The sequence below is a fragment of the Camelina sativa genome, chromosome 9 (genome assembly GCF_030686135.1).
Source record: "Camelina sativa cultivar CO46 ecotype springtype chromosome 9, ASM3068613v1".
Taxonomy (NCBI): Eukaryota; Viridiplantae; Streptophyta; class Magnoliopsida; order Brassicales; family Brassicaceae; genus Camelina; species Camelina sativa.
The window spans coordinates 17,033,844-17,176,909 of NC_141888.1; the positions used below are offsets into that span (position 1 = coordinate 17,033,844).

The 143,066-nt window shown below is 37.7% G+C and overlaps 12 protein-coding genes, 2 long non-coding RNA genes and 1 other non-coding gene across 20 annotated transcripts; 9 read left to right on the forward strand and 6 right to left on the reverse strand.

The window, feature by feature from the left end:
* Positions 1–4,297: 4,297 nt before the first annotated feature.
* LOC109126395 (brassinosteroid-responsive RING protein 1-like) lies at positions 4,298–16,141 on the forward strand. Its single transcript, XM_087463685.1, has 2 exons — positions 4,298–4,650; positions 15,978–16,141. The coding sequence occupies exons 1-2, from the start codon at positions 4,311–4,313 to the stop codon at positions 16,139–16,141; spliced, it is 504 nt and encodes a 167-aa protein (XP_087319811.1). The 5' UTR covers positions 4,298–4,310.
* Positions 16,142–18,753: 2,612 nt separating this feature from the next.
* On the reverse strand, positions 18,754–20,765 carry LOC147938208 (uncharacterized). 5 transcript variants are annotated; one of them, XR_015565067.1, is made up of 5 exons: positions 20,446–20,765; positions 20,192–20,272; positions 19,968–20,038; positions 19,766–19,837; positions 18,754–19,134 (listed from the first exon to the last, which is right to left on the reverse strand). It is a non-coding gene; the product is annotated as an uncharacterized LOC147938208 (long non-coding RNA). The 5 variants fall into 5 exon arrangements; XR_015565068.1 differs by having other exon boundaries at positions 18,754–19,617; positions 20,446–20,748; XR_015565065.1 differs by having other exon boundaries at positions 20,439–20,748.
* A 10,783-nt stretch (positions 20,766–31,548) lies between these two features.
* LOC104780231 (brefeldin A-inhibited guanine nucleotide-exchange protein 5) lies at positions 31,549–43,160 on the forward strand. The gene is made up of 34 exons (XM_087464062.1): positions 31,549–31,783; positions 31,868–32,027; positions 32,761–32,809; positions 33,220–33,460; positions 33,560–33,681; positions 33,753–33,811; positions 33,923–33,980; positions 34,057–34,141; positions 34,244–34,438; positions 34,844–34,902; positions 35,169–35,238; positions 35,325–35,393; positions 35,817–35,939; positions 36,019–36,072; positions 36,165–36,253; positions 36,358–36,454; positions 36,548–36,646; positions 36,773–36,967; positions 37,041–37,151; positions 37,222–37,406; positions 37,572–38,198; positions 38,373–38,790; positions 39,172–39,411; positions 39,516–39,639; positions 39,745–39,893; positions 40,091–40,447; positions 40,646–40,812; positions 40,880–41,121; positions 41,300–41,469; positions 41,632–41,745; positions 41,899–42,035; positions 42,114–42,369; positions 42,474–42,569; positions 42,749–43,160. Exons 2-34 carry the CDS (start codon positions 31,925–31,927, stop codon positions 42,812–42,814), a joined length of 5,226 nt encoding a protein of 1,741 aa, XP_087320188.1. The 5' UTR covers positions 31,549–31,783; positions 31,868–31,924; the 3' UTR covers positions 42,815–43,160.
* A 3,160-nt stretch (positions 43,161–46,320) lies between these two features.
* On the reverse strand, positions 46,321–48,664 carry LOC147938209 (uncharacterized). The gene is made up of 7 exons (XM_087465526.1): positions 48,553–48,664; positions 48,177–48,502; positions 47,823–48,056; positions 47,626–47,727; positions 47,326–47,559; positions 47,085–47,216; positions 46,321–46,998 (listed from the first exon to the last, which is right to left on the reverse strand). Exons 1-7 carry the CDS (start codon positions 48,662–48,664, stop codon positions 46,321–46,323), a joined length of 1,818 nt encoding a protein of 605 aa, XP_087321652.1.
* Positions 48,665–48,720: 56 nt separating this feature from the next.
* LOC147938210 (uncharacterized) lies at positions 48,721–50,057 on the reverse strand. The gene is made up of 3 exons (XM_087465527.1): positions 50,015–50,057; positions 49,573–49,967; positions 48,721–49,503 (listed from the first exon to the last, which is right to left on the reverse strand). Exons 1-3 carry the CDS (start codon positions 50,055–50,057, stop codon positions 48,721–48,723), a joined length of 1,221 nt encoding a protein of 406 aa, XP_087321653.1.
* Positions 50,058–51,101: 1,044 nt separating this feature from the next.
* Positions 51,102–54,403, forward strand: LOC104710857 (putative pectinesterase/pectinesterase inhibitor 32). 2 transcript variants are annotated; one of them, XM_087463720.1, is made up of 3 exons: positions 51,102–51,646; positions 52,684–53,253; positions 53,560–54,403. In XM_087463720.1, the coding sequence occupies exons 1-3, from the start codon at positions 51,337–51,339 to the stop codon at positions 54,255–54,257; spliced, it is 1,578 nt and encodes a 525-aa protein (XP_087319846.1). In that variant the 5' UTR covers positions 51,102–51,336; the 3' UTR covers positions 54,258–54,403. The 2 variants fall into 2 exon arrangements, with proteins under 2 accessions (XP_087319846.1, XP_087319847.1); XM_087463721.1 differs by lacking the exon at positions 52,684–53,253 and having other exon boundaries at positions 51,127–51,646.
* A 1,865-nt stretch (positions 54,404–56,268) lies between these two features.
* LOC147938211 (uncharacterized) lies at positions 56,269–56,802 on the reverse strand. The gene has a single exon (XM_087465529.1). It carries the CDS (start codon positions 56,800–56,802, stop codon positions 56,269–56,271), a length of 534 nt encoding a protein of 177 aa, XP_087321655.1.
* Positions 56,803–68,363: 11,561 nt separating this feature from the next.
* LOC147938212 (small nucleolar RNA R71) lies at positions 68,364–68,470 on the forward strand. Its single transcript, XR_015567568.1, has one exon. It is a non-coding gene; the product is annotated as a small nucleolar RNA R71 (small nucleolar RNA).
* Positions 68,471–71,832: 3,362 nt separating this feature from the next.
* LOC104710856 (uncharacterized) lies at positions 71,833–75,320 on the forward strand. Its single transcript, XR_755103.3, has 2 exons — positions 71,833–74,554; positions 74,639–75,320. It is a non-coding gene; the product is annotated as an uncharacterized LOC104710856 (long non-coding RNA).
* A 319-nt stretch (positions 75,321–75,639) lies between these two features.
* On the forward strand, positions 75,640–77,472 carry LOC147938213 (uncharacterized). Its single transcript, XM_087463722.1, has 2 exons — positions 75,640–75,774; positions 76,817–77,472. Exon 2 carries the CDS (start codon positions 76,819–76,821, stop codon positions 77,266–77,268), a length of 450 nt encoding a protein of 149 aa, XP_087319848.1. The 5' UTR covers positions 75,640–75,774; positions 76,817–76,818; the 3' UTR covers positions 77,269–77,472.
* Positions 77,473–81,407: 3,935 nt separating this feature from the next.
* On the forward strand, positions 81,408–86,811 carry LOC104710854 (AT-rich interactive domain-containing protein 4). Its single transcript, XM_087463723.1, has 16 exons — positions 81,408–82,350; positions 82,612–82,803; positions 83,047–83,100; positions 83,327–83,415; positions 83,549–83,825; positions 83,934–83,990; positions 84,098–84,129; positions 84,237–84,372; positions 84,461–84,634; positions 84,980–85,219; positions 85,402–85,704; positions 85,812–85,949; positions 86,032–86,130; positions 86,236–86,336; positions 86,420–86,510; positions 86,586–86,811. Exons 1-16 carry the CDS (start codon positions 82,192–82,194, stop codon positions 86,691–86,693), a joined length of 2,250 nt encoding a protein of 749 aa, XP_087319849.1. The 5' UTR covers positions 81,408–82,191; the 3' UTR covers positions 86,694–86,811.
* Positions 86,812–87,067: 256 nt separating this feature from the next.
* Positions 87,068–89,439, reverse strand: LOC104710852 (uncharacterized). Its single transcript, XM_087463724.1, has 5 exons — positions 89,270–89,439; positions 88,218–89,036; positions 87,900–88,100; positions 87,611–87,806; positions 87,068–87,437 (listed from the first exon to the last, which is right to left on the reverse strand). The coding sequence occupies exons 2-5, from the start codon at positions 89,031–89,033 to the stop codon at positions 87,253–87,255; spliced, it is 1,398 nt and encodes a 465-aa protein (XP_087319850.1). The 5' UTR covers positions 89,034–89,036; positions 89,270–89,439; the 3' UTR covers positions 87,068–87,252.
* A 3,901-nt stretch (positions 89,440–93,340) lies between these two features.
* Positions 93,341–100,121, forward strand: LOC104715200 (phosphoinositide phosphatase SAC3). Its single transcript, XM_087464257.1, has 16 exons — positions 93,341–94,104; positions 94,258–94,459; positions 94,558–94,723; positions 94,928–95,150; positions 95,446–95,522; positions 95,790–95,977; positions 96,066–96,163; positions 96,258–96,391; positions 96,493–96,624; positions 96,945–97,305; positions 97,563–97,684; positions 97,765–97,875; positions 98,372–98,560; positions 98,829–99,005; positions 99,286–99,391; positions 99,863–100,121. The coding sequence occupies exons 1-16, from the start codon at positions 94,009–94,011 to the stop codon at positions 99,950–99,952; spliced, it is 2,472 nt and encodes an 823-aa protein (XP_087320383.1). The 5' UTR covers positions 93,341–94,008; the 3' UTR covers positions 99,953–100,121.
* Positions 100,122–100,421: 300 nt separating this feature from the next.
* LOC104715199 (kinesin-like protein KIN-7B) lies at positions 100,422–106,847 on the reverse strand. Its single transcript, XM_087464256.1, is given in 17 exon segments — positions 100,422–100,885; positions 100,969–101,276; positions 101,400–101,766; positions 101,768–102,270; positions 102,389–102,475; positions 102,608–102,745; positions 103,198–103,396; positions 103,613–103,737; positions 103,804–103,863; positions 104,010–104,077; positions 104,261–104,342; positions 104,430–104,543; positions 104,629–104,729; positions 104,842–104,931; positions 105,020–105,263; positions 105,591–105,868; positions 106,493–106,847. Coding segments are annotated over 15 exon segments (2,805 nt in total). The 5' UTR covers positions 105,252–105,263; positions 105,591–105,868; positions 106,493–106,847; the 3' UTR covers positions 100,422–100,554.
* Positions 106,848–140,094: 33,247 nt separating this feature from the next.
* Positions 140,095–142,159, forward strand: LOC147938214 (uncharacterized). The gene is made up of 3 exons (XM_087465530.1): positions 140,095–140,211; positions 140,481–141,347; positions 141,407–142,159. The coding sequence occupies exons 1-3, from the start codon at positions 140,095–140,097 to the stop codon at positions 142,157–142,159; spliced, it is 1,737 nt and encodes a 578-aa protein (XP_087321656.1).
* The last annotated feature ends 907 nt before the right edge of the window (positions 142,160–143,066 follow it).

Genomic DNA, 143,066 nt, shown 5'->3' on the forward strand with positions numbered 1-143,066 from the left:
GTAAAGTGTGAGTCGCGTGGATCATGCATATACAAACACACCTGCTGAACAGCATATGCAATGTCAGGGCGAGTGAAAGTAAGGTATTGAAGAGCACCTGCTAAGCTGCGATAGAGTGTAGGATCAGAGAATGCAGGACTGTCAGCAGCCGATAGTTTGGTGCGAGGATCCGCCGGTGTTGTACATGGGTTGCACTTGTCCATGTTGGCCCGTAAGATTATTTCCGATGCATATTGTTGTTGGTCAAGGAAGAGACCTGCAGAGTTCCGCTTGATGGAAATGCCAAGGAAATATTGTGCCGGACCAAGGTCGGTCATGGAGAACTCACTGTGGAGAGAAGCAATGATGGCATCGCGGAGAGCTGTGGACGATGCGGTGAGCAAGATATCATCAACATATAGAAGGAGATACGCCCTGCCTTGGGAGGTGTTGTAAGTGAAAAGAGAGGAATCACATTTGCTCTGCTTGAAACCAACTCGACGAGCAAAGGATGCGAACCGTTGATTCCACATTCGCGGTGCTTGTTTGAGTCCATAGATGGATTTGTGAAGCAGGCAAACGTGGTCTGGCTTGGATGGATCTCGAAACCCCGGCGGTTGGTGCATGTACACAGTTTCATCAAGTTCACCATTTAAGAAGGCATTTTTGACATCCAATTGATGAATGGACCAATTGCGGGAGAGAGCGAGGTCGAGCACCATGCGAATCGTTGCTGGTTTTACTACCGGACTAAACGTTTCATCACAGTCAATACCAACCTCTTGAGACTTACCATTAGCCACCAAACGTGCCTTGTAGCGAGTGAGGTTCCCATCTTCATCATGTTTGTGTGTAAATACCCACATAGAACGAACAATATTAACAAATTTGGGATGTGGAACCAAAGACCAAGTTCTCTTTTTAATTTGAGCACCATATTCCTCATCCATTGCACCATGCCAGTTAGGATCTTCTAGAGCTTTGAGGTGAGAAGAAGGTAGAGGAGAGATTGTTTGAGTGAGAAGCGATAGAGGCTGGCGTGGTTTGGTAATACCACTTTTGCTACGGGTTACCATTTTATGGGCAGGAGGTGGAACCACAACGGGAACTGGTGGCGGAGGGTCGGTTTTTGTTGGTTGCGGAACCGGTGTCGGAGCCGGAGGTTGTGATGGTGTTTGACGGAGTAAGGGAGAGACATGAGGTGGTGGATCAATATTGGTAAGAGGTAGTGGAGGTGGAGCGAGAGTGTGAAACGGGAAAGTGTATTCGTCAAATGTGACATGAGGAGAGATGATGATTTTTCTAGTGGTAAGATCAAGACATCGATACCCACGGTGTGAGGAAGGAAAACCCAGAAAGACACAGGCGGTTGATCTCGCCGCTAGTTTGTGTGGGGTGGTAGGTAAGAGGTTTGGATAGCACAAACATCCGAAAACACGAAGGTGGTCGTAAGAGACTGGTTGTTGGTAGAGTTTTGTAAATGGTATCTCATTATGAAGGGCTTGAGATGGAAGAATGTTGAAGAGATGAGTGGCCATGTTCAAGGCTTCTACCCAATAAGATGTGGGCATGTTTGCTTGAAACAGGAGAGAACGTACAAAATTGTTTAAAGTACGTAGAGTGCGTTCGGCTTTCCCATTTTGTTGTGATGTGTGGGGACAAGAGAAACGGGAGGTGATACCGTGTGAGGCAAGGTGAGCAAGAAAATCCCGATTGTTGTACTCCCCACCATTATCACATTGGAGGGATTTTATTGTACGACCAAATTGATTATTGACATAGGCGGAGAAGTGTAAGAAAGAGGAAAACACTTCAGATTTTCGTTTAAGAGGATATACCCAAAGAAAATGACTATAATGATCTAGAAAAACAACATAGTATTTGATCCCACTGATGCTGGAAACTGGGGAGGTCCAGACATCAGAATGAATTATTTGAAATGGTTCAGAAATAATTGAAACAGAATTATCAAATGGAAGTCTAACGTGTTTCCCAAGTTGACAAGCATGACAAAGAGAAGAGTCTGGTTTTGAGCAATTTATTAAACCATTAGAAATAAGAGAATTGAAAACGGAGTTTCCCGGGTGGCCGAGACGACGGTGCCACGCGGTGGAGTTGACAGAGGAAGACAAGAACGCTTGAGGAGAGGAAAGAGGTGGGGTGGACGAGTTGTTGATGGAGTATAGGGAGCCCGAGCTGTCACATCGGAGAAGAGGAGTCCATGTGCTCAAGTCCTTAACAAGAAAACCAAAGGGATCAAATTCAATGGAAACCCAATTATCGGTGGTAAACTGACGAACAGAGACAAGGTTTTTAATGATAGAAGGGCAAACAAGGACATTGTTAAGGTGGAGATGTCTGGTCTTAAAAGGAAGATAAAGGTAGCCTATGGAGGTGGTGGGAAGAGAAGATCCATTACCAACAGTGACATAGGGAATGGTAATCGAATTAAAAACAGAACGTAAAGTACCTGGTTCCGACGTGATGTGTGCGGTGGCGCCGGTATCCATATACCAATTGGAATCCTGCGGGTTCTGCAGCGTCATGGTGCCGAAAGCTTGAGCAATGCTCGGCGGAATTGCAGTTGGCATCGGAGGTCCAGTTGGCACCGAGGAAGGATACGCCCCGAGAATACCATTGTTGTGAGGCAGAGTAGTGGTAACATGATACACCATGGGAGATGGACGCCACTGTTGTGGAATCCACGGTTGCTGGTGGGGTGGAACTGGCCAGTACGATGGTTGTTGCGGCATCCATGAGTTGTTAATGTTGTGGTGATTGTTGTGCCGACCACGTCCACGATAACCGTTGTTGCGACCACGACCACGTCCTCTGTTTTGATGTCCACGGTTGGTGTGAGGAGGAAAGTGTTGCGGAGATGAATTGCGATTGTTGGTCGCATGATGTGATTGAGGCGTTGATGAACCTGCGTCGGTGTAGAGCAGATGAGGTGTAGAGGTACCAAGAGGAGCAGAGGTTACCAGTTTGGAGGGTTTGTTGAGACACTCTTCCTCCAGAAGCAACATAGACCGAGCAGCACCAAACGAGGGGAATGGTGACTTGTGTTTGATGACATTGTGAATGTTATCAAATTTTTCAGAAAGCCCATTCAGCATATGTATCACCAACGAGCGCTCAGTGATAGGAGAGTCGACATTAGCAAGCAAATCAGATATTGACTTGAGTTTTTGACAATAATCAAGAACAGAGAGATCACCAATCGTGAAGGATCGCAGCTCGTTCTCTAGTTGAATTGCTCGGACCTCCTTATTATCATGGAACAGGTTTTCGATAGTGACCCAAAGCTCACGAGCAGTGCAACGCGATTTGAGGACCGTGTCGAGAAGAGAAGGAGAGATCGTTCCATAGATCCACATTTTGACCAGACCGTCACGCTCTTTCCAGGCCGTGTCTTGAGGAGTTGCATGAACCGAGGTCCCATCGAGATGACCAGAAACACTGAAGCTGAGACAGTGAGTCTCAAATAGTTCACGCCACGCATCATAGTTCATCTTCTGCATATAAAAGACCAAGGGAATGTACGATTTGATGTGTGTCACACCAATCGCTTTCTCTGCCGGTTGAGCCATTGAGAAGGTGAACAAGAAACAAGAGGAGACTGACGAAAATTGAAGAAGAAACAAAGACGAGAAACAGAACGTAGGAGCAGAGGAAGAACAGAGGAAAGGAGGAAGGCGGCAGTTTAAAAAATAGGGTTTTTTTTTTTAGGGTGGCTCTGATACCATGTAACTTGGTAATTCACCTTGTGTTGTATTGTATTGATTCAAGAATATATTACAAGTGTATTAGGTTTACATAAGGACATAATTAGAATATTACAGTATTTCTATTCTATCACGCCCCTCTCATTCTTTCATGCAATGCAAGCCAGACTAGCACAGAGTGTGACACACGAACGCCACTTAACCCCCAACGCCACCTTCTCTTATTCTTTCTTTTAATGTAGATGTTTATTTATTTTTTTGGATATAAAAAAGCACCCACTATTTATCTTGTTTTAAAATTATTGAAATGATGACTGTATAGTACCAACGCAAATTCTCTACGCACATTCTTTTTACTTTTCTAGTTTAAAAATGTGGGTACACAGATGAGCACACAAGAAACCAAGTTTATAATGTAAAAAAAAAAGATAGAAATAGCTAGTAAATAAATGTAAAAAAAAAGTTTTTTAAAGTCACCACTCACCACCTTTAATTCTTCTTTATAAAGGAACCTGATGCTAACCTCTCTTCCTCCCTCTTCTTTTTTCTCTCTTTCTCTCTGCACCAAGTTCTCTCTCATATACTTCAGCAAGAAACATCGTCACAATGACATTTTTCATCGAAGACACTAGTCTCATCATCAGCCACCTTCTCTACAAGACCGCCGTTATCATCGCCGTCCTACGTTGGATCTTTGCATGTATCATCCGTTACCGCTCTCGATCATCACCATCACCAAGATCTTCTTCTCCTTCCGTTTCATCGCAAACCATCAAAGAAAGCCTCGCCGTTACAGCTTTCCGCGACACGGTTGAGAGATCACCCTCAGCGTCGATCAGCGACACATGCACCGTGTGTCTAGGAGATCTTGAAGACGACGACGAGATCAGAGAGCTTAGGAACTGTACTCACGTCTTTCATCGTGATTGTATTGACCGGTGGCTTCACTACAAGAAAACATGCATTTTGGGACTACATTTTGTGACTACTTATTCAGTCGCAAAATACAGCAATGCTTTTGAGACTAATTTGCGACGAATCAACAACTACAAAAAAATTGGAGAGAAAAACGTCGCTTATTAATGACGAAACATAAATGTCACAAAATGGTCTTAAATTAGCGACTACATTAGGACTAATTTGCATCTAAAATAAATTCGTCTCATAATGGTCACAATTTTGCGACTACTCTGTGACGAACTATATAGTCGGTAAAGAGAGTCGCACAAACGTCGCAAATTGAGGACTTATTTGCGTCCACATTTTGTACTCCTATATAGTAACAAAGACGTCACAATTTGCAACGATATTGTGACTGATATCTAAAGACTTTGTAACTAACACCTGATTTAGCTAAATTTTTAAGACTGTTTAGCCACTCTCTATATTTTTTATTTTGGAATTTCACATTTGAGATTCATTTACATCTTTAGGTTGAAGTTTATGTTTTGTTTTGCTCACCTTATCAAGAATAACTTTCTCAAAGTATTAAATTTCCATAACTATAAGGATAAAAAGCTAGTTGAATTTTTAAATAAGAATTTAGGGTTTATGGTTTGGGATTTAGGGTATAAGAGTATATAAGGTTTGAAGTATATATAAATCTACTTATAATATAAATACAAATACTAAACTCTTAATTGTAAATTATTAAATCATAAAATATATCAAATATAAAAAATGATTCATCAAGTATTACAAAATTAATCTAGTAATTTTAAAAATATATATTTCAAGTATTACAAATTTTAAAATGTAAATAGAAAAGCTGGTTTCTGATTGGTTAATCCATAGAGTTAAGGATCACCCCTTATTAAATACACACCGTTGATTGTATTCAAATCAATGGACTACCTTCCTTCCTTCTTTCTGACTTCCCTTCGCTGTCTTACGCTCCTCTTTTCTCTTTTTTTTTTTTTTTTGTGTGTGAGAGAAACTATTCCTCTTCTCTTCCTCGATAGCTTCTCTCTATGTCCACGATTTTTCACTAGCTTGTCTTCTTCTCCACATCGATTTTATCAGCCAATTTCCCCATCAGTATAGACGCAACCAAAGACCAAAACCAAGGCAAAATCGGATCATTCGTAGCAATCGGAGGAAGCGAAATCACAATACCACCACCGAAACTTACTTGTTCATCGAAATCAAAGACACTCAGTATCATTCTGTGATTGATTTTGGTTTCCGTTTGTTTTTCCCAGGGACAGATGCTGGTTCACTTTCAGGGTTTATAGCCAAAAGTCTTTCTAATTTGGATTCTCCCCTTCTCTTCAGGTCAGATATGTTTTGTTCTAGCTTTTGTTCTTGTGATATTCGGTTAGGTTAATGACTTGAATATTCTGCTAATTTTTTTCTATCTCGTTTAGGTTATTGATTAAGATCTAAGATGAGATTTAGTATGGCTTTTCTCAGATTGATTTTGAATCTGATTTATGTGTGTGTTAGGAGCAAGTGATTAGAGTAACTGAAACGGAGACATCACATGTATATAACTCAGTTTTCTTCATCACTTGTGAAGTTCTTGGTTCCTCTTCCTCTGATCCTTCTAATAGATTGTGTTTGCTATTTTTTTTTTTAATTTACGTTGTTGTTTGACGGTGAACTTTGCAGAGAAAAACCTCAGCTGGTGATTCTGGGACCATATGTCTATCTGCTTATGTAATTTCGGTTTCTTGATTTCATGTTGTTCAACAAAATACTGCTTCTTGCTTGTGTTTGACAACAGTCAAGAAGGAAGACAAGCTTGAGTTCACTGAGGCGTGGCAATTATTATTGGTCTCTGCATATGCATTATATGACTCTATGAAGAAATAGAGAGTTCACACAAAGCCAAAAAGCTCTAAGGTGTTCTGCTGATGGAATGGCGTTGGCTGTTAAATAGTATGAGTTGGAGATCTACTAGAGTTGTATTTCCTAATGATCTTTTGTGTTTAAACTCTTTTAGGATGATATTATGGTATGATTAGGATGATGTTATGATTAGTATTTTTAATCATCATTTTCTTTTTAATTAATAGCGTTTTAATTTGGAAATTAACCAATATCAAACATGTGACCAGTTTGTGACCAAACCAAATAACAAACATGTGACCAGTTTGTGACCAAACAAAATAACAAACAAAAACTCCAAATTCAGACTCTTGTAATTAGTCCCAAAATTGTCCCGCTATAGAACTTTAAATATGGTCACAAAACAGTCTGTAAGTAAACTTGGTTGCATTTCAGTCGGAAATGTGCAACTCCAGTTACAGTCACTTAACAGTCGCTTATATACGACTATATTTTCTAGTCAGAAATCAGTTGCAAATTAGAGACGATGTTGCTGAAACAACCCTTCCCGTTTTTTTTTAATAAATAAATAATAAATAATAATATAATTAAATAACTACAACTAGTGGTCCCATACCCACTAGCCACCTAACCACATTCACAATCTAACAGCGGAACCACATACCAATAAATAACCAATAAAACAATATCCAATAACCAAATAAGTAATATCCAGCATTAATCCCAAACAGCATAAATCAAACAACCAGCAATCCTAACAATGCTCTAAGACTCAATTCTAGCAACCTAACAATGCCAGATAACCATACAATCAAGTCCCTAGAACATCCTCCTCTTCATTGCCTTTGATTCCACCATCACACTTTGCCTTTACCTGCACCACAAACACAAATTGAGATGCATGAGTATTTGATAAACACTCAGTGAGGCAATCCTCCCATCTACTGGGCTATACACACAAGCAATAAGATCTCTACATGCCACAAACAACAATCAATAAAACAAACCAGGCAATATACATAGCAGGCAACGACCATCGTAACTGAACAAGGGGTGTCGACCGACACCAAATGGTGTCGATCGACACTGACTATCTGGTGTCGACCGACACCCTGCCCGACACTCCCGAAAACCCTAGTTTGCATCGACCGACACCTCCACATGGCATCGTTCGACACTCGCTAAAGTCCCGAGCCGTCCTCGCGTTGGTGTCGACCGACACCCCAACTGGTGTCGACCGACACCGATGGCGAGCAGCGATTTCCCTCGATCAGAACTCTGAATCTCGCCTCCAAGCTTCTCCAATCCGCTCCTTGCACTCCCAGAAGCCAAACCCAGCCCAGACAGCAACGAAATATCATAGAGAACTCAAAGAAACAACCACATAAGCACCAAATCACATAGAATCTAGAGATCTTAGCTTAGATAAGCCATGGTCATGCACTCACCTCTTTGCAGGAAGATTCTGACCAACAAGAACGAATTCCCTCACTCCTAGCAAGCTTCTAGCACCTTCCCAGCCTTGGATCTCCCAAGAACAGCAAGGAATCTCTCAATCTCTTCCCAATAGCTCAAGAACACTCTCTCTTTGTGTTTTCTCTCAAAAACGGCGAATAAGACAAAACAACACGACCCTAGGTCGTTTTCTTCCTTTAAAACTCGATTTAGGGATTCCCTAAACCAACCACGCAAACCAGACAATTAAAATTGAACCGACCAAACCGACCACAATTGGTGTCGATCGATGCCTCACTAGGAGGTGTCGATCGACACCCTTACCAAAATACCAAAATTTGGTTTGCGGGTGTTACAATTCTCCCCCACCAATATGGATTCGTCCCCGAATCCCGCAATACCGTCCATCTACCAAGGACCTCCGTGCCACCGTCTGCACGGCCCGCACGTCCCCAGACCGGACTAAACACCGTCAGCCAAGGTTTCCCGTGCCACTGTCGCAACAGCCCGCACACCTCCGACTGACCCTCGAGGTCTCCCTCTAGCCAATATACTCGCATCATAAACACTATTTGCTCACAACTCAGTGCTTCCCCCGTCCGTGGTCGCAACCATCGAATCATGCCGGCTCGCTATCAGGCCAACCGCCTTAAGCTACAGCATCCAGGAAGTCACTCACACACACACACTCCCCCCGCTCTCAGGTCGCAACCTTCGAGTCATGCCGGCTCACTGCCAGGCCACAGCCTACAGCTACGGTATCCAGGGAGTCTCACGCGCCCAGTCCCCCCGCTCTCGGGTCGCAACCCTCGAGACATACCGGCTCACTGCCGAGCCGCGGCTCACAGCTACGGTATCCAGGGAGCCTCACATATCCCGCTCTTGGGTCGTCACCCTCAAGCGCGCTCTCGGATCGTCATCCGAAGCAACATACCACTCCCACTCTCTGGCCACAAAGTCCATCGAGCTATCGGTATCACGTGAGTTAGGCTCGCACGGTCTTGAGCAAAAACAAACACTGATGCCAACGAGTATCTCCCGGCTAGATCTACCTCACATTTCCACAAAACATTCCCATTTTAGAAACTTTCTATTTATGGAAACCTTCCTTTTGTGGAAACTTTCTATTTATGGAAACTTTCCAAAAATAGAAACTCGAGCTATTTCTCTTTTCCCATGACAACAACAGTCAAACATAAAGAAAAATACTCATCTTATTAATCTCAAAAAAATGTCATAATCGTTACAATCTCAACGAAATTACATCAGAAAAAACCAAAAATACAACAACCGGAGCAAACAACCCGCATCCCGAGCACCACCTCATCTTGATACTTAGTCGCACAACCAACCACCCCTAAGCGACCAAATATCAAGAGAGATGGGCTGGAATACTCCGTACCCGCTCCAGCCACGGACTACAACTCGGACCCGGCTAGACAAGCTCAAGTCGCGGTCTGCTTCTCAAACCACTTCTTAAACCTTGCCTTCATCCTCGCCTCGGGCTCCCAAGTCTGCTCCTCTACTCCGTCACAGTCCCACAGGACTCTCATCAAAGGAATCTTCTTCTTCCGAAGTTCCTTGACTCTCCTCTCGAGCACCCTCACTGGTCTCGCCTCTAAAGTCATGTTAGGCTGAAGATCCTCAGGAATCTTAGCCAACAACTGATCACCCTCGTGAAGACACTTCCTCAGCATCGACACATGAAATACCTTGTGGAACGCACGCATAACCTCAGGCAACTCCAACCGGTATGCCACTGGTCCCACCCGCTCAACCACTCTGAACGGACCCATGTACCTCGGACTCAACTTAGTCTCTGTCAATGACCTGTTCGGACCCCGCAACATGGCCATCTTGAGGTACACTCTATCACCAACCTGAAACTCAAGATCCTTTCTCCTCTTATCAGCATAGCTCTTCTGCCGATCCTGAGCCTCCTTCATGTTCAGCCTCAAAACCCGAATCTTCTCCGAGGTCTCCTGAACAAAATCTGCACCAAATATGCTCCTCTCCCCCACCTGAGTCCAACATAAAGGTGTACGACACGGCCTCCCATACAGGGCCTCATAAGGAGCCATCCCAATACTAGCCTGGTAGCTGTTGTTATAAGCAAACTCCACCAAGCTCAAGTGATCTGCCCAATGACCACCCCAATCCAGCACACACATCCTCAATAAATCCTCCAAAATCTGGATCGTCCTCTCTGACTGACCATCAGTCTGAGGATGATAGGCTGTACTCATATGCACCTTCGTGCCCATCTCCGCCTGAAATGCCTTCCAGAACACCGAGGTGAACTTGGAATCTCTATCAGACACAATACTAGCAGGCACACCGTGCAATCTGACTATCTCCCTCACGTACTTCTTGGCCAAAACCGCTGCTCCATCAGTTTTCTTGATGGCCAGAAAATGCGCAGACTTAGTCAAACGGTCCACAATGACCCAAATAGCATCAAACGTCCTCGACACAGGTAAACCTACCACGAAGTCCATCGTGATCAAATCCCACTTCCACTCTGGAATGGGTAAACTCTGTAATAAACCACCAGGAACCTGATGTTCCGCCTTCACCAGCTGGCAAGTATCACACTTTGCCACCCAGTCAGCTACGTCCTTCTTCATCCCGACCCAGTGATAATACCGCTTGAGGTCACGGTACATCTTGGTCGCTCCTGGATGAATAGAGAACTTGCTCGAATGAGCCTCTCTCAGTATTTCCTGCCTCAAATCCTCACCCTTGGGCACACAGATCCGACCATGCACAAGAATAGTACCATTAGCAGAAACCTGATACTCTGCACCCGCAGCCTTAGAGGCATTCACCAGCCCCTCATCACTCTCCTGAGCTAACCTCACTCTGCTCAACAAATCTGCTCTATCAACTGCCTCCAAACCCAAAGGTTCCTGTGAGATAGCACACAAACTCAATGCACTAATCTCACCTACCAACACCTCTATATCCTGCTCCTGAGCCGAAGCCACCCGCTTCCGACTCAAGGCATCTGCAACCAGATTAGCTTTACCAGGATGGTAAGCTATGTCCAAATCATAATCCGCTACTAACTCCATCCAACGCCTCTGCCTCAAATTCAGCTCAAGCTGAGTAAAAATGTATTTCAGACTCTTGTGATCTGTAAATACCTGTACCTTCCCACCATACAGATAGGATCTCCAAATCCTAAGAGCAAAGATCACTGCTGCCATCTCCAAATCATGAGTAGGATAATTAGCTTCATGCTTCCGCAACTGCCGCGAAGCATAAGCTATAACCTTCCCCTGCTGCATAAGTACACAACCCAACCCCACTATAGAAGCATCTGTATACACAACATAAGGCTCGTCCTGCTCAGGCAATGCTAACACCGGCGTGGTAGTCAACATCTGCTTGAGACTTGCAAAACTTGCCTCACACTCTGGTGACCACACAAACGGGACATCCTTCCCTGTAAGCTTAGTCATCGGCTGAGCCATACTCGCAAAACCCCGAACAAACCTCCTGTAGTAACCTGCTAACCCCAGGAAACTCCGAATCTCAGTAGCACTCTGCGGCCTCGGCCACTCCCTGATGGACTGAATCTTCTCTGGATCCACTGAAACTCCCTCAGCTGAAACAATATGACCCAAGAACCCCATCTCACGCTGCCAGAAACTGCACTTACTCAGCTTAGCAAACAACTTCTGCTCCCGCAGCTTCTCCAACACTGCACTCAAATGCACTGCATGCTCCTCAGGACTCTTAGAATATACCAGGATATCGTCGATGAAAATGATGACTGACACGTCCAGAAACTCCTGGAACACGCTGTTCATCAATCTCATAAACGCAGCTGGCGCGTTTGTCAACCCAAACGGCATCACCACAAACTCATAGTGCCCATATCTCGTCCTGAAGGCTGTCTTCCTCACATCTGCCTCATGAATAGGGATCTGATGATAACCTGAAGCCAAGTCGATCTTGGAGAACCAAGTAGCACCCCTCAACTGATCCAACAACTCATCAATCCTCGGGAGAGGGTACTTGTTCTTCACAGTAACTCGGTTCAAACCCCGGTAGTCAATACACAACCGAAAACTCCCATCCTTCTTCTTAACAAACAACACCGGAGCTCCCCACGGTGAACAACTAGGACGGATAAAACCCTTGCCCAACAAATCCTCCAGCTGCTTCTTCAGCTCTGCCATTTCTGCTGGAGCCATCCTGTAAGGAGCCTTGGATAACGGCATCGTCCCCGGTTCCAGCTCAATGGTAAAAGGATCCGACCGAGATGGTGGTAATCCCTGCAATGACTGGAACACATCCTCAAAGTCCTCCACAACCGGAATACCGCTAACCGTAGACTTCCCCACTGACTCTGGCATAGATATAGTAACCAGATAGGCCTCACGGCCCTTCTCGATCATCTTCCCTGCCTGAACGGCTGAGATCACGAGACTCCCCGAAGTCGGTCTAATACCCTGAAAAACCAACTTCCCTCCTGGACGCTCAAACTCCACTCTACCCCGATAGCAATCCAAATGCACCTTATACCGATGCAACCAGTCCATACCAAGAATGACGTCATACAACTCCACTAGACTGATAAGCAAATCCGCTGGCCACGACTCTCCTGCGATCTGAATATCAACTCCTCCAGCTCGTCCAATAACCCTCAGGAACTTGCCTCCAGCAACTCTGACCACTCCTGATCGCTCTCCAGAATCCCCTCTGATCCCCGCACTCACGGCACACTCCGGAGTAATGAAGCTATGAGAAGCTCCAGAATCAAACATAACATGGGACTTAAACCTGCCCACCAACAAGGTCCCTACACAAACCTCATGTGTTGAGAACCTAACACTTGACCACAAACAAAAACAAATATAATCTGAACAATTGAATTGACTAAGTTCGAATCTCAGAAGTTATACCTGTGATCGCTCCTGCACTAGTGCCACCGGGCTCCTGAGTCGAGTACACCTGAGTCGTCGGCTCAATCCAACCCACCGGCTGCACACCGTGCTGCACACCCTGCTGCACCCCTGGCTGAGCTCCAGCCTGCAACACTGCTACCGCCCTCTGCTGCAACTTGGGACAACGAGGCTTGATATGCCCCGTCTCTCTGCAGTAGTAACACACCCGAGTATCTGTCCGCGGCTCCGTCACCGCCCGCTGCTCTGTCACTGCCCGCTGCTCACCTCTCTGTGGACAGCTAGACACCTTGTGGTCCCTACTACCACACCCAAAGCATTTCGCACCCCCGTGCCTCGATCTCTGCATAACATCAAACTTCCTCTTCTGCCCCTGCGCAGGCTTGCCGCCCTTGCTAGGAACAGAAAGCGGCTGAGACTGCTGTGGCTGCACCGAAGAACTGACCACAACCACCTGTGACCTCAAGTCATCCTCTATCCCAGCTACAACCTCAACCAGCTCTGCTCTCGTAGCATAGCTCCTCACTCTGCACCGAGTCCTCAAATCATCCCACAGAGCCAACAAAAACCTCCGCACCTGAGCCGCCTCTGGCTCCCATGCCCTGCCTGCATACCCCACAAGCCGACTGAACTCTGCATCCAGCTCCCGCACTGTACGGTTCCCCTGAGTCAAACCCAAGAACCGTGCCTCCATACGATCAAGAGCCTCCTGAGGAAAATACTTGGAGTTAAACTCCCCTACAAAATCTCCCCAAGACATACCCCTCTGCACCCTCCGTGCTTTCACCGACCTCCACCACACACGAGCATCTCCTGACAAGTAAAACACTGCCAGATCACCCTGTACCGGTTGGGACACCTAAGCGAAAGGAAAATATCCTCCATCCGCTCTCTCCACTCATCCGCTACACTCGGATCGGTACCTCCTGAGAAATACCCTGCTCCCACATGCTGCAGCTGCTCCATCATCCGCACATACTGAGCATCCACAACCTCGGCCCCCGGCTGCACACCTGCCTGCAAACCCGCCACAGGCTGCACCGCTGGACCCTGCCCACCACCCACGGGCGGCACTACCGGATCCTGCCCACCAACCACTGGCGGCACTACTGGATCCTGTCCACCAACCACTGGCGGCACAACTGCTGGAAGTCGCTGCAGAACCTGAGCTAGCAAGTCCATCAAGACATCCTCCCTGCCTGGAGCACCTCCCGCTGCAACCCCCACACCTGGGGCAACACCGTGACCGACACCGGGCCCATCCGCCCTGCCGTCACCCAAACCAGCCTGGTCTCCAGACACACTAGGATGAACCTGTGACTCCGCCACCTCCTCACTGGCCATGCTCTGGGTCACACTCACACTGGCCTCAGGAACCTGACCTCGTCCCCGACCCCGACCACGACCACGCCCACGACCACGGCCGCGACCAACAGCATCCTCACCCCTAACCATCTGTATCATCCAAGAACAGAAGGCTAAGCAAACAATAATTCTAATACACAAGAAACACAACTTACCGTGGAATCACAACACAGGCTCGAAGAGGATGTTCTAGGACTTCATGCCACACTCAATTGACCGACTCACACAATCAATCATAGCATGGAATCCTAAACATCAACAGCAAAAGCACAATGAACCCTAGTCCTAGAACCGTAAGGGCTCTGATACCAAAATGAAACAACCCTTCCCGTTTTTTTTTTTAATAAATAAATAATAAATAATAATATAATTAAATAACTACAACTAGTGGTCCCATACCCACTAGCCACCTAACCACATTCACAATCCAACAGCGGAACCACATACCAATAAATAACCAATAAAACAATATCCAATAACCAAATAAGTAATATCCAGCATTAATCCCAAACAGCATAAATCAAACAACCAGCAATCCTAACAATGCTCTAAGACTCAATTCTAGCAACCTAACAATGCCAGATAACCATACAATCAAGTCCCTAGAACATCCTCCTCTTCATTGCCTTTGATTCCACGATCACACTTTGCCTTTACCTGCACCACAAACACAAATTGAAATGCATGAGTATTTGATAAACACTCAGTGAGGCAATCCTCCCATCTACTGGGCTATACACACAAGCAATAAGATCTCTACATGCCACAAACAACAATCAATAAAACAAACCAGGCAATATACATAGCAGGCAACGACCATCGTAACTGAACAAGGGGTGTCGACCGACACCAGATGGTGTCGATCGACACTGACTATCTGGTGTCGATCGACACCAAACTGGTGTCGACCGACACCCTGCCCGACACTCCCGAAAACCCTAGTTTGCATCGACCGACACCTCCACATGGCATCGTTCGACACTCGCTAAAGTCCCGAGCCGTCCTCGCGTTGGTGTCGACCGACACCCCAACTGGTGTCGACCGACACTGATGCCGAGCAGCGATTTCCCTCGATCAGAACTCCGAATCTCGCCTCCAAGCTTCTCCAATCCGCTCCTTTTACTCCCAGAAGCCAAACCCAGCCCAGACAGCAACAAAATATCATAGAGAACTCAAAGAAACAACCACATAAGCACCAAATCACATAGAATCTAGAGATCTTAGCTTAGATAAGCCATGGTCATGCACTCACCTCTTTGCAGGAAGATTCTGACCAACAAGAACGAATTCCCTCACTCCTAGCAAGCTTCTAGCACCTTTCCAGCCTTGGATCTCCCAAGAACAGCAAGGAATCTCTCAATCTCTTCCCAATAGCTCAAGAACACTCTCTCTTTGTGTTTTCTCTCAAAAACGGCGAATAAGACAAAACAACACGACCCTAGGTCGTTTTCTTCCTTTAAAACTCGATTTAGGGATTCCCTAAACCAACCACGCAAACCGGACAATTAAAATTGAACCGACCAAACCGACCACAATTGGTGTCGATCGATGCCTCACTAGAAGGTGTCGATCGACACCCTTACCAAAATACCAAAATTTGGTTTGCGGGTGTTACAGTTGCGACCGTTTTATTTTGCAACCGTTTTTTAACGACTCCCAAATATGGTCGCTAAGAAGTCGCAAAACCCTTATTTGCGACTACTTAGCGACTATTATGGGAGTCACAAACGGCGTGTTTTCTTGTAGTGTTACTATGAATGCCGCGGTGGAGGAGATGAGGATGACAACCACCGTACTTATCCGCTTTGTAGAACGCCATTGCTTCCGTCGTTCTCTGATTGTTCCACGGTTAACCAACCTAGCTGGGCTGTTGAACGACTCCTTTACCTCTTCGGCGACGATCTTCTTCCCTGAAACTTTTTTCTTCTTTTTGACCTACATTTGATTTCATTTTTTAAATATACTAGGTAGTAACCCGTGCAGTAGCACAGGACAAAATTTTTTATATAAATTTTAAATTCGTAAATGAGTAAAATTATATTAACCGAGTGCTATAGTACATGTGCGTACACGGATGCTATAGTACATGTGCGTTATTTTCATTTAAATTAAAAAAATATTAAACATAAACGAATTTACTCTGGATTTGGAAACACGTCCAGTCCCGTTCCATTTCCTCACGTCCCAACTCATCAGCTCTCATCCCGTCTCATCCTGTCTCATCTCGTCTTGTCTCATCCAGTCTCGTCTCATCCCGTCTCTTTCCGTATCAATCATAATATTTTGTCTTATGTTCGTTCTCTTTTAAATAGTTACTCGTTAGACAATATTTACTAAAAGAGATTGGGTAAGAAATTTAGATGGGATACATGAGTTTTCTGTTGATTTTTTTGTATTTAGTTAGTTGAAATTATCCAAAAAAATATAATTTTCAAAAACTATATAACTATTTTAAAAATACAAAAATTTTTAAAGTACCCATTCCAAAGTCGTTAATTACCTGTCGTATAGTCAATCCTTATCCAAATTTGTGAAAACTTGATACTTGAATTCATCTACCTATATTTTTTATTTTGTACTTTAATCTAAATTTTATGTCCCTTTTTTAAAAAAACTATTCAATATATTATATTTCATTATTCGAATTTACCCGTTTCAGTTTACATATACTCTTTCTCTTCTTAATACCATAAATAAACTGGAATTTTCTCAAAATTTAATTATTTTTTTTTAAAGTATATGTATTCAATTAGTAAATTAAATTACTTAAAACAATACTGGTAAAACATATATTCATTAATATAATAAACATTTTTCGGTTGGAAAATTGAAATTGTATAATAGTGATATTTTTTTCATTAAAATTAGTTGGTCACTCTTTCACGGTGTTTTGTCAATATTTTAGTGTATATGTAGAATACCGTAACCCATACCGAAAATAAATATGATCATCATCTTCAATAGCTGGAAAATATACAATTTTTTGCAATCCATCCATAATAATCAAAGACAGCCCGTGTTTGTTGAAAATGTTAAAGTAATTTTGTTACGGGTATCCCTTTTCCGTTCTGATCCATCCCATTATAAATTTTTTGTCCCATAACCATTTTATTTTAAAGAATTATCAATGTAATAATGTTATTAATAAATTTTGGCTAAGAATTTAGACAAAATACATGTATTCTCCATTTGTATGTTTAATTCCTATAGTTAGTAGAAATTATAATTCTCAAAACTCTCAAAATATTATCAAAAATACTAAAAAAATTCTCAAAACACCCGTCTGAAGGTAGTAACCCGTGCTACAGCACGAGACAAAATATTTTCATACAAATTTTAAGTTCGTAAAATGACTAAGAATTATATTGACATGGATGCAATAGCACATGTGCATTCTTTTTAATGTAAATTTTTAAAAATTTAACCCTAAAGGTATTTACTTTGGAACGGGAAACACGTCCAGTCCCGTCCCATCCCCTCTCGTCCCGACTCATCCCGACTCATCCCATCTCATCTCGTCTTGTCTTATCCAGTCTCGTCTCATCCCTTATCCATCAAAATTTTTTGTCATATATTCGTTCCCTTTTTAATAATTACTCGTTAAACAATATTTACTAAATGAGAAGGGGTAAGAAATTTAGACGGAATACCATATTTCTCCGTTATATATATATATATTATTTAGTTGAAATTATCCAAAAATTATTATAAGTTTTAAAAACTATATAATTAATTTTCAAAGTCTCTGTTCTAAAGTCGTTAACTGCCTATGGCATAGTTAATCCTTATCCAAATTAGTGAAAGCTATTCAATATATTGTTTTTCATTATTCAAATTTACCCGTTTCAATTTACATATATTATTTCTCGTCTTAATACCATAAATAAACTGGATTTTTCTAAAAATTTAATTATTGTTTCTTAAAGTATGTACTTTAAAATTTCATATATGATTTCGGCACAAATTGATAATTGAAATTATAATTGGTAAGAATTAAAGCTATTTTTATGGAATTATTCAAATTAAAATTTTATGTATAAATCAGGATACAAATATAGCAACCACTTAAAGATTTTTATCCCTGCTTAAGCACATTTCCATAATTTTTGTTTTGTTTTACTTAAAAAAATATTTAATTATGGCAAAAATGAAATCCCTACAATTAAGAATAATGATTAATCACGTTTCCATAATTTATGACCCTATAAAATAGTTTTTATTTGATACTTCATAAGAAATAAGAAATCCCTATAACATAGTTTTTATTTGATACTTCATAAAAAATAAGAAATCCCTATAAAATAGTTTTTTTGATACTTCATAAGAAACAAAAACTATTCTTTTGCCATATTTACAACTTAACTATTACCATTATTTAGTCCAATATCAATTGTCGTAAATTTACATTTGATTTCTAATGTATTCTTGTAACATCAAAAAATTCAGATATTTTTATTTCAATAATCTATGAAAAAATATAAATGGGAAAGTACAGCAATTTATTTGAATCAAAACTCAGTGGCATCTTGTCAAATCCATTTTTTTATTTGATTTCATACAATTTAGTTTATCCAATATGTCCAGTGTTGTTTAATAATAAAAAGTGTACGTGCTCAACAAAACAATTGAACATAAATCTCTTATGTATAGAAAAATGTATACCCTTCACTTTCTCCAGCAGGCTCAGTCTCGACCAATTATCATACATTGTCATTTGTGTTGAAAATTGAGTACAAAAGCAAGTACTCTGTACATATGTTTGATGGGTGACGAAATCTCTTTACTCCTAGATTTGTCTTCATGATCAGTCCAAACTCCTCTGTTTAACTTCATCGAACATTCACATGCAATGACATATCTTGTAACGTTTAAAAGGATGAACTAACTCAACCACCCATGAGAAAATTCTGCAAATATGTGTTACTATAGTTAAATTCTCAATACCATATCGATACTCGATATGACTCTAATAAAACACCCAATACCAATCATGAAATCATATAAACTAAAACCATTGTACTAATGTAAGTTGAATTTTGAGAACAATGAAAACAATAAACATTTTCAACAGTGGAGTTGAGAATTCAACTTATGGAAGGAGTGGACAAAAGCAAAGCATTGTTTTTCCTGATTTTAAAATGCACAAGTACAAAGTAAATCCTCTAAAATCAATTATCACTCATATTCTAGGAAACAGAACATGCAACTTACACAACAAAAAATTCTGCAAATTATTTAAATAAAAAAACATGCACGCTATAACATAGCTAAACCGAAGTATACTGATATGTGTAGTATCATGGGGCCATGGGCAACTGCCGAGAACGCAAACAGGACCGCAGAAGGGTCGAGCATGGAGCTACAACATGGGAGAACTACATCTTCAATCACTATATAGTACAAATCACATCAAAAGCTTCATTGATAATAAGCAAGTCTATCACCAAAATTAGCTTAGACCAATGTACATCATGCAACTATAAATTACCAAACATGAAGTCAATGCAATAGAAAGCAAAGTATAGCTATTGTTCATACCTCCCAGTTTTAGTCTGCAAATTTTAGGTGCAATTGTCATATCCCTGAGAAAGAACCTTCTGCAATTGAATCCTAACAAAAACAAACAAACAATGCAAAATACTCAATTCCAAATACAAATCAGGAATTTTTAAGCATTACACATATGGAACCTTAAGAATTTCCCAATGAAGTCATCGGTGGAGAGTGTATTGCTAGCAACCTTAAGATCCCTAAGCCCTTCAAGCAAAGTAAACATAAACATCTCTTGGAAAACAGCTTTCTTTCCACCATCTGAGAACAAACCCATCAAACATATTCATACTGATTAGTAAAACTTCAAGCCCTTTGAAAATTGAAAAATGTTAACTTGTCCAACAAAAACCGCAATTTTTTAATGGATATGAAACAAATAATATGAATAGAAGAAGAGCTAATAATAATGACCTCTGCAAGTTCTGGTAAGGTATCTTGCGCCGTTATACTCAAAAAACCATTCGGTGTCTTTCAATTTTTGGCACCCAACAACTGAAAAAATATCAAAAGAATCTGAGAAATATTTTTTTGAAAAAAGAAAAGTTAACACCTTTATGCGATCAAAGCAGAAAAAGAACATTCAAAGGTTTTATAAATTAGGTTGAAGAATATTAGGGACTCTAATAAAGAACATCAAAATTAAGGAAAATGTACAAACCAGTGACCTCGAGAACATCGCACTGCTTGTATACCCGCCATCATCGACATGTATTGAACAGAATAATTGGATTTTGATTATGAAACAAAAGAGAGATTAGGGTTTGGAAGGAAACAAAGAGATTGAGAAGAGAAAAAAAGAAGACATCAAATAAAGCTGAATCCACTGAAAATTCATGTTTAATTCTGCTGATCTAGTGTTGTTGCGTAGAAAAGCTCCTATGAAATTAACAAAAACTCTGTAAAAAATTGGAGACGGCGACAATAGGGAGAGAGAGAAACACTTTTTAGGTTTTTAAATTAACGGATATGATCGAAGTGAATCAACGGTCATGATTAAAGGAAAGGATCCGGAATAAACTAAAACGGGTCAAAGAAGATCCGCGTCTTTATCCGTTTCCATGGGCTTGGAAATTTCCTTTGTACCCTTTTAAAAAATCGAAAATTTGATCATAATTGCAATGGCATTGTATTGTAAATTCTTACAAAACTAAGGTTTTTTTCAGGCAATGTTTTACGATTAATAGTAGGGATAATCAATATTGTGATTGGTGGAGGGGTAGAATAGGAAATATAAAAATGATGTCAATTATACGAAATCGAATCATATTTTGATTTGAATGTATATAGATATGTTACATTGATTCTAGTGTGTATATTTTTTTTTTTTCAGGTTAGTGTCGAGAATATTATTATTACTACTAGATTAGTACTCTGCTATAGCACGCGTTAAATTTTATTTTATACAACAAATTTAAATATTTTCATTTGATATATTTTTTAGCATTAAACAATATCATCTTATAACCTTGATATTTTACATTTAAACCGAATTATAAGTTTATAACTTATTTTATCATAAAACTAACTACATTTTAATTGGTAAATAATAGAACATGTAAATAAGATATACATCTGTTGTTTCTGAGGAAAGAAATACATATAACTTTAAATTGTGATATTACAAATAATAATTTTTAGATATGATATTTATTAAAATGGCAAGGGTTTATTATGTAAACCATATAAATCTTGATTACCAAGCGAACCCTATAAATCTCGATTATCAAACGAACCCTATAAATCTCGATCTCGAATCTCGATTATCAAGCAAACCCGTAAAGGTAAATTATACAAATGATATACTTAAATACAACTAAAATGATTAATGTTTTAATTTTATAACCAATTAATGACTCATATATCTATTATATAGTCTAAAAAAATTATGTACTGACTGGACTCATATATCTATTATAAAAAGTTTGGTAGATTATGTGTAAGTGGTATTTTTAATTTTAAATATTTTTGGCCGTCGAAAGGGTCTCCAAAGTTAATCCTCTTTAAATCGGGAGATATTAAATTTGTTAAATTTCCTTAAACAGTATATAGAAGTAGGGGATATATTGTTAGGTAAGATCAAAATATTATTTAGTTTAACAAAAATCACAGTTTTTATGTTTAGGGTTACCGAACTCGGAAGATTTCTCAAGTTAAAATATTTTTGTTTTATTTGTGTATATCATCTTTTATTCTTTCAAATGCTATTATTATTTCCGATTAGGCTTAAAGTAGATTCATTGCTATTGCTATTATTAATAATTAATTATGAATAATTGAATAAATAAGCGATATAGGATCTAACAATAATCAAAGTAGACCCGTAAATATCGAAAGATTATCAAATGTTATACTTAAATTATTATTATGTCAATTCTATAACCAACTAATGACCCATATAACTATTATATGGTCTACCAAAAATAAGTCATGTACTTCCCTTTTATTAAAAAGGGGATATTATTACCCGTACTAGAGCACGGATTGAAATTCTTTTTATAGGTGAGTCGCAAAAGCAACTTTAGGAAACCGGTGTGTCGAAAAGCTAGCTATAGGTAGATGGGATAGGATAAGTTAGGTTTACCCTTTGGATGTTGGTGCAGATCTGAAGTTTTATTTGGTAATTTTTATTTAAAACATGTATATGTGATTATTTTATTTGTTTTAAAAGATTTTTTTTAGAATATTGAAATTTTGACCCGTTACTCAGTAAAATTATAATATTAATTTAAATATTCAAATTTTGACCGTTACTCAGTCAAAATTTTCTGATAAAGTTAGGTAAGATTTTATTTTTAGTATAATCGGAAATCACTGAGATTTTTTTTTCTATATATGGTTAATTAAATATTCTTTGAGATTTTATTTTATTCTTTGGAATATCCTTTTTAAGAAGATCATAATCATAAATCTATATAACCTATCAAATAATTAATCTTAGTTATAATATATATTAATATTATATGGTCTACCAATTTGAAGTCGTGTACTTCTTTTTTATTAAAAAGGGGATCTTTTTCCACATTTCTAATGATACATTTTCTTTTACTTTTTTTTCCCATTTCTTTACACACAAATAAAAGGAAAACAACTTTAAAGATTGAAATCAAGCTTTCCTACATTTGTTAATTACATATTTCTATATATATATATATATATATATATCACTTTGGTACTTTTCTTAAATTTGAAACAACCATTTTGATCAACATAATTTATTTTTGAATTACCAAAAAAAATTTTTTTATAAAAATCTTCCATAATCAAATTGCATTCTAACACATTAATTAGATTATAACTCCCCAATCAAGAGGAAAATAGTTTACAAATGCGACTTCAACATCAAACTGTCTAGAGGAACGAGCTAAGCAGTCCGCTTTTGAATTACAAGAATTGAAAATTTTAGACAAAAAAAAAAGTAAAAAAAATTGTTTACATTTTTTTCTTCGGGAATTTGTTTTTATCATATTTTCTTTGAGATATTTTTTTTTTTTACATTTTTTTTGAGGGATTTGTTTCTATCATAATTTCTATTTGGTGCATGTTTTTCTTTTCAAATTCGTTTACATTCATTTTGTTTATTCTCTCCTTTGGTTTTGTTCTCATTTATAATTTTCTTTAAAACTGAATAATAAATTATGTGAAAATTTTACTAAATATTTAAGATTTTGAGTAGTTTAATATCACCATCTTATTTATATGACTGTTCGGTTGTTGTTATGAAAATTTGTTAAAAATACCCTTTTTGGTATATTTCTTTTCAAAAATACCCCATTTTTTGGCCATTTTTATTTTTACCCTTCTTTAATTTTAATAACCATTTTACCCTTAGGTGAAAAATATTTTAATCAATAAAAAGAAAAACAAAATTTTCCCGCCAAAAAAATTTTCGACATATTTTCCCGCCAATATTTTTTCGAATAAAACTTCCCGCCAAAAAAATTTTTGTCAAAAAAAATTTGATAAAAATTTTCTCGTCAAAAAAAATTTACAAGATTTTTAAAAAGTTTTATAAGGTTTCTACCTTATAAAAGCCTTATAAACACCTTGTAAAGGCTTTTACAAGATTTTTTAAAGAATTTTAAAAGGTTTTTTAAAAACTTTGTAAAAGCGTTTACAAAGTTTTTAAAAGGTTTTTAAAAGGTTTTCAAATGGTTTTTAAAAATATTTTTAAAAGGTTTTTAAACACCTTGTAAATGCTTTTACAATGTTTTTAAAAACCTTTAAAAAACGTTTACAAGGTTTTTATAAAGTTTTTAAAAGGGTTTTAAAAGGTTTTTAAACACCTTGTAAACGCTTTTAAAAGCTTTTTAAAAGCATTTACAAGGTTTTTAAAAGGTTTTTAAACACATTGTAAACGCTTTTAAAAGGTTTTTAAAAGTGTTTACAATGTTTTTATAAGGTATAAATTTCAATATTTTTGCGGGAAAATTTTTTAATTTTGGCGAAAAAATTTTTTTTGGCGGGAAAAATAATTTTGACGGGAAACATTTTCGATTTTGGTGGAAATTTTTTTTTATTCTTGGCGGGAAAATATTTTCGATTTTGATGACTGTACATTCTTGATGTCACTCAAAAAAGGGTAATTTGGTCATTTTGTATATAAAGAGGGGTAATTTTAAAAATGATCAACATGAAGGGGTATTTTTTAAAAAAGGTATAGAAAAAGAGACATTTTTGAGAATACCCCTGTTGTCTTTTTTGTTGTGTGTGAATATAAATATGTCTATGACTAACACAAATATTTTAAACCCAAACCAACATATAATTTCTATGACTAATCACTATTTTGTAAAAACTACACTCTAATCATTTCTTTATAAACTAAACCGACATAATTTCCTTATTAAAAAATCTACAGAATTTGTTTTGTCTTTTTATTTTAATTTTGATTTATTTTATAAATATGGTCTGACATGGCGTTTTGTTGTATTTTGATTGGTTAATTAAGAGGGGGGTGAAAAAAAGAGGTTCACCCCTAGGGGTGAATCCAAGAATTTTTCAATTTGATGTATGATGAGTTATATGGAAGTGTTCAACTTTTTGGTACTTTTAAATGTGTATTTACAATACTATTTGAAAATCAGTTAAAAATGCCCTTTTTGAGATATCCCTTTACAAAAATACCTCTCTTTTTACACATTTTCATTTTTGCCTTCTTTTACACAATTACAATATATTAATTAATTTTTAGAATTTTTTTTAAGGTTTGAGTTCTCTATTTTATATTTAGGGTATAATTATTAAAGGGGTAGAATTTAGTATTTGGGATTTAAGGTTTAAAATTTAGTTATTTTATATACTAAAACGTAGGGGTGGGCATTTCAGTTTAAGTTTGGGTTTGGTTTGGGTTCGGTTAGGTTTGCTTTATTTGGTTTTGGTAAAACTCAACCAAAGTTAGTTTGGTTTGGTTTGTATTTAGGTCGGTTTATGCTTGGTTTGGTTAGGTTTGGTTTGGTTTGGTTTAGTTTGGTTCGTTTTTAATTCGGTTTTAAAATCAATTAATGTAACAAAATAAAATTGATTATAGTTTTATAATAGTTAATTAATCAAATAAATAAGAAAAGCTAGAAAATTAAAATTAAATACCTAATATTAACTATAATTAAATCTAAATATATAATTAGTTAAATATGTGTGTTAATACAAGGGATGATGAATTTAAAAATATATGTATAATTAAAAATGTTATATTATTGCATAATAAAAAGATTAATTTTTTATATACTCTAATTAGCCTATTTTCTTTTTAAAATATCATGTTGGTTAAATTATTTCACCTAAAAGCCTACTGTATAAAGGAATATGAAAATAATGTATAATATATGTGTCAATCTATTCATTAAATATTATTTTTGAATTGTAATTACATGATATTTAACATTCACGAGAACATGTTAGGAATCCCACAAAATAAGATGACAGATTGAATAATATTAAAATATGGTTTTAAATTTATTTTATTTTATTTTATTTTTTCAATGATCTAATTTATTAATTATATATTTTTAGGGCGATTTTCAAAAATACCTCTTTTTCTATATCACTTTTCAAAAATACCTTTTCATGGTGTCTATTTTCAAAAATACCCCTTTTAATATATAAATGATTAAATTATAAACCCTAAATCCTAAATACTAAACCCTACCTCCTAAAAACTATATCCTGAATATAAAATTGAGAACCCAAACCTAAAAAAAAAAATTCTAAGAATTAATTTAACATATTGTAATTGTGTAAAAGAGGGTAAAAATGAAAATGTTCAAAAAAAGATATTTTTGAAAAGGGTATCTCGAAAAGGATATTTATAACAAATTCTCTTTTTTTGGGCAACTATTATCAGTTGATTTCGAGTTAAAAATTACATAAATCATATATATAAAAGTAGAGTTTCAGTCTCTCCTTATTGGTCCACTTGGCAATGCAATTTTAACAAAAAAAAAATATATTAAAACACAAATTTAAAACAATTAATTTTCACATTTAACTCACATAATATAAAACTGAAATCTTTATAGCTTCTCCCTATAAATTATGCATTAACTTTATTTCTCCACTAAGTTGTATTAATCAATTGTATTAAAACAAAACAATAAATTAGAATTATAACTCTCATTTTTCTAAATGTAATTTTTCATCATTTCTCTTCCTATAAATACTCATTATCTTATTCTCTTAGTCTATCACTCTTTCATTCTCTCATCTTCTTCCACTACTCTCAAATCTCTTTTTTTGTTTTGTTTTGTTTTGTTTTGTATTTTTTTTTTGTTATTGTTGTTGTATGGGTTATAAAAAATCAAATCAAATATCATTGTAAAAGCTTAGTTTTAGAGTTTGTATGATATGTATATCTTATATATTTATTTTAATCTTTTAAAATGTTTATCTCCATTTTCTATTTTATATTAACATCTTATAAGTCATTATTTTCATACTTCCTTACAATATTCACCACACAATAAGATCATAAAGTTGAAATGATCCATATGTAATTATCTATTATGTCTCTGGTTATCTCACATATTCATGTATCATTTTATATAATTTATAAATATCAATATAATATTTAAAGATCAATATAATTATCCATTTATCCATTTATAAAGACTATTTTGTTTTGTGATCCAATTGTTAAATCTGCAGAGATCAATATAATATATATATATATATATATATATATATATATATATATTTTATGATTTGAGGTTTTTGAAAACAAAAAGAACATAATTAAACAATTGGTTTTTTGTGTCTTTAATCAAAATAAAAAATTATCCAAAAAACAAAACATATTTAACTAGAACTTAAATATAAAAATAAAATATAATTTTAAAAATATCATTTCACTAAATTCTCTAAAGATGAAACCATTAGTATGAAATCTAGCACTATAAATTAAATTAATGAGTGAAAACCAAAAAAAAATATAAGTTATCCTTGGGATTTAAAAATTATTGAGATTGAAGAATTCATATAATTTTATAAGAAAACTAATTTAGTTTGTCACTTAAAAAGTAAATATTTTTAATTTTGAAATATTATATGTAAGTGTTGAGTTTATATCAACAAACAACCAAATCATGTGAATTTTGATTTAGCCACTTGGTATTCCATTTATTTTAGGTTATAAAAAATTAAAATATTTATTTATAATGAAAGACATGTAACTCCATTTAACTCAAATGTAACTCCTATCCAATAATTGTACATTAATTCATTCCTCCTACTAACTTATTATCTTTCAAGAGAAATTATTTTTGGTTAAATTTTAATATTTTTTATTTATTTTGGTTGGCTAAACTTATATTCATATTTTGGTTGGCTAAATTAATATATTTCTCATGTAAAATTATTGTTTATAATATATTTCTCATTTCAAAGTTTAAAGCAATATATCATATATATAAAAGTAAGGTTTTGGTCTCTCCTTATTGGTTGATTTTCATTTAATGTTTTCTAATTTTTTTAAATTTTTTTTATTTGCTTTCTAATTGCTTTAAACAATATTTAAGATCCAATAAACATAATACATTTAACTCACACATTAAAATAAAATTATAACTGAAAATAAAATAAATTATGCATTAATCATATTCTACCACTCAATTCTATTCAAACACAATAAATTACTATTGTAACTACATAGTTCTAAATGTAACTTCCATCATTTCTTATCATATAAATAAGTATTCTCTCAATCTATCATTCTCTCATATTGACATTCTTTTACTATCTCATTTTCACATTCTCTCATTTTCTTCTACAATACCTCAAATCATTTTTCTTTTTTTTTTGTTATTTTTGATTTCTTACTTTTGTTGTATGGGTTGTAAAAAAAAATGAAATATCATTGTAAATTGTTAATGCTAAATTTTAATTTTAGAGACTACATGATATATATTTTACATTGTTTTTATTTTAAAAGATTTATCTCCTTTATCTAATTTGGATTATTATCTTATAAGTAATCATTCTCTCTTCCTCTCCCACTAATATCAAATGTTGTTATATCTCGTATGTGTTGTAAGAGTTCGATTCTATATTTTTATTTAGAAAGTATTGTATATATATAGATATTACATTGTTCTATTTTTCAAAGATTCATCTCCATTATCTAATTTGGATTACCATCTTATAGTAAACATTCTCTCCTCCTCTCCTACCAATATCAAATGTTGTTATATCTCATATGTGTTGTAACTTGTAAGAGTTTGATTCTATATTTTAATGTAGAAAGTATTATATATATATTTAACATTGTTTTCAATTTTTATTTTTATTTATATAAAAAAATATTTCTTTTATATTTCTTGCCTTTCTAATCTATTCATATTTATTTTTTAAATTTGCATAGTTAAATTTAAATTCACATATGTTGGTTTTAACAAAACAATCAACTTTATTTGAGAATTAGATGTTCCCATTCATTTTTAAACGATCAATGTGTAACATATAAGCATTTTGTCTTGCAATCACAAGTTCCATTTCCATTACTTAACTCCATGGTTAAACTATAATATATGTTGTCCTATTTGTAGGAATAACAACATACTTATTTAATTTATTTAAAAGAGCAGATGATTAAACAAAATAAACATTTCTCCAAATTTTATAATTCAATCAGTGAGGGTACTTATTACTTTGAAAAACTTTTACATTGAAGTTCATAAAATCATATAAGAAACTAAAATACTATATCACTTCAAATTTGGAAGGAAACACTTGGTATTCCTTTTTAAAAAAATCAAGACACAAATAAAAATTTATTAATATTTAACTCACTTTAAAGACATTAAAGGTCATTTAACTCAAAAATAACTTCTATCCAATAATTTCATACATTACTCCCACAAATAAATAAATATATATATATATATATATGTTCAAGATTGTATTTAAATATTACATAATTTTTTAGTTAGCTAAATTTATAGTCACATATATACAATATATATACATAAGAATTTATATTACTTATTAACACCATAATTCGACCCATTATTTGCTTAACTCAATATTGGTTTCAAAGCCAACTAAAGAAAAACATAAACGATCTTATTGATATTAGACCAAAACATGGGCATACAAATATAATCACTTACACGGAAGATATTTAAAAAAAATAACTTATTATTGCAACATCAACGTATGAAGGGTGTACATAAGCAGTTAATTAGAAAATCTATAATACAATAAATGTATTGGAAACAATATCAGTCAATGATAAGATTGGATCCTCAAAAGCAAGAAACAACATCTTCATAATTCATAAAAAGTAAACGCCACAATTATACACATCTGAACGAAATGATATAAACATATAGTGTATTAATAAAAGTGACGGCAAAGCCCGTATATGCCTAATTAAAACGAAATAATACAAAAGAGAAAACAAAAAAATACCAAAAAAAAAAATAAGAAAGTGCCAACTACACCACAACCCACGCGTTGCGTGGGGAAGCACCTAGTCTTAATATGTGGTTTAGAGAATATTGCTGATCGTAGAATGATATTTGATTTAAAATGAATCCAAAATTCCGAATAAGCATCATCTATAGTATCTCTAACGAACATGTTAAATATTTCATTTTGAAAATGAGATAAGTTTTAAATTATTATAAAAATAGAATAAGCTAATTTACTTATTGGAATTCTGAAGCCAATAAAACTTAACAATCTCTTATTAATATAAAATATTTTTTAAAGATACTATAAAGTAATAACAGTTTGTAAAATTATACATAGTTGGTGTATCATCATCAATATTTAGGATTTTAAACCCATATATAATTCATATTAAACAGATCAAAGAAAACTTTCACATATACAAACCATAGTAGATGTTTGCCAAAAAAAAAAATATATACAAACCAGAGTAGATTAAAATTAAAAATCCCGGTTCAATTGGTTCAGATCGCTTTGAGTAGTAAATAGTAAATACGTACAAGTCTACAAGACATTATTATTGTTTTATCTATACTATTAAAGCAGAAGTACTCTCTAGAGTAAAAATGGACCATGACTTAGTTTTGGTAGGTTTTTCATTAAAAATGATTAGAGAATCACAAAATTTAATCTAATTAACCTATAGTTTCGATTTCTTTAAATGACGAAAATACCCTCGGTCGATCACTTAAAAAATTGCCGGGTCAAGACGCGGATCCTTACATATCCGACTACAGAAGGAAAAAAAACCCTCGGATCTGTTTGTACTCCAGAATAATATTTTTCGGATCCAGTATATTATTTCATTCAAGATTAGTTATTTAAGATTTCAAACAGAGTTATTCGTTATAGGCAAACACTCTGATTTTATTTTCCTTTAAGGTATTTAAATGAAAACCATAAATTTTAATTACCAAAAATTCGGATATTTCCTTAATTACCGAGATTGATCTTAACAGATAATCTTTCAAAAGGAATATTTAGTGATTCAGTTAAAATCTTTAAAAACGAATATTCAAGTTACCAAATCTGACTGAATTGCTTGATTTCTGATATTATAATATTTCCTTAACAAAATTATAGTAATTAATTGTGAGTAGTATATATAGAAAGAATTAAAAACGCAGAAATTATATATATGTAAAGTTGTAAACTAATTTACAGAAAAGGTGTACTGTATATCCCACATCGACTAAATATTTTGGAATATGGTTCATAATCACTATAAATATGTGACTAAAATGTTTTGAGTACAAATGAGCAGGAAGCTTGATTTATCAGGTATCCAAATTTAATAGTTTAATTTGGTTCTATATTTGAAAATATTTAAACTTTTAAAAAGTAAAAATATTATAATATATTATAATATATTTACGTTTTTTTAAAAGTTTAAGATATTATAAATATTTAAATTTTTATATAATGTTTAAATTATTATAAATATTTAAACTCTGTCGAAAGTTTAAAATATTATAATATATTTAAAGTCTATAAAATATTTGAGTAATATTAATATTTTAATTCTTAAAAATTTAAAATATAATTTTTTTTTGAGTTAAATCCGTTAAAACATGTATTTTTATCAAACTATAAATTAAGCTATGGAAGCAGGGTGTATCTATCCTCTTACAAAACTACTATCCGATATTGCAGAGTGTGTGTTCTCTTACAAAACTACGTACTATCTACTATTGTGATGTGTCTGTTTCCGTGAAAAACTATATTTTACAAACTACTTACTCTATTAGGATTTCCAATTTACTGTATAACCCCAAATATACAAATAAACACTATATAAACAAAGAAAATAAATCAAAATAAAATCTATATTACAAAAATACAAATTACAAAAAAAATAACTAACAAAATATATAATACCGTGCTATAGCACGGGTATCACCTAGTTTCTTCTTAATAGTTTAGTAAGTAATTAACTTTTTTTTTTTTTTTTTTCAAATGGGAAATTAGATCTAGCTAGTGGCTCGTTTCGTTGCTTCAGATCTCTCGCTTCGATCAATCTTCTTCTAGGGTCAAGGGCATAATCAAAACCAGAGAGCTAAGGCAATTCTCATATCTTACTTCTCTCTCGATCTTTCTCCGCACGATCTGGTCATGTAATTCGTTCGATTTTGCGGTATTGTGCAGAAAAAAATTGCTGTTGAAGCGGAAGAAGAAGTGGAAGAGGAATAAGAAGGATTAAAGATGGCGGCTGGTGGATTTTTGACTCGAGCATTCGAGACGATGCTCAAGGAGTCTGGGGGAAAGAAGTATCCTGATCTCCAGAAAGCTATCCAAGCTTATCAAGGTTAGATCTCAATTTCTCCCATTTTTGCTCAAATCGTTTCGATCGTTGCTTTTGGTTCGGGGAGATTTCACCATTTGGAGAACGATCATAGCCACGGTTTATCTGCTAGATGTATTTGACTTGAATGTGGTCGCACAAGCTGAGATTTTAGGTTATACATGTGTTTGGTTTGTTTAGTGAACTTTTCTAGTTTGGCGTTATAGGATAAGGCTGAGGCTATGGAATTTTTTTGGCTGTTGTTGATGATTCACTCACACTTAGGCCTTAGATCAGCTTCTGGCTTTTAGTTTGTATCTGATATTTGAATGTTGACCTGTGAAGAGAGATGCTACTCTATCAGAATGGTTTAACTTCTTATTCGTTGGTTACGTGATTACAGAATGGTTTGCTTAATTGTACCTTAAATTTAAGGGAAGTGTGGTCCATTTTTTACCAACTTTGTATGAACTTGTCATCTCTGGGGTATAGCTACGCTTAAGTTGCATGTGCTACTTAGATTTTGAACTGATCTGTGTCAATGAGGTGATATTAGTAGTATGAAGGAGATTCATTCCCTGTTGTTCTATCAAAGAATTTTAAACAAGTCTTTGATTAAGGTTTCTGTCTATATTATGTTTCTTTTTTTCTCTAGTTTGGCATTGGTCATATTGTCTTCATACCATAGAAAAATATGGTGGTGATAACTTTCTTTTGGTTGCTAACTACGTTAGATTTCATTTGTGATTTCTTATAGATGGTTCGAAGGTTGTTACGCAGGCTGCATCCTCGAGCATAGATGAGAGGTAATGACGAGACTAGTGTTCCATTTTCTGCTAGCTTTAGGATTAAGTTTTCTCGATAAATCAATATTTACTTTAATGTTTTATTTTGACATTTGGTACTCATCTGTTTATGTTTATGTTTATGTTTATGTTTATGTTATTCACTTTTTAACCATGATAGCTACTAGCCACACTTGATATCATCAAAATTCTTCGCCAAATCGTATTTGATAAGTTTAGTTTTCTGTAAGAGTTTGAGCCTTCATTTCTTTTGTTTTTATGTTATGTTTTAAAATCACCAACTTGTAAGGGGCTTTGTAATTTACATGTAAAGGTGGCCTGTTCTGTCTGTCGTCCTGCCTTATGCATGTGAGAAATAAGTTCAATAGTCTATTTTCTCTAGACTGACTCTGAATTATACTTAACTTCAGTTCACAAGCTGAAGGTGGAGGTGAAAAAACTGGAAGAGAAGCAGATGAACAGCCAAAAGTCCAAAGTGCTGAAGTAGCCGAGCAGGCTAGCCAGTCAAAAAGCGGGACTATAAACATTTCATTAGCAAATGCTGGACACACGTTAGGGGGTGCGGAAGTGGAGCTTGTTCTAAAACCTCTACGCCTTGCATTTGAGACAAAGAACTTAAAAATATTTGATGCTGCTTTGGATTGTCTTCATGTATGTCTTTGAGATGCAATTCTGTACTCATGTAATTTATCTCCAGTCATTATATTGATGTTCTGTATATGTTTTTAATTCTTTGTTTGTCGCAAGCAGAAACTCATTGCCTATGATCATTTGGAGGGGGATCCGGGTTTGAATGGCGGAAAAAATTCTGCACCTTTCACCGATATTCTGAACATGGTTTGCAGCTGTGTCGATAATTCATCACCAGACAGGTATGTACCTTTGTGTTTCAAATCTTCTTGACATTGGTTATACCAATTCTTAAAGCGAAAATTCTGTGCAGCACTGTACTCCAAGTGCTGAAGGTTCTTCTTACAGCTGTTGCTTCAGGAAAGTTCAAAGGTAAGCCTCTGATGTAGAAAGCTATGTTTTGTAACTTTTAGAGGGCTGAACCGGTTTCTCAGTTTATTGTGCTTGCAATATTAAATTAAACTATTTAAATCCGTGTGGCAGTGCATGGGGAACCGTTGCTGGGTGTTATTCGAGTTTGCTATAACATTGCTCTAAACAGGTGTGCTTTCTCTCCTTTTATCTGACAATTTTCAGCACTCTTAAGTGTGATCACTAAATGCAGAATTTACATGTAGCAAGAGCCCAATAAACCAGGCAACTTCTAAAGCAATGTTGACTCAGATGATAAGCATTGTATTCAGGAGAATGGAGACTGATATTGTAAGGAATATTAATTTCTCAATGCTGCATATGTTTCGTTGAATGCATGAAAAATGGATAACAATTCTAAATGGAGGCGCTGACTATTGAATGCATATCTAGGTTTCCGCATCTTCCACTGTGCGTCAGGAAGAACATGTTTCGGGCGACAGTTCAAGCCCTAAAAATGAAGAAATTACTGCAGCTGATGAAAATGAGAAAGAAATGACCTTAGGAGATGCACTCACTCAGGCGAAAGACACAACTCTTGCTTCTGTTGAAGAGCTGCATACCCTTGTGGGCGGTGCTGATATTAAGGTTGGTTTGCACCTTATATCTTAAACTTATATCCATTGCTGTGAGTGGATTAGCGTTGTCTTCTTCAAGAAAGAAGTGCTGAAAGGATTTCGGAAAAAAGATAGAAATTCCTTAGAAGAAAAGATTCTATATTGTTTTGTAGCGTTCTTTCTCTGTGGACATCTGTCATATCCTCGTAGTTGCTTCTGGATGAGTAGAAAAATTTGTCAGTCACTTTTCCTCGAGTGCCCACTAGGTATCTATAGAGTTTCCGGAATTTAGCAAATAATAGATAAAAATAGCGGGATTGGCAGAAGTTCTCTAGGATACTTTCTTTGTTCGTTCTGATTGTTGGAAGACTCTTGTATACTGTGGTTCAAAAGTTGTGGGTTTTGCGGACAATGAAATTCTGAATTCTATGATCAGGGTTTAGAAGCCGCCCTTGACAAAGCTGTGCATCTTGAAGATGGCAAGAAGATAAAACGGTATAGTTCATACCACTCTGCTCAATTTCTGAGTTTAAGATTTTGCTTTTCTGATCTATATACCGGTATGTCTTTTATGCCTATTTATGCTTTTGTGTGTTTATGTATTTGAGTATGTGCATGCACATGCCTGTATTATACGTAAAACATTTGCATGTGGCTGAACATCTACACATGCTTATATATATCTGTTTTGCTTAGCGGAAAATGAGTTAGACTTGTTTTTTTTCTTTGTAAAAGTCACGACTTTGTATTCAACTCATTAGGGGCATCGAGCTGGAGAGCATGAGTATTGGACAGCGTGATGCATTGCTAGTATTCCGTACCCTTTGCAAGGTTGGCTTATTGACGGTTCCATTTTTCTATCCTTGACTAGCTTATTTGTGGTGCTTCTGTGACATTTTTTCCAAATTCTGCATCAGATGGGTATGAAAGAAGATAGTGATGAAGTCACAACGAAGACCCGTATATTGTCTCTTGAGCTTCTTCAGGTTAACCTAGTTACATTATTCTTCTAAGTTTGTAAGAAAAGCATAAAGACTCAAGAGCATCATATATTAACTATTTTTGTTTTGAAGTCAAAATAGAGGAGTGTATACATGATTGTTGTGAGTGTGAACTTTCAAATTGCAGATCGAATAGAGGTGTGTGTATACATGATTGTTGTGGCTGTTACCTTTCCAATGCTTCATGCCTACATGTTTGAGATATGCAGTGGGATTTACACCAAAAACAGATTCTATGATTCCTCAGAACTTTGATGTTGTGAAAAGCCCATATATACCTCTTTGCTTATCCTGACTCTTAGAAAACGAAGAAGGATTGTTGACATCAGATTGTTATTTATGTTGTATTTTGGAGGTCATTTCTGTTGGTCGAGTTTTGACCAAAATTTCCGCAACAAAAATATGCAGGGTATGCTAGAAGGAGTTAGTCATTCGTTTACAAAGAATTTTCACTTTATTGATTCGGTGAAAGCCTACCTCTCATATGCATTGTTACGGGCATCAGTATCTCAGTCTCCTGTCATATTTCAGGTTTGATTCTCCATTTCATATTGATCTCTGAAAGTTATATCAGAATGTTGTATATGACTAGGATTTTATGTTTTGGCAGTATGCATCTGGTATCTTCTCCGTGCTTTTGCTGCGGTTCAGAGATAGTTTAAAAGTAAGCATGTGATGTCTCCAGTTTAAAATTTCTTCTCTGTGGGGATTTTTACCTTTTACCGTTTTTTCTATAATCCTAAATCTCATTTCCAGGGTGAAATTGGTATATTTTTCCCCATCATCGTCTTAAGATCATTAGACAGCTCCGAGTGTCCCAATGACCAAAAGATGGGTGTTCTTAGGTACAATATTATTCTTGTGGTCAGATATATTTTGCTTTGAATACATAAGCAAGTGAATCTACTATCTTTTTGCTTTGAATTTCATTTCTATATCTTTAATGCAGGATGCTTGAGAAAGTCTGTAAAGATCCTCAGATGCTTGTTGATGTGTATGTAAACTATGATTGTGATCTAGAGGCCCCAAACTTGTTTGAGCGCATGGTTTGCTCCATTTTCTTCTCTTTTATATAATTACTGTACGTCAGGAATGTGACTGAGAGTTATGACTCACAAAGCATCTTTCTTCTCTTTTAGGTAACAACACTGTCTAAAATTGCTCAAGGGTCTCAGAGTGCTGATCCAAATCCTGCCATGGCTTCACAGACATCTTCAGTTAAAGGTTCATCACTTCAGGTAGGCTTCATATCATGCTTTCTTTACGTACATCCAGAAAACTAACTAGTTAAATTCCTATGTATTATTTTTTCCATATCATATTCAATAAGAAATTGAAGGAACCTTTTCCTGATAAATTTCTAGTGCCTGGTCAACGTCCTTAAGTCACTAGTTGATTGGGAGAAACTAAGGAGAGATGAAGAAAATACTACAAGAAATGCAAACGAGGACTCTGCTTTTTCTGGAGAGCCAATTGAAACTAAAAGTAGGGAAGATGTCCCAAGCAACTTTGAGAAGGCTAAAGCTCATAAGTCCACAATGGAGGCTGCCATCTCCGAGGTTATTGTTCAATATCATGAATGCTTGTCACCACCAGTAGTGACATGCTAATGCATGGATGATCATTTTGCAGTTCAACAGGAGCTCAGTGAAGGGTGTAGAATATTTAATAGCAAACAAGTTGGTTGAAAGGAATCCTGCTTCAGTTGCACAGTTTCTGAGAAGTACTTCGAGTCTGAGCAAGGTGGAACTATAGAACTATGCATGGTTATTTTCAGTATTTATAGGTGGGGTATAACTGTTCTTATTTATAGGTTATGATTGGCGATTACCTGGGCCAACACGAGGAGTTTCCTCTTGCTGTCATGCACGCATTTGTTGATTCAATGAAATTTTCAGAAATGAAGTTTCATTCAGCTATTCGTGAATTTCTCAAAGGTTTTAGACTTCCAGGAGAAGCTCAAAAAATTGATCGCATTATGGAAAAATTCGCAGAGAGGTAAGGACACCATGTATTCCGTAGATCGTTTTCTGAATCTAGTATAAATATTAAGCTTGGTAGTTATTTCTGGATTATCTGAATTGAAAACCTATAGTTGATTATCCTATCCACTTTTCCCCATTTATAACAAACATTTTCTGTTCCACTGTTATCTTTGTGTAGATATTGCGCAGACAATCCGGGTCTTTTCAATAACGCAGATACTGCCTATGTTCTAGCCTATGCAATTATCATGTTGAATACAGATGCACATAATCCAATGGTTTGGCCGAAAATGTCAAAATCAGATTTCACACGTATGAATGCTAGGAATGATCCTGAAGATTCTGCTCCAACTGAACTTCTGGAAGAGATCTATGATTCTATTGTACAAGAAGAAATTAAACTAAAAGATGATGACAGCAGCATGAAGAAGTTCAGCAGTCAAAGGCTAGGAGGAGAAGAAAGAGGTGGTCTTGTCAGCATTCTTAATCTGGGTTTGCCAAAAAGAATATCAGCAGCTGATGCTAAGTCTGAGACTGAGGATATTGTTAGGAAAACACAGGAAATTTTCCGGAAGCATGGGGTGAAGAGAGGAGTCTTTCACACTGTAGAGCAAGTTGACATTATAAGGCCCATGGTGGAAGCTGTTGGATGGCCTTTGCTTGCTGCTTTCTCCGTTACAATGGAAGTAGGTGATAACAAACCAAGGATTCTTCTCTGCATGGAGGGATTTAAAGCTGGCATACATATTGCTTTTGTTCTTGGAATGGATACAATGCGATATGCCTTTCTAACATCGCTTGTCAGGTAAACTTGTAACACTTTCTTCACATTCCCTTTTATGTTTGAGCGTTGAATATTTATTTAGGTTGCCTTGTGTATTGGCAATTTATGTGAGGTATTGTGCCATCACAGTGCAAGTTTTGTTGGAGCAGAAAGCTATTATGGCATGTTGACTATTTTTCCTTGAATTGTCCATAGGTTCACTTTCTTGCATGCTCCAAAAGAAATGCGGAGCAAAAATGTTGAAGCACTTAGGATATTACTGTCTTTGTGTGACTCAGAACCTGATACCCTTCAAGATACTTGGAATGCAGTTTTAGAATGTGTTTCTCGGCTAGAATTCATTATTTCTACTCCTGGAATTGCTGCAACAGTAATGCATGGATCAAACCAGATATCCAGGGATGGGGTTGTTCAATCATTGAAGGAATTAGCCGGGAGACCAGCTGAACAAGTTTTTGTAAACAGTGTGAAGCTGCCCAGTGAATCTGTTGTGGAATTCTTTACTGCTCTATGTGGTGTTTCAGCTGAAGAACTGAAACAGTCTCCTGCCCGTGTTTTCAGCTTGCAGAAGCTTGTTGAGATCAGTTATTACAATATAGCTCGTATTCGAATGGTACTCTTCTGATAGTCTTTTATCCTAGTCAATGCATGGTTAACTATGGGAACTTAAAAATAGTCAGAACACATATCCTATCCTCATACCTCATGCAACTTGAAAGTATGTATACCCTTAGAATGAGAAGCATTAACAATAACACAATCAGAGAGTAAAACGGGAAACTTTGTTAACTGTTCTGTCTATTCTGTTATAAATTTGACTCTCTAGTGTGCATTGCAACAAATTTTGGTGTCTGTTATACAACTTCTTCCTCACTCCTTGTCAAAGTAATATGGAAGGCCTGATAGATTATGTATCTTAGGCTATACATGCATTTTGATACTTAAAAATACATATACATATTACTTTTTTTGTTTGTTTTGTGACATACATCAGGTCTGGGCAAGAATATGGTATGTCCTTGCTGAACATTTCGTAGCTGCTGGTAGCCATCATGATGAAAAGATTGCAATGTATGCCATAGATTCTCTGAGGCAACTGGGGATGAAATATTTGGAACGTGCTGAGCTCACCAATTTCACTTTTCAAAATGATATTCTCAAACCGTTCGTTATCATCATGCGGAATACTCAAAGTCAGACCATAAGGAGCCTAATTGTTGACTGCATCGTTCAGGTTGCTTGCTTAAATTCAAAAAATTAATATGTTTCCTGGAATTTTGTCATTCGGTAGTATGCAGCCATTTTGTCAGCAGGTAATCAAACTTTTTTTTTATATAGATGATAAAATCTAAAGTTGGAAGTATAAAATCGGGATGGAGGAGTGTTTTTATGATATTCACAGCAGCTGCAGATGACGAAGTTGAATCGATAGTTGAGAAATCATTTGAGAATGTTGAGCAAGGTGACAAACTGTCCATCAAACTCTTGCACCTGTATCCCAGTTTTAGTATTTTTTTCTCACTTTTTGTTTCGATAAATGTTTGTGTAACCACTAGTTTGTGTGCAGTTATTCTTGAACACTTTGATCAAGTGATCGGAGACTGCTTCATGGATTGCGTCAACTGTCTCATCAGGTTTGCCAATAACAAAGCTTCAGACCGTATAAGCCTGAAAGCTATTGCCCTTCTCAGAATATGTGAGGATCGGCTTGCAGAGGTATGTTTTCAAGCCAAATTTTGCTTGATAATTCAGCGTTGTATTTTTCTATTATAACTTCGATCCTATGCTCCACAGTCCACACTCCTTCCCGTTCGTATCTACTTTTTTGGCTGTCTTCTAGCTCCCTCACTTCCTTTTTAGTTCTCCCTCTGTAACTACATGTGCTCATTTGCCTAGCGTATGATGATTCTCAGGGACTTATTCCTGGTGGTGTTCTCAAGCCCGTTGATACCAATGAGGATGAAACTATTGATGTGACAGAGCATTACTGGTTTCCCATGCTTGCCGGTTTATCCGATCTCACATCTGATTTTAGGCCCGAAGTTAGAAACTGTGCTCTGGAAGTGTTGTTTGATTTGCTGAATGAAAGGGGAAAAAAGTTTTCGACACGTTTCTGGGAGAGTATCTTCCGTCACATCTTGTTTCCAATTTTTAATCATGTGAGTCATGCTGGAAAGGAAAGCTTAATATCTTCTGGGGATGTAAAATTTCGTGAAACAAGCATTCATTCCCTTCAGCTCCTCTGCAATCTCTTCAATACGTTCTACAAGGTACTGATGAAGCTTTCTTCGTTTGCTCCCTTTGTGCTCATCTCGTCCATTATTACTCAATTAACTTTCAGACTTATTGCAGTACTTGTCATGTTTACTACATGAAATCGTACAGAAAATTTTGCGTAACATGAAGCGTTGAAACATATTATTGCGTGCTGCAAATTTGACCCTTCGAATTTTTTACCTTTGGAGCAGGAAGTTTGTTTTATGCTGCCTCCACTTTTAAATTTGCTCCTAGACTGTGCGAAGAAATCAGATCAGACAGTTGTCTCAATTTCTTTAGGAGCACTGGTTCACCTGATAGAGGTTGGAGGCCACCAATTTAGTGAGGGCGACTGGGATATGCTCCTGAAAAGCATTAGGTAACCATCTTTCGTTACAAACTTTTATCTTCAATTGTTGAATCTAACTTTTTCTTTCACTTGCCAGAGATGCATCATACACAACTCAACCGCTGGAGCTGTTGAATGCTTTGAGTTTTGACAATCCGAAAAAGAACTTAGTTCTGACAGGAGATATAGAGGCCGATGCCTCTGAGTCTCCAAGAGGTGATCCTAATCCGGATGATATTAAAGATAATGGGAAAGTTTCTGCTCAGGCATCTCCAAGGATTGGTACTCATGGTGCTTCCCTAGAATCTGGGATACAGTCCAAGTCTGATGGTTCTGAAGGTTGCCTCTTAATTCTGTAGAACTTTGGATTTATGCTTAAACAATTTACAGGATTCCGTTATGGTGTTGGAAAATCATTTCTAGTTACGTAGGACATGTCTGGCCTGATAAACTATCTATAAGAAAATTGAATTTATACAATGCCATGTTTTTTTAACCTTTATGTTTCCCATTAAAGGTCGACCATCCTCATCTGGAAGGGCTCAAAAGGATGGGGATGATGTGAATCTGCAGCGGAGTCAGACTTTTGGTCAAAGATTCATGGACAATCTCTTCCTTAGGAATCTCACATCTCAACCAAAAAGCTCCACTGCAGAAGTGTCTGCTGTACCCTCTTCTCCATACAAGGTATTTTGCATATGCCCACTCCCTGGCTTTTTATCCATTTGATATATCTTTGCTAATTTACACTCTTCACTGGTCATTCCTTTTTTTTGTCACAGTTCTTTTGTTTCTCCAAGTAAATATGATAGACATGGAAATTTCTTTACTAATTACTTTCTTCTGTAGCATGAGGATCCTATAGAGCCTGACAGCAGAGAAGAAGAGAGCCCAGCTCTGGGAACTATTAGAGGCAAATGCATCACACAATTACTATTACTCGGAGCTATCAACAGTATCCAGGTATTTTGATGTCTTCTCTGCTTTGCTACGATGCATGGTCTTAAGCAGACACTCTTATTCCTCAACCCCTGATCCCCAATAAGCTTAAGAGGAAATGTGCCGGGTGTTGTGAACTGACAGTTGCATCATTCTTGTTTGATGTTAAATCTGCAGCAAAAATACTGGAGTAATTTGAAAACACCACAGAAGATTGCGATTATGGACATCTTATTCTCTTTCATAGATTTTGCTGCTTCCTACAATTCATATTCTAATCTTAGAACACGTATGAATCACATTCCCGCGGAGAGGTTGGTGACTGAGCCTTTGGACTGAGTAGTAGGTATTTTTCCTCCTTACATAGAATTTGAACTATTCATTATTTACAGGCCACCTTTAAACCTTCTCCGGCAAGAGCTGGAAGGAACCACCATATATTTGGACGTCTTGCAAAAGACAACTTCTGGGCTTGCAGATGATGCATCTAACACGGAAGATAGACTAGAAGGTGCAGCGGAAGAAAAATTGGTATCGTTTTGTGAACAGGTGCTGAAAGAAACATCTGAGCTGCAGTCCACTTTGGGGGAGACTACAAACATGGATGTTCATCGGGTACTGGAGCTGCGTTCTCCCGTCATTGTGAAGGTAATACATCTTAATTTAATACATCTTAATTGCTTACACATTTGTCACTGAGACTACAATTTTTTTGATAGGAAGGATAATTTTGTTATGTCATCTTGTTTCAGGTTTTGGAAGGCATGTGCTTTATGAACAACACGATATTCAGGAAGCACATGAGAGAGTTCTACCCTCTGCTGACGAGACTTGTCTGCTGCGAACAGGCAAGTTACTGAATTCCTTTACTTAGTACACCCCAGCTTTGGCTTCGTTTTCTTGTATAATATTTAAACACACCTGAACTTGGTTTTTGAGTTAGTTTCGAGCTTTTGAGCCATACGTAATTTTCTTTTGTCTACAATGTTAATCGGTGGATCTAAACCCCATGAGTTTTGTCTTGCAGATGGACATACGAGGTGCACTAGCCAACCTTTTCAAAGCACAATTGAAGCCACTTTTGCAACAGTAAATGATATATACGCCATGATATTGTGGCAACAAAACACTCTCAGTGTCATTTACTGCCCACAGTTTGGGTTGTTTTTTTTCCTACATTGGAATGATTTTTCTCCTGATTAGAGAGCACATCCCAATTAAATTGCCAGTGGTACTCCTATCTTATATTTGCGTCAAACTGAAAACCTCACATTTTAAGGCATTTTTGGTTGATTCTATAAGATGTTGTTCGTAAATCTGTTGTTCAGACCGCCTTTAGTTTTAAGTATCCTAAAAATGTATCCTTTGGTAACACAGTACTGGTTGTTTCATTGACATTGTAGACTTGAATTTGTGTAATTATAGTTTATTACTTATTAGTTTCGAATCTTTCGATCAAACACTGCCTTCCCTTGTCGATTTCGAATTTGCATTTTTTAGCAGTTTATGTGAGTACACGATAACTAAAATCATGTGTAAGAGTGTAACGATTTAGACTAAGATGATCTGAACCAGCTCGTACGCATCACAGCGTTTGCATTTGGTTGTTCATTTGCGATCCCCATTTTAGGCGTCTTAAAATGAGTGGCAAAGTTGTCTTTCATTTGTTGTTGTATTTCCTAAACTTTGAAAGTGTTTTTATGAATATATTAATTTTTCTTAGAACTCATCACTCGTTTTTATTTGGTTTGTTGTTGTATTATCTGAACTTTGGTAATAGTGTTTTTATAAAATATGAAATTTTCTTAGGACTCATCACTAATTTTTGTTATATAACAAATTGTCCTATTGTATTTTCAAAAATAACATAATATAGTTCTATAACTATAAATATTTGCTAAATTGTTATGTAAATTTTTAATTTTTGAATATGTATCATTTTCATTTTATACATTGTCAAAAATACAGAAACTAAATTCATTACTAACATATTTGAATACAAATATCGTTTGTACAAGTGAATTCATCTATAATTTGTTTGTTAGTTATTGTTATACAAGGTCCAAAACTACAAAGTTTGTAACACCCACAACATTAATTTATTTAGATCAAATTCTCTTAGCTCACAATCTTCTATTACTTTAACAATTAAAAAAAAATATCTCTGTAACTTAATAAATATTAGTTTGTAGATAAATATATACCGCTAGAAATTAATAAAATATTATGGTCGACTTTATTAAATTTAAATAAGTTTTATTTATTTAGCATGCTAAATACATATATTTATATATGAAAATACTAAATTAGTATAACTTGAAGGGTACAATCAATCATATGCTAAATATCTTCCAAATTTTGCTTATTGATATTTTCTAATAAGCATTTTTTTTCTGAGAGAAGAAAAATAATGATGGTATTTTTGATGTCATAGTTCTTTTGTTTCTCCAAGTAAACTGAGGAAGTAACATATTTTAGAAAATACAAGCTACGTCTATTTTCTTATTCAGGAAGCTCCCAATAGAGATGCAACACCTGTTAGCTACAGAGTGGGTTAAGCTAAAGAGACAAAGGAGATGAGATGATATCGTGCATGCCAAAGCAAAAGCACCGAGTAAACTACAACTTTGCATTTGCATGGAAATTTGGAAAGTGATTGCGCACATGATGGCCAAGAAAAAAGATTTCAAAGTTATGGAACGCGTTTTTGCTTTATTTGAATTATTATTATTTTTGCTCAAAACTAAAGACAATTTAGTATCATTTTCACTCAACTTGAAGTCGGTTCGGACGTAACCATCACCGGTATTTTACGAATCTGGAGTAAAGTGGAACCGAGGTTAATCTAAAATTTTGTTTAAATTCTGTTCAGTTTTTGTTTCATTGAAAAATTTGAAGAACAGTCTTAATTTGTTAATTACTTAGACGTTGAAATTGAAAATACAAGCAAATTAATATTAAAAGTTCTCTTATCATATAACGTAATTTGCATGAAAGTGATTGCGCACATGCTGGCGAAAAAAGATTCAAAGTTATTAAACGCGTTTTTGCATCTTTTTTTCTTTTTTTCTTTTTATGGTTTCTTCAAAATATAATTAATCGTATTCACTCATCGAGTTAAATAGTGATTGCCGATTGGTTCCAAACTTGAAGCTTTTGGACATAATAACAACAATGCATCTCAGTTTTATTTCTCAAAGCTGGAATTAACAAAAACAAAATTGAGGTTAAATCCAAAGGACGGTCTTTACTGAATATGGGTTTTTGAAAACGCTACGTATACTAGAAGTGGTATAGAATTTGACAACAGAAATGCATGCAGTAGCCAGTATAGGCTCCGATAAATTGACCAAAAGATTAGATTTAAGACCCACCAATGAGACTTATAACAGCGTAACACAAAAAAAAAGTGCGATATGAAATGTGAGGCACCGACACATGACTCCGCACAACTCTTAACTTTTTTCAATTTTAAAACCGATATGTTATGCTTTCTCATATTTTTATTTGTGCTTTTTAAATGAATTATCATATATTAAATTATGGAGGTGGAAAACTATAATGTAGACTTCAACCTACCAGAAAGATAGCTAGTTTCTCGTACAGTTTAGGCTTCCAAAAAAAGTAAAAAATGAATATATATATATATATATATATATATATATATACATATGAGGAAAAATAAACAAAGTAATATAAACTAGAGAATCAAGCTATACAATGTTATAAATATTGCGGATTCAGTTAAAAAAAAATGTACATACATGTACGATAATAATCATAATATTCTATATACTCAAGCGGATTTGTAGCCAATTGTGACGGAAAAATGCACAAACAACATCTAGCAGCACTGAATGCACCATTTTATACAAAATCCAGAGTTAAATGCTAGTCTACTGCCATATGTTTTATTCGCATATAGACTAGTAAATTAGTAATAGAGAACATCCACAGCTAAAAAAAACACAGCGGTATTGTTAATATATGTTATCACAATAAGTCATCCGTGTAGTATTAAGCTATGTTCTGTCTATATATAGTGATTGCAACCATGAAATTATAGGAGTTATGTCAGCTATGAACTTGTGCCCTGTCTAGACGGAAGAGTACACATTGCAGTAAATTTGTTCCAAAAATATTTTTAGTTCCAAATTTCCAACAACATCACCCGAAGCTACAATTTTCTTTGACGTAACCGAATATTAGTGGTTTAAAATGCATATTTTCTTACAAAATTATTCTTATAGAGAAAAAAATGAATTTGATATTTTTTAGTTTTTGTGTATTGCATGGTATTGGTATGCCAAGAAAAAATATACTAAATTGTAGAATAATTTTAGAAACCGTCATCAATGCGAGTACCGACGAGGATAATGGTTTGAGAGGACACGTGTAGATGAAGATTGTCCCAGATCACATCTCGCATCGTTGTTGAATTCATGTTGATAACAATTGTTTCATTCAATTCATCGCCTTTGGGTTAAGGGGTGGTCCCAGTTGTCCACACTTTTTTTTATGCATGCCACCCCATTTGAGATGCATGTGTTTAGCTCTTGAGTATTTTTTTTTTTTTTGCCAGCCAAAAACAAAAGTAGCTCAAACGAGCCAATTAGTTGGAAAATTGTTCACATAAGTAATTGGTAACGACTCCACTCGATCTCTACACGCCAGCTTGTCCGCTCTACCATTTTGTGATCTGGGAATCTGAACAACAGAGAATGAGAGGAATTCATCCTTATCTTCTTCAATCGCGTCCAGATATGTCTTGAAAGCAGGCCACTCGGAGGGTGAAGACACCATCTTCACCAAATCAGAACAGTCTGTGAGAAAAACCACTTTCTCCTTATCTGCACCAATCATACATCTCATTGCCCATATAAGGGCTTCCACTTCTGCATGGAGAGGTGACAAGCTACAGCGGGAATTAGATGCACCCATAGTGGGAGATTCTCCGTCAGGAGAAATGCAATACCATCCTCTACCCATAAACTGGTCAGTTACTTTCCAGGATCCATCTACAAAGCATCGGTGGCTAGAACCATAATCGCGAACCGCATCACATGTCTGAGCCATAGGCCTGGCTAGGGGTTGAGGATCGCTCTGAAGGAAAGGTCCTGGGGGATCTTCCTGAGCTGAGCACCAAAGCTTTGATTCCTCTTCCGCTATCTGTAGAATTGCTACCGGGTTGGAATCCAAGTTGCTAAATAATTTGTCATTGCGGGCCTTCCAAATATACCATAAAATCCACGGAAGCACTTCTACCGAAGGAATGTCCTGGAATCTCCAAAATAATGAGTCCATATTATCATAGACAGAGTTCGAGGGGAAGCAACCCGAAGATGTTGGAAAGTGGGACAAACCCCAAACTTGCCTAGCCGGAGGGCATAAGAAGAGAGCATGGTTAACCGTCTCCTCCTCTCCACCACAGATCGCACATTCGATGTCACAACCAAGTCCCCATACACCCCGTAATAGCTTGCCACAAAAAATGTCTGAGTTTCAGTGGACACCGAATCTGCCAGATAAATGCCTGCAGGGGAGTAATACTAGGGCCGGAACAGGGGAGACACTCTCCGGTTTCTGGCGCAAAGCTTGATATACTGATTTAACAGTATAAACACCAGTTTTTGTCAAATGCCAACCCAAGCTATCCTGAGTAGTGAGATTGCCAAGGGGTAAGGCAGAAATAAGGGCTACATCCTCCAGCTCTAAGAAAGCCGAAAGCAATGCCAAATTCCAGGAGTACGAAGTCCTGTCAATGAAAGTTTCAACTCTAAGCGTTGGATCGATTGGCGATCCTGAACGCAATGCTGGTCTCGGGGATTGAGCAGGAATCTAGGGGTCAGACCATACCGAAATGGAAGCCCCAGACCCGACCCGTTTAATGAGTCCTTTGCTCACCAGAGAGTGAACAGAAATCATACTTCGCCATCCATAAGATGGAGAGTAAGATTTAATTGGATCCAGAGGATCAGAATGGCTGTAATATCTTCCTTTAAAAACCTTTGCAAATAAAGAGTCTGGGGCTGAAATCAACTGCCATAGTTGCTTAGCCAGCAATGCGGTGTTGAAATCATCCAGACACCTAAAATACAAACCTCCCTCACTTTTATTGACACACAACCTGTCCCACGCAATCCAATGTAGCCCCGTGTTTCCCTTGTAGAACTCCACCAGAAGTTGGAGATTGCACTAGTAAGTTTCCGTGTAACTGTTTTCGGAATTCGAAAACAGGACATAACAAAGGTGGGAACAGCGGTTGCAACTGATTTAATCATAACCTCTTTCCCTCCCCGAGACAGTAACCTAGCCGGCCATCCACCAGCCCGTTTCTGCAATCAGTCCTGTACAAAAGCAAATATCTTGGTTTTCGACCCACCTAGACTTTCCGGGATTCCCAAATATGAACTCATACCACCCAAAGTGGTAATTCCCAAAATGCCTTTTAAAACCTCACGCAGATCCGCATCTACTGTATGTCCAAATTGAACCGAAGATTTCTGAAAGTTTATCCGCTGTCCAGAAAGCCGTTCATATTGTCGGAGAATCCCCAGGATAACCTCACACTGTTCCTTCGTAGCCCGGCAGAAAAACAAACTGTCATCTGCAAACAAAAAGTGAGAGATCGCTGGACAAGCAGTGGAAACCTTGATACCCGTAATAAGTTTAGACCTTTCCGCTTTTCGAAGATTTGCAATGAGCACCTCAGTGCAAAGGATAAAAAGATAAAGTGACAAGGGGTCTCCCTGTCGGAGCCCTCTAGATGGAACTATGGATCCTTTTGATTGACCATTTAATAGAACACTGTATTCAACTGATGTCACGCACCACATGATCCAAGAAATCCATTTGTCACAAAACCAAATTTCCGCATTAGATGTTCAAGAAAAGACCATTCTACCCGATCATAAGCCTTGCTCATATCTGTTTTGATGGCCATGAACTTACCCTTGCATGAAGGGTTGGTGCGGAGTCCATGAAATATCTCCTGAGCAATCAAAATATTATCTGAGCGCGTCCTTCTACAAACGCCGATTGTGTCTCAGAAACCAATGCTGGTAGAAATTTACGTAGTCGCTGGCACAAGATTTTCGAGATAATTTTGTACCCAACATTACATAAACTAATTGGGCGCCACTCCGACATCCGAGTTGGTTTATCCACTTTTAGAATAAGGCAAATATTTTTCCTATTTAAGCGTCTGTAAAAACTTCCATCCTGAAAGAAGGAATCCACTGAAAGCTTTAGATCAGCCTTAACCGTATCCCAAGCATGCTGATAAAAAAGGGCCATCATACCATCCGGTCCCGGAGCTTTATCAGGGTGCATCATAAACAGAGCCTCTTTGATTTCATGTTCTGTGGCTGATTGAGTCAGTGACTCGTTAATCTCACCCGTGATAGACAGACTTATTTCTCCCAAAGATTCCTCGATATCCGAGGGATCTGTAGATGTAAAAATCTCTTGAAAATAAGAAATTGCAATATCTTGCACCTGAGTTTCCTCCGTAGCCCAACGCCCGGACTCATCATGCATCCCAACAATACGATTTTTAGCTCTCTTTAATTTCGTCTGGGCATGAAAATAGCTTGTGTTTTGATCCCCGAAACGCATCCATCTGCTCCGACTTTTCTGATACCAGTAAATCTCTTCATCCCGGTAAGCTTCGCGGAGCTTCCAAGTCAATTCCGAAATAACCTCCACAGAAACAGAGTCATCCGACTGAGCAGCTGCTAGGTGGGATTTTAGGTCCTCAATCGTTTCTCGACCAAACGGAGCCTACGCTTTCCGCCATCGGGAAATTGCTTGGCGACACTTTATTATTTTATCCATTAAATTCCCGGTTACCCCTGCCTCCTCAGAGGCCCAACCCTCTGAAATGGCACCAAAGAAACCCTCTTTCTCAATCCATCGTCGATCAAAACGAAAGACGCTCCTCCCTCGCCGGACCTTATCCTCTAGAGAAGCTAAAATCGGTTTGTGGTCAGAGGCTATCATCGGTAAATATTCCGTGACCGCATCCCGAAACAAATCATGGAGCTTCTCATTGGCTAGGGCTCTGTCAAGACAACAACGAATTGGCTTCTTATCCCTCCAACCGCGCCAAGACAAACTATCTCCAATCGCGGGAAACTCTGGTAATCCACAATGCCGAATCATTGTGTTAAAACTCACAAAAGAAGATGCATGACGGAGTTTACCGTCTCGCTTTTCGTGCTTTCCTTTTAACTCATTAAAATCACCTATAAGAAACCAGGGAGAATCTTGAGATAAACCAATCCGTATTAACCTTTCCCATACAATATCACGGTTCGTTGGAACTGGGTCGCCATAAATAAAGGTAAAATAAATAACATGACCTTTATAAGTGAGTTCCAGATCAATCAAACGATTTGACTCAAATAAAATAGAAACATCATAGATATTATTATAAAATAAGGCTAAACCGCCACTACAACCGATATGATCAACCGTTTTTAAATTTGAATAACTGAAATGACCAACAAAAGGTTCTAAAACAGATAAAGGTTGTCTAGTTTAAGATAAAAATAAAAAATCAGACCTATGCTTTCCCCACAAATTCCTGAGATATCCGATAGTTGCTTTATTCCCGAGCCCTTGACAATTCCAGCTTAAAATCTTCATTTATCCATGGTTGATTTGGGTGGCTTTACTCCACCTGTGGGGCCCTTCTCCTAGTCCTGGTTCCTCGGGTTTGCTTTTTCCCCAGTTTCTTTAGGGACAGGGTGTTTCTTTGGTGTTGTACGCAAGTACACATTCAACTTCCTGGAAGCAGCGCCTTTGAGAGCCAAAGGAGGCTTCACCTTGTTAGCCTTCTCCACCTGTGGAGCCACAACAGGAGCTATGCTTGACGTAGCCATGAGGCCATACCTTGAATCCGAATATTAGTTCTAGCTTCATTACGTGTTCAGTCAGAGCCAAAAACTAGATTCGTACGTAGTTTAGATGGGTATGAGTTTGGAATACGTATCATCCTTGGACAGTTAGACTACCCATTTTTGTTGTAAGATGAACTAACCAAGAACTATATATATATATATATATATATACATATATATATATATATATTTTCTGGTAAAACAAAAGTAAAAAACTTATATTACGCGCGTTTGAATTGGGATGATTACATAATGATAATATATGATAACACAAATCATTATTAGGTTATATGTTTTAGTCAGACTTTAAATCCAAATGATAACACAATAACAATATATCACTAGCTAGTAAAAATATCTGCGTAGTAAAAATAATTGCATCCACAAGTCTAATCAGAAACCTTTATCAAATCATGTAGATTTGTGGTCCGACAAATTTTCAACGAATATCAAAAGTCTAATTAACATTTTGTTGCTGTCCAAATCGATTAATTATAGTTTCAACCATAACCGGTAGAATAAAAGGCGAGGCTATGTCGTCTTTTTTTATTGCCTAGCTAGCCATTACCCTCTCTCTCTCTCTGGCTCGCTCTCACAAATAAATAATATCACACATCACTCACCTCAACTCGTCAATTAAATCTCTTCACAAAGATATCATAGAGTGTGAGAGAGACACTCTAACTTCCTCTGTGTTTTCCGATAGAAGACTATGTTCCGTCAAGTCGGTTCGCCGATCTTTTTCCTCTTTCTTACCATCTCTTTATGTTCCGCTCATAAAGAGGCGGTTACTTCTAATGGGTTGGTTCAAATGGAGTGTTTGAGAGTCCCGTCGTCAGAATTCGCCGAAGCGGCCAAAACTGTCATTGACGCTATACAAAAAGCGGGAGCTATAGTGTCCAAGTTCGACAAGAAAGTGGGGAAGTCACGAGTATCCAGTGCGATTCTTGATTGCGTTGATCTTCTTGATTCCGCCGCCGAAGAGCTTTCTTGGATCATCTCTGCTTCTCAAAATCCCAACGGTAACTTTTTTACACTTACTAGTCTTTTTTTTTTTTTTTTTTTTTTTTGCATGCAAAATCGTGTTACAAAGATATGATCATTCGAAAAGATGCTATGTTCAACAATATTACAAACTTAAATACAAAGTTACAAATATCAATTATCCAAAAAATAAATTAAAAAGTTAACAAAATTAATAAAAATCACGATAACTCGCATTTATTATGTTTAGTAGCTTTACAATTATAAGTCCATTTTTTATGTTATTTGTTTTGTTTGAGTCAGTAGTAGTAGTAGTACTGTGCAACTAGGAGCCGACGGAAAAGAACATCACACAAGTCCATTTATTAAGCATCAATTGAAACGAACCGACCTATTTTTTGTTTGTTTTTACTTTTCCATCTCTTTTAAATAAATATTTAATAACTTTCAAGACTTTTCTTCTGCTGAATCGGATTCACAGAACTTTTTTTGCTTTAAAGAAGAAAGTGATTTGGTATCTTATCGTCGGTGATTAATCTTCGACGTGGCCCGTGGGTATAGAATATTTTGCTTCAAAGTTAACCTTGAAATCTTGCCCTTTTATAGGAAGAAAGAAAGATGAATGTAAACGTACTAATAAGTTTTTTATAAAAGAAAGAAAAAAAAAAACAAAAAACCTTGCATTTATGTGGATCTTGATATTATAATATGAATATAAAAACTACGTCTGTTAGTTAATTGCATTGTCGATCTTTAAATATACTTTATGTGGCCAGTTCACATGATGAGTTTCGAATTAATTAGAATTTTGGAAAGAAATAAAAGAATTTCCGTTACAAGAAATAATAATAATAAATAAATTAAAAGGAGTACACAATATATATTAGGAATCATTCGAAACACATTTCAAAATTAACTTAAGTAACCAAAAAAGATACAAAAAATTAAACTCTACAGTAATATGCTCTGATTAAATGCTACAAATACATTATCAGACATTTGTACGATTGTGTAACAAGATGTAAAATGTAAATGAATGAATAATGAATGAAGTACATAACCCTGTCACCGTCAGGTAAAGATAACAGTACAGGGGACGTGGGTTCGGATCTAAGGACATGGATAAGCGCCGCACTTTCTAACCAAGACACGTGTCTCGACGGCTTCGAAGGCACTGATGGAATTATCAGAAAAGTCGTGGCCGGTGGTCTTAGCCGGGTCAGTTCTACCGTCCGAAATTTACTAACGATGGTTCACCCTCCTCCCTCTAAGCCCAAATCCAAGCCCATGAAAGCCCACACGACGGCCACCGCTCATAGTGGCTTCAGTAAGTTTCCCTCATGGGTTAAACCCGGTGATCGGAAGTTGCTGCAAACTGATAGCTCACAAGCGGTTGCTGACGCGGTTGTAGCCGCAGATGGGACTGGGAATTTCAAGACGATAAGTGACGCGGTGTTGGCCGCACCGGACTATAGCACGAAAAGATATGTGATACATGTGAAAAGAGGTGTATATGTGGAGAATGTGGAGATTAAAAAGAAGAAATGGAACATTATGATGGTTGGTGACGGCATTGATGCCACCGTGATCACCGGTAACCGGAGTTTTATCGACGGCTGGACTACTTTCCGGTCTGCTACTTTTGGTTAGTAAAATAAATTAAGCATTTTTCACCTATTTTATCTAGAAATTAATTTTATCAGATATACTAATATCTAATCATATCAAAAATTTGATTAAAAAAATTACGTGTTTAATTTTTCTAAAAATATATTGCAATACTTACTTAGAATAATAATTTTATTATTACTTTAAAATTGTTAATTTTTATATTAGAATGAGTTTTTAACTGAGATGTATATGGTTGAATCAAAAATTTTGGTATTTTATCTTTGTAAGTTTTCTTTTACTATTGAAGTAGATTTTTGAACTGTTATAAAATATTTTGCAGCTGTGAGCGGTAGAGGATTTATTGCACGCGATATCACGTTCCAAAACACAGCAGGACCTGAAAAACACCAAGCAGTCGCACTACGGTCGGATACGGATCTCGGGGTCTTTTATCGGTGCGGGATGAGAGGTTACCAAGACACTCTCTATGCCCACTCAATGCGTCAATTCTTTAGAGAATGCATTATAACAGGCACCGTAGACTTTATATTCGGAGATGCCACTGCCATATTCCAAAACTGCCAAATAAAAGCCAAACAAGGCCTACCAAACCAGAAGAACAGCATCACGGCTCAAGGACGTAAAGATCCAAACGAACCAACTGGTTTCACAATCCAATTTAGCAACATAACGGCTGATACCGACCTACTTCCAAACTTAAATACAACCGCTACTTACTTGGGTCGACCGTGGAAATTGTATTCTAGAACAGTGTTCATGCAAAACTACATGAGTGATGCTCTCAAGCCCGAAGGATGGCTCGAATGGAACGGAGATTTTGCATTGGATACATTGTATTATGGTGAGTATATGAACAGCGGACCGGGGGCTAGTATTGACCGTCGTGTTAAGTGGCCAGGATACCATTTGTTGAATACTTCGGCCGAGGCTAATAACTTTACGGTAGCTCAATTCATACAAGGGAACCTGTGGTTACCATCAACTGGTATCACTTACATTGCTGGTTTAGGTTCGTAAACTAATCATTTTTGATTGTATGCTTTATATAGTATCTCTTCATATATCCTTTCTAGTATTCTATACATTTATTATTTGTCTGGATGTTATATATTTTGTATATGGTCTTGGTGATAATTAATCTACAAGTTTGATATTGTATGGAATGAGGAATTATTTACTAATATGTCATCCACATTTGTTTAACATATCATCGATGTTCAAACTCTAGATTTTATAAATTTTCTGAAATATGCGAGACATATATAAGATTTTTTTTGTTTGTCAATGGCATATACAGTAAAACGGTAACCTCTATAAATTAATAATGGTGGGACTATGACATTTTATTAATTTATAGTGATATTAATTTATCTATAAATTAATAATAATTATTTTATAGTGTAAATTAATAATTATTATTTTATAGATATACTTTTAATTGTTTAAAATTCTTAAATTATGAATTCGGACAATTTTACCAAAATAAGGTTGAACTTTCAACTATTATAAATTTTATTGTTTTAGAATTGAAAATAAATTAAAAATACTATAGACAAATTTAGTTATACAAATAACATACATAAATACAAATTATGAATAATAATATCAATTTTGTATTTTAATAGTCTATAAAACTATCATAATGAATATGATGCATATCTAGAAATTGAAAACTTTAAAAAAATTAGCTATTTTATGACTTCTTGTAGAGTATTTTACTTATTATAGTTTGAAAAACAACATATCAATTGTTTTATAGATATGAGCTAAGAGAAAATTCAATATTTTAAAGCATATATTATTAATTATATCAGCACATATATATATATATGTAAATTTATACGAATTTTTTTAAAAAATATTATCTTAATATCTTATCGAATTTTGTTATTTTTTACAATAGCCCAACTTGCGACCAACAAAATTTATTAATTTATAGTGTTTATTAATTTGTAGAGTATTAATTTAAAGAGGTTTTACTGTATAAGATTTATAATTACAAAAATTGTATTTTAAAAAAAAATATATACAAAAAAAAATATTTCATTCCAAATTATGTACTATGTATTAACAACATAGTTAAGAATAAAAAAAATCAGATGATTAACAATAGAAGAAATATCAAATCAAGAATCGCCAGGGTGAGAGAAAGAGCTAGGAGGAGAGTAGGTAAATTAGAAGGAGATACATGGAGACATATGAAAATCAGAGATACAAAGGCAAGATAGTGGAATCAGAGGACATGTTATAAAGCAAATTTCAGCTTGTGGTGTCCATCTTTTCTTGGTTTCTTGGTATCTACACAAAAAATCCTGCAGATGGATGATAAACAGTCCAATGATCTTAAGAAAAAAGGAGGAGAAGAACCTTGGAAAGACCTTGTGCTAAAACTGTACCAAGAAGAAACAAATTATTGATTGGAAGTTGTTTTCTCATGCAAAAGTAAAAGACAGTCTTAGAAAACAGTTCAAAGAGCGGTTAGTGCAAGGTCAAGGTCCTATTTCAGAGTCTAATATAGCCCACTTCCGTCGACTACCTGTTGAAAAATGTGTTGCTATACGAGTTTGGTTATTTGACAATCAATCTTATAATGGGAAGAAACCCGAGACGCATGGAGAGAAAATCCACAAATCTCATGATGCTGTTGCTTTTGTAGAAAATTAATTTAGTTGGTTTGTTCTCCCAACAGATCTAGTGGAGAACATTCTCAGTCGGCTTCTAGTGAAACCACTTGTGAGATTTCAAGTCACTTGTAAAGACTGTGTTATGAGCCAAAGCCTTAGCCTTAGCTCTAGTAGTAGCACCCGTAGTTTATAGCTCAAGAACAAAAGAGAACAAAGAGATTGAAAGCTTAACTTCCTTTAACCCAAGTCTCTTGCTTAGAGAATTAGGTTAATTGTTTGGAAGATGATTTCTTATTGATCTTTAGATCTCCTTATATAGAGCTTTTACAACCGACTTATGCTAAATAGAAAAGTAAAAATACCAAAACCTTAATCTAATCATAAAAGGAAGTATTAATAACCGACTAACAAGAAGCTTTGGGCTTCCTCCTATGATACGTAATACCATATCTCGTATCATTACTTCCCTCCTCGACTAGGAGCTTCTCCTCAAGCTCCAATTCTCGATAAGCTTCGAACAACTTTGCCGCCTCTTCCCATGTTGAATCATCAGCCTCATCTTCTGTCCACTGTACCAATACTTGACGAATCCCTCCCCTCATTCTTGCCCTTAGTAGACGCAATGGTGTTGGCGGAACCACACGACCGTGAAGAACTGGAGGTAAGGTCGCTGCAGCTGTGGGACATTCTCCCTTGTGCTTCTTGAGTAATGAAACATGGAAGACATCATGAATCTTTGTCCCTTTGGGTAACCGCAGTTGATAAGAAACAGAACCAATGCGAGCAAGGACTTCAAATGGACCATAGTATTTTGGAGACAGCTTGGTAAAAGCTTCTTTGGATACTGTCAATTGGCGATATGGCTGAATCCGTAGCCACACCCAATCCCCAACATTGAACTCAAGGAGCCTATGATGCTTATCATACAGGAGTTTCATACGCTGTTGAGCCTCTAGCAACCGTTCACGTGCTAGTACGAGAAACTCATCACGCTGTGCTAAGGCCACATCAACAGCGTCCACACGCGAACTCCCTGCAGTGTAGTCCAAAATTTTTGGAGGTTCTCAACCATAAACAACCTAAAACGGTGTTGCCTTGAGACCTGAGTGGAACGATGTGTTGTAACAATATTCAACCCAAGGAAGCCAAGATAGCCATTTTGACGGAGAGTCTCCCGTGAGACAGCGAAGATACATCTCCAATGTCCAGTTAACAATCTCTGTTTGCCCATCGGATTGAAGCCGGTAAGCAATGGTGAAACAGAGATCTGTCCCCAACAACTTAAACAACTCCCGCCAAAATAGACTACGAAATATTTTATCACGGTCTGTCACTATCGTTTCTGGAATCCCATGAAGGCGAACAATATCGCGAAAAAAAGCTTGGGCCACCGAGCCCACTGTGTAGGGATGACTTAATGCAATGAAATGTGCATATTTGGAGAACCTATCAACAACCACCAGAATGACCGTCTTGCCATTGACCTTTGGTAAAGCCTCAATGAAATCCATAGAAATATCTGACCAAACCTGAGTTGGGACTTGCAACGGCTGTAGTAATCCTGCAGGCTGCAATATCTCCCACTTGTTTTTCTGGCAAACCTGACAATCTCCAACAAAGTCTTGTACCGTCTTTTTCCAACCCTTCCAATAGAAATCTCGTCTGATATGATCCATTGTTTTTTGAACACCTTCATGACCAAAATTATGGAATCCGGACACTACCTCAAGGACCAAGTCAGATTCAGACGCAAGGTAAGCGCGATCTTTATGAAAAATCAATCCATCACGCACCGCCCAAGCCTGTGGCGTCTCTCCCCGATTAATTTGATCCCGAAGCCTGGCTAGCGCCTCTGTTTTTTCCACCTCTATACGCAGTCTTGCTAGGATCCCTTTACTTGAACTGCTGATCGCACTTATAGCACACACATTCTCTTGTTCTTCCTCATCTCGTCGGGATAGGGCATCAGCCACCTTATTAGCCATTCCAGCACGAAATTCAACCCGAAAATCAAACCCCAATAGCTTGCTTACCCAATGTATTTGTGGTGTTGTGGACAACCGTTGCTCCAAAATGAACTTAAGGCTGTAGTGGTCAGTGCGGATTAAGAAATGATATCCCCACAAGTATGGCCGCCAATGAATCACCACTTTAGCGAGTCCGATCAATTCACACTCGTACGCGGCAAGCTTCATATGTCTCTCAGCCAACTTACGACTAAAAAATGCTACCGGGTGATCATGTTGGTGTAAAACCGTGCCAATCCCACTACCTGACGCATCACACTCCACTACAAACTCCCTAGTGAAATCGGATAGTGCTAGAACCGGCGATTCGGATAGTGCCTTCTTCAAGGATTGAAAAGCTGCTTCTGCTTTGCTAGTCCAAAGAAAACCAGTTCTACGAAGTAAGCTGGTCAATGGGGCTGCAAGTATGCCATAACCGCTGATGAACTTGCGGTAGTACCCAGAGAGTCCCAAAAACCCACGAACCGCTCTTGTTGACATTGGAGTTGGCCAATCTTGGACAGCGGTGATTTTCGCGTTATCGATTTTGATTCCCTCTGCTGTGATGACATGTCCCAAATAACCAACTTCTTTTTGTCCAAACGAGCACTTCGCATGTTTCAGCAATAACTTGTGCTCTCGTAAACGCCCAAAAACCCACCTCACATGTCTTAAATGGTCAGCCCATGAAGCACTGTAAACAAGTATATCATCAAAAAATACAAGAACAAATTTCCGAAGAACTTCCTGAAATACCGAATTCATGAGGCTTTGAAATGTCGATGGTGCATTGGAGAGTCCAAAAGGCATAACCAAAAATTCATAATGCCCATGATGTGTTCAAAATGCTCTTTTCTTGATGTCAGCGTCGAACATGCGAACTTGATGATATCCAGAAGCTAAATCAAGTTTAGTGTAATAGCAAGCTCCATATAGCTTGTCAAGAAGCTCATCGACCACCGGGATGGGGAACATGTCTTTGATCGTCACTTTATTAAGATCTCTATAATCAATGCAAAACCTCCATGAGTTATCTGCCTTTTTCACCAGCAACACTGGCGAAGAGAAGGGTGAAGTACTAGGTCTAATGACCCCGTGTCGCAGCATGTCCCGACATTGACGCTCTATTTCATCTTTTAACAAGTGTGGGTACCGGTAAGGACGCACAGCCATCAGGTTTGCTCCTTGAACAAGAAGAATCCGATGGTCACAATCTCGCTGCGTTGGCAGACTAGAGGGTTTTGCAAACAAGTCTCCGTACTCAGCTAGCAACCCTCCCAGCTCCTTTGATGACTCGCTCTTGGTCAGAAGTTTTGACAGTAGTGTAAGCTCTTCTTTCTTTCCTAAGAAGCCATTAGTCGTGAAGATCTCTTCCTCCGCCTCAAACCAGTTTTCAAGAGTTCCACTATCATTCGCAATGGCATTGACAACTACCCCTCTTTTCTTTTTGGTGACCTTCCCTTTGCCATTTCACAAGATTATTATTGTGTTCAAACTCAATGGTCCGAACTAGTCCATCCCAAACAACACATCCACGCGCATTGAGCCAACGGATTCCCAACACAACATCAAAACCGCCCAGGGGTATTGCAAAATAATCTGCCTTGAATTGGTGTCCCTGTATCTCTAAAACACATATGTTTGTGGTGTGTGTGGTGAATGGTATGATGAGATATCAATGATGAATGAATGGAGTGCAGGGTGTTTCAATTCCCCTTATGCAGTTGTAGTATAAGAGGTGTCAATCCAATCTAAGAGTTTGCAAGCAATCAGGATGTGCATAAATGTCTAAGTCAAGCCAAGTATGAAGGATGTTTGTCACTAACAACCTATTGATGAAATGTAAAATGCAGAATGTAAAAGCTACTAAGATGGATACTAAATGTAAAGAAAACAGACTAATCAAAGCTATGATGCAATAAGAACAGAAATAGAAACTATAGTAAATGCAAGTATTGAACTAATGCAAGGCAAGTAATGAACATGACACTAAGTGAATGCAACAGAAATGCAACTAGAATGAAACAGGAAGTAAGACAGGACAATTACAAAGCATAAACAAGAATTCTGGGGATGAGCTCGAGCAAGCACTCGATCGAGTGTAGATCGAGTACAGGGTCGAGCTGGACAAACGCGAGAACAGAGCAAAGACAGTAAAACAGAGCAATACAAAAGCGAATCAAACAACGATCAAACAACAGGATTTAAGCTAGGAAATAAATAAACAAGAAAGGTCTTAGGGATGGAATCATGGGTTGGACTTCATATTGTTGTTATCTAACTTGACCAACAAACCTCAACCAATATGAGCTAATCTCTAGACAATATCTCCAAGAACATGTTAATCCACTCTCATGGCAAAAACAATCAAGCTCATATATTTCTAGACTTGTTTTCACAAAGTAAAGAACCTATACAAGCTAGCATTAAGCAATATGTCAAAAATCAAACAAGACTTCTAATCTCTTAGCAAGCCTAATGATAGTCTCTAGATCTAGCCTCATCTATGCTCCTTAGACATTGGTGTGATGTTAAGAGGCTTGAGATCAAACCCTACCCTCTCGGTTATAGGATCAGCATTAAGAATATCTACCCTAGAAGAGATCTAAAACAATCAATCTTGACCAAATCAAATAACCACAACATCCATCCAACCTAAACCATCCCTAAGAGCTAAGGAAACTACTCACAATCACACATGATGAACAATAAAGTCATAAACCTAGAAAATACCGAAACTTGCATCAATAGAAAGATAAAGCAAAGAACTACAATATTGAAGAAGGAATCAAACACGAATTCTTAATATCTTGAAAGTTATGGAACCAACAAAATCCAAGAATTCTTTGTTTTTCTCCTTCAAGGAGGTACAAGATCTAAGAAAATAAAAATGCAAAAGTAAATTCTTTCCCAAAAGGGCAAGTACTAGGTTTTTGACTATCTAAAAAGCTGGACTCTTGGTGGCTGCAGGGTACAAGGTCTTTAAATAGGAAAAGGAGTGGAAGCCTTAAAAATACTAAAAGACAAAATAGCTAGGCGGCTCGGCCAACTCGACCCGGTGCTCGGTCGAGTGACCGGTCGAGTTGGCTTTTCTTCTGCTTCTTCCACTCGGTCGAGTCTCTCTCCGCACACGATCGAGTGTCTGGTCGAGTGGACAGTCGAGTGGGACTCCGGACCTTGGTTCTTCAGCCTTAACTCTCTTGCTTTCTCCTCTTGTTTGCTTCACTTCTCTTCAGCATTGCTTCCATGCTCCTTAAGCTCCAAAATCACCTGTTTATGCATGAAAAAGATGCAAATGCAATGCAACTATACTCTAATGCAAGAACAGTCCTAAAGCTAAGCAATAATGGTTAAAATGGATAGCAAAATATGTGAATATACTAAGGGAAAACAGGGTAAAATATATGAACATCAACACCCCCAAACTTAGTCTTTGCTTGCCCTCAAGCAAATAATCAAGACATAAGAAGGAAGGTGAGGTTTAAAAGTGGGATCTCAGCTCCTAAAGCTTGCCAATAGACCAACTAGAATCAATGTCCAAGTTACTAGTACTATGATGCAAGTTGAATGAGCTGTACTTAAAGATTTTAGACAAGCCTATCACAACCTTTACTGATTTGAGCCTTAGATGTCCACATGCATTCAAATCAACCATTTCCTTTAACATTCATTAATCAAGAACATGAATCAATTCTATGCAATGCTTAAAACTCATTTGGCTTGGAGATAAAGGTTTTGAGACAATGGTGGTCTCTCTTTAGAGTGAAGCTTATCAATATCAAGGTTCTCTCATAAAAATGGATTGAGCTTTAGAAGAATGCTAAAGGTAAGAACACTTAGACACATACAAGAACAAAACCTTGTCTACCCAAAGGCACCCAAAGTATTCATCCTACCAATCTAAACCCAAATGATCCTAGTGCTACCCTTTTAACTTCTTCTCTTCTCTTTCACCCTTTTCTCTTTTGGTTTTCAAGTCTTAGGAGATGTTTCTTATTTGATCTTTCTAGTGGGATGGGAGATTCTTACTTATTTGCTATGGTTCTCTTTTCTTCTTATTCTTAAGACATACAAGCATTTTGCTAGACTCTTCTTTTCTTTCTTTTCTTTTCTTTAACTAGAACCATCTTCAATATATATATATTTTTACTTCCCATCCTTTCACTAGAATTTTTTTTAAACACATTCTCCTCTTAAAGACTCTACTCTTTTTCTTTCTCTTTTTCCTCTTTTCTTTTCAAAACAGCCAAGTCCCAAACCCAACAAGTGAACCACCTAGTCCTATCTAGTTTGAAAATTGCAAACTAGAACTACACAAGGCTTTACTCTTGTCAGTTCAAACCTAACACTTTCTACCAAGCTCAATCCCAAAAATAGGCCTCACACACAGAAGAATAAACATGGCGTGAAAGAAGGGTTGGTTATGGGTAGGGGAAACTGATTTTAATAGTTTAATCAGCTACTTGGATCAACAAGAGTGGTAAAAAGGAGAAAGATGATTCAAATATGTATATGGTATTCATGAGTTTAAAGCAATGCACACATTGATAATTGTAAGTCAATATTAGGTTCTTATAAATAGGAAATGGCATCAAATCACAACATGCTTCAATTTAGACCAAATGCAATGCAGGAATTCAAGGTTTGGTTCAATCTTATGCTTCTAACTACTCAACTAGCATCAAAGTACTATTAACTTGGGCATTGATCCTAGTTTAGTGAATTAAGCAAGCTAACAAGGCAAAACTTATCATAGATCCCTAATGCAAATATTAAACAATCCTACATGAAACATGCTAAACAAGATCCTAAAATGCAATGCAAACTACATGAACACTCTTTTTTTTATAAAGATTTTTGCAAAAAAATTTCAAATTTTTAGGGTTTTTCTATGCCTTAGATGCTATGCAAATGCTAACATGATTATGCTACAAAATTGAAATAAGAAAACAAAACACAATGTCAAATGCTATCTCAAACCCTCCCCCAAACTTAAATCACACAGTCCTCTGTGTGAAAGAAATTTGTAAGAGGATTCAAGATCTAAAACAAAACAAAATATGAAATGCAATGGTATTTACAAGGAAGGTGATAGTGTTACCTCATGGATTGTGGAAGAAGCTGTCCACATCCTCATTCATGCTGTCAAATGTGTAGTTGAGGGCTTGTTGGTGACTTGGAGAAGGTGATTGGGACAGCTCGACGATGGCAACCGACTGGGACTCGATCGAGTACGTGCTCGAGTGGGGGGGGGTCGAGCTGGACTGTGAGTGTCCTTTTCTTCTTCTATTTAGACTCCCATGCTTCCCTGACCATGAAGACACCAAAACAAATCAAAATACTAAAAATCCTAAACAATATAGACAGAGATACCTTAGGGACTTCCTCCCTAGTGAGCTTGTTTAGAGTCACTAAGCTTGACTTCTTCTAGCTTTTCAAGCTTGAGGAGCATCCTTGAGAAGCATTGTGCACTTCTCATGAGTTTCCTTTTCTCCCAAATACTTCTTAACCCTCTGACCATTGACTGTGAACTTACTACCATCCTTGTTGAGAAGTGTGACAGCTTCAAATGGTAGGATCTCCTTTATTTCAAAAGGGCCTCCCCATCTACTTTTCAACTTCCCAGGGAATAACTTGAGTCTTGAATTGTAAAGCAAGGCTTGGTCTCCAGCCTTTAGGTCCTTGATGAGAATCTTCTTATCATGGAAGGCCTTAGTTCTTTTCTTGTAAATTTTGGAGTTTTCATAAGCTTCCAATCTGATCTCCTCAAGCTCATGTAAATCAAGGCTTCTCTTAGCTTGTGCTGTCTCCAGATCCAAGTTTAAAAGCTTGATTGCCCATAGAGCTTTGTACTCAACTTCAACTGGGAGGTGGCAAGACTTTCCATAGACAAGCTGGAATGGGGTTCTTCCTATAGGTGTTTTGAAAGCTGTTCTATAGGCCCAAAGTGTTTCATCAAGTTTACTAGACCAATCCTTTCTTGTTGCTCCTACTATTCTTGATAGAATGGCTTTGATTTGTTTGTTTGACATTTCAACTTGCCCACTTGTTTGAGGGTGATAGGCTGTAGATACAGTCCTTAACTCCATACTTCCTTAGCATCCCTTCAAAGATCTTGTTGATAAAGTGTGTTCCTCCATCACTTATCACAGCCCTTGGGATTCCATACCTTGGGAAGATTATGGTCTTGAAGAGTTTAAGAACCACTTTGTGATCATTAGTGGGGCTAGCAATGGCTTCCACCCACTTGGAGACATAGTCCACTGCTACTAGTATGTAGACATTCCCATTTGAAGGTGGATTAAAAGGTCCCATGAAATCAATTCCCCACACATCAAATATCTCAACTTCAAGAATTGGATTTTGAGGCATCTCATTCCTTCTTGTGATATTCCCCATTCTTTGGCAAGCATCACACTTGGTGATGAACTTATGAGTGTCCTTGAATAATGTAGGCCACCATAAATCAGCTTGTAAGACTTTCTGGGCTGTCTTGAAGGTTGCAAAATGGCCTCCATAGGCAGAACCATGGCAATTTCCTAACACTCCTTCAACTTCATTCTCTGCTATGCACCTTCTAAACAGTCAATCTGATCCCTTCTTGTATAAGTAAGGTTCATCCCAATAGAATCCATCGATTTCCTTGAGGAGCTTCTTCTTCTTATAAGGGTCCATGTCTGCTGGGATCTCTTCACACACCTTGTAATTGACTATGTCAGCATACCAAGGTAGATCTTCAGTTTCAAGTGCCATCCACTCCTCCATATCATCCTGCTCGATCGAGTACCCGAACATACTCGGTCGAGTGCCTGCTCAAGTAGTGGGTCGAGTTGTGAGCCGAGTTGTCCCAACTAGCATCAGTTTCTCCTCAGGCACTGAATCATCGATTGGAATCTCCTCCTCTATCCTCATCCTGGACAAATGATCAGCTACTCCATTCTCTATCCCTTTTTTATCAACTATTTTCATATCAAACTCTTGGAGAAGCAAAATCCATCTCAACAACCTTGGTTTTGTGTCCTTCTTTGAGTAGATGTGCCTCAAAGCAGCATGACCAGTGTACACAATTACCTTGGATCCTACTAAATAGCTTCTGAATTTTTCAAAGGCAAATACCACTGCTATGAGCTCTTTCTCTGTTGTTGAATATATTCCTTGAGTTTCATCCAAGGTTCTACTTGCATAGTGAATCACATGCAGCCTCTTATTTTTTTTTCCGTCCTAGAACTGCTCCTACTGCAAAGTCTGAAGCATCACACATAATCTCAAATGGAAGATCCCAGTTTGGAGCTTGGACTATTGGAGCTGAAATCAAAGCAGCCTTGATCTCCTTGAAAGCCTTCAAGCAATCTTCATCAAAATTGAACTCAGTCTCCTTACAAAGCAACCTTGTCAATGGCCTAGCTATCTTTGAGAAGTCCATGATGAATCTTCTATAAAACCCAGCATGACCAAGAAAGCTTCTTATGTCCTTGAGTGTTTTTGGTGGTTGAAGTTGATCCATGACTTCAATCTTTGCTTTGTCAACTTCAATACCCTTCTCTGAAATCTTGTGTCCAAGAACTATCCCTTCTTCAACCATGAAGTGACAATGTTCCCAGTTCAAAACTAGATTTGTCTCCTCACATCTCTTTAAAACCCTGCACAGATTAGCAAGACAAGAAGAAAAGGAATCTCCATAGACAGAGAAGTCATCCATAAAAACTTCAACAACATCCTCAATAAGATAAGAGAAGATAGACATCATGCATCTTTGAAAAGTTGCTGGTGCATTACATAATCCAAGTGGCATCCTTCTATAGGCAAAAGTACCATATGGACATGTGAATGTTGTCTTCTCTTGATCATTAGGATGAATAGGAATTTGGAAAAATCCAGAGTATCCATCCAAGAAACAGTAGTGGGTGTGATTAGCTAATCTTTCCAACATTTGATCAATGAAGGGAAGAGGAAAATGATCTTTCCTAGTAGCAGAATTTAGCTTTCTATAATCAATACACATTCTATGTCTTGTTATGGTTCTAGTGGGAATTAACTCATCATGATCATTCTTTATTACAATGATTCCTCCTTTTTTAGGGACATAATGAACTGGTGAGACCCAAGTACTATCAGAAATAGGATAGATCACACCAGCTCCAAGTAATTTAAGAATCTCCTTCTTTACTACTTCCTTTAGGTTGGGGTTAAGCCTTCTTTGAGGTTCAATACTAGAGTAGGATTCATTTTCAAGGTGGATCCTATGCATGCAAAGATTAGGTGATAATCCTTTAATGTCATCCAAAGTATAACCAATAGCTTTTCTATACTTCCTTAGCTCAACAACTAGCAAATCAAGTTCTTCCTTACTCAATTTAGCATTTACTATCACAGGATAAGTAGAGTTCTCACCTAGAAAAACGTACCTTAGCCCAGATGGGAGAGGTTTTAGCTCTACTTTTGGTGCTTTTAATTCAGACCAGTCATCTGTGGAAGACTCGGCATTGCACTCGGTCGAGTGGTTTTGGTGCTCGGTCGAGTGTATGCTCGAGTATGTGGTCGAGCTAACTGAATTTGCTATTTGAACTGACCAGACTTCTTCACTTAATGCAGGTAACCCCTCAAAAACCTCTGGATGGCCTGACTCTCTACAGGAATCCAATATCTCCTCATAGGCCTTGGTTTCTTTATGGATGAACCCTTCCTCTCCACTTTTGGTCAAAGCAGTCCTAAGGTGATCTTGTTCTGCTAGTTCTTCCATCAATTCTCCTGATAATTTGTCCAACTTTTCAACCCAAAAGACTTGTCCTCCAATTGTTGGTTTCTTCATAGCCTTTACAATGTCATTTTGAGATCCTCTCCCAAGTTGAGATCAATCTTCCTTTATCTCACATCAATTATTGCTCCTGCTGTAGCTAGAAAAGGTCTCCCCAAAATCAAAGGATCTTTTGGTTCTTCATCTATTTCCAAGACTACAAAGTCTGTTGGGACTTCCACTGCTCTAACTCTAACTGGTAGATCCTCCAAAACACCATGTGGTAGTCTTATTGACCTATCAGCTAAGATCAGGGATATATTGCATGACTTATACCTTGTAAACCCTAGGCGCTTAGCAACTGATAGAGGCATTAGGCTTACTAAGGCTTTCAAATCACAAAGGCATCTGTTGAAGGTTAAAGGGCCTATAGAGCAAGGTAGAGTGAAGGAACCAGGATCTCTTAGCTTTTGAGGATTCACTTGCTTTTGGATTATGGCACTACACTCATGGCTAAGAATCACCATCCCTTGAACTTCTTTGATCCTTTCCATCACAGCATCTTTCAAAAATTTATGGTAAGGAGGAATCATCACAAAGGCATCTATTAGAGGTATCCTAAGCTCAATCTACTCTAACTTGTTTATCAAACAATGTCTTGTATTTTTCCACCATCTGCTTCTTAAATCTTCTTGGGAAAGGTAGTGGAGGCTTGTAAGGAGGAGGAATGAACCGGACTTCTTTTTCTTTAGAAGTGACTGGCTTAATTTTCTCCTGAGAAGCTGCTCGATCACGCACTCGATCGAGTGTGTGGTCGAGTGGTGGGTCGAGTTCAATGGTGTTTTCATTCTGAGTCTCTTCTTGTTGAAAACCCTCCCCTTCTTGAACACCACTGTCCTTAATGTCTGGTAATGCTCCCTGTCTTGTTGGTAGAACCTTTCCACTGCGTAGATTGATAGCATTAGCAGATTCTATAGAGTGAATAATAGCCTTGCCTTTGTTGTGGTCTTGCATTGGGGCATAAGCTAGTTGATTCTCCATAGTCACAATCCTGGAAGTCAGTGTGTCAAACTTGGCATGGAGCTCAGTGTAAATATCTGCTATCCTCCTGTTCAGCTCAACAAATCTGTTTGCTGCCTCAATCTTTCCATTGGTTTGCCCAACCAACAGTTGTTGCATCATGGATCTTAAGTCTTGTTCCTGGCCTTGGTTAGTCTGAAACCCTGGTGGGGGACACAATTGGGGCTGGAACACTTGATGCTGCTGCTTGGGTGCATAGTTGTTTTGCTGTTGAGGCTGTTGTGGTGGATAGACTTGGTCTTGTGGATTGGCCACATTGGTGCTTCTATAGGAGAGGTTGTTGTTCTTGAACCATCCTCCTTGGTTGTAGCCTTTGAATCCACCATGGTTTTGCATATAACAGAGCTCAACAAATTCTCTTTCCCCCTCTTAAACTTGAACCTCTTCTTCACCAATGAAGTGAATAAACTTTTGTTGGCTAAGGAGGATCTTGTCAAGCTTCTCATTGACCATCTTCAAATCCTTCTTGTACTTGTCCTCTTGGTCAGTGGAGGTGGACCTTATGGTTCTGTCATAGTCCTCATTGTAATTGCCATTTGACTGAGCAAGATTTTCAATCAATTCCCATCCTTCTTCCACATTCTTGTTGAGGAAGTTGCCATTTGAGGCTGTATCAAGAAGCATTCTGATCTTGGGAAGCACTCCTCTATACAAAGTACTTAGTAGGGACTCATTGCTGAAGCCATGGTGAGGACACTGAGTCTGGAATCCTTTAAACCTCTCCCAAGCTTCACAAAAGCTCTCATTTTTTCTTTGAGCAAACCCAGAAATTTCATTCCTCAATCTAGCAGTCCTTGCATTTGAGAAGAACTTTGCCAAGAAAGCCTTCTTGCAATCATCCCATGTGGTTATTGCTCCAGTTGGAAGTGTCTTCTCCAGAGGTGAGCCTTGTCTCCAAGTGAGAAGGGGAACAGCCTTAGCTTAAAGCCATCTTCACTCACTCCATTGATCTTGGTGAGACCACATATCTTATCAAACTCATCAAGGTGGTTTAGGGGATCCTCCATTGGCAACCCATAGAACTTGTTGGCTTGAATCATGGAGATCAATCCACTCTTGATCTCATAATTGTTGTTTGCTACTGTAGGAGGCACAATACCAGCTCTCTGGTTATGTGTGTTTGGTGCATCTCCAACACCAATGTTTCTTGCCCTTGGAGCTTGTTGATCTTGTTGCTCCATTAGCACTTGTTGTTCTTGTTCCTGATAGATCTTTGTTCTCTGCTGTCTTAGGTCCATTGGTGGTCTGTTGATGTGATCTAGGAGTCTCTGAAGATTGTGATGACCCTTGGACCTTGTTTGCATCAACAGGCGCGAGTACAGACTCGAACAGGTACTCGGTCGAGCGCAGGCTCGAGTGGGTGGTCGAGTCGACTGGGAACTGATGTCTATTTGTATCCGGCTTCTGACTCGATCGAGTACTCGATCACTCACTCGGTCGAGTGGTGGTCGAGTTGATGGTCAAGCTGGTACCTGAAACTCAATCATAGACAAGCAGGAGAAGAAACGATATCAGTAGCGAACAAGTGGATAAACGAACTTAATCTTAGACTTCTATTGATCCTAATTGTCACAAAAACACTCTCAAATGGGCAACAACGCCAAATTGAAAAACACATACTTTTTCTAGGTTCTACTTATGCAATGAATGTATGATGACATGCAAATAGAGACATAAGTAGTGATGATCAGAATGTATAGTGGTAAGTATTCCCGCCTGTCACGCGGGTGACCCGGGTTCGATCCCCGGCAATGGCGCCAAATTGAAACACATATGTTTGTGGTGTGTGTGGTGAATGGTATGATGAGATATGAATGATGAATGAATGGAGTGCAGAGTGTTTCAATTCCCCTTATGAAGTTGTAGTATAAGATGTGTCAATCCAATCTGAGAGTTTGCAAGCAATCAGGATGTGCATAAATGTCTAAGTCAAGCCAAGTATGAAGGATGTTTGTCACTAACAACCTATTGATGAAATGTAAAATGCAGAATGTAAAAGCTACTAAAATGGATGCTAAATGTAAAGAAAACAGACTAATCAAAGCTATGATGCAATAAGAACAGAAATAGAAACTATAGTAAATGCAAGTATTGAACTAATGCAAGGCAAGTAATGAACAGGACACTAAGTAAATGCAACAGAAATGCAACTAGAATGAAACAGGAAGTAAGACAGGACAACTACAAAGCATAAACAAGAATTATGGGGATGAGCTCGAGCAAGCACTCGATCGAGTGTAGATCGAGTACAGGGTCGAGCTGGACAAACGCGAGAACATAGCAAAGACAGTAAAACAGAGCAATACAAAAGCGAATCAAACAACGATCAAACAACATGATTTAAGCTAGGAAATCAATAAAGAGGGAAGGTCTTAGGGATGGAATCATGGGTTGGACTTCATATTGTGGTTATCTAACTTGACCAACAAACCTCAACCAATATGAGCTAATCTCTAGACAATATCTCCAAGAACATGTTAATCCACTCTCATGGCAAAAACAATCAAGCTCATATATTTCTAGACTTGTTCTCACAAAGTAAAGAACCTATACAAGCTAGCATTAAGCAATATGTCAAAAATCAAACAAGACTTCTAATCTCTTAGCAAGCCTAATGATAGTCTCTAGATCTAGCCTTATCTATGCTCCTTAGACATTGGTGTGATGCTAAGAGACTTGAGATCAAACCCTACCCTCTCGGTTATAGGATCAGCATTAAGAATATCTACCTTAGAAGAGATCTAAAACAATCAATCTTGACCAAATCAAATAACCACAACATCCATCCAACCTAAACCATCCCTAAGAGCTAAGGAAACTACTCACAATCACACATGATGAACAATAAAGTCATAAACCCAGAAAATACCGAAACTTGCATCAATAGAAAGATAAAGCAAAGATCTACAATATTGAAGAAGGAATCAAACACGAATTCTTAATATCTTGAAAGTTATGGAACCAACAAAATCCAAGAATTCTTTGTTTTTCTCCTTCAAGGAGGTACAAGATCTAAGAAAATAAAAATGCAAAAGTAAATTCTTTCCCAAAAGGGCAAATACTAGGTTTTTGACTATCTAAAAAGCTGGACTCTTGGTGGCTGTAGGGTACAAGGTCTTTAAATAGGAAAAGGAGTGGAAGCCCTAAAAATACTAAAAGACAAAATAGCTAGGCGGCTCGGCCAACTCGACCCGGTGCTCGGTCGAGTGACCGGTCGAGTTGGCTTTTCTTCTGCTCCTTCCACTCGGCCGAGTCCCTCTCCGCACACGGTCGAGTGTCTGGTCGAGTGGGCAGTCGAGTGGGACTCCGGACCTTGGTTCTTCAGCCTTAACTCTCTTGCTTTCTCCTCTTGTTTGCTTCACTTCTCTTCAGCATTGCTTCCATGCTCCTTAAGCTCCAAAATCACCTGTTTATGCATGAAAAAGATACAAATGCAATGCAACTATACTCTAATGCAAGAACAGTCCTAAAGCTAAGCAATAATGGTTAAAATGGATAGCAAAAGATGCAAAATATGTGAATATACTAAGGGAAAACAGGGTAAAATATATGAACATCAATCTCCATTGCAAGGCCCTTGCAAAACCCATCAACTTGACACCTTCCACCATCAGCTAAGGAGACTGATCGTTCGGGACGTCGAAGTATTGGAATTCCCAAATCTTCGGCCACACTACTTTTAATAAAGTTATGTGTGCTACCCATGTCGAATAATGTCCAACCAGATCCATTGGCAATTTTAGCATTCACTTGAAATGTGCTCCCTGTTTCCTCGCCTTTCATAGCGTGAAGAGAGACCTCCATCTCCTCCTCCCCAGACTCATCACCTGAATCTTCGTCATCGTCTATCATCTTGATATGGAACAAAATTGGATGACATTTGTGTCCCGAAGTAAACACTTCGTCACAATTAAAACAAAGTCCTTTTTCTCTTCTTTATGCCATCTCCGAGCTGGTTAATTTTTTGTAAATTTTCTTTTTCGGTAGTTGTCCTTGTCCTTCTTGGTTTGGAACCAGCGTCTCTCCCTCTTTAGCCCCAGCAAATCCACGAGCTCCTGTAGTAGGTCGAGTTGTTGGTGTCACAAAACGTGATGGAGGAGCCAGATGTCCGCCAAACGTACGTGTCCGTCTATCCCCTTCAATCTTATACTCATTGTCCCTTGCATATTCCATAGCTTCAAAGATTGTTTCGGGGCGGAGATACTCGACCTCTTTCTGCAAACTGTCCGTTAATCCCGCACAGAACTGCCAAAGCTGTTGATCTCCAGTCAAACGTGTTTGTCGTCCCAAGCATACCTCGAACTGGTTGCAGTATTCATCTACTGTTCCTATATGTCGAAGGTTACATAATTCTCTCACTGGGTTGACAGAATCTGCCTTGCCAAACCTACTCTTGCAGACACATTTGAACTCGGCCCACCCAATACGATATAAAACGAGTGCGTAAATTTTGATGCCAATGGTAGGCTTGACCGGTTAGCACAAAGCTTGCTTGTCTGACTTTAGCATTGTCGTTGAAAATTCTCTGATCTTCAAAGTAATCTTCACATTTTTGTAATCATTCCACGGCATTAGTGGTACCATCGTATGGAGGAAATTCAATTTTGGAAGGTACTACCGTGAAACCAGCTGACCCCGACTTGTCTCCCATACCTTTCCTAAACTCAGATTGATCACTAGGAAGGAAATCAGAACCAACACCTTCAGCTCTTTCTCCAATCTCTCGTACCTTCCAGTCACCACCTCCATCAGTTCGTCGGTGCCCTTGCTCTCTTCCCACAGAACCTCGTGCCCAAGGTCCCCCTGAGTAAGAGGGTTGATGTCCATAGGTTGCGTTCATCTTAGAGGCTGACCCTATACCCTCTTTTTTTTCATCTTGCGTGGTGGTAAACTGGTCTTCCACCACGTTTTTCTTGCTGGGTTGAACAACCACACCTTCACGACCCTCTTCTGTTTTTGTTTGGTTCTTGCTGGGTTGAACAACCACACTTTCACGACCCTCCTCTGTTTTCTTGTGGACTGTATTTGCCCTTGTGGACTGTATTTGCCATGGCAAGGGTGTGCTCACGTAACTCTTCTTGATTTGCCACTGTCGATGCTATCGCCGCTTGTTGTATCGTGACTGTCCTTTGGATAGATCCCGCTTCATGTCTCTTACCTCTTGTGTCAAATCCCCCAATGCTTTCACGACCTGCGCAACTTGAGCAGCTAAAGCTTCGTTATCTCCCATGGTTTCGTTTGGCTCTGATACCAGATTGTTATGAGCCAAAGCCTTAGCCTTAGCTCTAGTAGTAGCACCCGTAGTTTATAGCTCAAGAACAAAAGAGAACAAAGAGATTGAAAGATTAACTTCCTTTAACCCAAGTCTCTTGCTTAGAGAATTAGGTTAACTGTTTGGAAGATGATTTCTTATTGATCTTTAGATCTCCTTATATAGAGCTCTTACAACCGACTTATGCTAAATAGAAAAGTAAAAATACCAAAACCTTAATCTAATCATAAAAGGAAGTATTAATAACCGACTAACAAGAAGCTTTGGGCTTCCTCCTATGATACGTAATACCATATCTCGTATCAGACTGGAGAACTCTCTTAAGCCAAAGTAGATTCATCTACGACCATATGAAAAACAGTCAAAAATACTCATCCTTCCTTCACTCAAGAGACTCTTCTCAGATATGGATATTAGAGAACTTCGATCAATCTCCTTTATACTTCAAACTGTGTGATTTTGGTGAACACATCCGAGGTATGTCAGCCTGTGATGGATTAATTTTGTTCTACACTGATTCTCACAAAATTGCAATCTGGAAATTGCAACTTACAAGTATGTGGATGGATAGCCGATAGAGAGCATATGTCCATCTATGACTGCTACTGCCTTGGACGCACAAGAGATATGATATACAAGGTTTTAAGATTCAATCTCTTTGGTTGCTATTATGATGATGATTGTGTGGATTATACACTTGAAGCAGCAATATGTAATGTCCATGGCTGAAACTTGGACTCTGTATAGGGATAGGTTTGCCGTGCTATCACTGCAAGGAAATTCTTTTTGGTTGGCTCGCTAAATTTGAAAGCAATGAAGTCTTTGTGCAGTCAATTAACTTTTCAACGTACAGAATCGTTTATACCAGTTAGACTTCCTTTTGTAGCAAGGCTATTGGATGCGACTACAACAGCTTTATCGTGTTTCTAGGGAGATAGAATCTCTCTCCTTTATCAAAGACACAGAGAACTTACTGAGCTATGGGTTACTAACAAAGTCAGAGATGAAGTTCCAGTTTCAGCTTGGAAAAACTTTTTATCATCACAAGTGATCATCCTCTCATTCATCATGCTCCAAACTATTTCGTCAACCTGTTATGAGCCAAAGCCTTAGCCCTAGTAGTCACCCTGTAGTTTATGCTTAGAACAAAGAGAACAAAAGAGATTTCAAAAGCTTAACTTCCTTTTAACCCTTGTTTAGAGAATTAGGTTAAGTGTTTGGAAGATTCATTATTGATGTTTTAGGGACCTATTTATAGATCCCTTTACAACCGACTTAACATCTTAACTTTTAACTAAAAGTAAAAATTCCAAAACCAATTTCTAAATAGAAAAGGAAACATAATAATTAAAAGAACTAGAAGCTTCTCAATCCTTCCTCTTTATCCTATGATACGTAATGCCAAAGCGTGTATCACAACCTAAACAATATCACAATCTTTTGTGAAGAGGTAACAGCAGGTGATGTTGCTTAGATCAAATTGATGAAACTCTCACAAACTGGGTTGGAGCAAACATATGTACAGAGGTATAACCATTCAAAGAGTTGTGCCCCTTCAAATAGTTGTGTTTACTTTCACAGTTTGGTTCCCGTACCAGGTGAGTTATAAATTTCAACAAAAAGATCCAAGTTATTGATTGATTGTGATGTTCCATTGTCATGCTAATGTTGTGTTATTTTAGGATTTTAAAAGATGGGAAAGACAACCTGAAGAATGACACCATGAGATGTCCAAGACAAAGGTAGAGAAACACCAAACTTAGTATGTTTACAAGTTTTAAAGGACACACACCAAATTAACTTAGTACGTTTACAAGTTTTAAAGGACACTAATGCCTTGATGTTATAAAATGTCTAGAGGCATGAAAGGTCTGATAGAAAGCATCATATAAAAAGCTCTCCATAATTAGATCTTAAAGCTCAAAACTGAATCCACTCAAGGATTTAGAAGTGTACGTAATTTCAGTGTCTAACAAAAAAAAAATTCAAAAGAAAGATTCCTACATTGATCTTCAGTGAATGATAATCTGACCAAAATCTAATTAACATAACCGATTCCAACTTAAAAAAAAAACAAATTATAAGAAAATGATTTACATGTAATTACCACATGTGTTGCATCGAACACGTACTGGAAGCATAAATCGAATCTTCTTCTGCTGATTTTTCGGTTTCTGGAGGCGAGGTATCTTCTTCGGATTGAAATCTGGCGAATAATACTTGTTTGGGTAACTTCAGAGCACACATTCGATTAAACAAAAAAGGCAAATCAGGCAATAACAAAAGAAGGAGATCGCAAGACTATGAGAAACACACACGAAGAAGAAGAAGAAGAACAGTCCAACAAAGAAGGAGATCTCTCTTTGCTCTTTCTCTATTTCTCTCTTGTAATTTCTGTTGGACCTTAATTTATTTAAGCTTAGTGGGCTTAATAAAATTGGATTGTGTGAATGAGAAATTAGGCCTTAATGGTTTGGCCTTGCTTAAGATGGAGCTCCAAGAGAAGTGGGTCAGATTGGATAGAGTCAAAACTCTGTTTCACGATCCGTGAGACTCGGTCTCTTTGTTTTCGTGATCAAGTGGAGAGTTATGGAGAGTTGGATTTCCTTGAGAGATCGTCGCTTCTTCACGTCGTCCACCTCCTAGATTTGCGATGGACTTGGTAAAGTTGTGGAGAATCAATTTCAAACCCAAGTCATCCAAGTCCTCTATATATACTCGTTGAGTTCTTCTCTTGAAAAACAGCGAATTGACGATATCAAAGTCGCTTGTTCTCACACACAGCAAAAGCACAAAACATCCAGCAATCTCTCACAAAGTAAGTTTCGAGAGTATCGTAGAAGTGAAGTTCGTATAGAGCTGGTGTTTGAGTGATTAGCAAACCCGGTTGTGTATGGTTGTATCCTGGGACTCTTGTAACCATTAATCTCGTCGCACTGCGGGGGTTTCAAAGAGTTAAGGAAAGAGATTTTGGTCTCGCCTCCATTCTTCCTTTAACGTTTGTGTTGTTATCTCTTATTCAATACCTCTTACGTAGTGTGGCAAATTTCTAGCTCCTACATTCTTAACTCTTTGAATTCTGTTGTTGTTCTATAAACATCTAACAGATTGATTTGAGATTTCATAAACGTTTAAGGAGAAGTTGTGTGTATATTCACAAGTTTTTACCACAGTTGCGATTGGGTAAAAAAAAACGTAACGAGAGCTTGAGAGCCTCGGACCTGTTCTGTTCTTTTGTGAAAGGAAAAACAGAGTATGATGCAATTGGTTTAGATTTCTTGTTTGAAAAAACCTGCTGCTTGCATATTGTTTATTTGCTGTTAAGAATTGCGATTCTAAAAGCTATTTTGAAACCAATTGTTGTGTTATTCAAAACCTGCAGTTTGCATTGAGTTGCGATTCATAAACTGCAGAATTTTTTGTTTGGATTTATTTGCAAATTAAAATCTCATAATCGACATAGTATCTTGGTTTTTAAGTTTCTGCAAATTGAAAGCTTAGAGATTTATTATTTCTTGCCTTGAGAGGTTAAAAAGAACTGCAACTTGGTTTTGTTTCAGTTATTTTTTGGAAAAATAGAGAACATTAATCAAGGATGAAACCGAGTTGTGCAATAATAATAAACTATATTAAGTGGTTTGACTACGTGCTTAGCACACAAGCTTGTTATTTATTTATTCTGCAACTTAAAATAGTTAAACGTGAACAAGTTGGTTTTGCGAAACCTATGTTCTTGTTTCTCTTGTGTTTAATTGCAATTTTTTAAGGAATCGAGTGTTGTTGATTTATTCACTTGATTATCAGAGTCAGTTCACGACTTGATATATTGTTCTGAACAAAGCTTTGTGTTTGTGTTTCAGACATGTCCAGTGAAGACTTGAACGTGTCCAACATTGCTGAGGTCACGGAGACCACCACCAATGGGACTGGGAATGACATCCAGTTTGGTACGCTCCCTCCGGTGAAAGTAGCAGTCCCTGAACCTATACCAGCTGCAGTCTCAGATCAGTTTCAAAGGGTGCAGATTCCAGCTGTAAATTCGGCTGGTCTACTTCCGGACAAGTTTGATGGAACATCGTTCAAAATGTGGCAAAAGAAGATGTTCTTCTATCTTACCACACTGAAACTAAGTAAGTACACTAATGAGGAGAAGCCCATTCTCTCGGAGGATAACACGAATCCACATGCGTTAGCAAGCGTACAGGCTTGGATACAAGGTGACTTCCTGTGCAAGGGTTACATCCAGAGTCGTCTCAATGATCAGTTGTACAACGTTTGTGTTGTTATCTCTTATTCAATACCTCTTACGTAGTGTGGCAAATTTCTAGCTCCTACAATTTCTTGTTTAGATGGTCTTTAAACGTTTTGGCTTAGGGGACGAAAACCTCCTTATATAGTCAAAGATGAGCTTCTCTGTTTCCTTTTGCACTTGAAATTGTTCTTTTCTCTTGTTTCCTTTTGGTTTGCAAGCCGACTAATAGAAAAGGCAAAAGAAATAAAACGTTTATTTTTGTAATTATCATCATCTTATACAGATTTTTTCCTAACAACCATCCCCTATATATTAAAAGATAAACATTTTGGAGAAAAGCTGACGTGTCGTCGCCAGAGAGCTCCGTAGCCAATTTATTGTTCACCCTTAGTATTCTATAAAATTACATAAAACTGCCACTGTTATATATATATATATATATTTATATATCTTTTGTCAACTGCTACTGATATAAATAAATATTCAATTTATTTATATACACATTATTTTGCTCCTAAAAATTAGTAAATATTATTCAAAAATTGATAAATATTATCCCTTACATATATTCAAAATTAAATTAATTTTATTATGTATTGCAATATAATAATATAGCTATATTATAAGATGTAAAAAATATATATATATATATATATATATTTAAAATCATATCTTCAAAAATATAAATAATGTTACTTTTTTAATAACTTTATGAAGCTCTAATGGTGAAATAATCGAAGATCTTTAAATATATAGAGGATTTACATTAAATTGTCATTAGTATAACTAAGGAATATTTCATTTAATAATTGAAGGAAATCTATACTATTAATTGGGGAATACACTTAAGGGTTAAAAAAAATCATACAAATATTTATGCTGCCAAAAGAACCCAATTTACATATTAAGAAGAACATTAAACAACAGATTTATTATACTTTAGGAAATCGTTCAAATTAGTTACATAATAATCATGTTATGAGAATTTTGTGTGGATATATTCATGTATGGAAAAATACAGGACGAGAATTTGGGAACAAGAATTCAAGCAGAACATATGCCGGATATACTATTTACTCATGTGAATTATGAGGAATAAGTTTTTTCAGGTAAAAAAAAATGTTGAAATCAGACATATTAGCCGGGTTTGATCGCTTGACAATTATATTTAGGTCATCTGGAAATTCTATGATATGCAACGGGATGGGTATAGACAAGTAGACATGAACACGGGTACAATTATGGTTTAATAACTATTGGTTATGGTTAAATTCAAAACAAGACGAGTATCTCATTAGTAACAACATTTAGTGGTCCCATATATTTAACAAGATGGTTTCAGTTAAATTCAATTTTAATATATTTAGCATGACGTATACAGAACAAGACGAGTATCTCATTCTAAAATATATATACATCTAGGTTAAATACGTGAAATAAATGAAACTGAAACCGAAACCAAATTTGATTTAATATCCTTAAACAAACAGTTGGAAATGTTTGGATTACATTTAGAATAATATACACATAATATCACTCACGTATCTAAATCTTAATTTTTTTTTTATATAGATCATTTATGCAAGTCTGAGTAGAGGTTTATATGAAAATTTTCTAACTTTTTTAAAAAATATGCAAAAATAACTCCGCACGTACGTGCGGGTCCGAACCTAGTATATTAAAAGAGAAGCATTCTCACACAAAATGCTGATGTGTCGGACTTACAGAGCTCCAGACATTATTTTCTTTATTTGTCATTAGTTTTTAATAATATTTACATCAATTTTTCAAAAATATAATTAACACCTAAATTTAAATTCTTATATTCTCTTTCTAACTTAATTATACAGTATGCTTTAATTACATTTTCATAAAATCTTTAAAATGAATTTTAAGAACTCTTTGTTCATATGATATTAACCCATGTTAATATTATAATAATTCTCACAGGTTAAATTTTAATTATTATACAAAATTTTTATGTATTTTTTTTAAAACACACATATATATATATATACTACACAATCGAATTTTAGATTTCAATTACCAATAAATATTATAAATTTTGAAAATAAAAATTACAATAAAAACATTTAATAATTGTTTTATACCGCACCGTTGTTAGCTAGTATATGATTATATGTAGAAATTAAGAAATTTAGCTGTTCTCTTTTGATATATCTCGATATTTGAATAATTTTTAAAGGTTAAGGCCTTATTAGGGAACGTCCTTCTTATATATAGCCGCCGTCCGCCGAAGAGGAGCTTTTACGTTTCCCTTTTACATGTCTAGCTGACTAGCTAGATTGGTTTTCAAAAGTTGATTACTACTACTTGTTTCTTTTATCTCTCGTAGAAATTGATAAATGTGCAATATTGAAAATACCAAGATCATCATAACACATGTATGTCTGTGAAATGAATAAATGTTTCAAACAAGTATAGACATGTAATGCAATTTGTATAGTTTCTCAAAATACAGAAAAGAATTGAATAGATTGATTGCTACTATTTAGTTGGAAAGAAGAAAAAAGATTGATTGCTAGCATAGTATTTATTTAAATTTCCAATATATATATATATATGTAGTTGTGTTTTCATATCCTTTTTAATAAAAGGGAATTACAGAACATTGTTTTGGTAGACTTTATAATTTTAATAAATGGTTAAAAATAGGTTATACATAGGTTATAGATTAATCCATATATTAATTGGTTACAAGTTGATAGTTCATATATTAATGGTAACAAATAAAACGTTAATTGTAACCGAAAATCTTATACGGGATATTCCAAATTGATAGTTCATGGATATTCCAAACTTTATTTTAGAAAGATCACGTTGTTTCCAAAGATCTACAATCACAATATTACCAATTTATTTTCCTGAGATTTTATTGATAGACCACAACATTAACCAAGTTATCAAATGAGATAAAAAAAATATACTCTCAATCATAAAAAAAAGTACACAATTTTTTTTATAATAAAACGGAAGTACACAATTTTTTTTGTAGAATATATAATTTTTATAAATTAGTTACAAAATAGATAATATATTAAATATTGGTTGGTTACAAAAAGTTATAGATGAAATCCGTAGGCTATATGAAATTACAAATACACTTAAGAATATCTCAAAGAATCCTCTTAAAGATAATATTCCTATGATTACTACAATTTTCAAAAAAATCTTGATTATTACATATATTGTTACACCATATATAGTGTTAGGCATAAAAATATACTGTTAGGCGTAAAAAGAAACAAAATCTTAACAATTAATCACACATAATCGTGATTTCCGAGATTTTATTGTGGATTTCAAAATAAAATCTGACCTAACACCCTTCCAAGCTTTTAATATAAATCAATGTCTTTAGAACTGGACCGGAAAGTGAACCGGAAGTCTTTCGGGTCACTGGGTCAACAAATCGGACCGATTGAATTACGGATCAATTAGTTTATTAGTTTGATTACATTTTATGAATATAACATCTAATTTTCTATAAATATATGAACAAAACATACATAGTTAAATACTAAACAACTAAAATTAAACTTTTAAATGATTAGATAAAATAACTATCTGATTATTTTATAAATAAAAACATTTATTTTTAATTTGGTTTGAGTTTAAAGTGTGACCAAAATCAAATATTTTAATTTGAGACCGACAATCCGGTCCGACCTGCCGGTTCAACTACCGGTTCACGGATTTTTATTTGTTAGGTTTTTTGCGGGTCTTATTTGTTAGGTTTTTAGAGGTTACCCGGACCAGAATACCTATCGGGTTTTGGTTGGATCGAACCGACCGGTCGGTCCGGTCCTGGTTAATAAACATTAATAAATCATTCAGATCTCCATTCACCAAAATACATCTCTCATATTCATACAAAAAATAATAATAATAATAATAATAATAAGAATCGTTTCTCAATTTAAAATACTAAACCGTCTTATAAATTATATTTTATTTTGAAATTATAATACAGATAAAAGAAATTTCAACCCGTGCTCTAGTACGGTCCAAATCTAGTATGGGTTGAAATTTGAAAACAGCAAAAGCAAAACATTAAATAGCTTTGATTTTCTACCCTGATAATGTCTATATATACACACCTGGTACTATAGCGTTTGATCAAAGAGAGAAAACAACATCTTTGATTAAAAGTCTGTTTAAGAGAAGGACAGTATAACATAACATCATCACATGACGACTAATTTGTTATTTCGGTTTTGCTCTTTTTGTCTGAAGAAGTGTTGAAAGACGGAATCGTTTTAGTTAAAATCCCGATTTTTAACAGATGTAACAAACATTACAAAACATCTCTCTTTCTCTGAGGAATTAATCTGAGTTTTTGTTTGTTGTTAACTGTTAATTTTAATTACAAAAAATCACCTATGTATGTTTGATTTTTTTTGTTTCTTCTGAATGGGGGTAACAAACACAAAACACTGTAGACTATATTAATTATTATTATAGTTCTTAAAAATACAAAAAATCAACAAATTCTTCTTGAGAATTTTTTTCTAATTTTAATCTTTTGTGTTGTGTGTATGTGAGATCTTTACTACTACTATCTCATCATCAAAGTTGCTTCCTTTTTCACGGTCTTCTTCTAATCAACAAGTTTTGGGAATGGGCCTCTTCTCCTTCTTAGTTTCCCTTTTTCCGATAAAATTCGTCTTCTTCTTTTCTGGGTTTCGTCGATTTCACATCTAAGAGTTCGAAATTAGGGTTTTTTTTTTTTTTTTTTTTTTTTTTTTTTTTTTTTTTTTTTTTTAGTTTAGGGCTGATTCGAGGTCGCGAGAATAATCTTTTTTTTTTTTTTTTGACTCAGATTTATTCGTGCCTTTGACACGACACACTAGTGGGTTCTTGACGAACTTATTCTTTAGGGTTTTTTTTCTTTTGTCGAATTGTTCTCTTCTTTGTAGTTGTTGTCTCTTTTGGGTTAGAGAAAGTTTGGTTATGCTTTGAATGATGTTTCATGGTCAAGGGTTTTCGAGAAACCGTTGTAATGTTGTGGCAGTTGTTTCTGGAGAGAATAATAATAACCAGATAGATGGAGCTCCTCCTCCTCCTCCTCTTCAACCCAAATACCCTTTTCCAGATCTCTCTTCTTCAGGGCGACTCAAGGTAAAAGGGTCTTTGAATTCTTCTTCTCTAATTCTCTTTTACTTGTCTTAAATGATTTGGTTTGAAATTTGGAATCTTTTGTAAGATTGGACAATGTTGAACTAAGTTGGTTCTAGTTATGTAGATAGGGAATTTGTTAGCTGGTGAGAGAATCTTCAATGGCTTCAGATATTACTGGACTTGGAAGTTCCTTCTAGTGAAATTTTATGGAGATGTTTAAGCATTTGTGTGTATGCTATGCTTTTTTTTCTCATGTTGTAGATTCAGGTACTGAATAATCCTACGACAGAGGAGTTCCAGGTTGCTGTTAACTCTTCTGCAACGGATTTTGTCTACTTGCAAGGGGAGCAGACTGGAGATAGTGATGAAGTTGGTCCCTTAGTGTTGGGATTTGCTGCTTTTTCTACTCCTGATGCCTTGGTTGCTCTGTTTGGTTCCACATTACCGACAACGGTAGGTGCATTCGTTTTTTTACGTTACTCTTTTTTAGTTTAGGATTTCCTTTTACCATCTGAAGTTGGTTTTGTTTCTTAATACTTTGCTGTTAGTCTCTTGATGATTCGCTTAAAAGGCTTTATAGAGTTTCCTCTACATTTTTCATAACAAGAACCCAAATATTCTTCACTGGTTAAGTTTCTGTTTATAATTGTCCCTAGTGAAATATTAATAGGCTTTGGTTTCATATTGTTTTCTCAGGTTTACCTTGAGCTTCCAAATGGTGAAGAATTAGCTCAAGCACTCTACTCTAAGGTGCACCATTCTTGATAACCACCTTGCACTTTTCTGTTTCCTTACTGTTTAGTACGTTTTCTTCTTGTTACCTCTTTGTTGCTCTATTTCACCTAGGTTAAGAGTAGTTGAAAGGAACAGTTAATATGTAAATGCCCTTTGAATAAATTACTTAAATTGATAGTACATTATGTCAGTCCTTCTAATCAGTTTTTTTTTTCTTTCTATTGGTGCTTTGGTATGGTAGGGTGTTCAATATGTTATATATTGGAAAAATGCTTTCACGAAATATGCAGCCTGCCATTTTCGCCATGCTCTGTTTTCAGTCATACAGAGGTAATATTTGTTAACCCGAGCATCTGAAATTGCGAAAAGCCTTAATTTTAGTCTGATTTACATCTACATTATGTACTCTTTTTCACCTAGTCTACAAATTTAGTTGACTATGCTATGTTCTTTGGCAATGCAGTTCGTGCAGTGATACATGGGATGTGTTCCATGTTGCAGAGGCATCTTTCCGACTCTATTGTACGAGTGACAATACCGTCCTTCCTTCGAACAGCAACCGTAAAATGAATTATGAGATGGGACCCTGCTTGCTTGGAGACCCTCCAAAGATTGACGTGGTTTCGCCAGAAGCTGATGAACTAGAAGACGAAAATTCATTAGAGAGCCTCCCGTCAATAAAGATATATGACGAAGATGTTACCGTGAGATTCCTTTTGTGTGGACCACCATGCACACTGGTGGGTGTTGCTGACCTTCTTGCACATTTTATGATGCTTGGCTTGTTTGCGCAATTGTTAGTATTTCTCTATGCTATTTTCACTTCTAAAGCTGGTTCTCTATTTCAGGATACATCTGTTCTGGGATCTTTGGTGGAAGGACTTAATGCTCTCTTGAGAGTAGAAGTGAGTAGCTTGTTAGTTTTCAGTTTAGCTTTTTCTTTATTAGTGGGCCTACGAAAATGTGTGCATTTTAGTCCTATCAAAATAACTTTATCATTTCTTTGTTCCAGATGCGAGGAAGTAGGCTCCATAACCGTTCTAGGTATGTAGTTTATATGGCCAAATGATATGTTGTGCATCCCTCGAATAATCTTTGATTTTGTGCCTATGGAGTTAGTTTTAAGACTTACTGTTACTTTCATAATGCAGTGCTCCAGCACCTCCTCTTCAAGCAGGAACATTTACTCGTGGTGTAGTGACCATGCGGTGTGATATCTCGACCTGTTCTTCAGCACACATATCAATGCTGGTGTCTGGAAATGCGCAGACCTGTTTCAGTGACCAGGCAAGGGATTTTAACCTTTCTAAATATGACCTCTACTCTGCATACATGTGCAATGGGGTTTATCATTAGTCTCCTTTGTAAATAACAGCTTTTGGAAAATCACATAAAACATGAGGTGATTGAGAAGATCCAACTAGTCCATTCAGTGGTCAACTCAGAAGAAACAGAGTGGGTTTTCTCTGAGCCTCGGAGATCTGCTTCAATAGCTTGTGGGGCAAGTGTGTGTGAAGTTTCGATGCAAGTCCCGACATGGGCTCTGCAGGTTAATTATCTCTTTCTCTGCTCGATTTAGATTTGTTGTAGTCTTGTAGAGTAGTCCTGAGAATGTTAAGATGAAAAAGTTTGTTATGAAAATGCAACGAACATTAATGAAGGCTTTTCAAGTTCCTGAACGTTTGAGTCAACGTTTAAGATGCCCATGACCATTTTCCGTGCTTTATTGCTCCCACTATGCTTTGACATGACCATGTGAGGTGGTAACATCCAGATAGCCATGTGTGATCCACATTCTTTGCGACTTTCTGGATTTTTTTTTTCGCGTTTCATGATCTTTCTTTCTCTTGCGTAATATGTAGCTAAGAAAAAGTTTTATTCTGCTTTTATGTAGGTCTTAAGGCAGCTGGCACCTGATGTGTCATACCGCAGTTTGGTTATCCTTGGAGTAGCAAGCATTCAGGGGTTGTCTGTTGCTTCCTTTGAAAAAGATGATGCAGAGCGTTTACTTTTCTTCTGTGGACAAGAGATCAATGATACTTCAAATCATGATGCTCTTCTGTCCAAAATTCCTCACTGGTTAACGCCACCCTTACCAACCAGAAAAAGATCCGAACCATGCAGAGAAAGTAAGGTACTGTTTCGAATGCCACAGGTTAAAACTTCCTTTATATAGAATATTAGTTTGGAAGTACTCTTTGTTTACAAGTTAGACTCTTTGATTTCAACTCTAAATTGGTGGCCATACTTGTGCCAAACTATCATCGTCTTCATGTATTTACACTGATATGACGCTGTGGAAATATCTACATTCAGGAAACTGAAAACGGAGGACCTACATCGAGGAAAATCAATGTTGCTGCTCTGAGACCGATACCTCACACCCGTCGACATAAGATGATACCTTTCTCTGGTTACTCTGAAATTGGAAGATTTGATGATGACAACACCAAAGGAAGCTTACCTATGCCTCCAAAGCATGGTGCATCAGGTGGTACTCCGGTAACTCAACGTAAAGCTTTTTCTGGTTCATACCAGAGAAAGCAAATTATCTCACTAAACCCTCTGCCTCTCAAGAAACACGACTGTGGAAGAGCGCATATTCAGATTTGCTCAGAGGTTTGCCTTACTTTCCTTGTGATGAATAGTTTGAACTTAAAACCCACTTTGAAGATGGTTTTTTTTTTCTTCGGGGATTATTATACTGATGCTGTCTCTATATGAAGGAGGAGTTTCTGAGGGATGTGATGCAGTTTTTGCTAATTCGAGGACATAGCCGGCTTGTTCCTCCAGGGGGGCTAGCAGAGTTTCCAGACGCTGTTCTCAACTCAAAACGGCTTGATCTGTTCAACTTGTATAGAGAGGTAGTTAAGCAATGATTTGAATTTGATCAACCCAGGGCAGCCAGCATTACATTTGTTGGCCTAAAAATGAGAGTTATTGCAGGTTGTATCAAGGGGAGGGTTCCATGTTGGGAATGGGATCAACTGGAAGGGACAAGTTTTCTCAAAGATGCGGAACCACACACTCACGAACAGAATGACTGTAAATGATTGATTGATTGATTTCTAATCTAGCTCATTACTTGATTTATTCTTGAAATTCAGTGCCTGTCTTAAAAGCTAACTAACTCTGCGGTTGTTATGGCAGGGAGTGGGCAATACACTTAAGAGACACTATGAGACGTATCTACTGGAGTATGAATATGCTCATGATGATGTTGATGGAGAGTGTTGCCTAATATGTCGCAGGTACATTATAAGAACCTTCTTTCTCTCTCGCTTGAGAAGGTTACTTGTTAATAATAACGCATTGATTTTCTTGGTTGAAACAGTAGCACGGCTGGTGACTGGGTGAACTGTGGATCGTGTGGAGAGTGGGCTCATTTCGGATGTGACAGAAGACCCGGCCTCGGGGCCTTCAAGGTAAAAGCAAACACAAACTCGTAATATCATCAACTGCCTCTGTGTAGTGACTGGTTTAAACATATGATATGACAGGATTATGCGAAAACGGATGGGTTGGAATATGTCTGCCCAAATTGTAGCGTCTCTAATTATAGGAAGAAGACTCAGAAGACTTCTAATGGTGGCTTGCTTGTCCCTTAATTAGCTTTATTACGTTTCTTCTTTTGTTTTTACTTTTGCTTTGAAAACTAATGATTGATTGATTCCTCCTCTGATCTTTCACGAGTTTTTCGCAATGCAAGTATTTTTTTTCTTTCCATAATCGTAATGATAATTGGTGAAACTCTAAAAGTTTTAAATGATAGATTACCCCCACAAAAGGAAGATGGAGAATGAAAAGAAACAATCGTGGACAGAACTTAAAAGTTGAAATGAATCTGTTTTCAACTGTAAGAAACAAATTTAACAAGTTCGAACAATTCAAGCTGATTTACAAATGAAGTCTCGCTTAAACCTCTTTTAAGCTTATGACAGCGTTTCTACCATAGACAAATAGAACCGCAAAGAGATAAAGATTTAAAAAGGTAAACAAGCTTTGATAAAATAAATATAATCCTAAAACGTTCATAGTCTGGTGCAGCAAATGTTTGGTTCTTGAGGGAAACAATTTATGTACATGTACACTTGAATAGTTTCGAACTTATGAAACCAATCTGAGAAACGTTTATATACAAAGAGTAGTTTGTAATGTGAATGGAGGCTACGGGCGTAAACCTGCGTAGAGATCCCTGAGGGCAGTGTACAATGGTTCGGCTGCCTTGGGTTGATCCACCATCCCAAGTAGAATGTCTGATGTGGATAGGTATGGATCGCCATAGAACTTTACATTCATGTCCCTTCTTGTTACCACCACATTTCCTTCTAGAGATACTCCCACAAACGCCCCTGTTCATACCACACAACTTTCCTCAGGTTCTATATTTTCAGAACCTACCTAGACTGTGAGACTATTCAATTTCCTCTGTAATATTGAGCCCCTAAGGAGCTACGAACCTACTAGCCAAATTATAGATATGAGAAAAGTGAAAATTGAGGCATGAAGTTGAGATGGTGAAAACCTTTGCTGCGGCTGTAAGTATAGCAGACGCCAGAGCCTCTGTCACCAGCTCGAAGGTCAGCCTCCAACACTCTCCCTATAGGTCCTGCAGCTGCACTGCATCCCGCACCTAGAGAGAAGTGCATTCTGCTGCAGAACGTCTTCACCGCTTTCACATCATGCAGCACTATTATGAAGTCCATCAACTCACCGCCAATCTGAAAGAAAGAGTACAAAAAACCTTATCATCAGTGGTTTCTTTAACAAGTGTAACTCACAGGCACGTGCAGAATGGAAAAGATGAAGTTTACCTGAGCACCCCATCCTAGACCTACTGACAGTATCGCGGATGGAGCAGACCATGACCCGTCTGATCTCCGAGATATTACCAGACCAGTCCCGAGTTTGTACGACAGTAAAGCTCCAACCTTAGCAACTGTTATAATCGCCAAACCTTTAGCACGACTAAGAACAGCATGTGGTATGGATTTCTCAGGGTCTAGTGTTGCTACCTGTGTATTTCGTTAACTGGTTAAACAGACATTTACGATCACCAATGGTACTTTTTACTCATTTTCTCTACTCGAATATCTTAGTCAGTATAAATAAAAAAGAAAAAAAAATCAAACCTGGCAGTAACCTCTGAGGGTAATAGATGCCTTGTAGATCTCATCTTCCATGGAAAGACCAAGGGGAAGATTCAACCAGCCTCTTGAGCAAGTCCAATCCACAACATCATGCTTAGCAACTTGCACAGCATTACTAATAGAGTTAATGAGGACACCTTGCAAAGGATCAAGCCTCTCGTAGCAGGAATCACAGACCCTCTGAGGATTCCTTTCCCGAAAGCGACTAGGCATTAAACACCTGCCTTTGGAACAGTTCCTACAAAATATCCCTCCGCAGAACCGACAGTGATGTCTACCGCAGGTGATTGCAGTAAAAGGAGAAGAACAGTGCATACAAGTAGTAGTCGAACTATCAGGGAGCCACTCAGGAGGTTCGGCTTCAAGCAACTCCTTGTAAACACTATAATTGATCCCACTAGGTTCAAGAAGAGGGGGAGCACTCGGTATGTAAACAGAGGAATGAAGGTAAGTATCTCCGTTCTTGCCAGAGCCAAGGAAGGAAACATTCGAAGAAGGGATATTCTGGTCAGAGGAGGAGGAGTCCTTGTTCCGCCCGGTAACAATAGCAATCAAACCACTTAACACGTTTTTCAAGTTCACTTCAGGTGGTGTCACATTTCTCTGAATCGGAGTGGTAGAGAGCCCGTCAGCTGAATCATATCCATCATCAACATAATCTCCAGAGTCCACGATCGGGTAATCGGACACTTTTTTGGTAGGGATTGATTCAACAACAGGCCATTTAGGTCCATCTTCATCATCATCATAAACGTCGTACTTGAATTTGATCTTCTCTTGTCCATTGAGAGTAGCCATGCCCTTAAAATTGAAAATAAATAAATATATATATATATATATATATATATATATATCTTTCAAAAACCCAGATCAAAAGTTTCCTACAAAAACCTCCATAACTATTGAAACCCTAATTAAAGCATACCCTGACACAGCTTTTGATTTGAATTCTAAGGTTATTCAAAATCACGTGAATCATCGACTGAAATTGTAAAATCAAAACAGCGATTTCAGGAATCATATGAGAACCTAACCTGTGTTTTCGATCGCCAAGTAGCAAATTTGGTGAAGAGAATTAGCAATTTCGATTTTTGGGATTTGATTTGAACAAGAAGAAAAAGTAGCAAGCAAGAACACGGCGCCTCGGTTTTGAGGAGAACATTTTATTATTTTTCATTTAACAATAAATATACGAGACCATATCTTTCGGATTTGGTTAGCAAGTCATTATCGGATACTTCATGTTTAATTGGGCCTAATGGGCCATAGGCCTGTTTATTATTTTGGTTAAATAAATGTTGTTGTCTGCAAAAAGAAAATTGAAATAATGTTTTTTATTTTATTGGTTTTGTTTCGTAGCTTTCTTAAATACCTACATTTTAGGGAGATTCAGATGTCATATAAATAGGAGTAAGACTAATATTATCAGAACACATAGAATTTTTTTTATTACTATTATATTTTGGGTCTAACTTTTTATACCTAACCATACTTTTGTTTTATGTTATAACAAAAAACATAATTTACAAAAAATACCATTGCCACGTCGGAAAAATCTTGTCGTCACGTCAGAAATCGCTGACGTGTATTAAATAACTCAGCCGTAAAGCATTACAGCGGAATGACGGCTTACAGTATGTTGCGGCTGATTTATGGAAAATGGTTGAGTTATAAGCAGACGGCTGACTTAAGAGCATAACTCAGCCTGTAGTTACGGCTGACTTAATGCTTAATGAAATCTATATGAGTTATGAGAAAATGGCTGAGTTACGAACATAACTCAGCCGTAATTACGGCTGAGTTTTTACCCGATCGTTGAGTTGTCAAAAATTTGGCTGAGTTAATACTTCGACACAGCTGAATTAACTTTCTCCGGCTGGCTGAGTTATTAACAACGACTTATTTATGAGATGTCGTTACGGCTGAGTTATGATTAAGTACTATAACTCAGCCGTCATGAGCTGATTAATCAAAAAAACTCGGCCATTTTACGGCTGACTTAGTAACAGTAACAATATATATCAAGTTTATTTGTTACTTTCGCAATGCAAAACATTTTACTGTTTTTATTTCACTAATTAATATAAGTTTAGCAAAATTATATTGTTAGTACATAACGTAATGTTAGTGGTTTAATGTTGTATTGGGTGAATTAATCGAACTAATTCAAAACATCCAACATTATACATTATCTGAATGACTTATAAATTCGTGAACTGAAAGAACGAGCAAGAGTCAAAATCAAAATATTCCGAGTATTCAAAATGACCGAAATACAATTATATACCTAAAAATAATAGTTACTTTTAGATCTAAGTAAAACCTCTATAAATTAATAATGTTGGGATCATGACATTTTATTAATTTATAGAGATATTAATTTATCTATAAATTAATAATTATTATTTTATAGTATAAATTAAAAATTATTATTTTATAGATATAACTTTAATTGTTTAAATTTTTAATTGTGATAATTTTAGCAAAATAAGAATAAGTTTTCAAATATTGTAAATTTATAGTTTTGAAATTGAATTTGTAATATTTAAAAAACATTATTGACAAAAATTACAAATACTATAGACAAATTCACTTATACATATAACATATATATATAAAAATATTTACGAAAATATCCTTTGTCGTATTTTAATAGTCTATCAAACTATCAAAATGATATATATCTACAAATTTAAAACTTAAAAAATTTAGCTATTTTTATGAACTGTTATAGAGTAATTCATATCATTATGATTTAAAAATACAACACAACAATTGTTTTATAGATATGAATTTTAGAGAAGCATACATTATTATTCAGCATCAACATATATATATATATATAATTTAAATAATTATTAATTTATGATATTATTGGGACTATATTTTACACTGAAATTTCAAAAAAATTATTATCTTATTATCTTATCGAATTTTGTTATTTTTTACACTGACCCGACTAGGGACCTACAAAATTTATTAATTTATAGTGTTTATTAATTTATAGAGTATTAATTTATAGAGGTTTCACTATAGGTGATACTCCGTGCTACAGCACGAAATTATAATTTTGTGAGTTACTTTTTTTTTTGTAATTTGTATTTTTGTAATTTGTATTTTTGTAATGTAGTTTTTTTATTTTGACTTATTTTCTTTGTTTATATAGTGCTTATTTGTATATTTGGGGTTATACAGTAAATTGGAAATCCTAATAGAGTAAGTAATTTGTAGAATGTAATTTTTCACGGATACAAATACACATTTTCTGTAAATTAGTTTACAACTTTACATATTTATAATTTCTGCGTTTTTTATTCTTTCCATCTATACTAATCATACTTAATTACTATAATTTCGTTAAGGAAATATTAAAAAATCTAAACTACATTATGATTTGTTTTTATTTAATTGTATTAAGTTGATTTGTTGTTTCCATAAATAACTCACAATATAAAAGCAAATCAAATAAGTTTACATATATATATACAATTTCGTATTTAATCTATTGATTATTTTGGAAGCAACAAAGTCACAATCCATAAGTATTAAAGATTTCTTATTATTATTTATATTCGTAATAATTATAGGGATTAAGTATGTTAGTAGTTAATATTTGATATTACTGAAGCCATTAAATACTCGGATACCAGTTTCCTTATTTATAGGGATTATACCTCTGTTTGGCGACGAGAATAATTATTCTTGAATCAAACCAAATACACGATCCGAATAGTATCAACCCGGATTACAAACAGATTCACGTGTTTTGAAGTCTACTATTTTTGGGTCATACAGGATCCGCGTCCCAACCCGGTGGTAAATAAGGTTTCGACCAAAGGGTATAAACGTCATTTAGACAAATCTAAACTATAGGTTAATTTAATTTAATTAAGTGATTCTCTAACCATTTTTAATGAAAAACGTACCAAATAGAAGTCATGGTCCTATTTGAGTCTAGTGAGTACTCTTGCTTTAATAGTATAGATAATCAAAATACACGAATATAATAAACTACCCCAAAAAATACTTTAATAAAATATTTGAACCATTTTTTTTTTTTTTGTATTTTTATGTTTTCTAAATTATATAACCGAAAAAATCAGAAATGTATAAACCGAATATCTAAACGTCCAAAATTGTACAAGAAAAATGTCATTAATTTTAAATGTCCTTGGTTTAATTTTTGTTTAGTTCAAAAAATATTTTTTAGATCCAAATATATAAAAACTGAATTCTTGGAAGATCTAGTAAATCAAAGAACCAAAATTCCCACGATATTAATTATTTTTTCTTTAGATGCGCAAAATAAAAACTAAATCATCTGGATTTGAAAAAAAAGTAGAAGCGTGGTTCAGTTAAATAACATGAACTTAGAAAGATAAAATAAAAATAGTAACAACTTTGTTGTCAAAACTAAAAAGTGCAGCTCTTCCATTGGTGTCCATATATACAGCCGTAGCTTGAGCTCGCTTAGGTCACGAGAAATTTTTACAAAGTTTAACCAATCATAAACAAGACTGCATCATATAAAATATAAAATTAATTTAAAAGTTGCATAGAAAATTGTAAACATCCTATATTATGAAACAAAAATACTTTTATAAACATCCTATATTATGAAACACGGAAGAAGTATATAAGTATATTAATAAGTAACAGGGTACGATACATATTAATTTTTTTTTTATTTTAATAAAAATAGAATTGACTCGAACAAACCAATTGGGAAAAGAACAGCTAACTGATGTAACCACATGCGGTTGAGTACAAACTTGTCGTGCTAATCGATCCGCAAGTACATTTGCATTCCTAGAGATCAAGGTTAACGAGAAGCTTGAGAATTCCTCCATATCTACCTTTATGTCGTCAAGATAGGCAGAGAAAGCCGGCCAGTCAGCTGGTGAGGACACCATCTTCACCAAATCTGAGCAGTTTGTGAGAAAAACCACCTCTTTGAAGTCATATCCAATCATACAACGTAAAGCCCACACAAAAGCTTCAACCTCAGCATGAAGTGGGAAAAGACTCCGCCTAAAATTTGAGGCATCCATAAGCGGAGAAGCATCGTGAGTTGATATACACACTCAACCTGCAACCGCAAACTTATCCGTGTCCTTTCAGGAACATCAACAAAACAAGGGAAACTAGTACAATACATATTAATTAATAAATTAATAATTGATCATCAAACCAAAAAAAAAAAGAAAAAAAAAAGAATCAGAAATTGTGGTTTTCATTAGCACCCTTCTTCTCGATTTACCAATTTGTTCCCGAGAAAATCAAAATAAAAATCAAAATCAAAATGAAACAACCACCTCTTTCCATTTTCTCTCTTCGTCTTCGTCAGATAAAAAAGCTTCTCTCTCTCTCGTAACGAATTGATCATTCTTTGTGGCACCTACGTAACAGCTTAATCCGAGCTTCGTTTTTTTCATCATTTGTTTCCACTTCCTTAGTGATGATGATCCTGTGATCTGTTTTCGCCATCGCGCTCTCTACTTTTTTTTTTTTTAAATTTTAATTTGGACAATTTTTCGGGGATTTCTTCGATTTTGCTTTTCCGCAATTCCGAGAGGGAAGCATCTTCTGTGTTGTTTGTAGCTGAGAGATACGAAATTTTTGGCTATTGCTGTTTTCGTTTCGTTGAACTTTGATCTGGTGAATGCTCCGGGGATAAATATTTCCCTGAGCCAGCGGCTCGGGGGAGATCTGTTAAAAGTCAAAAAGAATTATAGGCGAGCATTGTGGATTTTGTTTTTGTTTTTTTCCAGCTATGTCTTCAACGGAAGATGCTGGTTTAGGCTCATCTGGACCACATTCTCTTTACGCTTCTATGCAGGAGGATTTCAAACTCTTCGAGACTCAATCGGTAAATTTACAACTTCCACCTTTTCAATTTGGTAGTTTCAGTTTGTGTGAGATTTTTGATTTGTGTTGACTTGTTAAGTCTTTATGGTGGTGTGTTTCTCTTCGTATAAATGTGCTTCTCTCTAAGGACTCTTTTGATGATACTTATTTGCAGAACTTTTACATGATTGGTTGGGATAGAAGTGGAGTTTACAGAGTACTAAAGATCGATCGCCTTGATCCTTCTGAGCTTAACATTAGTCAAGGTTCGACTCCTTATACGAAGAAAGAGTGCTATGAGTTGTTAAAACGGATACACGAAGGGAACAAGGCTACGGGTGGGCTAAAACTTGTGACTCTTTGTTATGGTATCATTGGTATGTGTTTTTCTCGACTTCTTTTTACAGGTCCATCCATCAATTGTTGTGTTTATTTTGAGCTTCTTCTCACATTTTCACCTACTATATTCTCTCAGGCTTCATTAGATTCTTGGGACCCTACTACATGCTTCTTATAACTGAAAGAAGAAAAATAGGCGAAATCTTTGGTCACAGCGTCTACGCTGTATCAAAGAGCGAGATAGTTGCGTTGCAAAATTCTACTGTGCAGTGCAACGCTGCTAATTCAAGAGATGAAAACAGGTTGTTGAGATTTCTTGTGTTATATTTTGTTTGTTTATTTTTGGAATGTTGCTAAACATATTTTTCTTCACTATTCTTCTCTCTGTTCCCTCAAAAAAGAAAGCACAGTTCTGTAGACGTTCCATCCTTTCAACGTTTTAATGAGCTGAAGTCATCTAACCCTTACCTTTTCTTATGTTGTGTTTCCAATTTGTTGATGAACAGATACAAGAGACTCTTGTGTATGGTGGACCTTACTAAAGACTTCTTTTTCAGCTATTCTTACAATATCATGAGAAGTTACCAGAAGAATGTATGCAATTACAAGTCCGGACATATTCTCTATGAGAAAATGTTTGTCTGGAATGAGTTCTTGACTCGGGGAATCCGACATCATCTTCAAAATACCCTGTGGACTGTAGCATTGGTTTATGGTTTCTTTAAGCAGGTGATAATTGTATGTTTAATGACAGCTCACTGCTAGAAGAAAATTTCAAAATGCATGTCTTTTTTTTTTTCTTACACCCATTACCCAGAGTCCTGTAATATCTTGTTTTATCATTTTTTATTGCACCAAAGGCATAGTCAGAAGCTTTCTGTTTCACATACAGATTTCTATCATATTATATCAGTTATGGCACTATTGTCGTGTTACTTCAGTTATATGTAGTTATGGTATACTGGCTGGCATCTTGATCTTCAACACCTGGATACTCAAGAACCAAGCCTCATTTTGCATGTAGGCCTCTCTTTCTGAATCTGGGCGGGATTTTAAGATCACTCTTATTGCTAGGCGTTCCCGTCATAATGCTGGAACCAGGTACACAATTTCTTTCACTCCCTATTTAGGCAGTTTAGGCTCTGTGGTAAGCATGTATTGACACTGCAAGGCGTGCCTCCAGAGACTAAATGTAAAATTTTCCAAATAAAGACTGCATAGGTAGTCATATCTGGATATATCTCACTAGAGCATTGCACAATACCCAACAATAAGAGTTGTAAACTATACATCTTATTTGAAATATGACAATTTTTTCTTTTTCATAGATACCCTTCTTATCCTCTCGTAATAATCTCTTCACATTAGGTACTTGAAGCGAGGAGTAAACAGAAATGGCAATGTTGCCAATGATGTCGAGACCGAGCAGATAGTGTCCGAAGATGTTCCTGAATACCACCCTATGCAAGTGAGTTCTGTTGTGCAGAATCGTGGCTCAATCCCTCTTTTCTGGTCACAAGAGACCTCACGACTGAATCTAAAGCCGGACATAGTCTGTAAGTTTTGTGACACTAAAATATCTGCACTGCTCCCCTTGTCTCTCCCTCCTCTCTTCTCTGTTTGACTGCTTTCTATCAAATGCAGTGTCAAAAACGGAACCAAACTATGAGGCGACTAGACTTCACTTTGATAACCTTGTAGAACGATATGGAAACCCTATCATTATTCTGAACTTGATCAAGGTGAGTTGTCTAATCCACCTAGTATCTCACTTGCTGTCATCATTTTTTCTTATGCATCCACACCTCATTGTTCCTTTGTTTTCACAATCAATAGACAAAAGAGAAGAGACCTAGAGAGTCAATCCTCCGAGAAGAGTTTGTTAATGCAATTGACTTTATAAACAAAGATTTACCTGAGGAAAATCGTTTGCGATTTCTCCACTGGGACCTGCACAAACATTTTCGGAGGTATCTGTCGTATACACCCTTCCAGCTGCTAGAATCGTGTGAAAGTCTTTTAATATATTTGTAGATAAAAAGCAGTTTTCTGTTTTCTCTCCTTCTTCCAGCAAAACAACAAATGTCTTGGCACTCCTCGGCAAAGTAGCTGCCTGTGCATTGATGCTAACAGGTTTATTTTACTATCAAGTCACACCAGCCATGAAGATTGAGGGTTACATGAGCTTGTCTTCTTCTTCTGAGTAAGTCCTCTAGCTTGAATTCTTCCATCACTTGTTTATATCATTTTTCGTCCAACTTATATTTTGTGGTGTCTGCTCAATTTCCTCTTCTTCATTTAATTTATGATAAACCTTTTTTATTTAAGTTATTGTATTTTCCTCTTAGTGATGATATCTCGGCTATGGTCATTGATTATCATTAGTTTGTAAAATTTATATTAAATGTGTAATACTGTAATAGCATGAACGACAGGCTGGCAGAGATGGTGTAATGAAAATAGATTTTACAAAATATTTTTGTAAGCAGATAATGATACAGTTCTGCTGTTTAAAAATTGCAGTGCTGACACTGGAGATATATCTCCACACACTAGTTCTGATGATGATAATGAGGATCATGATAGCCTTGAGAAGAAATCTAGTAGGAGTAAGAATATAGCTAATACAAAATGTGATGTCAAGCCACCCAGGCTTCAGAGTGGCGTTCTTAGGACCAGTTGCATTGATTGCCTTGACCGAACAAACGTAGCACAATATGCATATGGTTGGGCTGCTCTTGGGCAGCAGATTCATGTATTAGGAATTAGAGATGTACCAGCCATAGAACTTGATGATCCTTTGGCTATTTCGTTAATGGGGCTGTATGAGAGAATGGGCGACACACTAGCTCATCAGTATGGCGGATCCGCAGCCCACAACAAGGTAGTGCTAATTTATTTTACTCTGAAATATCGATTTGGTTTGTCTTGTTCATAAAGTTTTGTAAAATATCTCTTGCTTGAAACAATGGGTGATATGGTTCTTAATTTTGTAATTTGATTATTATCCATAATCAGTGAATAATATTTAGAATCATCTGTCATTCCTGGTTAAGTAATGTCAAGGACCAAAATAAACGTCTTAAGTTAACATATTGAACATGCATAATGTTGATTTCTAGAATTTCTTGTGGGCAATAGGTTTTCAGCGAGAGAAGAGGCCAGTGGAGAGCAGCAACTCAGTCACAGGAGTTCTTGAGAACTCTGCAACGATATTATAATAACGCCTATATGGATGCAGATAAACAAGACGCCATTAATATGTAAGTTACTCTCTCTCTCTCTCTGTGGAAACATACTCGGGTTTAAAGTGTTTTCAGGTTTGTAACTTTTCTACATGCAGATTTCTTGGCACGTTTCAGCCTGAACAGGGAATGCCGACAATCTGGGAGTTACGGTCAAATTCCCTCTCCAATGGACGAAATGGAGAGATGAGCATAGGGGAAGATGAAAGGTAGCTTCTGACAGTGCAAACATAAATCTGGTGCTAGCTTTTTTATAAATCTCATCCTTAATTAAGGTTTGAAGTGTTCAATTTGCTCCTTTAGACACACTTCAGTGATTAAGGAGTCCTATGGTTTCTAATATATTGTAGACCTAATCGAGGTGTCTGCTACAGGATATTTTAGATGGATAGGCTCAACATCTTTTGATAGAATCTCATTCTCTAGTGTAGCTTCCATTTTTCTTGCTGACACCCAATTTTTCCTAATTTTATGGGACGACCAAACCATTTTCTTAGTTGAGAAGATGGATTCATGAGAAACGAGGATTGGTTTGGTCACTGCATTAAGCTAAATGCTATTTTAGAACTTTAAGCTGCTGATAGAATCTTAAATGATAGCTATCTGTTTCGTTTGATGTTTTTGTCTTTTTTTTTTCTCTTAAAATGACATACCTTGATTGTCATGTTCCTTCAGTAATTTGAGCTCATCGTATAATGCTTTCAGGTTTCTTGTGAAAAGGTGCTTATCAGATGGGAATTTTCTCCATGAAAGCTGCACTCCGCTGTCAGCCATGAGTATCAATCATGAAAGCATGCCACAAAAAGGTTTCTCTGCGCCATTACAGCATGTGAGCCATATTCATTTAGAGTCATCATCTGATATACCAGTTTCTAATGATGTAGCATTATCAAGGTTTGTTTCTATAACTCTTACATCTTATTCTGAGTGGAGTTAAGATTATACATTTTTCCAGTGTTAGGAATTGTCTTGGTTATGATAGTTGAACCTGTTTGGATAGGCATGCTGTAATTTCTTTTCAAGTGTCCATGCATGTTGTGAGCGTTATAATTTTGTTGGGAAAATATCTATTGTTTATATCATTTTTATTAATAGGAGGGAGCTCATGTGGTCTGAGGCGTAGTAGGTTAAACTGACTTTTCCAGCCATAATTTATATGTAGGTGTACTCCTTCTATGCCTAGGAAACAGCTCTTTGGAGATGTGCAAAAGGTTCATCGTTTTGGTAGCGACCAAGTTTACTTTGGCGGGGAAGAAGACATGTCTAGTGTCTCCAATTTTGTTGATATTGAGTGGCTTTCATCATCAGAAAATCCATGCGAGAATGCTCTATTTGACAGGTAACAAATATCATGCTTTAAAGAGCATAGATACAGAAGTGGTAAATACTACTAAAGCTTGTAACGCAAGAGCGTGAAATTGTTAGCCAGTAGAAAAAAGTCTGTCAACTGCTCTTAAACCCAAATTGAAAGAGCATGACCAGCTTGATTCATAGTTAATTTGATGATGAGGTAGATACCGATAGTAACTTGTGGTTTTTCCAAATATATAATACCAAGATCCACTTTACTCTTAGCTGTCAAATATGGTTGTCGTGATAAATCATGTTACTTTTGGCAGGTCGTCAGCACTTACAAGGAATTTGACAACGTCTTCAACAGAGAATATTATCAATGTAGGACAATCGGCACATACTACAAGTGAAAGTGGGTCAAGCAGCAGTAAGGTCAGTGGCCTCCAAATTCAACTTAGCGTTTCTTTGTCTATTATTGGTTTCGCTCACAATGAACTTGGTTGGTTTGTTTCATCCACGAATGTGTTGATAATGTCTTAGACTAGTTAGTTCTCCCATATGGAATTCTTACTTACAAAGTTCACGAAGAGCCATGGGCAACACCCCTCTTTTTTTGTTGGTTAATCATTTAACCAGGAGCTAAGTTAAACGGATACTCGGGTATAACCAGGAGCTAATTGACAAATAAGTTAACAAGTAGAGGATTTGTTTTTACTCCTTTTTTTTTTTGCTTGACATGATGAAACCAATATGAAATGCCTCTTGAGTCTAGTTGATCTGTAGAAGCTAAAAGAATTGTCATGTGTGAGTGATCTCTCAGGTGTTAGTTTCACAACCGCACTTTGATTGTTTTAGAAATTGTTTTTGCTTATGTGAGAAGTGAGAAACTGTATCTATCGGCAGGGGAAGGAACCGATGGGAACAAAGATTCGGGAGGACTTTGCAGATAGCTTCAAAGAATGGGTAGCATACGGTGAAGCACTCTGTCACTGAGTCCAAAATCTTAGGAACACGGAATGGTATAAAAGAGTAGTGTAATACTGAAAATAGCTGAAACGTTCTTTTGAGACTTTTTTTTCCCCCTAATTTGTTTTGAAGCCGTTTGTAAATAGTGTAATGTTATATATATATAAATCTAATCTTTGTACGATTCGTGTGAAAATTATTTGTAGGTAATCCCTTTCTTTACCGCTTTCTTAGTCTATCTGTAATCGTCTGAAACACAAACACCTGCGGTTCTATATTGCGTTTGTGTTTTCAACGTGAGTGACTTGCTTGATTTAATTACACAATTTTGAAATGGTTAAACAAGTGTGGTAATTACTAACGCCATTTATATACGGAAATGCAAAATTTTGTGTTGCTACGCCGATACCTGAAGTGGCCTGTTATATCGAGTAATAAAGAAAACGTTTCACAATTTGACGATTAACAGACATTAGATGGATCCCTAGTGATAGGATTTTATAAAGAGAGTTTCACAGATCGTGTGAATAACCCTCTCTATTTACTATTTAGCATCAAAAGACTTTGAAGTTGAACGATTTACAAAAAGAGAAATGTAGCCGTGTTGGATTATATATCAGCTACAACAACTAGAGATGCAACAAGTTGGATATGAAGTTCCATCCCATCATCCATGTCTTCTTATCTGAAGGAGACGCAAAGTTGAGTTCAAACATTTCCTTTCGTATGTTCTCACCCGAGTCACAGAATCCGACAAGCTTAGCCACGATCTCCGCACTCTCTCTCACGTGGTGCATGTTGTGAGGATCTGTCCACAGTTTGTTAATGAACTGATGCCTCCTTTGTTTTCCCACCGGCGGCACATCCCATTTCAGGTACAGCATCTCTCTTTCCTCTGCTCCTAGCTTTGTGTTTACCCGTTTCGCCAAATACTCTCTCTCCTGCTTCAATGCTCTAATACTGTACACCAAAGACAGACATATGCTTGTGAAAACCCTCATAGAGTCAAAGAAGAGGAAGAAATAGGAAAGCACTTGTACTACCTCGATGCTACGTAGCTTGCTGGTTCATTCCCAAGCAATGCAGGACTCGCATTCCCAAGCTCGGCCAAGTGCTGTTCGAGCCATGTCAGCCTGCGGAGCTCAACTTCCATGTATATTTGATCAGCTGGATCTCCTTTGAATAACATGTAGAACTGTGTCCTGTGAATGATTGAGATGTGGCACAGATGCCATAACATTATGATTTGCTTTCTCTGCTCTTCAAAACACAAGGGCCAATCCATCTGAGATTCATCGGTTGCATCGGACTCTGAAGCAGGACCTGTCTCGTTTGCCTCCAGTTCTAACACCTAACATTGACAGATTTTAAGTTACTGCTTCCTGCATCTGAAAGCACTGGGCAAAGTTTCCATCCAAAGGCGAATATGACAAATTAAAACATGAATGAGCACAAGTCACAAGTTTAAACTGACCTGGCAAACAAGAAGCTGCTTCTGGTATTGCAGCTTTGCCACACGTTCTTTCAGTCCAGTAACATATGCTTTGATGTTCTGTATATTCTCTTCGGCAGCATTCTTAAACATGCGCTTCATTCTCTTAACATCGACTGAATTTGCTTGTCGTGATACAGGCGTTCCTTCCCTTGACGGTGTTCGACTACGGTTATCATCCCTCTTTGGTGGAGTAACTCCAAAAGACAATGGGGCTGAATTAGCAGACACAACATTGCTCTCAGGAGCTTTATTTTCTGTCCCAGAAAGAGGTGAACATGGTGCCCGGATCATATGATGTATGTTAGGACTATTACTTAAGCCGAAGGGAAGAGTTCTCTTCTTTTTCATCTGGAGTCTGTTCATCTGTCTGAAAAGACGAGACAAGCATGTCAATAGTGTTCTGAACAGTCTCAAGCTTCTTCTCCAAAGCTCCAATTTCTTGAGAATTCAGCCTGGTTATTTCTTCCTTCAGGTTAGCTTTATCACCAACTACAATTTCCTCGGTTATAAGGTTGCTCTTCTGCATGTCCCGGATTTCTGACAGCATTTTTGCAACTTTTTCTGCAGCTTGTTGATCACCCAGTTTATGGGATGTCACTTCTTTATGAATTAGCTCCAGTGCTTGGTTTGCTTCCTCACCCAATTTCTTTTGATGCTTTTCAAGCAAACGAATTTCTTGGACTAGCGCTGTTGGATCTGCTGAAGTTAAAGACTGCCTCACATTATCCTTTCTCCTACCACGAGTTGTTCTGCGGCTTTTCGGAGCAGAATTACTTGGAATGGACTCCTCCTCAGTATGGTAGGAGAGACACCTTGCCACTTGAGAAATAGTTTCACACTCATTTGACCCCTGTAGCCAATTATATAAGCATGTGTGCATAAGGTTGAAGTTATCCCAGAAAATTTTGGAATCTCATATTAGCACATGCATGAGCACAAGCACTGGAGCTAATTCATAAAGCACATACCTTCAGTTCCTTTGCTTTTCTTTCTAGATCAAGTTCAGATTGCGCAATGTCTCTCTGACGCTTTAGCTCTTTCATTTCGTATTCCATCTGCCATTAGTTTAAAAATTAAGTTTACGTCCCATATGGTTTACCTGTTTTAGTCTGTGAGGTCCACATTTTCGAATATGCAGAAGAGATAATTCAAGATGTAGATGTGGTTCTAAAAGTCTAGGTCCATACCTGTTGGATTTTCATCTCTTTCTCAATTAACAGAGACTTTAAGCAGGTAGATGAACTGGACTCCGGGCTTCTTAACTCTGACTCGAGTTTGGCTACTTTTTGCTGCAGATGTTTCAGCAACTTTTTGTCTGAGACAACCTACAACAGAAAATCACATCCCTAGAATGAGTACCAGCAGAAGGGTATATATTCTGTCGACACCATTTTGTTTTTCATCAAACACAAAGAAGTTTGAAGCAAAAGAAGTAATGTTAGTGGGAGAGGAAAAAAGAAGGCTTTGAAAATATATCTCACTATATCTTTACAGGTAAACCGGATCGATGCATTTTGTATCTTAATTCATGGAAAGAGAAGAATAGCTGTACAGTCAGATTAACCTTCAAAGATTGCTCAGTTTCTAGAATTCTTTCAATCTAATCGTAGATAATTGCATATGTTCTCTATAAGATGATGATTGCTACACACGAACGAAACTATGTTTGCAATGAAAGGCCAAAGAAAAGCTATAGGGTACAAACGCAAATTTTTATATGATCATCCTGTTTCTACAAAACGAGAGACCCCTATAAATATCTAACTAAGTGGCATACCATGTTGACTTTAGCGCAGTTGGTGACTTCCTTCGCACTCATGGCAAAAGAGAGTGTCTTTTTTGTCTGTTCAACGTGGCTCAGTGCTGGGCTAATCGTACATATAATTGCTGTTCTAGCATTCCCGCCAAGTGAATTTTGCAAAATCCTTGTCAGCTTTGAGTCTCTATAAGGCACATGATCACTTCTTCGACCAGAACTACAACCAAAATAACAAAATTAAATAATACAGAACCTTAACTTTTGCATTTCCAATCTTATGCTGCCACTGGAAAGCAAAGTTTAAGCAATATAAAGTATTAATGTTTTGCTAATATCTTAAAATGCCGTACCGGTATAAATGTTCATCAAGCTAAAATGTAATTTAGACATGCCCAAAGACAACCATAGTGTTCAAAGTATTGTGCTTTCTGACCTCAGTTTTCTGATCACTGTAGTAAGTGTCAATAAACTACGGTTAATATGGCTTCCTTCCTTCAATCTTAGACCATCTGCGTTTGTTTGACAAGCACGTTCGCTACCAGCAAGATCAACAAGATTCTGCACCAATGAAATTGTCTTAAATACCAAGTGAAGCTTCAACCCAAAGATAATAAATTGACTTACCAGAGTTGCCATGAAAGACTGCACACAGCCTGCTATTTCCCTGAGACTGCTCTGGATGGTCTGAATATCAAAAGCACAGAAGATGAGAAATTGTGGAACGTGGTTACTTTCACTGTCTAATAGGTACCACTTGTCTGTGTTTAGGAAATTAAAGAACTAGAGTATTAATTCAATCATGCAGCATATCACATTAGCATAGATCATACCAGCCGGATAATCTGATGCGATCTTGAACTTTGGTCGTTCAAAGCAGTTTCACCTACTTGCCGATGATCTGTAACAGCAAATGGAAAATCACATAATATGAAAGAAAAAGATGATATCATTAATCAGACATATTTTAGATATGTCATCTACATAATTCTGAGGCTTTGCTCAACATATCTACCGAGAGTACTATCATCATCAAATGCATAAAAAGATACAGAGCATCTGAACAGGTGACAGGAAGAATTACCTTCACAAATGCGAATTAAATGCTGTAAATGTTGCCTGCTTTCTACCACTTTCTCCACCAGATTTTCCACAATGGTTCCTTTCTGCAATATAGACAACATTCTTATACTAGCCGAGACAGTATATGCCTCTTTGAGCATTCGACTTAGTGTTTCTGACCCTTTACATACCTCTGGATCATCTAACAGCCGAAGGTACCCAGAATCACGGTTTAAAAGGTCAACCACGGTCTCGTTATAGATCTCCAAGGCAGATACTTTCAAGACGAACCTCCTTTCTTGAGTCTGCATAGATTTCAATATATCCATATATAACAGATCACCTCGTAACTAAAACAACAACTAGGAACCATAAAATTTGGTCACTCACGTTTCTTATATGCTCGTATATATCCTTAACAACACTTTCAGTAACACCCCTCATTGTAAACGTCTTGCCACTGCTGGTCTGACCATAAGCAAAAATAGTTGCTGCAACGAATAAAGACAAGAGAGTTCACGTATCCAGATGATAGCTAAAGCTTAATAAAAACGAAAGATATCTTTAGATGATGGGATTTTGAGAGATATCTGTTCAATTTACCGTTGGTTCCTGCTAATGCAGATAGTGCAACGTCCCTAGAACCACCTTCATAGACCTCTTGTGTTGCACAGGTTGGCTCAAAAACTTTATCTACAAGTACAAAGAAGGCAAATGAGCTAATATAACCAAAAAAAAAAAAATGGAAAGAAGAAAAAGACAGATAAGCAAATGAGAATACCAAAAGAGTATTTCGTTGCAGGCCTCTCAGGGTTGGGATTCTTAAAGACGATGGTCTGATCATCGGGACATTCCCATGCAATGAGATCATATTTGGCATGTTCCCTCGAATTTAGTGGTCTCATCCGAATAGTGACAAGAATCTTCTCCTCTGTAACTTTGGAACCACCAGGAGTATAAGGATTATTAACCCTGTCAATCTTACTTAACGGTGTTCTCGGAGGTCCCATCATCTTCTTCTAAAACTGAAACCAGAATTAGAGACTGAATTAGCTAGGCCTTTAAATGTTACAGAACCTATTATATATAGATCACAAGATTAAACAGTCGATCGTAATACTCCATATGATTATGAACGAACACACATTCGTCTCAATCCAGTCAACCTAATCACCGACCCCAAGATCTTCTTTTAAAAATCAGTAATCGTAACTGTTAGATTATTCAGAATCCATCTATGGAAACTGGAACAACGCGCATACTTGAGAATCCAATATAACCAGTCACCTGAAATCAAATCCAGAATAGGAAAGAAGAAAGAAATTAGAAAAGTTCAAAGAAGAATCACTTACAGAGACGAGAGAAGGGATTTAACAGCGGGAAACGCCGTCGGAGGATGAAAACGCGGCGGTCGGCGACGGACGGCGTAATCTTCGATCCGGACAGAATCAAAATTCAAATCGACGGGGAGATTGGGAAGATGATTTGGGGGGAATTTGGCTTTCGCAGAGGCGAAATCGAGACACCAAGATAATGTGTAACGGAAACTATCTTCTTGCTGATGCTTTCAAAGCTTTCTTCCTCTTTTACTTCTTTTTTAAATTCTTTTCTTTTTTTCTTCTTCGCATACCTGAAATGTTTTGGACATTTAAACGGCCGAAGATCGAGGGTTCTAATTGTGCCACGTGTACGACTGTAATTTTCACATCGGGACATGTACTTCTCACCTTAAAACGACGCAGTTACATTGGAAGGAGAATTTTTAGTCGTTTCCTTTTTCATATAGTATAATTTTCATTGATATAAAATAGATTAAATAGGTTACGACAAAAAATATGGGAAAAGACTATGATATCGTAAACTACGTCATGAAAATATGGGAAAAGACTCTATTTCTACCTGTACATTTCCAAAAGTGTATTTTCATACTCATACTACAATATAGTATCTATTTCAACCTCAACTCCTTCCAAAACTTAAATTAACTACATTAACTTTTCTTTAAGATTGAATATCAACATTGACTAAAAGAGACGTTAGTCAAACCGTTAAAAGATACTAACGTGGCAAAACACATGGCATCTTAGTTACTACGACATCGTTTTCGTCATCACACAAAAACTAAAATTTAAAAAAATCCCAAAATTTATACACTCTTTAGATTTGAAGGTTCGTACCCGAGACAATGAAGACAAGAGGAAGGGTTTAGACCATTTGAACCAAAGACAATTTCGATTTAATGTTACAAACTTACAAACAAATATATGTATTGCCAGATCTGTTTCACGTTGGCCTCTCCGGTCACTGGTGCTCCTCGTCGTTGCCGTAATACGCACCCTTTTGTTTTCTCTGCTCAGATCCTTTCGTATCCGTCAATTTTCCTTGTACACAAGTAACAGATCTGAACTGATTTCTTTGTCAGAGACAAAATCTGAGGCTAAATCGGCAGTGGTTTGCTGCGGCGCTCGTCTTGACAACGACGAATCTATCATCTTGGCCGCCTCCCTCTTTCCCATGGTTGCTCACGGTCGGCGATTAGGTTTGAGTGAAGGCTTTCCACGATGGTCCCGCTTCTTTCTCGGAGTTTGAGAAATATGCATCTACTGTATAACTATATATGTAATAATAAATATATGTATTTGTAACAGCTAATCGAAATTGTCTTTGGTTCAACTGGTAGAACAGTTCCTTTTGTCTACACTGTCTCGGGTTCGACCCGAATTTGTGTGATTTTTAAAAATTTTGCCATGTCAGCCTTTAAGGCTTTAACGGTTGACTAACGTTTCTTTTAGTCAATGTTGATATTCACTCAAAAAAGAAAAGTTTATGTAGTTAATTTAAGTTTTGGAAGGAGTTGAGGTTAAAATAGACACTATATTGTAGTATGGGTATGAAAATACACTTTTGGAAAAGTACAAGTAGAAGTATACCCTTTTCCCCATGAAAATATAGCCCTATAACCTATTCTATATATAGATGAAATTACAGATGAAAAAGGTTGCGATTTTGTTGTTTTTTTTTTTTTTGTTAAGACAGAGTAAATCCCCAGGCTTATGGAAGGCCCAAGACTAATCTCTGAGGGAGGTGCAGCCCATGGATAGACCCTCTCTCCGAATATTCAAATGGGCCGTTAGATAGGTCCATATCCATGTAAGGGTGTCCAGGAAAACATGACTTAGTTTCGCGCAGCAGGGGAATGAAACCTGAAACGCTGTAACGTTCCAGTCCCGCTCCCTACCACTCGACCATAAGCTCCCGTACAGGTTGCGATATTGTTGTATTATATTTATATATTTTTTTTCCAGTTTAACTCTATTCTATATTCATAACTAGCTATTTTTACCATAAGACGACTATGACATTGTTGTATTATATGTATAATTTCCAGTTTAACCCCCTGCTATTCTATATTAATAACTAACCATAAGAATAGACTATGATATTGTTGTATTAAATGTATTATTTCCAGTTTTGCCCAAAATTTTACATTAATAATATATTCATAATTAATATGTAAATAGAATCATACCATAAGTCCATAACATTATTATCACCACCATTACTTTATCTTTTAAAAAGACTTAATTAAGTATACTTATTTTTTGATTTCATCGATTAATAAAATTATTATGGGCAATTTTATCGTTAACTTATACTTTTTTTTCTTTTTTATTTTTCAATAACTTTAACTAGATCAACTCAAAGAAAGCCAATTGATAAAGAAATTGTTATAAAGGTGACACTAAAACGACCCCAAATAGATTCCCAATCCTCACACAAGATCCAAAGGAAACGATTTCACTCGAACCCCACAATTCCGACGAGAAAAATGGCGTAGAAATCTCTCCTTACAAGAACTCTCACAAGTACACCAAACCATACCTCATCTAGTTACTGTGTCACACAACCAACCACCCCTAGCGACCGAGTAACAAGAGAGGTGTGCTGGAATATTCGATTTTGTCCAGTCACAGATAACACTTCCCCACAAATACTCCAATTCACTATCAAATCCTTTAGTGTCGATCGGCACCTCCACTTGCGATCCAACAAATCTGGTGTCAATCGACACTCTCCTAATGTCGGTCAACACCAACGCCCACGACATCACTTTCGTCGACCTCTCCTCATCCAAACCTAACTCCGGCCATTCTCCTATGACCCAAACACACAATAACAATGCTGGTGTCGATCAACACCACCTTGTTGTCGCTCGACACCACAACACGTCCATGTTAACCATCGGTTAATTCAAAAAATAACCATTAATTCCAAAAAATTCACCATTGGATATGAAGCCTATAGCGCCGCGAAACTCTCCACCAAATTTCAGCCAAATCGGATTCCGTTTCATTTTCCAAACATTGCATCGAAGTAGACATCTCAGCCTTCCTTCAAGCTCTTTTCTGCCACAAAACCCTAATCCTTCACAACTATCGATTCCCTAATCGATTAAACACCAAACAACACGAGTTACTCGATAGTAGCCATGAGCTTGACTCTTTCAATCCACCACCATGTAATCACATCCTTGTTGAATGACGAAGGAGAAGCTACCCTCCCGCCATTTCTTGATCTCTCCTTCTCTCCCACGCCAAGACCCCTTTCTTTTTCCCGTCTATCCCCAAACGATCCACTTTCTCATCCTCTCCCAGAGAGAACCTACAACTCTCTCCTCTTCTTCTAAGGCATGAGATGGCTTGAGAAGGAATCCCCAAACAGAAAGAGGCGTCTTCTCTTTTATAGGGAACTTAAGGGTTTCTCCAAAACCACTAAACCGCACAAAACCGGAGAACGAATAAAATCGAGAACCTTTAAACAATATGAAGTCAAGTGACACCCTCTTGATGTCAGTTGACACCAACCTCTAAAACCGGAAGTCGGTTCACGGGCGTTACAGACACTAAGAGGTTAGACACGAACTTTTCGTACCAAGAAACCATCTTATTAAATCCTCTTCCATCAACATTGTCAGAATTTGCAATACGGTCAACTAGGCCTGAGAAACCTTCTGCCACACTAACAACGCCCGTTGAACCGGCACCCACAATAGCCACACACTCATACCCCTTCTAAACAGCATGCAAATTCTTGACATTCTATCCCATGGCACTCCAAGCCACTCTAATGAAGTAAATTCCCAACTTAACTTCTCGAACACCATTCTTAGATGACCTTATCCAAACAATTTCTTTCCTACTTGATCACTTCTGGATCAAATATCTCAACAACACCTTTGTGTTTTTTCTGTAGTACTATCGTGTCTAACCGACCTAGAAAAGTCTATTTCCATTGAAGAGTCTGTCTAGAACCATATACGCTCTGATAACAAACAGAGGATCCACGAGAAACGATCTCACCGAAACTCCATAATTCCGACGAGACAACCGACGTAGAAATCGCTCCTTACAAAAACTCTCACAAGTACACAAAACCCCACCTCATCTAGTTAGTGAGTTGCAAAACGAACCATCCATAGCGACTGAGTAACAAGAGAGGTGGGCTGGAATATTTGATTCCGTCTAGCCACAGACAACACTTCCCCACGAATACTCCGATTTACTATCAACTCCTTTAGTGTCGATTGGCACCTCCACCTGGTGTCGATCGTCACCCAACGCTCCACTTGTGATCCAACACACATGGTGTCGATCGATACTCTCTTAGTGTAGGTCAACACCAACGCCCACGACATCATTTTTGTCGATCTCGCCTCATCCAAACCTAACTCCAGGGCGTTCTCCGATGACCTAAACACACAAAAACATGCTGGTGTCGGTCGACACCACAACATTGCCACATCACGTCCATGGAAAATGTCCATGTTAACATTCAGTTAATTCACAAACAAACTGTCCGTTCCACAAATCCAACGTTGGATATAAAGCCTATGTCACCGTGATTTCGCCACCAAAATTTAGCTAAATCGGACTCCATTTCATCCTCCAAATGTTGCCCTGAAGTAGACATCTGGGACCAGTTCGCGCTGTCCGTACATAAGTGTTGGTGTCGAATGACACCAACCCAGAAACCACGACTAGAGCCCTTCCTTCAAGCTCCTTTCCACCACAAAACCCTAATCCTTCACAACTATCGATTCCATACTCGATTAAACACCAAACAACACGATTTACCTCTATAATAGCCATGAGAAAGCCTGCTTGACTCTTCCAATCCACCACCAAGTGGATTTGGTTTAATCACTGTTGGTTTTTTAACCTGATGGATTTTTGTATCGGGAATTGAAGTGGATTTGGTTTAATCACTGTTGGTTTATTAACCTGATGGATTTATTGATTAACCAAAAGGATGGTTTAGCTATTTTCTGGTTCAATTAAATTAAACCAAAGAGGCCCTAATTCCTCTTTACAAGGATCGACACTTCTCTTCTCTTTAGTTGTAGAGATTTGTCACCGTTGGTTGCTCAGAGAAAGAGAGAGAGATAGCTCTTGGTTGATTGTGAAGTAGAAGGAGAAAGAGATCAACAAAGTTTTGTCTTAGAGAGAAGGAGAAGGAACATAATCGTCAGGATTTGGGAGAAGGAGGATCCGACTGCTCAAATCGTTTCGAAAGGAGATATCGGCAGTTTCATGGGACGTTTCTTCTCAATTGCGGATTGAGACCAGCGGGTGTTTCGGGATCGATTGCGGTTTCATCTAAGCTCTGATTGTGCTGAAATTTTGTGGGCAGCTTCTGAACCTCTAGACCTTTCTTTTCACCGGAGGGATTGGAAAGTTAATGGAGCGAGTTTGGTTGTTCTTGGATATTGGAGAGCTTCTCTTTTGGCTGTAGTTATTTTCGTGAATCACTTGTTAATGTGAGTGCGTGACCATGAGCTTATCTGAGCGATTGGGTTGTATGACTTATTTTGTGTGATGATATGTAGGTGTGGTGAATGTGTTATTGGGTGACATGTTCAATGACTCGTTTGTTATGTTTTATTTGTGGTTGTACTCTTGATTTGCTTGTGTGTATAGCTCGTAGATGGGAGGATCACCTCACTGAGTATTTCTGGTAATACTCACGCATCTCATTGTGTTTGTGGTGCAGGTAATGAATGTGTAGTGTGAAATCATGGCGATGAGGAGGAGGGTGATCTAGGGTCTCAATTGTTGTGTTGTGTTATTTGTTTTACGAACCTTGTTAGAAGCATGTTAGGATGATGATTTTAATTGGTTATAATTGATATGGTATATATATTAAATTGGAGTTGGTTTGGTTTGTCTTCTATCGTGCATGTTGATTTGATGTTGGTTTATGGTTTGGGTTGTAATTAAATATTATGTGATATTTAATTATATTATTATTTTTATTTATATATAACTATAAAAATGGGTCAGGTTGTTTCAGTTTGGTATCAGAGCCCTTACGGTTCTAGGATGGTTAAGTGGATGGTTTAGAGTGGGTAGGGAATTTAATTGGTTGAATTTTTTTTCTGTTGTTGGATGCATGTTGTTGTGTGATGGAGTTGATTATGAGTAGTTAGTCAATTTGTTTGTAGTATGGAGTCCTAGAATCATCCTCTTTGAGCCTTCAATGAGATTCCACAGTAAGTTGTTTTCTATGTTGTTAGTTGTGTGTGTTTTAGCTTATGTGCGGGAAATGCAGTGGGCTATTGAAAGTGTTGGAAAGAGGTGGATCAGGAAATAGCGTTAGGGATGATGTGTGAAAGTGGATGTGTTGCAAATGGATCTCTGAGAAGTTAAGATGAATTTCTTTTATAGAATTATGACTCGTGTGTCATGTGGGAAAAAGGAAATAGCTCGGGGTTTCTATAAATGGAAAGTTTTCATTAATAAAAAGTTTCTAAACATGGAAAGGTTTTGTGGGAGTTAGAGCTTTGCTATTTTTGGAAAGTGTATGGTAGCTATCTTGAGGTGTGGGGATGTTTCCGGTGTGACCTGGTGGTGGTCATGGAGGTATTCGAGGAGGAGTATATGGTGGGTAGTAGGACATTGTGATGTCTTACGCGGATCACGGGGTGTGGTCTTGGTTGAGGAAATGCTTAGAGACGTCAAGAATTGTTTGCTCTTGGGACAGTGGGTTTTGGACAACTCATAAGGAGATCGTGGTTCTCCTGAGGGGATGGTGGTTCTGATTTAACAAGTGATATCATCGATCGATGCAACCGTCACCACGTCACCACGACCACCGAAAATCCAAATCTCTTTATAAAATTCAAGTTAAAAACCAGCTTTAAAAACAAGTTTTAATTTTGCTCATAAAAGGTTTTATCAGGAAATTCAATTATATTCTCATATCAATTTATTTTCCTAGGTTATTAATTCTAGGTGATCAGTCAAGAATTAATATGAAGAACAACCAAAGGTAAAAATCATAGAAGAATAAGAATCCTAAAGAATCAACAAATCTCATAAACCATAAAAACCCTATAAAAACCCTGAACCTAACAAGAAATCTACTCAAACATGGTGAAAGAAACAATCATCATGTTCAAGATACATATCATAAAAGAATTCAAAAGAGAAAAACAAAGGAGTTTAGAAGCTTCTATTAACAAGACTGAGTTTTTGACTTGCTCTCCAAAAGCTCTCTAGGTCCCTCTCTCTCAAAAGGTTGCAGAAAATAAAACTTTGGTATAAACAATGACCTCTAAATCCTATTAATATTTCTAAAACACGTCTAGGGACTAATGATGCAAATATGGAAAACTTTGGGGAAGCTTTGTAAATCTTCAAACTTTTGGGAAAACTTCTGATTTTTCTTGTAAGCACTGCATCGATCGATGCTATCACTTGCATCGATCGATGCATCCTTCTGAACTCGTCTCCCAACTTCACAGCTCAGCCTCAGTGCTTGAATATGCTCCAAATCCTTCTATTTAGCTTCATTATGCTCTATTCGTGCCAATGAATACCTAATCCTATAAAGACTCAAAAATAACCTAGAAAACAAATCAAAAGTTTCAAAAACCACATTTGTATCATGATTAAAAACCATAAAAACCATGATATATCACCTGTCCATCCCCAAACAATCCTCTCTCTCATCCTCTCCCAGAGAGAACCCACAACTCTCTCCTCTTCTTCTAAGGCAAGAGATGTCTTGAGAAGGAACCCTCAAACAGAAAGAGGCGTCTTTCCTTGTATAGGGAACTTAAGGATTTCTCCAAAACCACTAAACCACACAAAACCGGAGAACGAACATAACCGACAACCTTTAAACAGAATGGTGTCAAGTGACACCAACCTCCAAGACCGAAACTCGGTTCACAGGCGTTACAAACACTATGAGGTTCGACACAAACTTTTCGTACCAAGAAATTCGTTTTAATATTTGCACACCTAGAAACAAGAGCAATAGAAAAAGAATCAAACTCCTCCTTAATACTCGCAATATCGTTCAGGTAGACAGTGAAAGCCGGCCACTCGGAAAGGAAATATACCATCTTCACCAAGTCAGAGCAATCCGTGAGAAAGGCAAAGCCAGCGATGCAACTGCAATCATACATCGCATATCCCATACTAAAGCTTCCACCTCTATATGATGGGGAGACAAACTTCACCGATGATTAGTAGCACGGCTAGCGTCCATCAAAGTCTTTCCGTCACTCGGGAACACACAATGCCAACCTAATACGGAGAATCTATCCCCATTTTTCCACGAGCCATCCACAAAATACCTAGTGACTGCCTTATCCACCTCTAGTTGGGTCTGTTGCCAAGCCTTGGCCTGCCTTCGCCACTCTTAAAACCTCAAGAATGTTAGAATTCACATCCTGAAATACTCTATCATTTATGATCTTCCAGAAATAGCATAAAATCCAAGAAAAGGAAGAATTTATAAAACTTGTATTTCTTTTCAATTTAACGTTGACTTTTTGAAAATTCGGTTTGAGTATTTAACATAAAACTTTAGTGAGTTAATGTCCGTAGACAAATAGTTAAAGAATTAATCTATCATTGGACATTTTTTTTCTTCTTCTTTACATTGTTCAAAGCAAATTAATCATGTTTAATATTCTCATTTTCTTCACTAATGAGGGGAACTAAATTTTTTAATTTATTGAATATTTTTTAGCTAACACAGGGTTATGTATTCACTTGGTCAATTGTTTGGTCAGATATTCTACAATTTGTACTTACTTTCCGTTCGATGAAATATACCAAGAAAAACTAGTAAATTAATATTAAGATGACAAACCACCAATTATAAATATACAATAATGTGGTGCAATACGTCATATGTACTATAAAATTGGAAATACTACATAACAAGTGAAAATTACTATAGAAAAGATATATATCACTCACGATGCAATGTCGCAATAAAGATAATTATATATTAATAATAAATAAAATGATTATGCTGATTGAATAATATAGTAAACATATGGTTTCTTATACAAAATAAATATATAAAAAATAAAACAATAATATTTTTGAACGAGATACTTAAAAGATAGAATGAGATCAAAAGAGATTTAGTGAATTATGTAAGAATATACAACATTTACAATTCTATATACAAAGGTAAACATGATGTAATCTAATATATTAAAGGAATAGTCAAAAGAGCTCACAGTCAATCTCACAAAAATTGACCTCTTTTGTCCTTAATGAAAATTGCCCTTTAAAAAATTTCGGACAAGCTTTTCTCGCCTATTTAGGTTGCTGAAATACACCACATTCATCCTCAGACTTAATATTGCTAATTTGCCATTAATAAGATTCAAAACAGGACCTTTTTGCCCTTTTGATTAATTTAAAAATTTATAATAGATTAATTTTCTTAATTATATGATCTAGAAAATCGTCGAAACGTGATTTATAAATTTTTAAGAACCCTAAAACCTAATATAATGGGCTTTATAGAAAACCCAACCAAAATATACCGACCTATTCGAAACCCGAAAATTATAGGTTGTTAACTAATATAAATAGGTACAACCCAAACTATTCTCTATAATTTGAAATCTTTAAAAGAGAAAAAACCTAAATTACTCTCATGTTCTCGAATTTATATTTGTATTATAGTCTTGATGATCTTTTATATGGTTCTTCGTATTCGTGTTCTAATTATTCATATCCTCTTTCTGTAGTATTTGTTTGGAACGCAAGATCAAGCATTACCAAAACTTTGTGTATGGTTTCTTTACTTCTTATATTATTTGTATATGTTTCTTGATTTATTTATAGTTTTTATAAACAAATTATACTAATTCTTACTCCCTCTGTTTCACAAAGAGTGTCATTTTGACACTTTTTGCTTGTTACAAAAAGAGTGTCATTCCAGAATCCCAAGATAACTTTTACCAATTTATTCCAATTTTAACCTCAAAACAAATTAATCAAATACTAGTAATATTAGTAATACGTATAAAATTCTAAAAGTCACTTCCTACACAATATTAATGGTTTGCCTCTTAGTCTCCACCACGATGAACGTCATTGTCCTTCAAAGTTTGTTTCATTTGGATGAGCTAATTCAGTATCATCCCTAACGTCTTCAATTTGGAAAACCTAATCATCACTACTAACAGGTGGAATATTCAAATCAAATGGATAATTTTCTTTATCTGTTGAAGGTGAACAGTTTAAATCAAAAACCATAGATAGATGAAGTCTGTAGAAAATGACATGGATCTAATATATTCACGTCCAATTTCCTCCACTCAAAATTTTGGTTCCAATTTTTTACTGTTATCAAAAACTGAAATAGATTTAGCTTCAAAAATAAGTGTCGATTCTTCTCTTGATTTTAGAACTGCATTAAAGTATCACAATGACTATTGACTAAATTAAGAAGAAGAGATACACGTTTACAAAACTAATTATTTATAATTACAGAAAATTAAATTAAAACATATAATTGTAATTATAAGAACAGTTTAGGGGTATAAAGGAGTTTTAATCTATTTTCTTAATTTCTGTGAAAAGTGTCAGAATGACACTCTTTGTGAAACAGAGGGAGTATGTTTCAAGTGAGTTAGTAGATGGTAGTGATCTGAGTTCTATAGATCTGTATGGGGAGAAAAATAGGTATTTTATTTTTTTTTATACCTAAAATTTATTTTCTTTATATCTTGATGATGCTAAACTAAAAGGCTCATGTTTATAGTTGCAGGAAAACTTCTGAAGATGCTAACATGAATGAGAGATTTTTGGCAATTTTTATAGTAATCTATTATATCATCGTTATTGAATTTTATTAATGTGTTTGTGGCTCTAATAAATAAATATAAATCAATAGGTAGAGGTGGCGAGGTGCCTCCTCATTGTTGCTAAAAGGTATGTTGTTAAATTTAAAATTCTTTTGAAAATATTATAAATATTTTCTAATGATTAAAATTAAAACATTATTTAGATGAATCTACCGATGATCGTATGGGGAAAAATAGATATCGTTTAAAATTTTATAAGAAAGATTAATATTATATATTTGATTCAGAAAATCATACTAATATTTGTAGTTACTGATTATTGTTGCAGAAAGGCTATGATTTGTGCTAATAATATCCCAACATCTATGGTATATTCTAAAATAAATGATTTTGCTAATGTTTAAAATTATCTACTCTTATTTTCACGGATATAACATAATTTTGTTTCCATGCCAGATGAAAGATGCAGAGTCAGCAATATAACATCTTTCGGCTATTGCTCGGTAGTAGTTCATGTTAAAAAGCAGTCTTAACTCTAATTCTTTGATAAAATAATGTTTTAATGTTTGTTACTAATTCCTTAGTTTGGTATTAACACGGTAACAATTTGTGTTTGAAAGTAAGCCTAATACTAATTCTTTTATAAAAACATGTTACTAGCGTTTATTCGTAATTCTTTAACCCTAACCCTAATTCTTTGTTGTTATCTGCAGAGAAGCTATTAATCACAAAGAAGCTATTAATCGCAAAGAAGCTAAGTCGTTTCCTTTCCATTTAAGATACACGGTAATTATCTAAAATATATTCTCATTAAAATTCTATTAAATCTAATATATAACATTTTTATTATTTTAAAAATAGATTGCATATGGAAGGAGAAATGATTGGTGTCGTACCAAATATTCTGGCGTTAAGAGAGGAGGGAACAAAATTTAGAGAATAGTAGAATGAATGTTCTGAGATCTTATAATTGCTTCTTTTTGGATATTGTTTTAGATGGATGAATATTTTATGAAAAATAAAATTTTTTATAAAGTTTATTTATTTTTTATTTGAAATTTACGGTACTTTATATTGTCGTTCTATAAATCAATGAAATGAGACGTGTAAACAATGATAAATGTGCGTCTTGAAGGCTGAAATACAGATATTAAAGTTCTAGATAATTATGTCAATTTCAATATGTCGTAAGATTGTATATTTTAAATGCTGAAATTGTACATATGAATGACAGAAAAAAACAAGATAATTATCCGTAAAAAGTTTATGAAAATGTTATATATATTAACGTTTTCAGGTTATATGTTTAAAAATGTGATATATATTATTTTCAAAATTTTGTAGATTATTGTTAACTTAATGTAAGGTTGTTAATTTAAACTAAGATTTACAATTATTATGATGAAATCCAATAAATTATTAATTTTACATTATGTAAAGTAAGGTAGATAAACTTAAGAAGTTTTCCATATTCAAAACAATATAGAATACGGTGTATTATCACGATTAATGTAAAAATAGAAAATGTAAAATACGTATTAAAAGCTGTACCGATAAACATTAAGAAGTTTACTTCTATCTCTAAAATATAGGGAAATGTAAAGATATTTATGTCTGGAGATATATACAAACTATTTAAATGATTTGTTAAAGATATATTCTTAAATATCACTTAAAAAAATGTATATTGTATATATAAATTATATATATATATACGTATATCCGACTCTTTAGACTTTCAACCTAAATCAAACAAGAAAAAACAAAAAACAAAAAAACTATGGTTAGGTATAGTATTTTCGATGATATTTCGCGTTTGAATCCTTCAAAATATGAATGGAAAATCCGTGTGAAGGTCTTGTATTTGTAGGAAGAAAAAGGTCCAAGTTTGGAGATGGTTTTATCTGATATTAAGGTATTTAGTTTATTCTAATCATAAGCTCATTATAGATGATGCGTGGTTTATTTCGCTCCAAAATCTTTTACCTTAAAAAGACCACACAACGGCTGCAAGTGCACAGCTAATCAGTAGTAGTATTTAAGGATCGATCCAACAGAGAGAGAGTTGTTGTTTTAGAGAATCCGTCGGAAGTAAGTAAGGCTAGGACTCAATAAAAATGGGGTTTGGGTTGTCACAGTCGTAAGTAAGCAAATAAACGTAAATAAAAGAAAATAAAAATAATAAAACAAGCGTTGGGCATCAAGGAGAATCGCAGGGGTTTGATGATCTATCTATCTAGGAAAGTTTAGGGTTAGTTTGTTTATCTAAAACTCAGACTACGAAACATGAATGAACCATTGACTTATAGATCACAAGCTAACCGTCTAAAATCACTATACTCTGAGACTCAACTATCGCAGGCAACGACGCATAGATCAAAGCATTTTAAATAGGTTCGATTCTAATCTATGAGTTTCCATAGGTAAGGGGTATGTGCTTCCTATGACTCCTCACACATCTAAGCTAGGTCAAGCACACATGCAAGTTTTTGGCAAAGCATACACACTTTAGATCATAGTTATTTCATGAGGCTAAATTAAAGCATTAAGCAAAGACTTAGAATTAAAGCATAGAATAAACAGAATATAAATCTAACAAACCCTAAAAATTGCCACCTAAACTAAGATCATCTCCCCCCTTTGATTATCCCTTTAAACCCAACTAGAAAACTACTCTAGCATGTTTAAGGGAATCATCAAGGCAAGGTTTAATAAACTCACAAACATAAAAGAATAAATAGAGAAAAGGGATTTAGATATTACTTCAATAATTGTCAAACAAAGTTGTAGGATCTTCTTCCTTATGAAAACTAGAACAAAGTAAATAGAATAGAAAAGAGTTGGTGGATCTCAAAGCTTCAAAGAGAGGGACGAGAGAGCTTCAGGTCGTCGGCTGCTCCTCTGGTCGTATCTCTTGGCTGCTCCAATGATTGCACACTTTAAACCCTAGGGCTTAGAAGAGTATTTATAGGGTTTTGTCTAGGTTTATGGGGCTGTTATTGGAGAGGTGATTTCTAAATCCATATGGAATTGTAAATTCTAAAAATCAAAATACATGAATTTTAAAATAACATGTTTTATGCTTGGATTTGAATCCTTCTATTTTACACTTTCAAATCCATTCAAATCCAATTAAAACATAATGTGGATTTTGAAATCCAAAAACAAATCATTAAATGAATAACATGAGATTTTAAAAAGTATTTGTAAATCACAGAACCAATAACACATAATTTTGATAAGTATTTTAAAATCTATGATTGAATAACACATATTTTTTTTTTTTAAATTTCCAAATCTATTAAAATCATAGAACCAATAACCCCCTCTTAGGGTTTTGTAAGGGTAAAAACGTCTTCTCTTGTTAAGTACATGGCAAGGGGCGGCATAGTAAGCTTTTATAATGTCGTGACTCCTCCGGGCCGGGCCGCCGTGATGGTTGCTGGTCAGGCCTTCAATAAAAGCCCATTGGCTGAATGGTTCTCCTTACGTCAGTTTGTAACACGTCTCGGTAAATCGGGCATAACTTCCTGATGAGTGAACGGATTGACTTGATTCCACTTTGAGGAGAAAGATGACTCTTCTAGATTTCCGTAGACACCAAGTATGTCGAAATGTAAGTTATGGAAGTTCTTCAAAAGTATCCCGTACTGTAAAGTTCTGAATATTTCCTAAAACGTATTTTCCTTGTCTTTTGGTCCTTTTTGCTATAAAACCTGTAAAACCTTCTTGAAACCTAAAATATTTGAAAATAGACATTAAAGCCTTGAAATCATACTAAACTCTTCCTAAATGCATACTAAAACTATAGCTAAAATGGGTAAAATAATGATCTTATTATGGATTTTAGGGGTTTTTAATTGTTTTATATTAAAATAATAGATGGTTTATAATTATTTGTTTTAAAATAAATGACAGTTTTAATTTACAGAGATATCGACTTATGGTTAAATTAACCATAAGATTATTCTTTTACAAATACTTTGATAAAAATATCAACATATAAAATACTTACAAAAAAATGTAAAGACAAAGACTTTGAAGTTTCCAATAAAGTTTCAACAAAAATCGTAACAAAGATACGATAGGCCAATGCATGATAATAAAAAGATGTCAGCATGCAAGTTGAAAAATGCAAAGTTACACCTGCAATTTGAAATTTAGAATTTTAACCGTCCAGTTAAATTTTTTAAAATAAAGTATTATTAAAAAATGAAAACATTGTTCATTCTTATCGAACAGAGTCTCATGCAGCTTTTCTCTGTGTAGACCACCGGTTTTATACAATCCACACAAATTTAGAACTCTGATTCTTAGGGGGTGTTATTAGATTAAAAATTTTAATGGATTTTAATTGACGCAAGATATTATTGGATTTAAAAGTCTAATGTATTTGTGTGGATTTTATAATACATGTAAGGTGGATTTGAAAGTCATTGATAATGTATTTTTGGTGATTGTTATGGATTTTTTAAAAGTAATTTATAGAAGAAAAAAAAAATTATCCTTAAATTGTATTATACAACAAAACCATATTAAATTAACAACACCCAGACTTTTACATTGAATCCAGGAAAAAAATGGTGTGATTATTACAAATCATGAACCCAGATAAAAAAGTAAAAGAAAAAAAAAATAACTCAAAAATAACACAGATTTGATGAATAAGTGTGATCATATACATATGCTTTGTGGAGAAAGAACAAACAATGAACCCAGAAAAAAAAAGTGTGATTATATTATAAACCCAGAAAAAAAAAAGTTAAAAAAAACACAAAAAAATTCTCAAAAATAACAGAGATCTAATGAATAAGTATGATTGTATAAAAGAATTGAGAAAAAATCAAACAATAATATGTTAAAGGCTAGAGATCCATCTAGAGAGAGGAGAGAAAAATGAAATGTTTGAGAAAAGTGTGGTATTGTGTTTGTTCATATTTTAGAAGTAAAGTACGTTGAAATCCAAAATCACACAAAATCCAGTAAATATTGAATAATACTAGATTTTAATGGATTTTTAAAAATGCACAATTGAATAACACCTGATTTCTAAATACATCAAATTCCTTTAAAAATCATCATCTAATAACATCCCCTTATAGTCCTTGTCTTCTTTGGTTTATAAATATATGAACTACATGAAAATTATTGAAATATTTGAAACTTCTCCTTGCTTCTAAATATACAAAAAAAGGAACCCAAAAAGGATGTTGCTGTACTTAAAAGATATGAATCCTACGTTACGTAACCCGAACGTTGCTATGAAAATTCTTAGTGAATGGCAACCTAATTTTATTCAAGGACAGCCTTTTTATCAAAGTTTGATTTTGGTAGACGAGAGGGTAATTCTTCTTCCTCTTCCCATTTTGCCGTAATTATTTTCAAATATCAAATAAGATGTACAACAAAAATAATTAAATAAACTAGTGTATTGTGTTTCTATTATAGGGAAATAGGATTGATACCAAGATAGATGCGGATCTTTATGTAGAAAGTTACTATAGAAACATTAAGGAAGGAGACTGGTACAAGATTTCTGGATTTTTAGTCATTGCAGGTCAACAATCATTCAGAAACTCAAACCATCCGTTTGAGATCCTGATCCAGGATAAAACAAAAATGATTCCAACATATCCGCGAAGCAATGACAATTTTATCCTTCTATATGATGCATCGAAAATGCATAATTCCACGCCTGACGAGAAGAACCGTTGTGTAGGTAAGATTTTATATTCAAGTAATCTTAATAATTCCGTCATTATGTGATGATAAATTAATTTGAAGATGATGACTTTGTTTTGATATTTTTTGTTTGTTTTTCCGTTGGAATAAATTTTTATGTTAGATGCCATAGGAATGGTGTTACATGTAAACGAGCCTCGGACAATTGATTTCCTTGAACGTCAAAATGACTACATTTCAGAGAATCAAATTGTGACCTTCAGTATCCTTGAATACAAGTAAAAGAATATTCAAAACTTTCGATGATATTGAAAATACAATCTATTATTATTTAAAACAATTCTTGATTAACTAATACATAATCAAATTATTTTTTGAAAGTGGCCAAGAGATTGAATGTGTTGCTGTTGGTTCGGTTTGTACTGCATTTCTTGAGAAATAGGGAAAAATTGTTTCTTCCCCTACCTATTGAAACAACCCGACCTTTTTTTTTAATAATTAAATAAAATATATAATTAAGCATCCCATACTACTTAATTAAACAAACCAACCCCCACATACTAACCAACCAATAATAAACCAACATCCAATAACATGCACAGCGGAAACATATTAATAATACAAAACCAATACAATAACAATTCTAACCATTCTATCCAACAACCTATGATAGCTCTATCCATGGTTCCAACATAAACAATATATCCTGACAACACACAAACGAGACCCTAGATCATCCTCCTCCTCATCGCCATGATTCCACGATCACACTTTTGCCTTTACCTGCACACCACAAACAACAATTGAGATGCGTAAGTATTATCATAAATACTTAGTGAGGCCATCCTCCCATCTACTAGGTTATACACACAAGCATCCAAGACTCTCATGTTTAAGCAAGCAAACAAAACACAAACAACACATCAAACCAGGAAAACAAGTTTCGGATGAGACTGGTGTCGACCGACGCTAAGTCAGTGTCGATCGATGCTAGAATAAAAAGGTGTCGACCGACACCACATTGGTGTCAATCGACACTGCTTCTGCAGACGCGAACTGCACGAACACGAACGTCGATCCTCCATTTCAAATCATCTCGAATCCGTCCCAAACTCACCCAAACAACTCGGGAATCTATGGGAAACACGAAAACAACAAACCCAAGCATGCAGAACACACAAGCAACAAAGAACAACCCATACAAAAGAGATCTCATGCTTAGATCAACCACCGTCAAGCACTCACCTCTTTTATGGGAAGATTGGGTTGAGAAACGGTGGAAACAACACCTTCACAAGCTTCTCCTTCAATCCCAGCAACAACTCTCTCTTCCCCAGCCACAGATCTCACCAAAAACCACCAAGAACAAGCCAAAATCTCACATAAACACTCTCCAACGCTTTCTCTCCTTTTTCTCTCTTTTTCTCACTCAACGGCGACCAAAACAACAGAAACCCTCGAATTGGGTCGTCCTTCACCTTAAATACACGGTTTAGGGATTTCTAATTGATCCAAACCGAACCAAACAGCAATTAAAACCAACACGACCAACCCGGAAAACATGGTGTTGATCGATACACCAAGGGTGTCGATCGACACTCAGACCAAAAATGCGATATTTGGTTCACGGATGTTACAATTCTCACCCACCAATAAGGATTCGTCCTCGAATCCCGCAGCACCGTCCATCCATCAAGGACCTCCGTGCCACCGTCAACACGGCTCGCACATCCTCCGACCAGACTGAACACCGTCAGCCAAGGTTTATGTGCCACTGTCGCAACAGCCCGCACACCTTCGACTGAACCATGAGGTCTCCCTCTAGCCAATATACTCACATCAAAGACACTATTTGCTCACAACTCAGTGCTTCCCCCGTCCGTGGTCACAACCAACGAATCATGCCGGCTCGCTATCAGGCTAACCACCTTAAGCTACGGCATCCAGGAAGTCACTCACACTCCCCCCGCTCTCAGGTTGCAACCTTCGAGACATACCGGCTCACTGCGAGGCTATAGCCTACAACTACGATATCCAGGGAGTCTCACACGCCACTCCCCCCGCTCTCGGGTTGCAACCCTCGAGACATACCGGCTCACTGCCGAGCCGCGGCTCATAGCTACGGTATCCAGGAAGTCTCAAAATCCCGCTCTAGGGTCGTCACCCTAAAGCGCACTCTCGGATCATCACCCTAAAGCGCGCTCTCGGATCATCATCCGAAGCAAACATACCACTCCCACTCTCTAGCCACAAAGTCCATCGAGCTATTGGTATCACATGAGTTGGGTCCACACGATCTTGAGCAAATAAGTCTGATGTCATCGAGTATCTCCCGACTAGATCTACCTCAACACTTTCCATTAATAGGCAAGCTTTAACTATTCATAAAACTTCCCATTTTTATAAATTTTCCTTTTATAACAATATTCTATTTATGGAAACTTTCCATTTATAGCAACCTTCTATTTATGGAAACTTTTCATTTATAGAATTCCCGAGCTATTTTCTTCCCACTGGTTTCACAATTCCCAAATCCAAAGAACTCCAACTTTTATTAGAACCTCAAATGCAATAATCGTTTACAACTCCAAACGAAAATACATAATGAAAGAAAGAAACCAAAAACTAAAACTAAGTGCTGGAATGGGCACCCGGTCCTCCCTTCGGCTACGCCACAACCTCCATCATCTGCCTCCTCTTAGGACAGAAAGGCCTGATAGGCCCCTCCTCCCACAATGATAACACCATTGACGGTACTCCTGCGAGTCACTTTTCTTGGGAAAGCTTGCCAACATGTGATCCGTGCCCATAGTATCCCTAGCCACCTTGTTTTGCCACTATCATCTCTTCCCGCTTCCTTTTATGCTTTTGCTCCAACTGCCTATCCTTGCTTTGAATGCTCTGCTCCAATGTCTCCTCTGACTGAGCCGCTGGACTGACCAACACTAACTGTGACCTCAAGTCATCCTCTATCCTAGCTGCAACCTCAACCAGCTCCGCCCTCGTAGCATAGCTCTTCACTCTGCACCGAGTCCTCATATCATCCTGGAGAGCCAACAAGAACCTCCGCACCTGAGCCGAATCTGGCTCCCATGCCCGGCCTGCATACTACACAAGCCGACTGAACTCTGCATCCAGCTCCCGCAGTGTACGGTCCTCCTGAGTCAACCCCAAGAATCGCGCCTCCATGCGATCAAGAGCCTCCTGTGGAAAATACTTGGAGTTAAACTCCCTCACAAAATCTCCCCAAGTCATATCCCGCTGCACCCTCCGTGCTGTCACCGACCTCCACCACACACGTGCATCTCCTGACAGGTAATGCACTGCCAAATCCACTCTATACTGGTCAGGACACCGAAGCAACTAGAAAATATCCTCCATCCGCTCCCTCCACTCATCAGCCACACTCGGATCCGTACCTCCCGAGAAAGACCACGCTCCCACTCGCTGCAGCTGCACCATCATCTGCACATACTGAGCGTCCACTACCTTGGCCCCCGGCTGCACACCTGCCTGGAAACCGGCCACAGGCTGCACCGTTGGAACCTGCCCACCTACCACTGGCGGCAACACTGGAACCTGCCCACCAACCACTGGCGGCACTGCTGCTGGAAGCCGCGCCAAAACCTGAGCTAGCAAGTCCATCAAGACATCCTCCCTGCCTGGAGCACCCTCCGCTGCAACCCTCACACCCGGGGCAACACCGTGACCGACACCGGGCCCATCCGCCCTGCCGTCACCCAAACCAGCCTGGTCTCCAGACACAATAGGATGAATCTGTGACTCCACCACCTCCTCACTGGCCATGCTCTGGGTCACACTCACACTGGCCTTGGGAACCTGACCTCGTGCCCGACCACGACCACGACCACGACCACGACCACGCCCGCGACCAACAACACCCTCTCTAGCCAACTGCACTACCCAAAACAGAAGGCTAAGCACACAATTCAAAACCGCACATAAAGTACACATCTTACCGTGAATCTCATTGAAGGCTCGAAGAGGATGATACTAGGACTCCATACCACAAGTAAATCGACTAACTACGCATAATCAATTTCATCACACAACATCATGCACTCAGCAACAAGAAAAATAATTCAACCAATTAAATTCCTAAACCGCTCTAAACCATTCACTTAACCATCTTAGAACCGTAAGGGCTCTGATACCAAAATAAAACAACCTGACCCTTTTTTTATAATAATTAAATAAAATATATAATTAAGCATCCTATACTACTTAATTAAACAAACCAACCCCCACACACTAACCAACCAATAATAAACCAACATCCAATAACATGCAGAATGGAAACATATCAACAATACAAAACCAATACAATAACATTTCTAACCATTCTATCCAACAACCTAGCATAACTCTATCCATGGTTCCAACATAAACAATATATCATGACAACACACAAACGAGACCCTAGATAATCCTCATCCTCATCGCCATGATTCCACGATCACACTTTTGCCTTTACCTGCACACCACAAAAAACAATTGAGATGCGTAAGTATTATCATAAATACTTAGTGAGGCCATCTTCCCATCTACTAGGTTATACACACAAGTATCTGAGACTCTCACATTTAAGCAAGCAAACAAAACACAAACAACACATCAAACCAGGAAAACAAGTCTCGGATGAGATTGGTGTCGACTGACGCTAAGTCGGTGTTGATCGATGCTAGAACAAAATGGTGTCGATAGACACTGCTTCTGCAGAAGCAAACTGCACGAACACGAACGTCGATCCTCCGTTTCAAATCATCTCGAATCCGTCCCAAACTCACCTAAACACCTCGGGAACCTATGGGAAACACGAAAACAACGAACCCAAGCAAGCAAAACACACAAGCAACAAAGAACAACCCAAACAAAAGAGATCTCATGCTTAGATAAATCATGGTCAAGCACTCACCTCTTTTACAGGAATGTTGGGTTGAGAAACGGTGGAAACAACACCTTCACAAGCTTCTCCTTTGTTCCCAGCAACAACTCTCTCTTCCCCAGCCACAGATCTCACCAAAAACCACCAAGAACAAGCCAAAATCTCACAGAAACACTCTCCCACGCTTTCTCTCCTTTTTCTCTCTTTTTCTCACTCAACGGCGACCAAAACAACAGAAACCCTTGAATTGGATCGTCCTTCACCTTAAATACACGGTTTAGGGATTTCTAATTGCACCAAACCGAACCAAACAGCAATTAAAACCAACACGACCAACCCGGAAAACATGGTGTTGATCGATACACCAAGGGTGTCGATCGACACTCAGACCAAAAATGCGATATTTGGTTCACGGATGTTACAATTCTCCCCCACCAATAAGGATTCGTCCTCGAATCCCACAGCACCGTCCATCCATCAAGGACCTCCGTGCCACCGTCGACACGGCTCGCACATCCTCCGACCGGACTGAACACCGTCAGCCAAGGTTTCCCGTGCCACTGTCGCAACAGCCCGCACACCTCCGACTGAACCATGAGGTCTCCCTCTAGCCAATATACTCACATCAAAGACACTATTTTCTCACAACTCAGTGCTTCCCCCGTCCGTGGTCACAACCAACGAATCATGCCGGCTCGCTATCAGGCTAACCACCTTAAGCTACAACATCCAGGAAGTCACTCACACTCCCCCCGCTCTGATAGGATTTCCCTAGGATAGAAACTCTGATGAAGGCATGACTAGCCATTCGTAGAGCCCTTGCTTGGTCTTGAAAGCTGACTAGCCATTCATCAGAGTTTCCATCCTAGGGAAATCCTATCACGCTCTCAGGTCGCAACCTTTGAGACATACCGGCTCACTGCCAGGCCATAGCCTACAACTACGATATCCAGGGAGTCTCACACGCCCACTCCCCCCGCTCTCGGGTTGCAACCCTCGAGACATACCGGCTCACTGCCGAGCCGCGGCTCACAGCTATGGTATCCAGGAAGTCTCAAAATCCCGCTCTAGGGTCGTCACCCTAAAGCGTGCTCTCGGATCATCATCCGAAGGAAACATACCACTCCCACTCTCTGGCCACAAAGTCCATCGAGCTATTGGTATCACATGAGTTGGGCCCACACGATCTTGAGCAAATAAGTCTGATGTCATCGAGTATCTCCTGACTAGATCTACATCAACACTTTCCATTAATAGGCAAGCTTTAACTATTCATAAAACTTCCCATTTTTATAAATTTTCCTTTTATAACAATATTCTATTTATGCAAAACTTTCCATTTATAGCAACCTTCTATTTATGGAAACTTTCCATTTATAGAATTCCCGAGCTATTTTCTTTCCACTGGTTTCACAATTCCCAAATCCAAAAAACTCCAACTTTGATTAGAACCTCAAATGCAATAATCGTTTACAACTCCAAACGAAAATACCTAATGAAAGAAAGAAACCAAAAACTAAAACTAAGCGCCGGAATGGGCACCCGGTCCTCCCTTCGGCTACGCCACAACCTCCATCATCTGCCTCCTCTTAGGACAGAAAGGCCTGATATGCCCTTCCTCCCCACAATGATAACACCATTGACGGTACTCCTGCGAGTCACTTTTCTTGGGAAAGCTTGCCAACATGTGATTTGTGCCCATAGTATCCCTAGCCACCTTGGTTTGCCACTGTCATCTCTTCCTGCTTCCTTTTATGCTTTTGCTCCAACTGCCTATCCTTGCTTTGAGTGCTCTGCTCCAATGTCTCCTCTGACTGAGCCGCTGGACTGACCACCACTAACTGTGACCTCAAGTCATCCTCTATCCTAGCTGCAACCTCAACCAGCTCCGCCCTCGTAGCATAGCTCTTCACTCTGCACCAAGTCCTCATATCATCCTGCAGAGCCAACAAGAACCTCCGCACCTGAGCCGAATCTGGCTTCCATGCCCGGCCTGCATACCCCACAAGCCGACTGAACTCTGCATCCAGCTCCCGCAGTGTACGATCCTCCTGAGTCAACCCCAAGAACCGCGCCTCCATGCGATCAAGAGCCTCCTGTGGAAAATACTTGGAGTTAAACTCCCTCACAAAATCTCCCCAAGTCATATCCCGCTGCACACTCCGTGCTGTCACCGACCTCCACCACACACGTGCATCTCCTGACAGGTAATGCACTGCCAAATCCACTCTATACTGGTCAGGGCACCGAAGCAACTGGAAAATATCCTCCATCCGCTCCCTCTACTCATCAGCCACACTCGGATCCATACCTCCCGAGAAAGACCCCGCTCCCACTCGCTGCAGCTGCACCATCATCTGCACATACTGAGCGTCCACTACCTTGGCCCCCGGCTGCACACCTGCCTGGAAACCGGCCACAGGCTGCAGCATTGGAACCTGCCCACCTACCACTGGCGGCAACACTGGAACCTGCCCACCAACCACTGGCGGCACTGCTGCTGGAAGCCGCGCCAAAACCTGAGCTAGCAAGTCCATCAAGACATCCTCCCTGCCTGGAGCACCCTCCGCTGCAACCCTCACACCCAGGGCAACACCGTGACCGACACCGAGCCCATCCGCCCTGCCGTTACCCAAACCAGCCTGGTCTCCATACACAATAGGATGAATCTGTGACTCCACCACCTCCTCACTGGCCATGCTCTAGGTCACACTCACACTGGCCTTGGGAACCTGACCTCGTCCCCGACCACGACCACGACCACGACTACGACCACGCCTGCGACCAACAACACCCTCTCTAGCCATCTGCACTACCCAAAACAGAAGGCTAAGCACACAATTCAAAACCGCACATAAAGTACACATCTTACCGTGAATCTCATTGAAGGCTCGAAGAGGATGATACTAGGACTCCATACCACAAGTAAATCGACTAACTACGCATAATCAATTTCATCACACAACATCATGCACTCAGCAACAAGAAAAATAATTCAACCAATTAAATTCCTAAACCGCTCTAAACCATTCACTTAACCATCTTAGAACCGTAAGGGCTCTGATACCAAAATAAAACAACCTGACCCTTTTTTTTTTAATAATTAAATAAAATATATAATTAAGCATCCTATACTACTTAATTAAACAAACCAACCCCCACACACTAACCAACCAATAATAAACCAACATCCAATAACATGCACAGTGGAAACATATCAACAATACAAAACCAATACAATAACATTTCTAACCATTCTATCCAACAACCTAGCATAACTCTATCCATGGTTCCAACATAAACAATATATCATGACAACACACAAACGAGACCCTAGATAATCCTCATCCTCATCGCCATGATTCCACGATCACACTTTTGCCTTTACCTGCACACCACAAACAACAATTGAGATGCGTAAGTATTATCATAAATACTTAGTGAGGCCATCTTCCCATCTACTAGGTTATACACACAAGCATATGAGACTCTCACATTTAAGCAAGCAAACAAAACACAAACAACACATCAAACCAGAAAAACAAGTCTCGGATGAGATTGGTGTCGACTGACGCTAAGTCGGTGTCGATCGATGCTAGAACAAAATGGTGTCGATCGACACTGCTTCTGTAGACGCGAACTGCACGAACACGAACGTCGATCCTCCGTTTCAAATCATCTCGAATCCGTCCCAAACTCACCCAAACACCTCGGGAACCTATGGGAAACACGAAAACAACGAACCCAAGCAAGCAAAACACACAAGCAACAAAGAACAACCCAAACAAAAGAGATCTCATGCTTAGATCAACCATGGTCAATCACTCACCTCTTTTACAGGAATATTGGGTTGAGAAACGGTGGAAACAACACCTTCACAAGCTTCTCCTTCGTTCCCAGCAACAACTCTCTCTTCCCCAGCCACAGATCTCACCAAAAACCACCAAGACCAAGCCAAAGTCTCACAGAAAAACTCTCCAACGCTTTCTCTCCTTTTTCTCTCTTTTTCTCACTCAACAATGACCAAGACAACAGAAACCCTCGACTTGGTTCGTCCTTCACCTTAAATATACGGTTTAGGGATTTCTAATTGAACCAAACTGAACCAAACAACAATTAAAACCAACACGGCCAACCCGGAAAATATGGTGTCGATCGATACACCAAGGGTGTCGATCGACACTTAGACCAAAAATGCGATATTTGGTTCGCGGATGTTACACCTATGCTAATCAACCAGTAATGTGTATTCTTATGTTTTGGAGGATCTCTGTTTACGAAGGTACTGTTTAATAGTCTTATGTACCACTGAAAACTATCATTTTTTTACTTAAATTCTACTTTGCTAGGTATCAAAGGTCATACTTGAAGATGAAGTGGCTGGATTTAATACTGGTGATATGCTGTAATGTCATTAATTTAATAAATTTAGTATAAACAAAATTATGCATGGATTTTAAACCTGAATTATTTAATTTTTACAGACGCTGGCTAGACGTCGATTCCAGTGATGAAGACTATGAAGATTGAGTCTGTGGTTCGAGCAGCTAGCTATAGATTCACTTCTCAATGTTTCTTATTATGTTCACTTTAATACATATGTTTTAGACTTTTAAATAATATTTTGTTGAAACTTTGGACATTATTATTCGTGTTTAATTATGTTTGGAATTATTATTATTATTATTTTCACTACAAGTTAAATTTAATATCACTATTTTACTAATATATATGTTAAAAAGTATGAGTTTTACCCTAATTAAATAAAACTTTACTCTTAATTTCGACAAAGACAATCGAAGGTTATTGTTAATTAACTTAGATGGGCATGACCTTAATAGACGCCAATATGAAAGCCTTCGCGGCTCTCTAAACTAATATTAAAGCATTCTACGTCTCTCTAATATTGTGACCTTTTGCTTTCCCCTCTCAACAAAGGAAAAAAGGTTTATTATCATCCATATCCTTATGGTAAGATCTCAATCGATATTTACATAATTTTTTCGTTTCTTGAATTCTTGGTTTGGAAGTTTATAGATTTTCTGAAATATTTTTCTAGAATTGTGATGGAAGGTGGAAGTTCTAGGATACGCAAACAGCTCATGTCAGATTTTGAATGGGAAGATGGAGCAATCGAGAAGGTTAAACAAGCGTTTCAAAAATCGAGAGATGTGGTACTAAAGGAAACGACGAGACGTTTCACTGCTGTAACATCCGCAAACCAAAATATGGGTTTTTGGGATGGGTGTCGGTCGACACCAAGGTCGTGTCGGTCGACACCAATACTTTCTGGTTCGGCCAGTTCGATTTAATTATCAATTTTTGGACCGGTTTGGTTTAAGAAAAACCATTAAGCCGAGTTATTTATGTGTTTGGTCAACAGAAGGGTTTTGGAAAGAGTGTTGGTCGCCGTTTCTTTTGTTTTTTGAGAGAAAAGAGAGAAATAAGAGTTCTTGAGCCTTTGAGAGAGATTGGTGAGATTCCTTGCTGTTTTCTTGAGAGATCCAAGGCTAGGAAGGAGTTAGAAGCTTGCTAGGAAGGTTGGATTCGTTGCTGTTGGTCAGAATCTTCCTGCAAAGAGGTGAGTGCATGACCATGGCTTATCTAAGCTGAGATCTCTAGTTTTTCTGTGATTTGGTGCTTATGTGGTTGTTTCTTTGAGTTCTCTATGGTTATTCGTGGCTGCTATGGTTGGGTTTTGGCGTTTGGGAATGCATGGAGCGGATTGGAGAAGATTAGAGGCGAGATTCAGAATTTTTTATCAAAGGAAATCGATGCTCTGTATTGGTGTTGATCGACACCAGTTGGGGTGTCAGTCGACACCAGTTGGGGTGTCGGTCGACATCAACACGAGGACGGCTCGAGACTTTGGTGAGTGTCGATCGACACCATGTGGAGGTGTCGGTCGACACCAACTAGGGTTTTCGGGAGTGTCGAGCATGGTGTCAGTCGATACCAGATTGTCAGTTTCGATCAACACCATCTGGTGTCGGTCGACATCCTTCTTTCAGTTACGACGGATGATGCATGCTTTGTATATTGCCTGGTTTGTTTTATTGATTGTTGTTTGTGGCATGTAGGGATCTTATTGCCTGTGTGTATAGCCCAGTAAATGGAAAGATTGCCTCACTGAGTATTTATAAAATACTCATACATTGCAATTTGTGTTTGTGGTGCAGGTAAAGGCAAAGTGTGATCGTGGAATCAAGTCACTGAAGCGGAGGATGTTCTTGGGACTCGATTGGTTGTTGTCTGGCATTGCTAGGTTGCTAGAGTTGAGTCATTATAAACATTGCTAGGTTGCTGGTTCTATGATTCATATGTTGGTTGAATTTTGGATATTTTTTATGTTATAATTATTGGATTATTATAGGATATTTATTGGATATTAGTATTGGTTATTTCTGATGTTGATTGTGATTGTAGTTAGGTGGCTAGTGGGTATGGGACCACTAGTTGCAGTTTACTTATTGTTATTATTATTATTAATAATTATTATTTTATTAATAAAAAAATAAACGGGTCGGGTTGTTTTAGTTTGGTATCAGAGCCCTTACAGTTCTAGGTTTAGGTTCACTAGGCTTTGTGCTGTAGATGTTTGGGATTTGCATGCTTTGATTGATTATGTGAGTTAGTCAATTATGTGTGGCATGGAGTCCTAGAACATCCTCTTCGAGCATACAGTGTGATTCCAAGGTGAGTTTGTGTTTTTGTGTTTTTGTGTTATATTAAGATTGCTTGTTAGCCTCTGTTCTTGGAAGTGCAGTGGTTAAAGGTGTTTGAGTTGTTGGTCGTTGACGGGTCGTGGTTGGGCGGGTCCCGAGGCCAGCGATTGTGTGGTCCAGAGTTCCACGAGGGGGTACGTCAGAGGGCCGCAAGCGTATCAGGAGGGACCAGAGAGGGTTAGCCGGTAAGAATGCCGTGGGTGATGGAAACCCAGGTGTGGAGTTGCAGCAGGTGGAGCCCAGGGTCGAGATGATCGCTTGGTGGATCTGTTGACGTGCTGTTGGAGCGGTTACCGAGAGGGGTACCAGTGTAGGCTCCAGTTGTGCCGCATGTGGCGGGGTGCAGCCGAGGGCTGCAGATGTTGAGGAGTTTCCATCTTATGTTAAGAGGATGGAGCAGTTGTAGATGACCGGTGCAAGATTCTTCTCGAGAGGTATCGAGCCTAGAGAGGCGGATAGGTGGACATATGTAGTTGGAGCAGATATTTCTCTGTATGGTGGGTAATCCAGTTGGATATTAGAAGTTGAGTGGGCAAGTGTAACATTGCAATGTTATACTCGGACCACAGGAAGTACTTTTGGTTGGAAGATGTTTATAGTCTCTAAGGATTGTTGCTCCTGAGAGGATGGTGGTTTTCCTGAATACCGATAGCTCGAGGGGCTGAAGGCTCCAAGAGTGGCAGAGGGGATGATGTTTTCCCTGAGGGGATGAGTAGTTCTCCTGATACCGAGATCTTGAGGATTGTGGTCCAAGAGTGAGACGGTATAACTCGAAGATGCTGGTCTGAGAGTGAGATCGGTTTGGCCGAAGGTTGCGACCTAAGGCTGGAGGAGTTTGGAGAAAGCAATGCCTAGGACGTGAGTATAAACATGACAACGAAATGTGGACCTCGAGAGTTGATGGTGGTTTAATGTTGGATTTTAGTTGTGTGGCCGATGTGCTTACTAGTGTTGCTGGAGGTCCAGCGGGTGCTGTGAGTGTGGTGACAGGTTTTGCTCAGACTGAGATGACCGTATTGCGGATTTACTGACAATGTTGTTGGATAAGAGTTAATAAGATGATTAGTTCTTATGAAATCTTGATGTGGAATAGGTTAAGGGATTATATGATTCTAAATATGGAAAGTGTTTAGGGAGTTAGAGTTTTGCTATTTATGGAAAGTGTTGTTGCAAAAGAAGAATAGAAAGTTCCAAAAAAAAAAAGTTTCCATAAATAGAAAGTTCTATGAATAGTTAGGACTTGTCTATTTTTGGAAGGAGAGATGTGAATTGCCGGAGAGGCGAAAAGTTTAATGGATGACCTGAAGAGTGGTCACAGATGAGATGATTAGTTCTCAAGGATCTTTGATTGGTGATTTTCAGGTGGCGGCGAGCTGGTGTTGGCATATTTGATTATTAGTTTAGTAGAGCTGAGGAAGTAACCAGAGGATTTGTTGAGCATGAAATTCTTTTGTCCTATAACTTCACCGTGGGGAGCGTCGGTGTGGTAAGAGTAGAAGAAGGACAAGGTATGGGTTTTATGAGTTCCTTGGTTTAGCAGGTTACTGATAACTCTCCTTTTTATATGTTTTAGCATCCTTTTTTGTCCATATTTTGCATTGTTCATACCTCTAACTTAGCATTTTTAGGCCATTAACTGTAGGAATTCACTTTTCGACCATTTAAGGTGTTGCATTTCTGCATTTGCATATTTTGGATGAAAACAGGTGCTAAAGAGCCAAAAATGGGGAAAAACAAGGACAACTCGAGCATGTACCCGAAAGAGCCATCAAGCTACAAGAACAAGTCCGAACCCCAACACGATCAAAGAGGATCCAAGAGCGTGAAGAGCAACCTGAAGATCCACCCGAGGAGTAACCCGACTTCACCTTCGTGTACCCCATCGAGTAGACCAACGGGCAGGTCTGGGAAGCTAGGTCAAATGGTTTCCATATATATACCCCCTCTTCCCCTAGCTTGCAAACGAGCACGCCGCAGACCCTCAAACCAGAGAGCGAGAGCTTCTGTGAGAGAACTGAGCGACTCAAACATTTTCTTTTCGTTTTACATTTTTATTTTGTAGTTTTCTTAGATTTCTATCTTGTACTCCTTCTACTCTACTCTATCTTTTAATACAATGTCATTTTCATTCATTTTGATTGCTTTGTTATTCGTTTCTATGTCCGAGTAGTGTAGTAACGTTTCTAGGGATGGGATAGATGATTTTGTGTTCTTGATCGGTTAGGATGCTTTAGTTGATTGTAAATGATTGATAGATTTCCTTCTAGGTTGGTGTTTCTTAATGCTGTCAACAGACCGAAAGGTTGAGATTAGATCTAGGGCGTTTACAAATGCTACAGGCCGAAAGGAGTAGATAAAATGCTTGATTTAGCTTATGCTAGAGGTTTACTTAACTCTGAGTAAGAAATTATATGAGTTTAAGTCTACTGACAATAACGAATCGTTCTTAATCCCTGCTTGTTCATGTTGCAAGTGCGATAGTGTTGTAATGTGTTCAAGGTTGATTGTTGCTAGTGCGAAAGTGTGGTGACAAGGTTTTAGAGGTTCATTTTCTAGGAAATAATTGCTTGAGGCATGTAAGGCATCCGTACTGGTCTAGAACACTTAGGATTCGATTACCCCCATCCTTAGGAACTTTGTATTTCATTTGTTTACATTTTCTTTATTTACTCGACCACCTACCCGATCAGGTACATGATAACCTGCATCGAGTAATACCTCGAGCTGTTCATATCTCACTTGCATACTCGATCACCCCACTCGATCCTGTACTCGATTGCTTGCATCGAGTACTTAGGTCGTGTGGTTTCTTGTTTATAATCTTTTCTTTGTTTATTTTAGGATTGTTAGAACCAAAACCTTATCTGCTTGGCTTGACTTGTATTGTACTGATCATATCCTTCCTGCTAGCAATAGACAACCATTTGGATTGATAACCCTTTGTACTACAACTGCATAAGGGATTGATACCCTGGGTGAAAACCTGTCTATCAGTTACTACAGGAGATTTGTGCAGAGCTTTGCGAGTAGGGCACGCCTGATAACTAAGTTGACAGGGAAGGATGTTCCTTTTGTTGGTCAAAGGAGTGTGACGAGGGATTTGCAAGCCTTAAGGAGATGTTGACTACTACGCCAGTGTTGGCTTTGCCTGAGCAGAGAGAACCCTATGTGGTTTATACTGATGCATCTAGAGTTGGTTTGGGGTTTGTGTTGATGCAGCATGAGAAGGTGATTGCCTACGCGTCGCGGTAGTTGCGGAAGCATGAGGGCAACTATCCTACTCATGATTTGGAGATGGCTGTTGTAGTTTTTGCCCTGAAGATTTGGAGATCTTATCTTTATGGTGCAAAGGTATGGGTATTTACAGATCATAAGAGCCTGAAGTATATATTCACGCAACCTGAGCTGAATTTGAGACAGAGGAGGTGGATGGAGCTTGTGGCAGATTATGTTCTGGAGATAGCTTATCACCCTGGTAAGGCTAACACGGTTGCAGATGCTTTGAGTCGGAAGGGGGTAGCTTCGGCTCAGGAGCAGGAGTTGGAGTCTCTGGTAGGAGAGATCAGTGCTTTGAGGTTATGTGCTGTGTCTCAGGAACCGTTGGGTCTGGACGCGGTTGATAGAGCATACCTGCTGAGTAGGGTGCGGTTGGCTCAGGAGAAGGATTTGGGGCTGGTGCATGCCTCAAAGGATGTGGATTAAGAGTATCAGGTCTCAGATAATGGTACTATCTTGGTGCACGCACGGGTTTGTGTACCCAAGGATGAGGAGTTGAGACAAGAGATCCTGAGAGAGGCTCATGCGAGCAAGTTTTCTATTCATCCAGGAGCGACTAAGATGTACCGTGATCTCAAGAGGTACCATCACTGGGTCGAAATGAAGAAGGATGTAGCTAGCTGGGTCGCGAGGTGCGATGTGTGTCAGCTAGTGAAGGCTGAGCATCAGGTTCCAGGCGGGTTACTGAAGAGTCTACCCATTCCCGAGTGGAAGTGGGTTATGATCACTATGGACTTTGTGGTAGGATTGCCAGTGTCTCAGACTTTTGATGCTATTTGGGTCATTGTGGACCGGTTGACTAAGTCAGCACATTTTCTGGCCATTAAGAAGACTGATGGAGCAGCGGTCTTGGCTAAGAAGTATGTGAAGGAGATAGTAAGATTGCATGGGATGCCAGCGAGTATTATGTCAGAAAGGGATTCTAAGTTCACTTCGGTGTTCTGGAAGGCATTTCAGGCAGAGATGGGCATTAAGGTGCATATGAGTACAACTTATCATTCCCAGACCGATGGACAGTAAGAGAGGATGATCCAGACGCTGGAGGATTTGCTTAGGATGTGTGTGCTGGATTGGGGTGGCCATTGGGCAGATCACATGAACCTGGTAGAGTTTGCTTACAACAACAGTTATCAAGCGAGTATTAAGATGGCTCCTTATGAGACTTTGTATGGGAGGCCATGTCGTACACCGTAATGCTGGACTCAGGTGGGGGAGAGGAGCATGTTCAGGGCAGATTTTGTTCAGGAGACCTTAGAGAAGATTCTGGTTCTCAAGCTGAACATAAAGGAAGCTCAGAATAGACAGAAGAGTTATGCTGATAAGAGGAGGAGAGATCTTGAGTTTCAGGCAGGAGACAGAGTGATGCGACCTGGCCAACCGGACCAGATACATACATGGACACAGACGCAGACACGGACGCACATGCAGACACGTTCGAGGCCAGTTTGGGACAAGGGACCAGGAAAGCTGCCCAAGTACCACATATAGTTCCAAGAGCCACCACAAGGAGCAAGAGTGCTAAGAGGAATCTCCGGATCAAGTGCAACTTATTCACCGAATGGTTCCTCCGAGACCAAGATTCAGCCGGTCAAGGACCACGACTAAACAACTCGTCCCAACACTCCGAGGTTGTTCGGACAGTCTTCAGTATTTCCCAAAGGCGAAGACATTAAGACGTTAAGAGGCATGGTACTCTTTTTCCTTACTCGGGTTTGTCCCACAGGGTTTACCGAGAAGGTTTTAATGAAGCCGTGAACTCTAACGCATTGCCCGTCCAAGTGACGTGGCAATCCTATCCTTCTCCTCTTTACTTTGTTTGAATATCTTTTGGACTGTTGGATTACTTTTATCTTTGTCTTTTCCTTCTTTAGCTTTATGGCCATGTGTAAGGCTGACGTTTGGCCACATTCTTTTTAGGGTTAAGAGTTCCCTTGCTTAGCTTGCCTATTTAAGGGCTTTTAACCTCATTGTAAAAGGCAGCCTACCTTGAATAAAAATATAAATGTTTTTCTTTCTCTCTTCGTTCTCACATGAAAACGAAAACCCTTAACACGCTTTGAACCGGGTTCAAATCGTTTAAGCCTAGCCGTATCACGAGTCCTTACATAGCTCGTGTGTCGCTACATCAATCCACCGTCCATCCCTTGAGATCAGCTCGGGTCGAGTTACTTACCGACTCGATCTCCCGTTCCATTGCTACTGGAGCCTGCCGAGTCGAGTTACTTATCGGACAGGTTTCTCCCTTCTATCGTTCCTTGTAAGACCGCCGTTTGCCCGATGTCTGTTCACCGTTCCGTAACCAAAACCTTGCGTCCTACTGTATGTCCATATTGCTAGGCCGCCATCCGTCCATTGTTCGAATCGTCCATCCGTCCACGGAGTAACCGTCCATCCACTCGAACACTTCCCAGGGTCGCATCATTTTGGTATCAGAGCTAAAGGATCCCTACAAGGTTGTATTTTTCCATTACCTTCATTTTTTGTGCATCCTTTGTCATCTTTTTGCTTTCCTTGTGCTCTAGGTTGTTAGTTATCTTTCGTTCTAGCTTGTTCTTGCTCGCTCTCGTTGTTCTTGTTGTTCTTCGTTTGTTTGGGTTAGATCTGTTTAGGTTGAGTTGCTTTTTGTTTGGTTGTTTTAGGGTGTAGATCGTTAAAGTTCTTTGTTTTATCTTGTTTTCCTTGTTAGTGGTGGTCCTTAGACGCGTGTCAGTCCTAGGTTAGCCGTTTCGCGTAAAGGTTCTTTCCTTTTTGTCGCTTGTAGGTTGCTTTTGCTTTTTGTTCAATCATTGGTTCCTCTCTCTTAATCATTGAATATCTGTTTGCATTTGGAATATTCGCTACCCTAAAGCAAAACACGTGTTTTTGTGGACAGGTGTGCACGAGTGGTCCAACTGACGTAGCACACGTGCCAAGGTCAAGAAGCAACCGTGGACCGAGAACCGGATGAACCGTGGTCATCGTACTCCGTATTCAACCAATCGCCCTCGCCGTCCGTACACCGACCACCGTCCGTACGACCACCTTTTCCGGCAAAAGACTATCGTTGGTACCATTTCTCTGGACATCCTAACCGGAGACCACCGTCTGTACTACCGGCCGCCACCGTCCGTACCATCGTTGATCGTACGGACACTGATCAAACAATGGCTGAACATCAGCCGCCCGACGAACTGCATCCACCACCGGAGATCAGAGCTGTTCTGATCGATATCCGAGCCCAGATCGCCCAGCTAGGTGAACGCCTACAGCGAAGGAGCTTGGTAGGCCACCGCCCGCCGCTCCCATGCGTCCTGTCCGTAACAGGCTGATGAACCGCGGACATGACATGGGAGATACGACCAAGGAAGAGCATGACTTCCTCGATGCCAGAGGCGGCATGAACCAGAACCAAGACCGGCTAGCCTGACCCGACAACAATCAGCTTGAACCAGCGCATAAGCTCACGGTTCCTACCTTTGCAGGCAAGGTTGATCCCGTAGCCTATCTCGACTAGGAAGGACGCATGGACCATGTCTTCTCTTGTTACCAGTACACGGACCAGAGGGAAGTCACATATGCCGCAGCACAACTTATGGATCACGCCCTAACCTGGTGGGAACAAGACGTAGCCAATCGAAGGCGAAACCATGAACGGCCCATTCCTACTTGGGACACCATGAAAGCTACCATGCGACGCCGATACGTTCCTCTTCACTACAGCTGGGAGTTGCAACGCCGATTCAGACGACTCAGTCAAAGCAAAAAAAGCGTGGAGGAGTACTACGAGGAGTTCGAACATCTGCGCAATCGACTCCAAATTGACAAAACCGAGAAAGCTCTTATGGCTCAATTCCTAGATGGTTTGCAAGACTGTATCATGCGAGAGGTCGAGAGACTTTCTTACGATGGGTTCGACGAGTTGTTACACTTGGCCATCCAAGTAGAGCAACAAATCAAGAGAAAGGCCGCGAGCCTTAGTCGCACACGCAATCAAGGACTTCCAAGTTGGTCACCTAACGCATCCCCCTCAAACGCCAATCGAGACAAGTCCAAGTCAGCCCGGATCGACACTCGATTCAAAACAAAGGAACTGGCCAAGGATGTCCGTACTGATCCGCGACCAGTTCCTAACAAAGCAAGGAGCCGGGACATTGTTTGTTTAGAGTGTCAAGGAAGAGGACACTATGCGCGGGACTGCACGAACTCGAGAGCCATGATCGTTACACCAGTCGGTGACATCGAGTCCCAAGACAAAGAAGAAGGAGAACCGGACGATCATGCGGAGCCGGTCGAGCTAGAGGAAGCCATTGCCGAACCCGATGTTGGAGAGATGCTCATGATCAGGCGAATGCTCAGCACCAGTCAAGCCTTAGACGACACCAATAAAAGAGACAATATTCTCCACACGCGATGCACTGTAAGTGGGAAAGTTTGTGGCTTGATCATTGATGGGGGTTCATGCACTAATGTTACAAGCTCTTATATGGTCAAGAAATTATCCTTCCAACCACAAACCACCCCAAACCTTACAAGCTTAAATGGTTAAATGACAAGGCCGTGATCCAAGTATCGCAACAGGTCACGGTCCCTTTCAGTGTTGGCTCATATAAATACCAAGTCTTATGTGATGTCGTCCCTATGCAAGCTAGCCACCTCCTTTTGGGGCGTCCATGGCAGTTTGATAAGCAGACGTCTCATTGTGGCCATACTAACCAGTATACTTTCGTTCATGATAGTAAACGCATTTGTTTAAAACCGTTATCACCAACTCAAGTGAGTGAAATGCAATCTAAACTGGTTAAGGATCCGGACTCAAAAATGAATTCCTTGATAAGTGCTAATGATGTTAGGAGATCACTTAGTGACTCCACTTGTCAAGTGTTATTGATGGTGTTCAAATATGTTTTGACCATAGGAAACGTTAAGGATCACATACCAGGTGAGATCAAGGCCCTTCTAAGGACGTTCCAGGATGTATTTCCCAAAGAGCTCCTACACGGTCTTCCACCAGTATGCGGCATCGAACACCAAATTGATCTCATACCCGGAGCTCAACTACCGAACAGACCAGCGTACCGAGTCAACCCTATCGAGGCCAAGGAGTTAGAGCAACAAGTGGGCGACTTAATGAGGCAAGGATACGTCCGGGAGAGTCTCAGCCCATGCGCAGTGCCTGTCTTGATGGTCCCAAAGAAAGATGGCACATGGAGGATGTGCGTAGATTGCTGAGCCGTGAACAACATTACTGTCAAGTACCGGCATCCGATTCCTCGCCTCGATGACATGCTTGACAAGTTGAGCGGTTCCACCATCTTCTCCAAGATAGACCTTAAAAGTGGCTATCATCAAGTGAGGATGAAAGAGGGAGATGAGTGGAAAACCGCCTTCAAAACCAAGCAAGGTTTGTACATATGGTTGGTAATGCCATTCGGTCTATCCAATGCACCTTCTACCTTTATGCGACTCATGAATCATGTTCTTCGTGCTTACATCAATAAGTTTGTGGTAGTCTATTTTGATGATATCCTTGTGTATAGTCAAAGTCTAGATGATCACCTTATCCAACTCGAACATGTCTTGAAAAATGCTTAGGGAAGAGAAACTTTATGCTAACCTTAAGAAGTGTGTGTTTGGAGCTGTTGAACTTTATGCTAAACTTTATGCTTAGGGTTCGTGGTGAGTTCGCAGGGACTTAAAGTGGACCATGAGAAGATCAAGGCGATTGAAGAGTGGCCAACCCGGACCAATGTCAGCCAAGTTCGGAGTTTCCACGAGTTAGCCAGTTTTTACCGCAGGTTCGTAAAGGATTTCAATACCATAGCCGCACCACTCACGGCCGTGACCAAGAAGAATGAGGAGTTCAAGTGGGGACAGGCACATGAAGCATCATTTCGAGAGCTCAAGAACCGTCTGAGCCAAGCGCCACTTTTGGTCCTATCCAACTTCAACAAAACGTTCGAAGTTGAGTGTGATGCTTCCGGTGTAGGCATCGGAGCCGTTCTAACGCAAGGTGGCCGCCCAGTGGCCTATTTCAGCGAAAAACTGCATGGACCAAGTCTCAATTATCCCCACCTACGATAAGGAGCTCTACTCGCTGGTCCGAGCCATGGAGACCTGGCAACACTAACTATTGGCC

Bases quoted from the DNA above. Each gene is read 5' to 3' on its own strand.
- LOC147938213 (XM_087463722.1), top strand. From the start codon at position 76,819: ATGTCCAGTGAAGACTTGAACGTGTCCAACATTGCTGAGGTCACGGAG.
- LOC104710857 (XM_087463720.1), top strand. From the start codon at position 51,337: ATGTTCCGTCAAGTCGGTTCGCCGATCTTTTTCCTCTTTCTTACCATC. The intron at 51,647-52,683 runs GTAACTTTTTTA...TGTCACCGTCAG, and splicing joins TGCTTCTCAAAATCCCAACG to GTAAAGATAACAGTACAGGG. The intron at 53,254-53,559 runs GTTAGTAAAATA...AATATTTTGCAG, and splicing joins TTTCCGGTCTGCTACTTTTG to CTGTGAGCGGTAGAGGATTT.
- LOC147938209 (XM_087465526.1), bottom strand. From the start codon at position 48,664: ATGGCCATCAAAACAGATATGAGCAAGGCTTATGATCGGGTAGAATGG. The intron at 47,728-47,822 runs GTTTGTATTTTA...TTATTTGCAAAG, and splicing joins TGTCAATAAAAGTGAGGGAG to GTTTTTAAAGGAAGATATTA. The intron at 47,217-47,325 runs GTATATCAAGCT...ACTGAAACTCAG, and splicing joins GTGTTTATACTGTTAAATCA to ACATTTTTTGTGGCAAGCTA.
- LOC109126395 (XM_087463685.1), top strand. From the start codon at position 4,311: ATGACATTTTTCATCGAAGACACTAGTCTCATCATCAGCCACCTTCTC. The intron at 4,651-15,977 runs ACTACAAGAAAA...TCTTGTAGTGTT, and splicing joins TTGTATTGACCGGTGGCTTC to ACTATGAATGCCGCGGTGGA.
- LOC104780231 (XM_087464062.1), top strand. From the start codon at position 31,925: ATGGCGGCTGGTGGATTTTTGACTCGAGCATTCGAGACGATGCTCAAG. The intron at 39,894-40,090 runs GTATGTTTTCAA...GATGATTCTCAG, and splicing joins GTGAGGATCGGCTTGCAGAG to GGACTTATTCCTGGTGGTGT. The intron at 42,570-42,748 runs GCAAGTTACTGA...TTTGTCTTGCAG, and splicing joins GACTTGTCTGCTGCGAACAG to ATGGACATACGAGGTGCACT.
- LOC104715200 (XM_087464257.1), top strand. From the start codon at position 94,009: ATGTCTTCAACGGAAGATGCTGGTTTAGGCTCATCTGGACCACATTCT. The intron at 97,306-97,562 runs GTAGTGCTAATT...TGTGGGCAATAG, and splicing joins GATCCGCAGCCCACAACAAG to GTTTTCAGCGAGAGAAGAGG. The intron at 99,006-99,285 runs GTAACAAATATC...TACTTTTGGCAG, and splicing joins GAGAATGCTCTATTTGACAG to GTCGTCAGCACTTACAAGGA.
- LOC147938210 (XM_087465527.1), bottom strand. From the start codon at position 50,057: ATGGCGACCCAGTTCCAACGAACCGTGATATTGTATGGGAAAG. The intron at 49,968-50,014 runs GTTAATACGGAT...GGTTTCTTATAG, and splicing joins CGTGATATTGTATGGGAAAG to GTGATTTTAATGAGTTAAAA. The intron at 49,504-49,572 runs GTAACCGGGAAT...CGGAAAGCGTAG, and splicing joins GGGCCTCTGAGGAGGCAGGG to GCTCCGTTTGGTCGAGAAAC.
- LOC147938214 (XM_087465530.1), top strand. From the start codon at position 140,095: ATGGCTGAACATCAGCCGCCCGACGAACTGCATCCACCACCGGAGATC. The intron at 140,212-140,480 runs GTAGGCCACCGC...TCTTGTTACCAG, and splicing joins GCCTACAGCGAAGGAGCTTG to TACACGGACCAGAGGGAAGT. The intron at 141,348-141,406 runs GTAAGTGGGAAA...TAATGTTACAAG, and splicing joins TTCTCCACACGCGATGCACT to CTCTTATATGGTCAAGAAAT.
- LOC104710854 (XM_087463723.1), top strand. From the start codon at position 82,192: ATGATGTTTCATGGTCAAGGGTTTTCGAGAAACCGTTGTAATGTTGTG. The intron at 84,373-84,460 runs GCAAGGGATTTT...TGTAAATAACAG, and splicing joins AGACCTGTTTCAGTGACCAG to CTTTTGGAAAATCACATAAA. The intron at 86,131-86,235 runs GTAAATGATTGA...TTGTTATGGCAG, and splicing joins CACTCACGAACAGAATGACT to GGAGTGGGCAATACACTTAA.
- LOC104710852 (XM_087463724.1), bottom strand. From the start codon at position 89,033: ATGGCTACTCTCAATGGACAAGAGAAGATCAAATTCAAGTACGACGTT. The intron at 87,807-87,899 runs GTAAACTTCATC...TCTTTCTTTCAG, and splicing joins GTCTAGGATGGGGTGCTCAG to ATTGGCGGTGAGTTGATGGA. The intron at 87,438-87,610 runs GTTTTCACCATC...TGGTATGAACAG, and splicing joins TACTTACAGCCGCAGCAAAG to GGGCGTTTGTGGGAGTATCT.
- LOC147938211 (XM_087465529.1), bottom strand. From the start codon at position 56,802: ATGAAACTCCTGTATGATAAGCATCATAGGCTCCTTGAGTTCAATGTT.